The sequence below is a fragment of the Zootoca vivipara genome, chromosome 10 (genome assembly GCF_963506605.1).
Source record: "Zootoca vivipara chromosome 10, rZooViv1.1, whole genome shotgun sequence".
NCBI classification, from domain to species: Eukaryota; Metazoa; Chordata; class Lepidosauria; order Squamata; family Lacertidae; genus Zootoca; species Zootoca vivipara.
The window spans coordinates 70,401,574-70,541,388 of record NC_083285.1 but is presented as its reverse complement, the minus strand read 5'-3'; the positions used below and the strand labels follow the sequence as shown (position 1 = coordinate 70,541,388).

The 139,815-nt window shown below is 49.9% G+C and overlaps 6 protein-coding genes across 9 annotated transcripts; 2 read left to right on the top strand and 4 right to left on the bottom strand.

Annotated features, from left to right (window-relative positions):
• Positions 1-7,669: 7,669 nt before the first annotated feature.
• Positions 7,670-17,952, bottom strand: LOC118091565 (acrosin-like). Its single transcript, XM_060279773.1, has 5 exons — positions 17,879-17,952; positions 14,956-15,159; positions 12,192-12,463; positions 10,116-10,264; positions 7,670-8,335 (listed from the first exon to the last, which is right to left on the bottom strand). The coding sequence occupies exons 1-5, from the start codon at positions 17,950-17,952 to the stop codon at positions 7,670-7,672; spliced, it is 1,365 nt and encodes a 454-aa protein (XP_060135756.1).
• Positions 17,953-30,812: 12,860 nt separating this feature from the next.
• On the top strand, positions 30,813-37,748 carry LOC118078396 (dromaiocalcin-1-like). Its single transcript, XM_060279313.1, has 6 exons — positions 30,813-30,876; positions 31,942-32,029; positions 34,094-34,191; positions 35,962-36,105; positions 36,868-36,982; positions 37,464-37,748. Exons 2-6 carry the CDS (start codon positions 31,963-31,965, stop codon positions 37,523-37,525), a joined length of 486 nt encoding a protein of 161 aa, XP_060135296.1. The 5' UTR covers positions 30,813-30,876; positions 31,942-31,962; the 3' UTR covers positions 37,526-37,748.
• A 4,129-nt stretch (positions 37,749-41,877) lies between these two features.
• CPT1B (carnitine palmitoyltransferase 1B) lies at positions 41,878-78,270 on the bottom strand. 4 transcript variants are annotated; one of them, XM_060279311.1, is made up of 20 exons: positions 76,351-76,535; positions 71,145-71,292; positions 69,771-69,934; positions 64,976-65,115; positions 64,394-64,571; positions 63,607-63,708; positions 62,526-62,663; positions 60,953-61,030; positions 60,719-60,826; positions 59,333-59,417; positions 58,263-58,458; positions 52,999-53,184; positions 51,182-51,287; positions 50,738-50,854; positions 49,400-49,564; positions 47,362-47,496; positions 45,213-45,365; positions 44,892-45,005; positions 43,362-43,454; positions 41,878-42,286 (listed from the first exon to the last, which is right to left on the bottom strand). In XM_060279311.1, exons 3-20 carry the CDS (start codon positions 69,909-69,911, stop codon positions 42,197-42,199), a joined length of 2,325 nt encoding a protein of 774 aa, XP_060135294.1. In that variant the 5' UTR covers positions 69,912-69,934; positions 71,145-71,292; positions 76,351-76,535; the 3' UTR covers positions 41,878-42,196. The 4 variants fall into 4 exon arrangements, with proteins under 4 accessions (XP_060135294.1, XP_060135293.1, XP_060135295.1 ...); XM_060279310.1 differs by lacking the exon at positions 76,351-76,535 and adding an exon at positions 71,512-72,284; XM_060279312.1 differs by lacking the exons at positions 71,145-71,292; positions 76,351-76,535 and adding an exon at positions 78,091-78,270.
• Positions 78,271-81,390: 3,120 nt separating this feature from the next.
• On the top strand, positions 81,391-82,515 carry LOC118090865 (lys-63-specific deubiquitinase BRCC36-like). Its single transcript, XM_035127177.2, has one exon. It carries the CDS (start codon positions 81,439-81,441, stop codon positions 82,276-82,278), a length of 840 nt encoding a protein of 279 aa, XP_034983068.2. The 5' UTR covers positions 81,391-81,438; the 3' UTR covers positions 82,279-82,515.
• Positions 82,516-84,221: 1,706 nt separating this feature from the next.
• Positions 84,222-94,241, bottom strand: LOC118079463 (kelch repeat and BTB domain-containing protein 13-like). The gene is made up of 5 exons (XM_060279772.1): positions 93,961-94,241; positions 88,336-89,067; positions 86,082-86,382; positions 84,927-85,160; positions 84,222-84,391 (listed from the first exon to the last, which is right to left on the bottom strand). Exons 1-5 carry the CDS (start codon positions 94,231-94,233, stop codon positions 84,222-84,224), a joined length of 1,710 nt encoding a protein of 569 aa, XP_060135755.1. The 5' UTR covers positions 94,234-94,241.
• A 7,431-nt stretch (positions 94,242-101,672) lies between these two features.
• CHKB (choline kinase beta) lies at positions 101,673-125,166 on the bottom strand. The gene is made up of 11 exons (XM_035128656.2): positions 124,948-125,166; positions 121,830-121,938; positions 120,070-120,183; positions 119,178-119,311; positions 117,648-117,752; positions 109,226-109,284; positions 107,853-107,943; positions 107,357-107,465; positions 104,649-104,755; positions 103,350-103,431; positions 101,673-103,126 (listed from the first exon to the last, which is right to left on the bottom strand). The coding sequence occupies exons 1-11, from the start codon at positions 125,124-125,126 to the stop codon at positions 103,070-103,072; spliced, it is 1,146 nt and encodes a 381-aa protein (XP_034984547.2). The 5' UTR covers positions 125,127-125,166; the 3' UTR covers positions 101,673-103,069.
• Positions 125,167-139,815: the final 14,649 nt, after the last annotated feature.

The following is a 139,815-nucleotide window of genomic DNA, read 5'->3' as shown; positions in this document are numbered from 1 at the left end:
GACATCACACGGAACGGATGTTCTTTTTTGATCCGGAATGCATTGGCAACATCAATAGAAGCATCTGGGCCAGGTCCCCCGAGCCCAAGCGTGGAATGGTCCTCAAAGCATCACCCGTGGTCTTGGCTCCCAGCCTTGGGAGATGTGTCTCAGAGGAACCCTGGCTCCAGGCACAGCAGGAAGTGTGTTCTGCTCCTGACCTCCTTTGCATGAGAACACCGGGAGAACCTGCTGGATCAGGCCGAAGGAGCCCCATGTAGCCCAGCACTCTGTTCTTGCAGTGGCCAACCAGATGCCATGGTGGGAAACTGGCAAGGAGGATTGGAACGCAGGAGCACTCTCCGTTCCTGCAGTTCCCAGCAGTTGGTATTCAGAAACATTGTTGCCTCTGGTTGTGGAGGTTCGAATCCGTGCAACGGGGTGAGCTCCTGTTGCTCTGTCCCAGCTCCTGCCTACCTAGCAGCTCAAAAGCACGCCAGTGCAAGTAGATAAATAGGTACTGCTGCGGCGGGAAAGTAAACAGCATTTTCGTGTGCTCTGGTTTCCGTCACGGTGTTCGGTTGCGACAGAAGCAGTTTAGTCCTGCTGGCTGCAGTACTTGGAAAGCTGTCTGTGGACAAACGCCGGCTCCCTCAGCCTGAAAGTGAGATGAACGCTGCAACTCCATAGTTGCCTTTGACTGGACGTAACCGTCCAGGGGTCCTTTACCTTTTTACCTGTGTGCAGAAGGGCTTTCTTTTATCCATCCTGAATCTTCCCACTTTCAGCATCATTAGATGCCCATGACCTCTAGTGTTATGAGAAAGATTAACTTTTTCTCTATCTGCTTTCTCTGGACAAACCTTTAACACGTTGCCTCTTGCAATGCCCCAGGCGCTGCAAATTCTCCTTATAGGGCAGCTGTTCTCCTCAATTGTTTTGATGGCCTTTTCCCAAACCTTTAGCAACCCTACAATATCCTCTTTGGGGTGAGGTGACCAGAACTCCACACAGCACGCTGCTCCGGCATTCCAAGTCTGTACTAGAATCCCCATCACCCATTGCATTTTCCCTTGCTCGGGTACCCTAAGAGATAAGGTCAGGCACATTGCCTGGCACTCAGGAGAACCAGAGGCTTCCGTTTGACACACCCAGCAGAATGAAGTGGTTAGAATTCCGAGGTGGGGGGGGGTCTTCCTTTTCAGAGCTTCGGAGGGAGATAGTGCCTGTTTCAAATGCTCACCCATGTATAAATAATCCCCTGCATGTAAAAAAATAAACAATAAATTCACATCAGAAGAGTGGTCTTCTAGCCCAGCCCATTCCCTGCCTGTTTTGCACTGAATTTATCATGGGGAGTGGGGAGGAGCATTTTTTTAAAAGGGTCCCCCCCCAGCTGCGATGCAAAGTGGCACAATCCATTCTCCCACCAGATTCTGATTCCTGCACAGTGAGCCAGGCTAGAGTATAGAATATAGAGCAGCCTTCCCTGATCCAGATGCTTTGGACTACAACTCCCATCAGCCTCAGGCAGCGCCAATGGCAAGTGGCCTTTGTTGGGAGCAAAGCAACGTTTGCAATAAGTTACCTGGACCATTGGGTGGGAGGACAGACAGAAAGGCAACCTGTTCTCCCCTTGCCAGTTCCTTCTCTTTCAGCAGCTGTTTGTTGGCAAAGTAGGTGACCTCCTTTCTCCTTTTGTGTCCTCCCTCCCTCTTACTTCCCCTGGTCACCAGTGCCTCCATCTTGGCCGTGTGAGGAACCTGTGCTCGGAATGCCTTTGTTTGCCACGACAAATAAACCTGCAGTTTCCTTTGTCCTTTCAACCTTTACTGGGCTGCTTCTTTCTGCGCAACGCTGAGATATATTTACAGCAGGCCCACAGCTTACGTGTGGGGTTATTATTCCAGGGGTTCGTAAAATTGTGCCAAGGCAGGAAGATGCTTGGAACCCAACATGTACACATTCCGTTTGACTATCCCTGCCTTCCGGGGCTCTGGGAAGGCCGTACGTAGATCTTGCTGGGCCTTTGCAAGATCCCATGAGACTCCTGACAGCCCCTTCTGTCCCGCCCCCCCCCGACCAGCTCTCCATTTATTTATTTATTTATTTGTCTGCTGCCTGTGCAAAGTTGAAATCGCTTAAGTCAATCACACGTAAGTTGCAGGTCTGCTGCACCAAATTCCAACAACCATTAGCCTTAGAAATAAAGGAAGGCAAAGGAGTGTCCTGAGACCATAGCTGCCAAGTCTCCCGTTTTCCCTGGGAAATCCCTGTTTTTCCAGCTGTTCCTAGCTGAAAAAACAGATTCCCCCCCCCCCGGTTTATTCTGGCACAGCGGCCATTTTGGAACTGGGCGGAGCATGCTCAGAAGCTACTTTTGATGCTGCTCTGCCCAGTTCCAAAATGGCTGCAGTGCAACTTCTGGCGCGGCGGCCATTTTGGACCTGGGCAAAGCAGCATCAAAAGTCGCTTCTGAGCATGCTCAGCCCAGTTCCAAAATGGCGGCAGCGCTACTTCTGGTCTGCTATTTCCAGTCCAGTCCCTTATTTCTCTGACAGCAACTTGTCAGGTATGCCTGAGACCAAGGAAACTAGCAATGATGATGATGATGATGATTTGTACCCCGCCCACCTGGCTGTGACAAGGTGTGAGAGGCATGTTGGGAGAAAGTGTGGGCAGATCTACCCATTTCCGTTTCTCTCTCTTCCTCATTTCCCCAGCCTTCCATTCTTCACATTTTGTACATCAGTTTGAGATTCTTTTATTTTTTTTAAAGTCCTTGTGAAAATTCATCACTGTGAATTTCGCCTACGTTTGTGTGAAGTTTTGCCTAATATACACATCTTCGCAAAGCATGTAATCCATCATTTGCATGTTACTTTCACCAAGGCACACATTTCTGTGTATGCTTGGCTCCAGGATGTGCATTTTTCGTGCACGTACCTTGACTGGAAACCTGCACTGCAAAATTCAGAGAAGTGCGAATTATGAAGCGCAGCTAGGCTTTCTGTTTGTGCTTTGTTTCCGTGTATATGTGTGTGTGTGGTGCGAATAGGCCAGGTTCACCTTTAAACGCAAACTGTATTAAACTTCTGCCCCCATCCTGAGTTGGGTCAGAAAGAGGAATTCCAGGGAAAAGAGAACAGCAAGAGGGAAAGGGCTAAGACAGGAGCCGGTCGCCGTGAATGGTGGGATGGAGGGGCAGAGATAACTTGGGCCTTTGGTGGCCTGCATTACTGCAGCATGTTGGAATGGGGAGGGGAAGGGGTGAGCTGGGGGCAAGGCCAGCATGGTGCAATGCTGGGGCAGGAGCCAAGGAACAGCTCTGCCGGCGTGTTTGCACCACGCCGAACTTGCTCCCTCCTTGCACCCTTCCTCTGTCCTGCTTTTTAGCAGCAACTCAGGCAAACAGGAGTGAGGTGGGTTCTGCCACACCACAATGCCATCTGCTGCTTACTCTGAATCAGCTAAAATAACCCAGAGCCTAGCCCAAAGAAGAATGCTGCCCTGCGCTCCTTTCTGAGGAAGGGCAGGAAATACCATACTTTTCCGTGTATAAGTTGCCCCCGTGTATAATACACCCCCTATTTTTGGGGACTGAAATTTAAGAAAATTTGGGGGAGATGGATCAGAGTTGTTGAGCTTTTTTGGGGGGGTTGCACAGGATTGTTGAGCTTTTTTTGGGGGGGTTGCCAAAAATTGCTCACCCACATGCACCACAAAATCAGCCTTTCGTATATCCCCTCGCCTGCAGAAGCTGTCAATCACCCGCCCAATTGCCACAACACCATAATACTGTAATAATAATAATTTATTATTTATTTCCCCAGCCACTCTGGGCGGCTTCCAACCGAATATTAAAAACAGTAGAGCATCAAACATTAAAAACTTCCCTAAACAGTTGTCTTCTAAATGTAAAATAGTTGTTTATTGCCTTGACATCTGCTGGGAGGGTGTTCCACAGGGCGGGTGCCACTACCAAGAAGGCCCTCTGGTGGGCCAATCAACACCAGTCCTTGGCGCAGCAACCAATAACACGCCCAGTAACCGCTGACAGCCATGGCAGCAACCAATCAAATGTCTACCCTATGCACTATCCATGTACAATACGACCCCCACTTTTAAACATAATTTCTAAAGGAAAAAACCTAATCATATACACAGAAAAGTAAGGTAAATGCAATGCAATCAATCAATAAACGAGGATGATGGTCCCAAAAAAAAGACTAGCAGAGCAGAAATAAGGAGTAAATGGGTGAATATAAATGTATATTTGTGAACAATAAGAAGATGGAACGAAGAGTTGAAGTTTATCCCATCAAAAAATTGGATTGGCTGGGGCAACCCAGCCAGACAGGTGGGGTATAAATAATAAAACTATTATTGTTATTGTTAAAAATGGAGTTGTGTCAGGGGAAAGAGACCGTCTGTGTCTTCCTCCATCCAAAGTGACCTTCCAGTGGCCCATTTACTAGCTGACCCGGCCACACGTTGCTGTGGTTCTTTCCTGTGACCCCCACCCACCCTGTCACGATCCATGACGTATCCTGCCCCTCCTCCCTCCACCCCGGCTCATCCCTGTGTTTCGGTAGGATACCCTTCCCTCTGTTGTCCATGGGGAGTGTTGGCCCCTCCCCCCTGTATCTCCATACCTTGGGCCCCACCCTTCGAAAAGGAACTGTCAGCTTCTAGGTTCTATTTCCCAGCATGCACTTTTGTCTGAACCCTCTGTTGTCCCTGGGGAGTGTTGGCCCCTACCCCCGGTATCTTCCTACATTGGCCCCCAGCCTTGGAGAAGGAACTGTCAGTTTCTGGGTTCCATTTCCCATTATTTACTTTTGTCTGAGCCCTCTGTTGTCCCCTCCCCCTGTATCTCCATACATTGGCCCCTGCGCACGCATCGTGAACATTTCTATATATTTAGATTAAAGATCGGGGGTGATGATGTGCCCTGGGACCCAGAGAACTACTTTAAAAATCCCGACCGGGGGTGGGGTCAAACAGTGAAGCCCCACAGCCCCGTAGCAACAGACAGGCCCAGAAAGAAGGAGGGGGGTCATATGGGCCACTTGGCATGGGCCTCCGAATCCAAAGGGGGCCTCGGTAAGCATATTCACAATCAGTAAAATGAAAAAAGTAACAAAAGGGTTAAAAACAGGGTCACATTATCTACCTGGCCCGGGCCTCTGTCTGGCCCTGCAAGGGCCTGGCAACAGAAGTCGCGTTCTGAAGCACCCGAGTTGTTCAGTTCCATAAAAAACCCAGGAAGTGGCAAGGGGAAGGTAGGGGATTGTAAATCGGGGGGGGGGGATTGGCCACTGCAAATATCTGAGGACTTAAACTGGGGAGAGAAAGTGCATGGTTGTTTAAAAAAAAAAAAAAAAGACGCAGAGGGTTGCATTCAATCGTAGTATATGTGAAATGGAGGGTAATAGCCCCCCTTCAGATCCCCCTGAGCCTCAGGGTCCCCCTGAGTCGAGGCAAGATACTGTGGAGAGGGCAGGTTTCATCTCTGTGTTTCCCCCCACCCTGTTCTGACCCATTACGTATGCCTGCTCCCTATTGCCCCCCCCCCCGGCAGGCCCCTACCTCTACTTGGCGATGTTGGGCCTTGTTGCTGGAAAAGGGCTGTTTTCAGTTGAAACAAAATAAAAATATTCCTTCCAGCAGCACCTTAAAGACCAACTAAGGTGCTGCTGGAAGGAATTTTTTTATTTTGTTTTGACTACGTCAGACCAACACGGCTACCTACCTGTTTTCAGTTGGTTTGGTCTTCAACACCTTTGCCGGATGGATGGATGTGGGTGGTGGATCTCGTGGTGGAGGCGGGGCTTGTGGGTTGCTGTGCGTTAGTCTGTCAAATGGAGGGTAATAGGCCCCCTTCAGATCCCCCTGAGCCTCAGAGTCCCCCTGTTTTACAGGATCTCATGGCGGAGGCGGGGTTTGTGGGTGTGGTGCATTGTTGTGGCTCATCCCTGTGGCTGCCCCCACGTGTCCCGATCCATGATCTATTCTGTTTGTCGCCCCCCTCTCTGTGACCGGCGTATCTCATGATGTTTTGAAGGATGGTATTTATTTTTGTCTTGTGGTGGGGGATTCTGGGAGGGTAGTGGTGCTAAATAGTAAAATAAAAACCCCTTGCCGTGCCCCAGAGTGCATTGCTGTGGGTTATCCCCCCCCTCCCGGGCCTAGTTGGGGCCTGGCAGGGGGCTACATAAAACAAAGGCCGTGCTGCGACCTGTGATCCGGGCGCTTGCCCTCTCCCCCCCGGGCCTAGTGGGGGCCTAGCAGCCTGGCTTAGGGGTCTGATAATGGCCACCTTGGTAGTTTCAGTTGCTTGGTTGATTATGTCATTTGGTTTGTGGGTGTGGCTTAGATTTCACAGGAAGGGAGGGGTGGAGGAGGGTATAACGCCACTTGAGGTCGCTGTTTGACTTGGTGGAAAACCAGGTTTCTACCTGCCCAGATGTGAGATGTCAGGGATTTTTGTCCCCAACAACGCTCGGGGAGTGGCCTGGATCGTTGTGTCAAAATTTCAGGACAATCGGTCAAGCGGTTACGGAGAAAAGTTCAGCCGACACTTTCAAGATTTTTACATATCCCCTGTTTCTCCGAAAATAAGCCATAGTGATAGGCAGTTTAACCTTGTAGGTTAAACTATACCATACTTAATAATAATAATAAAGACATCCCCTGAAAATAAGCCACCGTGGTGTTTTTTTTGAGGAAAAATAAATATAAGGCGGTGTCTTATTTTTTGGAGAAACACGGTATATAGATGTCTCTCCTTTTTCCAAGACAGGAACTCAAGGCAGCTTACAGATAAAACAGAGACAACTAAAATCTTGGGGGGAAACAATGCCTAGAAAGTGCCAATGAAGGGTTAGAGCCCGCCACCTTCCAAGGAAGTTCATTCCACTGTCAAACAGCTCTTGCCACCAGAAAACTCCCCAGTGTTTAGTTGTAATCTCCTTTCTTGTTATTTGAATCCATTGGTTTGAGTCTGACCCTCTGGCGCAGCACAGGGCAGGACTTTGCTTTGCTGCCCCGCCCACTTTTGCTGTAGCCCCGCCCACTGCTGGTATATGGCCCCTGGGAAGGGGCTCAGAGAGGTGTGTGGCCCTTGAGCTGCAAAGGGTCCCTCGCCCCTGGGTTCAATGGACGGAAGAAGACATGACATGGTGTAAGGCCCTTTCCTACCTCCCCTTGCCTTCCCGCCATGCACCGCCCTGAGAGGAATGACCAGGACAGGTTCAGTAGAAGGCTAGGAGCACTTTTATTTCTAATGTGCTTGTACAAGAAGTTCCCACAGGCAAGAAGGGGCTGGACCCACCCACAGAAGGAAGAGGGTCTTCTCACCAAGAATGTGCCGTGAGTCGAGGAGCTTCCAGATACTTTGAGAATCTTGTCTGGTTCCTCGGGGGGTGGGGGTGGGGATTCGTTCTCAGGCTGGCTCTGACAGCGGGTCTTCATGAGCTCAGAGTCGCCGTAATCCAGAAACCTCCTGCCATCTTTCGCTTCCCAAGACGCTTGCAAAAGGGCAACGTGAGGATCGATTCGTGCCGGAGCCTGGCTGCAATCTGTCTGAGCGACGGCAGCATGGCAACGGATGGGATCAGGGTCAGGCCCATAGCTGTGCTTTGAACCCGTGGCCAAGACCTCTGGGTCTGTGTGTGTGGTTGAAGGCCTATTTGCCCCAGTTACTGGGCCTGGTCCGGTGCGTGTACCGCCACGGGGTCTGTGGCCATGCCTTGGTGGTCCAGGGTGTGTTCCGCCACGGGGTCTGTGGTCTCGCCGTGGTGTGTGGCTTCTGCTTGGGCAGCCTGTAAATAATGCTAGGCCGCACATTCCAGCCCAGGAACTTTGTGCTGGTGAGATACCAGGGAGTTGTCGGCCGGTACGGCGTCAGCTTGTAGGGGGGGAAAGTCCTCTTTGGGCCCGTGTACCAGCCCCATGTGCTACGAGGCCGCGAGGTTGTGGTTTCGACATAACCGGGGCGTTCAAACGAGTAAGTTGGCCGGGCCTTGCCCCCGTACCCATAATACTTGCCGTTCACCAACATATGAGTGGGTCTCTTTAAATTGGGTGCCGTTGCCCAGGCTGGGGGTGAAAACAGGGTGGAGCGGGTGGTGGGGGGCTTGGTGGGGGGCGGTGTTGGCTTGAATGGCGGGACGAGAGCAGAGACAGGAGGGTCCTTCAGTATTCTCTGGATCCAGTAGTAGAAGTGCTGGGTGGCGGTGAAGACTCCCGGGACCTTCCCAACCGTGCAGCCTCTGCCCCAGCTGTTGAGACCCACGACCCAGAAGCGCTCAGATCTCCCTGGCCTGCACATGAGGGGGCTGCCCCCGTCGCCCTGGAGCAGGAAGAGAGAAGTGGCGTGAGGAGCCAGGGCAGAGGCGGCCCATCTCATTCTGCTACCAGAGGCAAAGAGGGGAAGTGCCACGCTGTGTGTCCATTCCCACCCACCCCCTTGATACACCCACCAAAGCCTTGCTTGCTGGGGTCACGTGGTTGCAGGTTCCAGGTTCTGGCGGCATCACACAAGGGCCCCACAAGATCACTCGGGAGCCTCATGAGATCACATGGAGGCCAGTGTGGTGGTGTGGTTATAAGAGCAGTGGACTCGTAATCTGGTGAACCGGGTTCGATTCCCCGCTCCTCCACATGCAACTGCTGGGTGACCTTGGGCTAGTCACACTTCTCTAAAGTCTCTCAGCCTCGCTCACCTCACAGAGTGTTTGTTGTGGGGGAGGAAGGGAAAAGGAGATTGTTAGCCGCTTTGAGACTCCTTCGGGTAGTGATCAAGCGGGATATCAAATCCAAACTCCTCTTTTTCTTTTTCTCCCTTGACTTTCCTGAGACCTGAGCAAGTAAGGGCAAAGTGCCTAGTCTCCTGAGATATTGCCAGAACCTAGGAGCTACCATCGTTGCTTCTCTTCCCTTATCTGGTGGTGGCGGTTGCTGTGGATTCTGCCAGCTGAGGCAGCCTGCCTCATGGACGGGCCGGCCCTGGGCAAGGAGACTCAGCCATTCACAACCCCTGAGGAGCCAGGGAAGGGCTAGCTTCACACGGCTGGAATCCATTGCCAGCGCCGGTGCTGTGCAATCGCCCCTGCACAACCCATTTAAGAGGGGCTTCTGGAGGGGAGGCCTGGCGTGGCAGCACCTTCCCATTCTGCCTCAGGTGGCAAAATGGGATTCGCCAGCCCTGCTCAGAGATCCTTGCTTTCAGGAATGGCCTTCGCTTTCAATGGGGTTTGCCCATGGAAGCACAACAACACTCTTACGTGGGACAATGCACAGCCAGCCACAATTTTGCCACTAACAGGAAGGAAATGAATCAGGTGGGCTTGCAGAATCATAAGATTGTACACTTGGAAGGGGTTCTGAGGGTCATCTAGTCCAACCACCTATGATGCAGAAATCACAGCTAAAGGATCATGCCATCCAACGTCCTTTGAAGAGAGTCTCCCACCTCCAAGGTTACTCTTTGCCAGGCATCCCCAAACTGCAGCCCTCCAGATATTTTGGCCTACAACTCCCATGATCCTTAGCTAACAGGACCAGTGGTCAGGGATGATGGGAATTGTAGTCCAAAACATCTGGAGGGCCGAAGTTTGGGGATGCCTGCTCTTTGCACTAGCAGAACTGCTATATCCATTTTGGAGCCCCAAACCAACTCCCTACTCTGAACGAATCTGTTACCCAGGCACCAACAGACCCCTGCACATTTTTCTTGAGCAAAGGACCTTTAATGGGAGCATGGGGGGGCACACCTCAGACTCCTCCCCCTGTTGAGTGGCTCCTCCCAGTTCTCCACATGCCTGAGCTTAGCTTCTGCAACAGGGAGCCTGCTCTGAGCTTGCAAGTCCTTCCTTCTAGCCCTGCACCACCAATAGCACCAAACTTGAGACCCCCATTAGCTCCAGATCCTGGTTGCTCAGTGTGTAGTCTAAATACTCTCTGCTCCACAGCAAGCCTCTTCCTCACACTCCCTCTGGCCTCCACTGGACCTCCCCAGCAGGTCTTGGCCTGGAACAGGACACCTCAGTTTAAGAAGGCCAGGGTGGAGCTCGGAAGACCAGAACCACCATGATGGGGAACGAGGACGCTGGGCTTCAGCTCGCACCTACCTTACATCGGTCCACCTTTGCTTCCTCAGATACGACGCAGATGTTCTCCTGTATGATCTGTCCGTCATACCACTTGCTGCTGTTGCAGATGTCGGCGGGCATTATGGTCACCCTGGCCTCCTGCATGATGTCAGCGTACGGGGCACGCCCTGTGGGCAGAAAGCAGGGAGAAGGCCCAGCTGGTACAGTGGTGCCTCGCTAGACGAATTTAATTCGTTCCACGGGTCTTTTCTTATAACGAAAAATTCGTCTAGCGAATCCCATTTTGAATATATATTTTTTTGCCCATAGGAACGCATTAATTGAATTTCAAGGCATTCCTATGGGAAACCGCGATTCGCTAGACGAATTTTTCATAAAACGAATTCGTCTAGCGAGGCAACCTCCACTAGAAAAAAACCTTTCGTTAAGCGGAAATTTCGTTAAGCAGGGCATTCGTTAAGCGAGGCACCACTGTACTTGCTTCCTGGACCTTAATTTCTAAAGCAAGAGGTCTTCTGGGCAAAGCTCACCAAGAACTGACTGTGCCTGACCTGGTGAAAGCCTCGGTCCCAAAAACTTTGGCGTAAGGAGGTGGGCCTAGGGTTTCTCTCCTCAGTGAGAGAAAGTCCCTTTGCTGCACCTACTCGGAGATATGTCCTGATAGCAACATAAGCGCTAACCCAACTGCACTGGCTGCCAATTAGCTTCCGGGCCCAACTCAAAAGTGCTGGTTTTCACCTATAAAGCCTTAAATGGCTCAGGACCACAATATCTCCAGCCAGGGAGAAAGGGGGCTGCTATCCCAAACCAGGTTGGGAAGTTTAGTTACTTGAGCATTTGACCAGAAATCCAGGCATCTGTTTATTGAAGTTTTTAATGTTTGATGCTGTACTGTTTTTAATATTCGGTTGGAAGCCACCCAGAGTGGCTGGGGAAACCCAGCCAGATGGCCGTGGTATAAATATTATTATTATTATTATTATTATTATTATTATTATTATTATTATTATTTGCTGGGCTGGTTGGGCCAACGGGCAAGGCAGCTTCATGCATTTGTCCAGGGCAGCTGTCTACCAGCTCCTTCTGGTATGCAGACTGAGACCCTCCCTGTCTTGCCAGAGTGGTGCATGCTCTAGTTATTTCCCGCTTGGACTCCTGCAATGCGCTCTACGTAGGGCTACCTTTGAAGGTGACTTGTTAACTGCAACTAATCCAGAATGCGGCAGCTAGACTGGGGACTAGGAGTGGCCGCCGAGACCATATAACACAAGTCCTGAAAGACCTACATTGGCTCCCAGATCTTCATTGGCTCCCAGTATGTTTCCGAGCACAATTCAAAGTGTTGGTGCTGACCTTTCAAGCCCTAAATGGCCTCGGCCCAGTATCCCTGAAGGAGCGTCTCCACACCATCGCTCAGCCTGGACACCGAGGTCCAGCTCCGAGGGCCTTCTGGCGGTTCCCTCCCTGCAAGAAGCGAAGTTACAGGGAACCAGGCAGAGGGCCTTCTTGGTGGTGGTGCCCGCCCTGTGGAACGCCCTTCCCATCAGATGTCAAGGAAATAAACAACTATCTGACTTTTAGAAGACACCTGAAGGAAGTTTTAAATGTATTTTTAATCTTTGTTGGAAGCCGGCCAGATGGGTGGGGTATAAATTTATTATTATTATTATTACAGCAACAATCTCTTGACTAAGAGATTGGTCCAAGGGTGTGGGGTGCATGGACCTCCAGATGTTTGGGGGCCCCCATCAGCCCTAACCATTGTCCAAGGTTGATGGGGATTGTAGTTCAGCAATATTTGGGGGATTGAAGGTCTCCCACACCTAGACTAGTCCCTCCAATTTCTGCAAAAGCGCTTCCCTCTGTTATGCCATTCCCCCCTCCCCCAATTCCTGTGCTCAGCTTAAATTCCTTAAGAGTCTCCGAAGCAACAATTCAACCCCTCTTCCTTTCCTCGCCTTCGCTTCTGGAAATTCCAGCGGGGAAGCACCCTGAGCGCAAGACCTGAGGCTGGCAGAGTGATGGAGAATGGACCGCGAGAGGCCCCTGCAAACCACGTCTCTCTGTGGGGAGGGGAGGGGTGGTGGTCCTCACATCTTATCTGTGTGATGCCCCAACCACAGGTGTAGCAATGGGTCAGGGAATCCACCTCCAGGTTTTCGTCCGGCAAACAGGCGGGTTGGATATAGTCGTTGCAAAGCACCGGCCGGTCCAGCTCAATCAGGGTGATATCGTTGAGATACCCCTCGTGGCGGAACTGTTCATGGTCCACGATTCTCTTGATGGAGCGGACCTGGGCATCGGGGCCTGGGTTGGAACGCTGCGTTACGCCAATGTGCACCTTCAAATACTCGACTTTTACAAACCTGGGAGGGGGGAGGGAAGACTTAGAATGAGATTTCAGAGAATCACAGAATTGTAGAATTGGAAGGGACATCGGGGGTCATCTAGGCCAGCCCTCTGCAGTGCAGGAATCGTGGCTAAAGTATCCCTGACAGGTGGCCATCCAACCTCTGCTTAAAAACTCTCCAATGAAGGAGAGTCCATCACTTTTTGAGAAAGTCTGTTCCGGTGTCAAACAGCTCTTACCATCAGAAAGTTTTTCCTGACGTATCGTCGGCATAGCTGCCAAGTACCCCGTTTTCCCCGGGAAACCCCCGTTTTTACTTACCTTTTCTCGGTGGTCCCCCACCGTCTCCCTTTTTCTCCGCTATTTTCTCCTGCCAGCGGCCATTTTGTTTCTTTCCGATTTGCCCTTCTATGGGCACCAAAAATGGCCGCCGCCGGCTTCAAAAGTCGCATCTACGCTTGTCTGGAAGTGCATAGACGCGACTTCCGGTGTCGGCGACGGCCATTTTTGGTGCCCATAGATGGGTGAAGCGACACCGGAAGTTGCGTCGACACACTTCCTGACATGCATAGAAGCGACTTTCAAAGCCGGCGGTGGCCATTTTTGGTGCCCATAGAAGGGCAAAGCAACACCGGAAGTTACGTCGATGCAACTTCCGGTGTCACACGGCTGCTGGTCCCGGATTCTGCAGTCCGGTACTTGGAAGGTAAGATAGTCGGACTCTCCTTCCTTGCCATTTGAATCCATTGGTTTGGGTCCTACCCTCCAGAGCAGCAGAAAACAAGCTTGCTCCGTTTTTCGTGTGGCAACCCTTCAGATATTGGAATACAGCTATCCTATCACCTCTCAGTCTCCTCTTCTCCAGGCTAAACATACCCAGATCCTTCAACCGTTCCTCATCGGGCTTAGTTTCCAGACCCTTGATCATCTTGGTCACCCTCCTCTGCATGCCTGCCAGCTTGTCAACATCCTTCTTAAATTATAGTGCACAGAACTGGACACAGGATTCCAGGTGGGGTCTGACCAAGGCAGAAGAGAGTGGGACTGTGACTCCCTTTGATCTGGACACTAGACTTCTGTGGATACAGTACAGCTGCATCACACTCTTGTGGTCTACTAAGACACCTAGAACCTTTCCACCTATACTGTTGGCAAGCCCAGTGTTCCCCCATTCTATATTTATGCATCTGCCAAGCCACAGTTGAAATTCATTTTGTTAAAGTTATCCTGAATCCTGGCTCTATCTTCTGTGGTATTAGCTGCCCCTCCCAGTTTGGTGCCGTGTGCAAATCTGATTAGCATCCCTTCAATTCCTTCATCCAAGTCATTTATGAATGATTGGTGCTAGGCAACACCAGGCTCAGGACAGGACCTTGAAGAGCATTCCAGGACTCACCCAAAAAGGGCTGAATGTTTTGGGGAAATCTCTGGTGTGTGTTTGTGTGTGTGTGTGTGTAGCACCGTGGAAAGAAGGGTGTGTTCAGAAAGTGGCCCTGGGGTCAGCAGCACCAAACATTATGGAGTAAGAGTCCAAGGAACATGAAACAAAAGTGGGGAGAGGGCCAAAGGGGACCTAGTGAATTCAAATCCATAGCTGCCAAGTACCCCGTTTTCCCCGGGAAACCCCTATTTTTACTTACCTTTTCCCGGTGGTCCCCCGTATCACTTCGTCTCCCATTTTTCTCCGTTATTTTCTCCTGCCGGCGGCCATTTTTTTTCTTTCTGATTTGCCCTTCTATGGGCACCAAAAATGGCCGCTGCCAGCTTCAAAAGTTGCATCTACGCATGTCAGGAAGTGCATAGACGTGACTTCCGGTGTCGGCGGCGGCCATTTTTGGTGCCCATAGATGGGCAGAGCGACACCGGAAGTTGCGTCAATGCACTTCCTGACATGCATAGAAGCGACTTTTGAAGCCGGCGGCGGCCATTTTTGGTGCCCATAGAAGGGCAAAACGACACCGGAAGTTACATCGACGCAACTTCCGGTGTCACACGGCTGCTGGTCCCGGATTCTGCAGTCCGGGACTTGGAAGGTAAGGTGGGGAGAGGGCCAAAATGGACCACTTGGGGTCTAGAACAGGAAAGGAATAACAGCTGCTTGTTGATCTAGCCAACCGGATGCTCTGTCTTCCCCAACAAACAACACTACGGGTTTGGGCTGGTAGGAGTTGCACAAACAAAAAAAGTGTACCCCCACCCAAGAGGAAATACAGGGTGAGTCCTTTAAAAGAGGCCCCGTGGATACAGAGTACACATGTTCCACAGGGCCTCTTTTAAAAGACTCACCCTGTATTAGTGAAAGGCACACTCAAACCAATGTTCATTTTTTGAAAATAATGTGTATGGCGAAATTCCTTGCCAAGGTATGTATATCCCTATAGATAGGAACATTAGATTAACCTTCATACAGAAAATGCTTGCAGATTTTCATTCTGACTGATGTGGGCATGATGGGGAGAAGCTGAGCAAAGTCGAAACGGGCCGATTTGTCTACCTGGCTTTGCTCACCTTTGGATCATGAAGCAGTGAGCGGAAGAAAGGACCCAATGGGAGTTGATGAGGGAGCCTGCGCAGAAGTGCCTGGGTCCCTCCTGCGCCGGGAACTGGAAGCTGACGACCCACGGCCATGTCCCCGGCAAAACGTTGGAGCCTCCCACGATCCTCAGCGAGTTGCCATGGCTCATAGCTAGCGGGCGGCTTCCGCACACCCTCCTGTAAAGAAGAGAGCAGCTCGGGAAGACAGGCAAGGAAGGTGTGGTTTGTAGGGGCAGGTGAGAGAAGGCAGGTGAGGCTGCGGAGGCATCGTGGCTCATAAGCTCCCTCCCAGTGGCTCAGAACTGGAGCCCCACATGATAGGGACCCTGTTAGACTTGGAGAAGTTGGCCCAGAACCAACTGGGTCTAACACCTTTTTTGTTTTGCTTTGCTTTGTTTGCTTTTAAAATTGTGTTTTGTTTTGCATACATCCATTTACGTTTTCCATCCATAATTCAAATTCAAACTAAGCCTAAGAATACACAGATACATAAGAAAATACAAATTTACATAGCCACTGAGTATCTTTCCCACCACCCGTCCCTCATACTAATTGTATTTAATTATCAAACCTTAAAAATTCTAATCTTTTGATTTGACTTCCATCTACCACCTCAATTTGAGTCATTTTTCCCCTTAACTGCCTTCTTTAGATGTTTTCCATTTCTTGGTATTAACTTATTGGGTTATAATAACTGTTTTGTATTTTGCAAAAATTAATCAAAGCATAATAAAGATTTTATTTGAGAACAATGTTTTTCTAAGTAATTTTTATAGCACTCCCATTCCTTAGTGAACTTTTGGCTTGTTCTATTCCTAATTGTTTCTGTCATTTTAGCCAGCTCAAAGTATTCAGCTTTACTTGCCATTCCTCCTTTGTCAGGACCTCGTCCCCCTTCCATTTTCTAGCAATGAGCATTCTTGCCGCTGTAGTGGCATATAAGAATATCCTTCTTTTATCGCTCAGAATTATCCGCTGCTACGCAACAGGGACATTGTTAGACTTGTAGAAGTCCCTTGGCCCTTAACCAACTGGGTCCAACACCTTTTGTTGACACAACACCACACTTTGACCAGTGTGATCTGCAGGATGTCAGTCTTCCTGTTTTCAAGTAGTCTGCCTTTCCCAGAGTTACTAGTTAAGAAAACTCCTCACCCACAAAGTCCAATTCGAAGTATAAAGTGCTTATTGCCTCATGACAAGCATAAACACACTATCTACATGAACTTAAAGAGATTCTGGTACATCACGAACTATTCTGCCATAATACAGTTCTCTGGTCTTTGACGTAAGGACAGTGGTCATGTTGTGCAGATGCCTGATGATCGTCTTCCAAAGCAACTACTCTATTCCAAACTTAAAAATGGAAAGCGTAATGCTGGTGGTCAACAAAAGAGGTTTAAAGACTCTCTCAAGGCAAATCTAAAAAAGTAGTATAAACACCAACAACTGGGAAACACTGGCCTGCAAGTGCTTCAGTTGGAGAACAACCTTTGCCAAAGGTGTCACGGGCTTTGAAGACACTCAAACTCAGGACATAAGGGAGAAAGGTGCTAAGAGGAAGGCACTCAGAAACATTGGTGCCTCCATTTGTGGAGGCAGAAGCTAGCCATCTCGGCTAGTAGCCATCAATAGTCTCCTTCCTCTCCATGAATTGTCTAATCCTCTTTTAAAGCCATTGCTGCTTCTCCTGTGGCAGGGAGTTCCATAGTTTAACTATGCACTGCATGAAGAAGTCCTTTCTTTAATCTGCTCCGAGTCTTGCAGCAAAAAGATGGTATCTTGCCATTCCGTGTAGGCAAAATGGTACCGTCAATAGCAATCTGAGAGACTCTGGTGTCCTTTTACTAATTATACGGAACAGAAATACGATTCTGAATTATTTAAAGCTTTCTCACTGAGGTTGTAAATAGAAAACATCTTTGGGATATCAAAACTGTAAATGCATTTTGAATCTTCATGCATAAAAATGCAATTAAAATAACTGCATATTCTGAGGATAAATACTTTCTAATTTAGGCTTATGCAAATTTCCACCCTGTCTTTCTGCCCCTCGGGTACCCACAGCAGTAACTAACAACATTGTTTTTTAAAATAATAATAATAATCCAATAATGAAGCCAAATGCATGCAATATCAAAACACAGAGATGGTTTTAAGAACAAGAGCAGCTCAAGAGAGCAGCCAGCTCAAATGGGAAGCGCCCATCACCAGCAGGAGAATAGTCAGGTCAGCAGGACAGATTAAAAGGGGTTTTGCATTTATTTCCCACTTTTTCTTCAAGGGGCTCAAGATGGTGTATATATAGCTCTTCCCCTCATCGTTTTCCCCTCACAACAACCCTGTGAGGTAGGTTAGGCTGAGAGACAGTGTGTGCCCCAAGATGACCCAATGAGCTCCATGGCCAAGTAGGGGGTAAATCATGGGTAGGCAAACTAAGGTCCGGGGGCCGGATCCGGCTCAATTGCCTTCTCAATGCGGTCCGCGGATGGTCCGGGAATCAGCGTGTTTTTACATGAGTATAATGTGTGCTTTTATTTAAAGCTTTTAATGTGGGTTATTTGTGGGGCATAGGAATTCGTTCATTTCTCCCCTCCCCCCGCCCAAATATAGTCCGGCCCCCCACGAGGTCTAAGGGACAGTGGACCAGCCCCTTGCTGAAAAAGTTTGCTGACCCCTGGGGTATATGAACCCCTATTCCCCAGATCATAGTGCAACCCTCTAGCCTCTGCACCACACTGGCTCTCTGTTGTTTGTGCGTGTCCCCCAACCACCTGGAAAAGGCATTATCTGTTCGCCAGCGGACTGCCATGGAGGCTCCAGAACATCGCTGGGGCTAACTGGGATGGACGGACGGGTCCTCTTCCCCCTCCCCCCCGATCCTGGTGTCACTTACGTGCAGCTGTCATCCTGCGCCTGCGCGGACCACAACGCAGAAAGAGCCAAAATGGAGAGAAGCAGCCACAACATCCTACATGGCGCAGCGCGTGACGGGTTCCACCAGCTCTTCCCATTGCTCACAACATCACAAACTGTCCTTTCGGGGTCTGACCAATCAGCTCGCAGCCAATATGACATCACACATGCTAGAATGACATTCTGGGTTTTCTCTTTCCTCCCTGGAATGGATGGTGCCCAAGAGTCCGGGCCCAAGGTTTCCCATACGCCCAGGGCCAGATTTAGGTTTGATGAGGCCCTAAGCTACTGAAGGTAGTGGGACCCTTTATATGTCCAGCTGTCCTTTGGCAACAACAAATGGTCGCTGGTTTTTTTGTGTTGAATATATGCTATATGGTCATTGATGGACCTAATAGGTATCTAAAGCCATTTGCACATAAAAAATAGGAGCCCACACAACACAAAACACTGTTGCTGTATGTTGTTTTTGTTTAGTCAAGGACCCCATGGACCAGAGCACACCAGGCACTCCTGTCTTGCACTGCCTCCCGCAGTTTAGTCAGACTCATGTTCGTAGCTTCGAGAACACTGTCCAACCATCTCATCCTCTGTCGTCCCCTTCTCCTAGTGCCCTCAATCTTTCCCAACATCAGGGTCTTTTCCAAGGATTCTTCTCTTCTCATGAGGTGGCCAAAGTATTGGAGCCTCAGCTTCAGGATCTGTCCTTCCAGTGAGCACTCAGGGCTGATTTCCTTCAGAATGGATAGGTTTGATCTTCTTGCAGTCCATGGGACTCTCAAGAGTCTCCTCCAGCACCATAATTCAAAAGCATCAATTCTTCGGCGATCAGCCTTCTTTATGGTCCAGCTCTCACTTCCATACATCACTACTAGGAAAACCCAGTATGCTGTATGTTGCTGTATGTAGGTTTTATTTTGTTTGGTTTTTATCTTATATTTTGGAAATGTACATCCAGGTTTTTTTCCTTTAATTTTTTTGGGGGCCCCAAGAGATTGGGGCCCTAAACTATTGTTTGTTAAGCTTATATGAAATCTAGCACTGCATTTGCCTCCATGGGTTCAGCATGGTCTCAAGCGAAACAACTTTGAAGACAAGCAACAAGATCACCTCAAACAACTTTTGTGATCGAGGCCTCTGGAGTTCAAATGTCTTCCAGTCAGAAAAAGGGTTTCTCAACCAGCCCCTCTGCCTTGGTGCCTGTTGGAGATTCATTCCCCGTGTCTGCAGTCATGGGATTGTTGTCTATCGCATGGCCGTGTATGTTTTTCATTCCACAGAGTGGGAAGTGACGGAGACAGGATGTTTGTGTTGCTGTGTTCTGTGAAGTGGGACGATTGTCCTTTGTTCTTTCTCTTTGCTGCCTGATGCTAGAGAGAGAGGGAGCCATGTTGCAGTGCTCCGAGTGTATTTTATGTAAATAAAAGTAGATTAGCCAAAATGCTGTGCTACTGAGTTCTGTCATGCAAACTGCGAAGACTCTGCAGATCCCTAAGCATGCTGATGTTTCTTGGCATCAGTCACTGTGATGTTCGGGTTGGAGAAAGTTTTTGAAGCTTTCGAACGATCGACCAGGAGGGAGCGAACATGCCAGTCATGCATGTGTCTTTACCAAGGTCCGACTCGTGTGTAGGACAACTCAAATGTCTTCCAGTCAGAAAAAGGGTTTCTCAACCAGTCCCTCTGCCTTGGAGCCTCCATGAGTGACAAAGGATTCTGGGTGCAGCACATTTCCTGGTGTCCATTACCACTTTGAATTTGCAAGCCATTCTCCGGCAGCAAGGAGAGAGTGAAGAGTGGGGAAAGTTTTTCTCCCTCTCTCCTAACACCCAGAAGTCATGAGCATCCAATGAAGCTAAATTTTGGAGGATTCGGCACAGATAAAAAGGAACTCTTTCAACCAGCGCATAGTTAAACAATGGAACTCCCTCCCACAGGAGGCAGTGAAGGTGTCATGAATGAGCCATCCCCCAGGGAAGGCTTGCAGCCAGATCCCAGTGAAGGTTTGCAACCAGCTGAAGAAAGCAGCCAGGAACAGAGAGGGTTAACTGCCAGGCAGCATGAGCACTGGCTAGTGCCAACTCCTCCCCCCCCCCCCAATGCCGGTTGATAAGGGAATGGCTGAGAGTGGGCAGGAGCAAACTGGCGTGAACAGAGAAGGAAGCAGAGCCAATCCCTTCTAAGAGTAGGCTAAGGGGAGGGCTGTTAGACCGGAAACAAAGCAAGAGGTGCAAAGTGAGAAAGTTCGATATCTTCTGTAAACAGAAGGGGTCTTCAGAAGGATCATCATGATTGATGATGCCAGGAGGCTATGTTAGAGCCCTCCGGAGCTATCTGTTGTTTTGACAATAAATCATACTTTTTAATTAACTTTGCTTACTGTGTGATCAAGTTGGGGACTGGACTCCTGACAGAAGGCCACCAACCTAGATGGCTTTAAAAGAAGATCTGACAAATTCATGGAGGGAGTGCTATCAATCTATTTATTATTATTATTAATTAATTGTTGTTGTTGTTGTTGTTGTTGTTGTTGTTGTTGTTGTTGTTGTTAGTATTAGTATTTATTCAATTTATACACCGCCCTATACCTGGAGGTCTACCAGCCATGATGTCTTTGCTTCTGCCTCCACAGTTGGAGGAACCCACAGTTGCATTGTAGAAGGCATCTGATAAGGTATGCTGGCACCTCAAGATTCTTCGCCGCGTTATTGCGGACCTCTATGGTGCTTCAGAGCATTTCAGCCTTAGCTGAGAGACTGTAAGCTAACATAGCCTGGAAAACCTATTCCTAAAGGAGAGTTTACAATCCCAATTGCTTGTATTTAATAGCAGACTATATAATCCAGGGGCCGTCTAAGACGGATCTCTCTCTCTCTCTCTCTCTCTCTCTCTCTCTCTCTCTCTCTCTCTCTCTCTCTCTCTCTGCATTAACATATGTGCGTGTGTCCACTTTGTGAGAGAGAACGTGAGGTGGACACAACAGCTTTGGGACATGCCCACTGCATCCATGCACCGCCCTGGAATACTTGGCCAGGGGTGCATGCAGTGTTAGAGTCAAGGGTTAGGGTTGAATTCAACCAAAAAAGGACCCAGTGAAATTAATGCACCTAAGCTAGTCCATGGTGTCTCCCTAATTGTTCCTTTTCACCCTTGGGGACCCAAGCTCTCCTATTCGGTTTTTCACCGTGCAGGGAATCTCCAGATCTGTGGGGGAGAACATGTGGAGCAGCAGCAGTTCCAGAAGAAGGCTGCATGGCCAAGGAGGAATGGAAGCAGGTGCAAGGGGCTCATGATCCACATTAAGCTGAGGTGTGGACAAGCCCCATTTGATGGACAGCAGAGCCAGATTGAGCCTCTCTCTGATGGGCTACCAAGACAGCTGATGTTCTGGAATTCCACCGGAGGGCTGGAGCCTCTCTCTGATGGGCTACAAAGAGGGCTGCACCATAGGGTCGCATGGTAAATCTGGCAAGGGGGAAAATTTACCGTATTTTCCCATGCATTAGACAAGGTTTTTTGACTCAAAAATCATGTCAAAAAATGGGGTTGTCCTATACACTGATAGTGGCGTGAGGGTGGGGAACTACAGGCTGCCAGCCAGCTGGCTGGTGGGTGTGCAACTCCCCCCCCCATGCCGCTGCGGGAGGCGCACGCTCTAAGGAGCGTTTCATGTAGCAGCGTGGGAAGGAGCCGCGCACCCGCCTGCCAGCTGGTTGGCAGCCTGCGCTCGGGGGGGGGGGGGGGGAGACGGCTTTCCACTTTGCCAACCCTCAGCAACGGCTCTGCTGGGGTGATGGTGCACGCGCAACAACTTTGGGCCATCTCCCCGGATTTTCTTTAAATTTAGTCCCCCCAAATACATGGAAAAATACGGTATGTGCTGCCCCCCTTCCCTTGACGCCCTAAGCCCCTGCTTATTTTGCTTCCTGCTTCATCCAGCCCTAGTCTGCCATCAAATTTGCCTGCTCCCAAAAGAAGACTGCCGTTCTCACGTAATAAACGCAGCGGAAAACCTGACGATCTTTGCTAGAGATTCACATAGTTTACAACATTATGATATTCCAGGAGGTGTTTCAGGTTACTTATTTGTATAGGTGACGTGTTCTTCATTCGGTGTGCACATCAGGACCCACTTTTTTCACCTTCTTCAGACCCTTTTCACTCCTGATGGTTTTAGCTTTCATCTTTCCTGGCAGCTGGACAGATATCTCCTCCCTTCTACAGGAACATTTTACAAGACCTCTGGTTGTCCACCTTAAACCTTCGAACCTTTGATACGCCTTCTGGTGGCATCAGCACAGCTGCAGAGTAGGCTCAGAAGAAACCTTTGTTTCTGGAGAAAGTTTGGATGTTATTAGTGTTATCAGAGAGTAAATACTAGAGATAAGGACCCCATTGTCCAACGGACAGTTATGAAGAAGTACGGATGTTTGGTCTTCAAATCCCCAAGTAACCAGGCCTTTGTTGACTGAAAGTGATATGTAGGCAGGGTTTTCCCCCTTCCATCTACCACCTGTAACTTCAGAGTTTGGAAGATGCACCTATTATGTCGGCTAGTAGCCAAGATGGCTATGTTCTTCCTCCATGGTTGGAGCTGGTACAGTATGTCTCTGAGTAACACCAGCTGCTGGAAACTGCAGGAGAAGAGAGGGCTCTGGGCCTTGAATCCTGCTTGCATGTTTCCCATGATGAGCTTCTGGTTGGCCACCACGAGAACAGGATGTGGGACCACAAGGGCCCTCCATTCTTATAGTCAAGAGTCCTACTTTGTAGCCTGCCAGGTGGTACCGGTTTTTTGCACCAACTGTGACCTGGGAGGAGGCGCTTGACCGCAGCACACAGGTATATCCCAGCCACTGCCAGTCGTTCTGAGATTCACAAGCATACCCTCCAACATTTCTCCAAATGAAAATAAGGACATCTTACACGACCACCACAACAACATAAAAGGATGTCATATAGAGGAGGGAGAAAGGTTGTTTTCTGCTGCTCCAGAGAAGCGGACACGGAGCAATGGATTCAAACTACAAGAAAGAAGATTCCACCTCAACATTAGGAAGAACTTCCTGACAATAAGAGCTGTTCGGCAGTGGAATTTGCTGCCAAGGAGTATGGTGGACTCTCCTTCTTTGGAGGTCTTTAAGCGGAGGCTTGACAGGCATATGTCAAGAATGCTTTGATGGTGTTTCCTGCTTGGCAGGGGGTTGGACTGGATGGCCCTTGTGGTCTCTTCCAACTCTAGGATTCTATGAACAACAACAACAACAATTTTATTATTCGTATCCCACCAATCTGGCTGGGGTGCCCCAACCACTCTGGGCAGCTTCCAACATATATTTATAAGAATTTGAAGGTCCCAAATATATTTTTTAAAGTTTATAAATGTACTAGGCAAACACATACATAAGTATATAAACCACGTGTCTGAAATAGTACAGGAGAGCAATCCTGAAGCCATTTTGACTCTCCCAAATTGACCTCAATATATTTCTCTGCAAGGAGGGAGCAGATGGGGGAAGCCTTCCCTTTGTCTTTTTGCTTACAAATCCTGTCTTTGCGTATTTTGTGTATGAATAGGGTGAGCCTGTGACCTGGATTCAGGAACTAAAAGTATTTACCATCACAAAAGAATGACCAGGGTGCCCGGGTAAAGCAATCAGTGACCATTAACAGGTATCCATGCAAACAGGATTTCTGCTGTAGACCCGCCTCCTTCTGTGATGTATGCATGATGTTTTGGGGGTGGTCTTGGGGGACAGGGTGGCCAATTTCAAAAGTCTATATAAGGGCTTGCACACCATTGTTTGGGGTTCTCCTCCCTCCTGCGTGTGGAGACTGGGGGAACCTGTTGCAACAGTTTAATAAAGATCAGGCTTACTAGCTGCTTTGCTTCTCAGTATTCTCTGGTTGGCCTCTTTCTTTCCCTACCAATAGGGAACCCACTTAAGGACTTATGGAGGGGTGGCTAATACCCCAGAGGACAGGATCACACTTCAAAATGACCTTAACAGATTAGACAACTGGGCCAAAGCAAACAAGATGAATTTTAACAAGGAGAAATGTAAAGTACTACACTTGGGCAAAAAAAAAATGAAAGGCACAAATACAGGATGGGTGACACCTGGCTTGAGAGCAGTACATGTGAAAAGGACCTAGGAGTCTTGGTAGACCAAAAACTTGACATGAGTCAGCAGTGTGATGCAGCAGCTAAAAAAGCCAACGTAATTCTGGGCTGCATCAATAGGAGTATAGCATCTAGATCAAGGGAAGTAATAGTACCACTGTATTCTGCTCTGGTCAGACCTCACCTGGAGTACTGTGTCCAGTTCTGGGCACCACAGTTCAAGAAGGATACTGACAAGCTGGAACGTGTCCAGAAGAGGGCAACCAAAATGGTCAAAGGCCTGGAAACGATGCCTTATGAGGAACGGCTTAGGGAGCTGGGTATGTTTAGCCTGGAGAAGAAAAGGTTAAGGGGTGATATGATAGCCATGTTCAAATATATGATAGGATGTCATATGGTGGAGGGAGAAAGATTGTTTTCTGCTGCTCCAGAGAAGCGGACACGGAGCAATGGATTCAAACTACAAGAAAGAAGATTCCACCTAAACATTAGGAAGAACTTCCTGACAGTAAGAGCTGTTCGGCAGTGGAATTTGCTACCAAGGAGTGTGGTGGAGTCTCCTTCTTTGGAGGTCTTTAAGCAGAGGCTTGATGGGCATATGTCAAGAATGCTTTGATGGTGTTTCCTGCTTGGCAGGGGGTTGGACTGGATGGCCCTGGTGGTCTCTTCCAACTCTATGATTCTATGATTCTATGACTCTGTATGGGCTCTTGGATACCCCATCAGGGAAAAGCAGCAGTTTTTTCTCTCTTATAACATATATAAAAACAAAACATTTCATGAGTAAGGAGATCCTTCCATGTCAGGGGAGCGATATTATCCGCCCTTTCAACTGACGATGACCTTAAGTTGGAAGCGAGTGACTCAGCTAATAATGCATTTTATTTGTTCACTTAATAGCTTTTTAGCCTTAATTTTTGGGATTATCTCCCCATGTAGCAGCGAGTGGCCGCATGGCAACAATACAAAACACAGCCTGGAACTTTGAAGCATTCTCAAACCCTTAAAGTTAGCCAGCACATCAAAACAAGAGTCCACACAGTGCAGTCATGAAAACATGGTATTAGGAGACCCAGAACGGCACCACCGTATCAGCCGCCTGCTTAAAAACAACCTCATAAAAGCAGCAGAGAACATATGCTCAAAAGAAGAATCTCCTTTGATCCTAAAGCCAGCAAACATTCTAGAAATTTCATCCGAGGCAGACATGGCTGAGGTCTTTGTGTTGTGTGTGGGTGCCTTGAACATCTGCTGGGTTACCCCAGTTCCCCCTGAGGCCCAGGCACCCAGCCCAACTGTCTTCCCACCAGATGGATGCTTCAGCTGAGATTCCTGCATTGCAGGGGTTTGGACTAGATGACCCTTGGGGGTCCCTTCCAAGTAAGATTCTGTGATTCTATGACAGACAGGGCCATCGCCGACTACAAAAGGTTGCATGAAGATCGACACGTCTACAGAAGCAGAGAAATATTAATGGAAGAAAATGAGGGTGGTGACACAACATTGTTGATCTCTTAAGTTCAGAACCTGCCCTTTCTCCTCCCAGTGGGAAGCTAGGGTGACAACCCTCAATTGGGAAAACATATAACTAACTAGACAAGCAGGTGAACAATATTTCGGTAGCCAAACAAGGGCCTTAATCTAAAATAAAATAACAAAGCATAAGACAAATTCAAGAGGGCGAATAAGGCTACCGGTGGCTCCTAGACACAACGGCTATGTTCTCCTCACCTTGTTGGAGGCAAGAAGTCTCTGAATACCAGTTGCCAGGAATCCTAGGAGGGAATAGTGCCACTGTTATGCCTGGGTCCTGCTTGTGTGCTCTCCCTTGGCACTTTAAGAACAAGATGATGGATTTGATGGGTCCCCTCTGGCCTGATCCAGCAGCCAGCTTCTTCCTTCTGCTCTTCTTGTTGTGGGTTTGGCGGGGGGGGGTCAGTTTGGATGGTGCTGGGAATCCCTTCTAATTCTTGGGGTCCTGTGCTGTTGTAGAAAATACCCCCCAACCTTTGTGAATATGAAACATAGGTTCACACAGTTTCACAAGCACCCCCTCGTCCCATAGCCCTCATTTCTTTCATTAATATGGCCCCCCGTAAATAAGGGCTGGCAGGGATCTTGCTCCTCCGGAGAGACGCACTCCCACGCTTTGTATGGGTTGACCGGAAGAATCTATTTTGACAGCTCGCTGCGTTCCAATCAATGGTCACTCTCGAACAGTGTCCTTAGCGCTTGCGTACCAATTATTACAACGGTATTCCAAAGTCTTCCCATTCACTTACCTCAGGTAATTGATAAAATGTTTCCGAGCCAAATTGGCTGTAACCAGGATTTGTTAAAACCACTACTTGATGAGATAGAGTGTTTCTATTGATGATACTTAAATTCACGAGAAAAGAAACCAGTCATGAGTCAGATTTCTTTTATTTCACTTTATTATACTCTGTGTATAAAATTTATCAAAGGGGGGATCTTGGGAGAACTCAACCTACGGCCATAGAAACATAGAATCGTAGAGTTGGAAGAGACCACAAGGGCCATCCAGTCCAACCCCCTGCTGAGCAGGAAACACCAGCAAAGCATTCTTGACATATGCCTGTCAAGCCTCTGCTTAAAGACCTCCAAAGAAGGAGACTCCACCACGCTCCTTGGTAGCAAATTCCACTGCCGAACAGCTCTTACTGTCAGGAAGTTCTTCCTAATGTTTAGGTGGAATCTTCTTTCTTGTAGTTTGAATCCATTGCTCCATGTCCGCTTCTCTGGGGCAACAGAAAACAACCTTTCTCCCTCCTCTATAGGACATCCTTTTATATATTTGAACATGGCTATCATATCACCGCTTCACCTTCTCTTCTCCAGGCTAAACATACCCAGCTCCCTAAGCCGTTCCTCATAAGGCATCGTTTCCAGGCCTTTGACCATTTTGGTTGCCCTCTTCTGGACACGTTCCAGCTTGTCAGTATCCTTCTTGAACTGTGGTGCCCAGAACTGGACACATAATCTGGCAAGCTTGACGCAACCTGCTCAGGGACAGGAATTTCCACCTCCACCTGTGCCAGACAGGCGACCATCTTCTATACAATGGATTTTCCTCTCAAAGTGGATTCAGTCCAGGATCTTCTCAAAGGACAGCCATCACCTTCATAAGAAGTGTGCATGCACACGAAAGCTCATACCAAAATAAAAACTTAGTTGGTCTTTAAGGTGCTACTGAAGGAATTTTTTTATTTTACTTCATAATGACTGTGAAACTTCTCTTTGTCCTGTGGAATTTAACAGGGAGGGGGTGACAAGAGGCCAAGAGCAGCTGGCCAGGTGCTCAAATTTCTATCTCTGACCCCTCCTTTTTTTGTGATGTATCAATGACATATCAGTGACATACTGGTACTAGTGATATATCTTTAGGGGTGTACCTTGGTGGTGGGATGCTAATAAAAAGGGAAGAGCCCCTTTGTTTGGGGTCTCCATCTTGCTTCACCTTGTTGCAGGTGGGGCCCTGTCGCGACAGTAAAGGGCCCCTAACCATCAGGTCCAGTCGTGTCCGACTCTGGGGTTGCGGCGCTCATCTCGCTCTATAGGCCGAGGGAAGCCAGCATTTGTCTGCAGACAGCTTCCGGGTCATGTGGCCAGCATGACAAAGCTGCTTCTGGCGAACCAGAGCAGCGCACGGAAACACCGTTTACCTTCCTGCCGGAGCGCTACCTATTTATCTACTTGCACTTTGATGTGCTTTCGAACTGCTAGGTGGGCAGGAGCTGGGACCGAGCAACGGGAGCTCACCCCGTCACAGGGATTCGAACCGCCGACCTTCTGATCAGCAAGCCCTAGGCTCAGTGGTTTAACCCACAGCGCCACCTTGGTCCCGTCGCGACAGTATTTTCTTCAATAAAGACCAAGCTTACTGGCTGCTGTTTTGCTCTAATAATCTTGGCTGGAGTCTTGTTTTGTCCAAGGGAGCCCTCAGATTTTCCGTTAACAGTTCCCAGTGAGGGTTAGAATCTAATACAAAATTCAGTTGCTGAACTAGTCGCACAAGTTTCTTTGTAGGACAATGGCCTTAGGTGACCACTGGAGTGTCCTCCTCAGCATACCAAAGGAATGAGCCAGTTTTCAAGAGCTACAACTGAGCGAGGAGGGCCCTCCAGGCTTAAGGGCAGATCTTTCCTTCACCCCCCTCAACTAGCTGCTAGATAGGAGAACAACAGCAAAAGTTGGGGTGTGACAGCTGAGCTGGAAACAGGCTGGAAGCTGGAGACATGGAGACCAGCTTGCTCTGTGCTGGATCCAAATCAAATGGACAAGCAAGATTTGTCGGGGTGTTAAGACATTGAGCGCCTCTGTCTTACGCTCAGGTTGTATATAAGTGTTTCAAAAAGCCATATATCCTGAAGATACCCCCATTCTCCTCCATTGATCTTCATTCAAAGGGAGTTGGACTAGGGAGCCATCTAGTCCAACTCGACAATTCTATGGTTCTAAACCAAACCTAGCTAAGCGCCTGGAACCCCCAGATTCTATAATAATAATAATAATAATAATAAGTTTTATTTATACCCCGCCCGCTCCAGCCGAGACCAGGGCTCAGGGCAGCTATCACCAAAAATAAAACCATTGATTAAGATGCAACTTAAAAACAAGATTAAATACAACATTTAAAATTAAAATTAAAATGCAGCCTCATACAGAAGGAAAAAGGGAAAGAGGGGGAGGGGATCAAGTCAGTTCCAGGCCAAAGGCCAGGCGGAACAACTCTGCCTTACAGGCCCTGCAGAAAGAGATCAGGACCCGCAGGGCCCTGGTCTCAGGAGACAGAGCATTCCACCAGGACGGAGCCAATGTTGAAAAGGCCCTGGGGCGATTTGTAACCTTATGTTAAACGTTGACATATTCCGGCTTTGCTCTGGCCAGACGAACTAGAACATACCACGGCTGATCATTAACAAATGGCCAGCTGTCCCCCTCTTTAATTAGGGGAGTCCCTCATAGCTAACCAGAGAAAAGAAGGGGAACACAGAAGAATAATTTTCCTTAATCTCTGGGTCACGTCAACAACACCCAGGACACACACATAGGATGATACGTACTTCTTTTGGGTCTATCCTGAATCTGCCACTATTTGTCTTCTTTTCTCACCTAAAAATGTTTCTCCAAATGTTTCTTCCCTTGATCACGTTGGTTGCCCGTTTCTGAGACTTTTCCAACTCTACAATACCCTTTTTTGAGGCAAGGCGACCAGAGAAATACACTGTGTCCCAAATTCAGTTGTGCCATAGATTTGTAGAACCGTATTATGATATTGGCAGTTTTATTTTTAATTCCACGGCAGGCGCTACAACCTTCCAACTGTTTGACTGCACCACCCAAAGGTACATTCCTTCCCCAATGATCCCTAGCATGGAATTTGCCCGGGGCCCAGAGTTCCTCCTCCTCTTCTTCCCTGATCAGCCATTGAACGCCCACTATTATGAGATGTTGTAGGAACTTTTCATGGCAGCTTGTGGCTTAAAAAAAAAAGAAAAAAAGATGGCAGATACATTTGCAGATGTCAAGTTTCCTTTGCAGCCTTTGTGTTTGGTAACTGGTTCTAAAAATTATTACTATTTTACGTATAATTTCCAGTTTTATACATTTCAATAATTTTACACTCATTTTAACATTTCAAAACTTGACTTCCTTCCCCCTCTTTCTTTGGTTCCTTAAATATATTTTAAATATTTTCTGCATATCCAAATTAACTTAATTTGCTCATTTATTTATCTTCTTTAAATATATACTCTTATAAAAGTGCAGGTTATGACAATAACCCTGCCAAGGTTCTTATCTGTTTACAGTTTATTTGTAAATATTCAATAAATCATTTCCATTATTTTATAAAATGTTTGTTATCTTGATTTCTTATTTCTTCAGAAAGTTCCGTCATTTCCGCACATTCCATAAGTTTTTGTATCCATTTCTCTTTCACTGGGACTTCTTCTTCTTTCCATTATCGGGCAAAAACTTTCTAAAATTTTCAAAAAGGTTTAAAATAACAATAAAAAAAGAAATCAATGGGTGATCTGAAGATGTTAGTCACTTGGAGATGCTTTTGTAAAAAAAAAAAAGCAACTGATAAAAGTAAATAATAATAATGGTGGCGATGATGACGACGATAGATGGAGATGATTTTATTCTATTAATGCATTTGCACCCAATCTTTCCCCCCAAGCAGCTCAAGGTGGCAACCAGGGCTCTTCCCTTCCTCATTTAATCCCCACAACAACCCTTTGAGGTACGTCAGGTGAAGAAAAAGGAAGCGTTTCATGGCCAAGGTGGGATTTGAACCCAGGTCTCAGTCCGACCCTCGTAACCACTACACCACCGCTGCCTCCCCTCTGCTGTTTGCTGTTCCACGAAAGCTGTCTGCTTCCATTGAGAAGTTTCTGCATGTCATGAATGTCCCTGGACGTGTTTAAACTTTGCACTGTTCCTTTTATTTATTTATTTTAAAAAACAGACTAGTCCTTTTTTGTGCTGCCAGCTGCTTGGGTCCAAGAGGAAAAGAGGGTGGGGGGGGGGGGAGAGACTGCCGTGACAATGCAGCCATAGAGAATCTCCCATCCCTCCCTTTCATCTCCAGCTCCTGCCTTTGATCTCTCTGATAAGAGGACCATCCCTGTCTGTCCGGTTTGCTGAATCTCTCTAATCTCGTTTGCTTGGGGGGAGGGCGGGGGGGGGGGGGGAAGAGGGTTACATCTGCCACATGTCCTGCAGAGATCCGGGATCTCCCCAGATGGAGGGGTATAAAGGCAGCAGAAGGCACCCTTCCCCTCCATTGGCTGACCTGGAATCGCCACCCTTTAGGAGAAGACGGACAGGTGAGTCTCATCCCCTTCCCCTTTACGCTAGAAAGTGGCGAGCTCTCCTTGGTTGATCGGTGGGATTAGCCAACTGACGTTTGGCAGAGGATTTTTTTTTTTAATTCCTTTTAATAAAATATATAAAAAAGCATAGCCCCTTTGAGCAAATTTGGCACGAGCCAAAGAGCTCACACAGAAGGAAAACTCTCTGCGTTTGCCAGGCCCGTTGTTGGCACCTTGCAGGTAGGTGTTCAGCGGAACAGCCAGCGCCTAGAAAGCACTACGGCTTGGCCCTGTCCCTGCTGCTTCCCCCGGAAAACCTATTCTTTAGGGATAAATCAGAGCAATTGTCAGTTCAGAGAAAGCCCAATAGGTGTTTGCTCTGATTCAGCGGTAAATATCAGGTTTCGCCAGGGGAAAGAGGTGGAGCAAGAGCAAGTCTGGATGAGAACATAGAATCGTAGGGTTGGCAGGGATCCCCAGAGGCCATCTAGTCCAACCCCTTGGAAGCTGCCGAGATGCTATTGAAATTACTCAGAGGCATATAAATGCTTACAAAGAAATAAACAAACAGCACCGGCCACCCCAAACAGTCAGTTCGGGGTTGGCAAGGTTGTCAGCTTACCTGAAGGAGCGTCTCCACCCCCATCGTTCAGTCCAGACACTGAGGTCCAGCTCCGAGGGCCTTCTGGCGGTTCCCTCGTTGTGAGAAGCCAAGTTGCAGGGAACTAGGCAGAGGGCCTTCTCGGTGGTGGCGCCCACCCTGTGGAACACCCTCCCACCAGATGTCAAAAGAGAAAAACAGCTACCAGACTTTAAGAAGACATCTGAAGGCAGCCCTGTTCAGGGAAGCTTTTAATGTTTAATAGATTATTGTATTTTAATATTCTGTTGGAAGCTGCCCAGAGTGGCTGGGGAGGCCCAGCCAGATGGACGGGGTATAAATAATAAATTGTTGTTGTTGGTGGTGTTGTTGTCTCCCAACATTTCTGCTTCTGGCCCTGAATGGGCAAGGACCACAGAGGTACCCTTCAGTCCTCCTCTCCTCTCCTGATTCCTCTTCCTCTCTTTCTTTCTCCCCAGAGCTGAAGAAGAAGCAAGAAGATGGGTCTCATTTCCTATTTTAGCCTCGGGCTCCTGGGATGCCTGGTAGCTGGACCCTTCCTGAGTGGTGAGACCCCAATGGGGATGCATGCCCCCCCTCACCCCATCCTGTCTCTCGCACCCTGCAGATTTCAAGGGGATCATCCTGGTCCAGTGCCTATTATTATTATTATTATTATTATTATTATTATTATTATTATTATTATTATTATTATGCTTTTTTCTTTAAAATGTTTAGGGGTACTCTCATTTTGACTCAAGAAAATAACCATTTTATAGTTCAAATCAGGGGAAATAAATATAGTAAATGGACAGAAGTATGGTACAAAGATTCACAAAATGCTTAGGGGTATGTGTACCCCTGTGTACCCCCAGAAAAAGCACTGGTGATGATGATGATAATGATGAAGAATTTATACCCTGCCTTTTTCCCTAACAAGGACACAAGGCAGCTTACAGCTAAAACCCTGGCGCAGGGGTGGGGGTGGGGCACAATAATTTAAAAAGCAATTAAACTTTGATAGTATATATGTGTGTATATTGGTGTGTAAGAGAGAGAGAGAGAGAGATCTAGTCAAACATACAGATCATTGCAATAAAAACAACACAGCGGCTGCGCTTTCCTTAAAAGCAGTCAGTTCCCAAAAGCCTGTTGGGGCAAGAAAGCCTTCGCCAACAACAAGGAGGGGCAACAAGGAGGGAGCCAGTCTGGTTTCTCTAAGGAGGGAGAATCAGAGCTGCCTGGGAGCAGCCACCACCAAGAAGGCCCTATCCTGCGCCCTTGCCAAGCGTGACTCTGCGGGTGGTGGGACTGAGAGAAGGGCCTTCTCTACCACCCCCGATCTCAGAGCCTGCGCAGGTTCCTAGGGGAGACAATATGGGCTTTCACATTGCTTGGACCTCAGCCACATTGGGCTTTCACCAGCCCTTTGAATTGTGCTCAGAAACAGAGCGATAGCCAGAGTTGCTGTGTGCAATTTGGCTGCGGCTCTCGGAGCCTGTTGAAGTTTCTGAGGACTTCTCAAAGGCAGCCCCACGTAGAGCACATTGCACATGTAGCTAAGTAGCAGACATGACATGTAGTAGACCAGGGGTCGGCAGCCTAAGGCCTATGGGCCACAAATGGCCGACGGGGGTTGTTTAACCAGCCCCCAAACCGCCCAGAAACTGAGTCGCTAACTCGGTGAGTCCCTGCGCACTGCGCTAAACAGGCACAGTGCATCGCGAGGACTCGCTTCTGCGCAGACACAGATGCCGGAAATCACAGGCGCATGGAGGGTTATCCACTGTAGTGAACCGGCCCAGGCGTGGTAAACCTTGCCGACCCCTGGAGTAGACCATGGGATGGCAAACTAAGGCCCCGTGGGCTGGATCCGGCCCAATCACCTTCTAAATCCGGCCCGCAGACGGTCCGGGAATCAGTGCGTTTTTACATGAGTAGAATGTGTCCTTGTATTTAAAATGCATCTCTGGGTTATTTGTGGGGCATAGGAATTCGTTCAACCCCCTCCCCCAATAGTCTGCCCCCCCACGAGTTCTGAGGGACAGTGTTAAAAGTTTTTAGCTTTTTGTATTTTGTATTTTTTGGAAATAATTTTTATTTGATTTTAATAGTGTAGAATGATAACAACACATAATACATATCCATGTTTAGATATTTCTCTGAATCTCCAGACTCCCCCCCCCCCCTTTGTGGGTCCGATTATCAACTGCATATTAATTTATTATCCATTTTTTACATCATTCCGTATTGTCCATGATATTTGCTACAAGTGTTATTAAAATCCTGCTGGTGTTTTCATCTGCTTACAGTGGTTTGCTAGATAAATTATAAATTTCCCCCATTCTTTCCCCATTCTAGCTTTTAGACTGTTGCCATTTTCATTTGTCCACCTTGAGTCTCGATCTGGAGAAAGATTGGCATATAAATAAAATAAAATAAAATAAAATAAAAATAAAATAAGAGCAAATAAACAAACAAGTCTGCAGCCCAGACCCTTTGTACCCACCTTTGGAATGGGGCATGCTACCCAGTGATGTCCCTCCTCGTCCTCGTCTCTCCTAGGATGGGTGGCTGGGGGCACCCAGGGGGTTCTGCATCTCTCACCATGACGTGCTGTGTCCCACGCAGGAGGTGTCCGTGCTGCAGAGTGTCCCAAGAACTGGCTGTCTTTCCAGGGGAAATGCTACGGCTACTTCCACCGGGAGGTGTCCTGGCAGAATGCGGAGGTGAGCAGGGTAAAAGGAACTCCCCACAAGATGGGCTAGCAAGGAGCCCTCTCCCTTTGTGGGTCCTGCTAGCAACATGAGTAGGGGCACGGGTGGCGCTGTGGTCTAAACCCCTGAGCCTCTTGGGCTTGTCGATCAGAAGGTTGGCGGTTCGAATCCCTGCAACGGGGTGAGCTCCCGTTGCTCTGTCCCAGCTCCTGCCAACCTAGCAGTTTGAAAGCACGCAGTGCAAGTAGATAAATAGGTACCACTCCGGCGGGAAGGTAAATGGCATTTCCATGCACTCTGGTTTCTGTCGCGGTGTTCAGTTGCACCAGAAGCGGTTTAGTCCTGCTGGCCACCTGACCCGGAAAGCTGTCTGTGGACAAACGCCGGCTCCCTCAGCCTGAAAGCGAGATGAGCGCCGCAACCCCATCATCGCCTTTGACTGGACTTAACCGCCCAGGGGTCCTTTACCTTTACCTTAGCAACACGAGGACAAGGGTGGCCGTGGAGGAGGTTTGGTGAGGCCAGGCTGGCCCCGGACTCTGGGCAAGGAGCGGGGTTGGCAGCCCTATAAAGGGGCAAGGGATATTTCTTCATCCTCCCTCAATGGTGTGTGGGAAGACCTAAGAAGAGCTTGCTGGGGACTTCTGGTTTGTCGCAGCTGTGAACAGGTTGTGACTGTGCCATGCTCTCACAGCGGCCAAACTGATGTCTTATCTGAGAAACCAACAAACAGGAACTGAGCACAACAGCGGAGCTCCCCTCCTGCTGTTTCCAGCTACTGGTCCTCAGAAGCCTTCAGTTGTGGCGGCATCAGCCATTGTGGCTCGTAGGAACCCCTCCTCCACAAATTTCTCCAATCTTCTTTTAAAGCCATCTAGGTTGGTGGCCATCCCTGCCTCCTGTGGCAGGGAGTTCCAAAGTTTAACTATGCGCAGAGTGGAGGGCTTTATTTTATCTTCCCCTAATCTTCCATCCTTTAGCTTCGTCAGAGGTCCACAAGTTCTAGTGTTATGAGAGAGGGGGAAGCTTCTCTCTATCCACTTTCTCAAAGCCAGGCATTGTTTCATAAACTATCATTTTGCTTTTATCTATTTTTAAAAATTATTGTTTATTAAATGTCCATACTGCCCTTCATCTGTGGATCACACAGGGCAGTTTCTTTCTCTCTCTCTTTCTCTCTCTTTCTCTCTCTCTCTCTCTCTCTCTCTCTCTCTCTCTCTCTCTCTCTCTCTCTCTCTCTTTCTCTCTTTCTCTCTTTCTCTCTTTCTCTCTCTTTCTTTCTCTCTCTCTCTCTCCATAGTAACAAATAAAAACAATGACACGCACACACAGAGACTTATTACTATAGTCGTACCTTGGAAGTCGAATGGAATCCGTTCCGGAAGTCCGTTAGACTTCCAAAACATTCGGAAACCAAAGCACAGATTCCGATTGGCTGCAGGAAGCTCCTGCAGCCAAGCGGAAGCAGCGGAAGCCACGCCAGATGTCCGGCTTCTGAAAATCACTCCAAACCCGGAACACTCACTTCCAGGTTCCGATCGTTCAGGAGCCAATTTGTTTGAGAGCCAAGGCGTTTGAGATCCAAGGTACCACTGTATTTATTAAATTTCTATAAGGCTAAAAAGTCCCAAACTCTGCACCCTTTCCCCATAGGGGAGTCTCCCCACCCCATTGATAATTTTGGTTCTGAACCTTCTCCAGCTCCTTTTTGAGGTAAGGCAACCAGAACATTACTCAGTATTCTGAATAGCTTGGACTCACCTTTCCCCCTCCCTCCACCAGAATGAATGCCAGCGCCAAGGGGGACACCTGGCCTCCATTCTGGACAGGAAGGAGCACAACGCCGTGGCCAGGTTCCTGCAGCAGGCCCAGAGGTGGGACGACGACGAAGAAGACGTCTGGTTCGGGCTCTCCATCCCTGACAGGGTGAGTGAGAAGCATCATTGCCCATCAAAGCCTTGGAAGGGTCCCCTGAGGGTCATCTAGTCCAACCCCCTGCAACGCAGGAACATGCCTCCATATAGCACTGTTGCTTGGGTGCATGTTGACGTCCCAGCACCCATGTTTCCTCCTGCTGCGGCACACAGCGGGTCATGCAGAGAGACACCTGGGGGAGGCTGGAGCACCTGAGAAATTGCTGGAAGGGAGAATTCAGGCTCTCACCCACCCCCCAAATGCAGAATTTCTACAACCCCAAACACAGTTAACCTCTGTCAGGGCACTTCTGGGGGTTCCCCACACAGCTCCTGAGGTTTGGTCGGCCCTTACTAGGGACCAAGCCTTTGGTGTGGGAAGCTTTGCCCTGTGGAACTCCCTGCCAGGGGAAGTTCAGCAGGAACCATAGAACTGTACAGTTGGAAGGGACCCTGAAGATCATGTAACACAACCTCCGGCAATGCAGCTGTCCCATACAGGGATCGAACCTGCAGCACGCTCTAACCAGCTGAGCTATCCAGGCTGACATCCCTACCTTCTTTTTTAAAAATGGCATTCACACAGTCCTTTGAGATGAGAGTTTCTTTCTACTAAGCAGTATTTATTTATGCATTTGTTGTATTTTTTATTTTAAAAAGTGTTACGTACCGCCTTGCTGTGTTTTTCTGAAAGCTCGGCCTCTCAATGTTCCCAATCCCACAAGGGAGGGACCTGCCGGTTCCCAGATGCATTTCTCCTCTTCCCCATTTGCAGAGCAAGAGCTGGGCCTGGGCCGACGGAAGCCCCATGAGCTACACCGCCTGGGAAAAGTACAAGAGCTATCCTGCCCTGAAAGGCGAGCATTGTGCTGTCCTGGACGAGTCTTCAGGTGAGGAAGTGTGTGTGAGAGAGAGGGATTTAGGAGGGTCGCTCTGTTCTGGGCACCAGGCAGCGCTGGCGGCAGGAATCATTCACGCTCGGCACTGTCCACCTGTGGAACTCCCTGCCACATGCTGCTGCGACGAGAACTCAATGGGGTGGGACACAAATGGTAATATAAAGGCAACGTGACATTTGTTAGGTGGGTTCCCGTGGCAGCAGTGTGTGTTTGTAGTAGGGTCTGCGGTGAACGAGAGGGGAAGGAGCTATGGAACTCGCTGCCACATGAGGCAACCCAGTCCTTTTTTAAAAGGACCAATTCATGGAGGGGACGGCTATCAATGGCTACTGGCCACGCTGGCTATTCTCTGCCTCCACGGGCAGAGGCAGCAAGGCTTCTGAATCCTGGCCTCTGCAAAAACAGGCTCTTCGGATATTCTTATTGGGCAGGTTTCCCCAAGACTGATTCCTCCCTCTCTCTCCTTTTCCAGGGTTCATGCTGTGGGACAACGATTCCTGCTACGACCGGAACCCCTTCATCTGCAAGGTGTAGACAAGCACACCTGGTGGGCAGAGATTCTGGAAGGTTCAGCACAGAGCACAACCTGTCCTGTCCTGGGCGGGTGACTGCCCCCCCCGTCTCGTGTCTCCTGCCCTGCGCAGACCCCCACCACACATCCCCATTCTCCCTCTCTCCTCTCTCGAATCAGCGCCACCCAGCCCAAGCAGGCAACGGCATGGAAGCTGCAATAAACTTCTCTTGAGCATGTAGAGTCCACCGTCTCTGTTCGTTTTCTGTATGGGGGTGTGTGTGTGTGCTATGCTTTTTCAAGGGGATACATGGAAACTGGGACCCTCTAAAGCAGGCATCCCCAAACTGCGGCCCTCCAGATGTTTTGGCCTACAACTCCCATGATCCCTATCTAACAGGACCAGTGGTCGGGGAAGATGGGAATTGTAGTCCAAAACATCTGGAGGGCTGAAGTTTGGGGAAGCCTGCTCTAAAGCAAGCCCCGATTTTCATGCATCAAAGGCTAGGGGGTCCTAACTCCCCCTTGGTCTGGGGTGGCCTCCTCTCCCCTGGTGTCCTCCAGCTGGTTGGACTACGATCCCCATCAGCCCCTGCTGATGGCCACAGAGGCAGCGGATGAGGGGATCTGTAGTCCAAAACAGCAGGAAGATGCCATGCTGCGGGGTGGCGGGTGGAGTGTGTGGCCAGATCAGAGGCCAGCCATGCCTTTGCTCTCTGTTCAAGCCTGATGGGGAACAAAGTGGGGCTGGTTGTGGCAGGCAATGACCCATAGAATCATAGTACAGTATTGTAGACTTGGAACCATCAAGTCCAGCCCCCTCCAATGCAGGAATCTCAACCAAAGCATCCATGCCCGATGGCCATCCAACCTCTGCTTAGAAACCTCCAAGGAAGGAGAGTCCGCCACCTCCCTGGGCATGTTTGTTGTGTGGCCTTCAGGGGACGGGGAGACTTTTCCTCGGCACGTCCAAAGCGATAGCATACAGCTGAAGATAAAAGTCTTGCAGGAGCGAGGAGGCAGGGCTGCAGAGGGCAGGTGATGTGGGCACGGGGTCAAGAAGGCAGCTGAGGTAGCCCCAAATCTGAAAAGGCTTAGGTCGTTCGCATCTCTCCGTGGGGCAGCGAAAAGTATGGACAATGGCCCTCTCGGGGAAATGGGCAAAAGAAGGGAGGCCTCTAGCTGGTACAGGAGGTGGGGGTGGTTTCCCCGGAACATGGTATCTTTTCTTGGCATTTTCCATCAGAAAGATCTCTGGCACCTTCTGGAATCACTCCGCAACAGGGGCAGAATATCGGTTCCTTGAAATTTTCTCCCATGGCCTGGTGGTATGTTTACGGGGAACCGTTGTGATAATCGACGAGACACAAAGATATATGAAGATATATGATATATATATGAAGATATATGAAGGTGAAGCAGTCAGGGAATCGGATGCCATGCCAACCCAGGGTTCTGAGCGGCCCACCTGGGTGCTTCCAATGGCAAATGAAGTGGCATCATGTCCTGGCAGCCAAGGGAGGCCTGTAGAAGACGCAGCTGCCCAGAACCGCAACGTCTACAGTGGATGTGCCAAGCCCCGAGGACCTCTCCTCCCCATTTTCCTCCCTGGGCAATCTGCAGCTGTGTGAAAGAGTTAATGGGCCTTGGTCCACGCTGGACCTGCTTCTCACGCTGTTTGCCCTTTCTTTGAAGGAGCTCCCTGATCCCACCCCTCCCCCAGCCCCGTCTTTGGGCCCTTCTTAAGATCTGATCTGAGCTCAGCATACCTCCAGTGGCAAATCATAGAATCATAGAGTTGGAAGAGACCACAAGGGCCATCCAGTCCAACCCCCTGCCAATCAGGAAACACCATCAAAGCATTCTTGACATATGCCTGTCAAGCCTCTGCTTAAAGACCTCCAAAGAAGGAGACTCCTTGGCAGCAAATTCCACTGCCGAACAGCTCTTACTGTCAGGAAGTTCTTCCTAATGTTTAGGTGGAATCTTCTTTCTTGAAGTTTGAATCCATTGCTCCGTGTCCGCTTCTCTGGAGCAGCAGAAAACAACCTCTCTCCCTCCTCTATATGACATCCTTTTATATATTTGAACATGGCTATCATATACCCCTTAACCTTCTCTTCTCCAGGCTAAACATACCCAGCTCCCTAAGTCGCTCCTCATCCAGTGAGGAAAGATGAAGGGACTGGCAGCGTTGGACAAGAAAAATGTTGGGGTGGGTGGGGGTGGGGAGAGGCTGCAAGAGTCTTGGGGAAGCTCGGGTGGGCTCAGTGCAACTTACTCCTGTGTAAGCATTCATACGATTGGGTTTCTTAAGTGGAATCCAAGACTTGCAAATAATCTCCTAAAAGCTCTCCCAGCAGGGACGCTCAAAAACTGCCTAGTTTGGGGTTCAGAGATATGCACACTTCTTTCTAAAGTTTTTGGAATTCACCTGAGTTTTCGTGGCACTAAGAAACTGGGACCCATTAGGCAGTTTCAACGTGGACGAGAGCAGGAAGGGCGGCCTGTGCCGCAATCGAGGGCCCAGACATCCCTGTATGTCCCCTTCCTCCTTTGGGCCCAGCCTTGCGAATTTGGCTCCAAGGATGCGTTGCCAATTGCCAATAGACCGGGGGGGGGGGTGTTTCAAAGGTTGTCAGTGTAACTGGGTGTGGAAAAGAAGGTTGTTTAGCAAGGTGTTCTGGGAAGGAGATGGGAGAGAAAAGACTGGGATCCATCTTGGGTAGGCTGGCTGAAGGCTGGCTGGGAGCTGAAGGCTGGCTGGCTTGGACTCTAAGGCTGCAGTGGTGTAGGGGACAAGCCCCTCTTGAAATGATTGTGCTGTAAGAGCTGGACTCGCTTCAGGCAGGCTGAAGGTGCAAATAGGTGAATAAACCGTATTTCTTGAAGCTATGACAGTCTCTGCCATGCCTCAGGACTCCAAAGGAACACAGGGCTGGGAACCTGCTAGAGTCTTGCAGAGTGTAGGCATAGCTGCCAAGTCTCCCGTTTCCCCCGGGAAATCCCCGTTTTCCCAGCTGTTCCTAGCTGAAAAAATGGATTTTTTTGTTTTTCCCAGGTTTATTCTGGTGCAGCGGCCATTTTGGAATTGGGCAGAGCATGCTCAGAAGCGACTTTTGATGCTGCTCTGCCCAGTTCCAAAATGGCTGCAGTGCGACTTCTGGCGCGGCGGCCATTTTGGAACTGGGCAAAGCAGCATCAAAAGTCACTTCTGAGCATGCTCCGCCCAGTTCCAAAATGGCGGCAACGCTACTTCCGGTCTGCTATTTCCGGCCCGGTCCCTTATTTCTCTGACAGCAACTTGACAGGTAGGAGTGTGGGGTTGGCACCCGACTTGTGTCGCAATACTGAGCAAGAAAGAGCACTGGTCCGACAGAGGGGCTCTGCCACACGTCCAATTGCCCTGTGCCTAGAAAGCACTGGCCCCACGGATTGTCTGCCTTTCCTATCCGAGTGGACTATCCCCTGGAAAACCAACTCTTTGGAACTCATAGAATCATAGAATCGTAGAGTTGGAAGAGACCCCAAGGGCCATCCAGTCCAACCCCCTGCCAAGCAGGAAACACCATCAAAGCATTTTTGACATATGGCTGTCAAGCCTCTGCTTAAAGACCTCCAAAGAAGGAGACTCCACCACACTCCTTGGCAGCAAATTCCACTGCCGAACAGCTCTTACTGTCAGAAAGTTCTTCCTAATGTTTAGGTGGAATCTTCTTTCTTGTAGTTTGAATCCATTGCTCCGTGTCCGCTTCTCTGGAGCAGCAGAAAACAACATTTCACCCTCCTCTATATGACATCCTTTTATATCAGACAAATGTCAATCTGCGGAAACCCTGGTGGTCGCTTGCTCCAATTCAGTGGCAAAGTTGGGAAGTTTCCCCCGGGGAAACGGAAGTGCAGGTGAGCCCCCAATGCAAGGTGGTTCCCTATGCCCCTGTTCCACCCCAGCAGCTACATAGCAAGGAGTCCAGGACTCCTGACCAACACCTGGAGCAAGCCTGCGATTTTTCAGGGGAAGATCCATTCTTTGGGCCTTGGCTGGGGCTGGAGAGGGATGGGCCCTGGGAATGCACACACAGCCCAAGAAAGAAGCTGAGGAGGAGCACCCAGCTCCTGCCCACCCGCCCCCTTGCTCCAGGCTCTCCCCTCTTCTGCATCAGGTAACCATATCTCAGCTGCATGGGGCACCCCCTGGCCCTCCTTGCTGCCCCCTCTCCAAGAGCCCAGCGAAGGCAGAAGCCAGAAGGGAGAGATGAAGAATAACCTCCCCCAGACACCCAGAGCAGCTTGCAGATGTGTGCCCCCTTTCCTCTGCCCCCCCATCCCCCCCGTTCCCTCTTAAGAGACACCTCCAGCAGAGCAGCTTAAAAAACAGGCTCACCGCCACGCACCCACAGCCAAAAGTGTTCCTCCTTTATGAGTGACATCGTAAATACACCTTGCCCCACCCTCTTACCCATCTCCCGCCAGCCTCTGGGGTCCTTCTGTGGGGTGCCTCCTCCGGGCAGAGAGGCCTGGGGGCAGCAGCTGGCAGTGGGGCCCAGAAGGACCCTCTTGCTTTCCGCTTGCCAGGAAGGAGCCAGCTCTGCAGCCAGTTGGCCGGGTGTGTGTGTGTGTGTGTGTTCCTTGTGGCTCCGGTCAGAGTGGGCTCAGGACAGAGGCGTCACCGCCATCGGAAGCCCAGTCCAAGCTCAGTCGGCCGCTTTCTTGGCCGGCATTTCAAACAGGGCTGCAATGTCCAGCATGGCCCGGTGGATGTTCTTCCCAAAGCGCTTGGAGTCCTGGGGAAGGAAAGAGAGTTGGGAAAGGTTCGGGAAAGGGCAGTCAAAATGACCAAGGGGGTGGGACTTTAGCAAGCGAGAGGCGACATGATAGAAGATTATGGGATTACTAGTCTCATTCAGCCCGTTAAGAAAACGGGCACTAGAGGTGCGACGGGGCCGCGGCCTTCCCTCCCTTTCTGCACTCGGCCGCGGGTCGTGCCGGGAACGCAATTAAACAAAGCGCTCTCCCGTCGTGTCCCGCGGCCGAGTGCAGAGAGGGAGGGAAGGCCGCGGCCCCGCCGCTCCTCCCACGGGCCAGGTAGGGTTGTCAGGAGGAGGAGGCGGTGGACCAAGATGGTGGCATTGGGCTCCGGGGCTGCGGCCCGGGCTCCCGCCGCCGCGGCCCCAGAGCCCGATGCCGCCATCTTGGTCCGCCGTCACAGGGGAACAGGAGGCAGAGGGTTGAGGGGGGGAGAGAACGCGTGTGTGTGTACGTCCCGCCTCTTCCTCCAGTCCCTGTGTCCGTGGGGCACATGTGCATTAGCGCAAACCCAGGGACACAGGGAATACTGGACGCAGAGACACAGGGACTTTATTATATAGGATGTTTGGCACAGAGAAAGAGTTTTTCTCCCATGTGAAAGTTCAGTGAAGCTGAATGCTGGTAGATTCAGGATGGATAAAACAACTTCTTCATGCCGCACATTAACTATGGAACTCACTGCTGCAGGAAACAGCGGTGCCTTCCCCCCTCCCCCCGAGTTGGATGGCTTTAAAAGAGGATTAGACAAAGTCATGGAGGATCATAAGGCTATGCTCTGTATCAGCAACGCTTCTGAAATAACCAAAGGAGGGGAGAGTCCTCTTGCGTTCGAATCCTGCTTGCAGGTTTCCACTATGAGAACAGGATGCCGGACTAAATGGGCCATTGGCCGAATCCAGCAGGCTCTTTGTATGACAAAGGGTGAGAAGCGCCCATCCTGGCCAGCAAAGGGATGCTCAAAGCACTTTCCCAAACGGGCCTCATCCCCATAGCCCCCAGGAGACCCCAACCCTGCAGACCCTCCCTCCCTCCCTCCCCATGCCTGCTCACCGTCTCAGGGCTGGAGAACTTGCTGGAGACGTGGAAAGTGATCAGGTTCTCTCCAGCAATGATGTAGGAGACGCCATAACCGTCGTCAGCCACCTGCAGGGAGCAGAGGGAGAGGCGCTTAGGCCCACAGCAGAAGTGGGGTGGCCAGTTCTGCACCAGAGAGAAAGCGCAGTAAACACAGAGGGGCAGAAGGGGCTAGTGGAACCAGCAGGTGTCAGAGGCCACCTGCATCTCAACGCCAGCTTCCTGGAGTCTATCAACAACAACAGCAGCAGCAGAAACAATAACTTTATTATTTGTACCCCACCCATCTGACTGGGTTGCTTCCAACATGCATAAAAATATAATAAAACATCAAACATTAAAAGCTTCCCTAAACAGGGCTGCCTTCAGATGTCTTCTAAAAGTCAGATAGTTGTTTATTTCCTTGACATCTGATGGGAAGGGCATTCCACAGGGCAGGTGCCACCACTGAGAAGGCCCTCTGCCTGGTTCCCTGTAACCTCACTTCTCGCAGGGAGGAAACTGCCAGAAGGCCCTCGGAGCTGGACCTCGCTGTCCAGGCTGAACGATGGGGGTGGAGAGACGCTCCTTTGAGTATATTGGGCAGAGGCCGTTTAGGGCAAGGGTCAGCAAGGTTTATCTTGCCTGGGCCGGATCAGTCCCATGGAGATCCCTCCGTGGGCCAGAGAGAGCAGCTTTTCTGCGCCCATGATTTTCTGCGTCTGCGCATGCACGGTTTCCGGCACCATGGAAGCGAGTCCCCGTGCCGCGCTGCATTGGTTTAGCACAGCACGTGAGCGGGGCGGCTCAGTTCGGGGGAGGCCCGTGGGCTGGTCAAACGACCTCTGTGGGCCGCTTCCAGCAGCCCATGGGCCTTAGGTTGCTGACCCCTGGTTTAGGGCTTTAAAGGTCAGCCCCCACACTTTGAATTGTGCTTGGAAACATACTAGGAGCCAATGTAGGTCTTTCAGGACTGGTGTTATATGGTCTCAGCGGCCACTCCCACTCAATAGACTAGCTGCCGCATTCTGGATTAGTTGTAATTTCTGGGTCACCTTCAAAGGTTGCCCCACGTAGAGCGCATTGCAGTAGTCCAAGCGGGAGATAACCAGATCGTGCACCACTCTGGCGAAACAGTCCACAGGCAGGGAGGGTCTCCGATGGAGCTGGTAGACAGCTGTCCTGGACACAGAATGGACCTGTGCCTCCATGGACAGCTGTGAGTCCAAAATGACCCCCAGGCTGCGCACCTGGTCCTTCAGGGGCACAGTTGCTCCATTCAGGACCAGGGAGTCCCCCACACCTGCCTGCCCCGCCCCCCAGAAATGGGCATCCCAGGTTTCCCAGTCGTACCTGGGAATGCCAAGGAGTCAACCTGGAACCTTCTACATTCCAAGCAGATGTTTGAGCTATGTCGGCTCTTCCTTTTAAATACCTCCATTGCCCCCCGCTCCCCTCCACCCACCCTGGGGTACCCCGAAAGCCTTTTCCCATTCTCCCCCAGTCTTTCACACACAAACTACTCACTGGGCCAAAGCCCCCTCCTGAGGAGATGTGGTCCGGATTGGTTTCCAGGTCGAACATTTTGATCTGCTGCTGGGGGGTCTGGCTGGTGGAGAGGCGCCAGGGCTCAGACAGCACCTACGGGTGGCAGGGCAGGGACAGAGTGAGTGGCGGTACCCCCACCCCCACCCACGTCCCTTCAAAAGCTCCTGGGTCAACTGCCTTCGCTGGACATGCAAGAAGTTGCAGGATGCTAGCCGCAGGGAGCCCCGGGCTGCTCACTGGGGCTCAACCTGCCTAGTCCAGCTGGGTGGGGAGGGTCTCAAAAGCCCCGAGCTGCGTCACCTTGGCGAGGAAGGGAGAGTCTACCCCCAGGTAGCGAGAGACAACGTAGAGGCAGAAGAGGTGCCTGTCGATGCCAGACCCCGTCATGGCCAAGCGGTACATGTTCTGGTGCTTCTCAGCCGCCACCTTGAACAGCCGCAGGGACTCGGCCGGCTGCAAGGGGGAATCGTAAAATCAGGGAGAAAGTGGGTGGAAGAAAAAGGTTTTTCATCCCTCTCTCGTAACACCAGAACTCGGGAACATCAACGTTATGATTTTTCTGGAGGACTATACAGATAAATTTTCACACATTATTTGTAGGGATGCCCACAGAGGAGGTATTGATTACCGTAGGTATTACCTTTCCTTCCTCACATCTGTGAGTTCGGCAGTGCATCCCTTTGCAGCTTAGAGGGGGAGCTTTGATAGGCTAGTTTTAGCCTTTTAGTTTAAGTAATCAAGGATGCTTTGAGGCAGACTGTATTCTCCTGGTGCCTATCTAGCAAACATGGCTGTTGGTTTGACTGTGTTGTAAATATCACACAATAATAGTAATAATAACAACAACAATACATTTATTTATTGATTGTTGTTGTTGTTGTTGTTGTTGTTGTTATTCAACAACAACAATAACAATTTAATAGTGTTGCCATATTTCAAGAAGTAAAAATCCGGACACAAAAAGCTGTTGAGCTTTCTTTGGGGAAATTTCAAAATTCTGGACATTTTGCCAATATTCCAAGATCCCCCCCCCCAAGACACTAATTCCATCATTGGAATCCCAGACATGTCCAGGAAAATCCGAACATATGGCAGCCCTATATAAGTCTACCTCCCTTCCTTTGCAGATCTTGGGGTAGTTCACTGGTGTGGGGCACCCTACCACCCATGCTGTGGGCCCCGGAAGGATTTTTCTGCCCTGTGAGATATTGTTGCAATCCCTGCCCCCCTCCTGCCCCCAGTGCAAGATTCCAGAGAGGTCCTGGTGCTTCCCCAGAGCACATGTTTCTTTTGGAACGAGGGGCGGTGCAGACTGTGGTATCTTTATAATCACTCATTCCGAACTGCCCATGAGTTAAGGGGTGGAGGCACCCCTCTAATTTTTTTTACCTCTGGCACTGAGCCAGTTCCTTTGTTATCTTAATGGCATAGCACCTCACCAGGAACCTAGCCTGGCTATTGCAGGAATTGGAATCCCTGCTTAGAATTCAACCCTTGCTGGATCCTGGAATAAGAATGGTCTCGGCATCAGCCTCCTCTCCCCCGCCCCCCCCAAAAGAACAGCACAGTGGAACCTCAGTTTTCGAGCATCTTGGAAGCCGAGCGATTCAGAACCCGAATGCCAAAAATCCAGATGCGGATGCTTCCACTTTCAAACGCGCCTCGGAAATCGAGGTGCGTTTCTCCATTTCCCCAATGGAACCTGCTGGCTGCCCATTGCGCCTCGGTTGTCGAACGTTTTGGAAGTCGGACGGTCTTCCAGAATGGATTACATTCGGCAACCGAGGGAGCACTGTATATATATTGTTACAGTATATATACAGTGGTACCTTGGTTCTCAAACGCCTCAAACAACTCGGAACCCAAACACTGCAAACCTGGAAGTAAGTGTTCCGGTTTGCAAACATTTTTCGGAAGCTGAACGTGCTCCGTTTTGAGCGTTACGCTTCCAATTTGAGTGATAGTCTACCTCTTTGATTGCCACACTTCCGTTTTGAGTGTTATGCTAAGCTCTGTGTGTTTTTGCTATTTGTTTTACATTTATTTGTGTGTGTGGAACCCAGTTCAGCTGCTGACTGATTGATTGTGCAACTGCAGTAGTTCGTTTTTTGCTTTCATTTTATGGGTCAATGGTCTCGTTAGATAGTAAAATTCATGTTGAATTGCTGTTTTAGGTGTTGTTCTTAAAAATCTGGAAGAGATTAATCCATTTTGCATTACTTTCTATGGGAAAGCGAGCCTTGGTTTCGGAACGCTTTGCTTTTGGAACGGACTTCCGGGCCGGATTAAGTTTGAGAAGCAAGGGACCACTGCATAACAATATATAACGGAGAGAGTGGGAGGGAGGGAGAGAATGTGCAAAGGGGCGTCTGACAGGCAGGAGGGAAGGGGTCTGCAAAGGATGAGGGTTGAAGGGGCTCAGGGAGAGCCTTGCAATGATGAAACTCACACTGCACTTTGCGTTGCACATGCTGCGCACAAAGGCCGTGGACTCGCTGGTGCAGGATCGAACCGTCTCCGTCCTCCCTTCCCTGAAGAGCCGCGTCATGGAGGACTCGTAGGTGAGACAGAAGCGGCCCTTGTCCTGGAAGAAGAGGCAGTGAGGACGTGGGCTGGGGGTCAGGAGACGAAGCCCACCGGACGGCCCCCATCAGAGCCGGATTTTGGTTCGATGAGACCCTCAGCTACTGGAGGTAATGGGGCCCTTTCTATGTCCAGCTGTCCTTTGTCAACAACAAATGGTCGCTGTTTTTTTGTCTTTAATATATGCTATATGGTAATTTATGGACCTAATAGGTATCTCAAGCCATTTGCACATTTTGCCCTGCAACCAGTCCATGTAGAATGTAGGCACCCTATAAATAGAAATGAGCAAACCAGGGATATTTTAGGGAGCAGGTGAGGCCCATGACTTACATTATAGGAGCCTACACAACACAAAACACGGTTGCTGTAGGTAGGTTTCCCTTTATTTGTTTTTTATCTTATACAGTGGTACCTCGACTTACGAACGACTCGACAACCAAATTGTTCGACTTACGAATGGGGCAAACGGCCACGCGCTTACGATTTTTTCAACATCCGAACGGAAACCGCGGTGGTTTTAGATAGCGTTTTCCCGACTTACGATTTTCCCCCGTTTCCAATGCATTCCTATGGGAAATCACGTTCCCAATGGCGCTTTTCGACTTACGAATTTGTCGACCTACGAAGGTGCCCTCGGAATGGATTAAATTCGTAAGTCGAGGCACCACTGTATTTTGGAAATGTACACCCAGTATTCCCCCCACTTTAATTTTTCCTAAGCTATAGCTTGTTTAAATCTAGCACTGCTCCCATGCCCCCAACTTTCCAAGGGCACATCAGACCCCCATCTTCTCCTAAGCCCCTTCTCAAGGCTTTGTGCGCCCCCCTGCCACTTAAAGAAAGGGCACCCAGCTGTAGACAGGAAGAGCTTCCACTAGGCTAGCGGTCAAACCCCCCAATATATTTTTGGGGGGAGGAATACCATACCCCTCCATTCCACAAACTCATCCCTCACACGATTCTATAAAAAGCATTATTCAGAATAGCAGTTTCCACAGCCCACTAAGGGAGAACAACAATAAAATTCAACGCGGTAACAATAAGTTGCACATTTCTTCAAAATCCAAAGCTACGGTAGTTAGCTGAACAAACCCTGTGCAATGCAGGGGTCATGGCTGAATAGCCCAGGGGGGATAGAGAGGGGTTTGTGCCACATTATTTTTGTGTCATAAAGCCTTGTCCAATACAAGGAAAAATACGATAACTTAAACAGAAAATCTTTAGAAAGGTTTTTTCCTACAAAAACATTTTGTTTTAAAAATCTGATTTAAATTTAACAATCATCTGATTGAAATTTTAAAAATATCTGATTTAAAATGTAAAAATCTGATTGAAATTTTAAAAATATCTGATTTAAAATTTAAAAATCATCTGATTGAAATTTTAAAAACCATCTGGTTTAGATTTTAAAAATCCGATTGAAATTTTAAAAAATCATTCATTTTTATTCACCCTAGTTTGCGCGCTGCAGCCGCGAAGAAACCCCTGCTGCCAACCCAAATCTCTCTCACCATCAAAAGAACACAAGCAAATAAAGGAGTACCAACAGAAACAAAGCTGACATCAAGCCCTACATATATTAAGCAAAACAGAAACACCGTCACCTACTCTCACCCCCACCCACCCTCCCACCCCCTATCTACCTTGTTTTCCTTCTTTCTTCGTAGTGTCTTAACAAATGAAACTGATTTGCAAAAATGATGCATGTTAAAAATATGAGTGACGCTACACAGACCTTTGTAATTCAAGAAATCTTTAATAAAAAATATTTTTTTTTAAAAAAAAAAGAGAAACCCCTGCTTTTGCATGTGGCCAGTTGTGCAAAGGTAAGCTCCACACCCTGCACGCCCTTGCCTCCGCCCCCACCTGCCGCCGTTCATTGGGGTGGGGGTGGGGCTTACCCGGAAGTGCGCCAGCTGCAGGGCGATCTGAATGAAGCTGTCCGGGCTGGTCCGGCACTTCTTGATGCGCCCTTTGCCAAAGTCCGTGAAGCAGAAGGAGTGGAAATCCACGTCGTCCGCCAGGGTCCTGGCCACGCGGTACGAAAGCTCGATGGCCTTGCTGCACTGCAGGAAGAAACAGGGGTGGGGGTGAGAGCCCGGAGGGAAGCCCCCCACCCTGCCCCACGCTCTCGAGGGCGAGAAGGGGGCGCAGCACCTCTCGGTTGGGAGCCTGAGAGCAGCATGGACCGTGGCCGTTCTGCAGATGCTCCGTGCACGGCGCCTGGCGCTCCGCCGGAGCAAAAAGTGGAGATGCAAAGCCTGTGGGTATACGCCAGGTTCTGCCCCACATCTGAAGCCCCTGGGCCTGGGCTAGGCGACTGGAGCACCTTCAGCGTGACCTGATAGCCTGGACTCACAACTGCTCCTTGTGAGCACCAAATTCAGCAGCGGCAGAGATTAACGCGGAAGCAAGTTGTGGAGGTTTAAAAGCATTCCTCATTTCATTACTAACAGCTACTTCATACTCTGGGGTTGCGGCGCTCATCTCGCTCTATAGGCCGAGGGAGCTGGCATTTGTCCACAGACAGCTTCCGGATCATGTGGCCAGCATGACAAAGCTGCTTCTGGTGAACCAGAGCAGCGCACGGAAACTCCGTTTACCTTCCCGCCGGAGCGGTCCCTATTTATCTACTTGCACTGGACACGACTGGACCTGATGGTCAGAGGCCCCTTTACCTTTTACTTCATACTACAGGGACGTGGGTGGCGCTGTGGTCTAAACCACTGAGCCTAGGGCTTGCTGATCAGAAGGTCGGCGGTTCGACTCCCCATGATGGGATGAGCTCCCGTTGCTCGGTCCCTGCTCCTGCCAACCTAGCAGTTCGAAAACACGTCAAAGTGCAAGTAGATAAATAGGTACCACTCCAGTGGGAAGGTAAACAACGTTTCCGTGCGCTGCTCTGGTTCGCCAGAAGCGGCTTAGTCATGCTAGCCACATGACCTGGAAGCTGTACGCCGGCTCCCTCGGCCAATAACGCGAGATGAGCGCCGAAACCCCAGAGTCATCTGCGACTGGACCTAACGGTCAGGGGTCCCTTTGCCTTTTTTACTTCGTACTACAGAATCTATTCTACAGGCTTGCATGAGTGTTACAGTTCTCACTCAGCCTTCTTATCTCTACAAAGATAAAAAGCGAAACCCACACTGAGTCAGGAAGGGAAGAACAGAAGAGCAGTTTCCGCCGCCCCCCTTCTCAAAATATCAGTCGGGAAGGGTGAAAATGTCGACAAAACCTACCTCCTCAGAAATGTCCCACGTCAAGCGCTGCGGCACAGGGATGTCCGTGTTGGGTACCCCATGGCAATGTCCGCTGCTGCAGTACCCCAGCTGGAACTGGTCTGTGGCCAGCATGAACTGGGGAAGAAGGCAGAAGGGATGAGGGCTGGGGGGGGGAGGGGAGAAGTTCCTATAGAACAGGCACCCCCAAACTCGGCCCTCCAGATGTTTTGGGACTACACTTCCTATCATCCCTGACCACTGGTCCTGCTAGCTAGGGATGATGGGAGTTGTAGTCCCAAAACATCTGGAGAGCTGAGTTTGGGGGTGCCTGCTATAGAATCACAGAACTGGAAGGGGCACCCGAGGGTCATCCAGCTCAACCCCCTGCAACGCAGCAACCCTCTCTCACAGTTGTTTGCATGGGGGTGTAAAAGGAGGGACCCCTCCCTTCCTGCCTCTCACCTCCCAGAGGTGCCCCATGATGGGCGCGTCGGCCCACGAGTGCTCGGCGTTGGCACCCAGCTTGCCGTTGCGATACACCACCAGCGTGAAGGACTTGTCAAACCACCTGCAGAGAGAACGACGACCCGCATCAGAACGGGAGCTACAAGCAGAGCCGGATTGAGGTTGGATGAGGCCCTAAGCGACTGAGGGTAATGGGGCCCTTCATATGTCCAGCTGTCAACAACAAATGGTTGCTGTTTTTTGTGTTAAATAGATGCATATCACAAAATACGTATTTTATCAAAGCAACTGTTGAACTGAAGTACAATTAAGAAGTATATTAATAGTGAAATAATTCTTAAGCTCTAACTTAACATAATTTTTTTATTCATAACAAACTTAATAATGCAAGCACAATGGCGTTTGGCAATAACAAAAGTTTAGAAACACAATTTACAAGGACTCATCCAGTCTCTAGGAACTTGCTATAACATGAAACAATAATAGGTGTAAATATGTGATGCAAATAATTATAAAGAGCAGAATGTAGGCACCCTATATACAGAAAGGAGCAAACCAGAGATATTTCAGGGAGCAGGTGGGGCCCATAACTTACATCCTAGGAGCCTACACAACACAAAACACTGTTGCTGTATGTAGGTTTTATTTTATTTGTTTTTTAAGGGGAAAAAATTATATGTTGATGTTGAAAATCAGATGCCGCCCATGTCATGGATTTAGGTGCAGAGCATTTTGGGAACTGCAAAGATTCACGGGACTTTGGCCATTGAGAGGGAGAACGGCCTGGGAAAGTAAACTTCTGAACTCTAAGAGAAAGATTTCTGACTCTTTTGATCCCGTGTAACCTTGCAGCTGTGAAATCTCCCATTCCTGTGCGATAAGAAATTAGGGAGGAAACTCTGTCCGGTGTGTTCTGAGAACTGAAGGCGTTAATTGCCCTGTAGGTTGATTAATGGGTAAACACAAGACATCTGTGTAGCCTCTATTTGATTGACAAGACTAACGGTTGTAGGTTCTCTGATTGGATTATTCAAACCTCAACTCTAACGTAGATTGGATAATGAGCCATAAGCCCACGTGGAACACCTCAAGGGTTGTGGGGATTTAAGTCTGTTAGAGATGAGTCTCTTTTGTCTTTTGTCTTTGGCTGTTGTCTTGCAAAATGACCCAGCAAGGTACTGCTGTCCTGTTCGTCTTCAAAGAGCCGGGGGAGACTGAGGTCTGCTAATGGCTCTTGACTGCAATTTGCCGGGATGGAGAGATGCAGTCTTGGATCAATCTTATTCTAAGTTTGTACTTGTAAGTTAGCTATGCTTTTTTTGTTTTATCTTTGTATTCCCTTTATTTGAGAACTGTTGCATGTTATTTGGTTATGCTATTTTATAATAAATAGTTAAGAGAGATTTCTTGTGGATTTTGGTCCTTCCTGGTCGCATTGCTAAACCCAGTCCTAGGCTGCTTTGCCCCTACCAGGCAGAACGTGTATTCTTTGTCCCGGAGGTCTGTAAGTGGACCCCCCCCCCGGGTGGTGGCAGCGATACCGGTTAAAGAAGTGTTTTAAAACCCCTGTTCGAGCCATAGAGGTATAGCCAGACCCTTCCCCGGGTAACGCAAGCAGCCCCAGCAGCCTCCGGAGGGAGAGCTGGCGGTGCTATAGGGGAAGAGGTTGAGGGTACTGACGGGCACGAAACATCACAGCCCAGCCCTAGTGAGGACCACAGTGGTGGTGCCTGGAAGGGAGGTCCGGCTGCACAGGTGGGCAGAGAGAGAGAGAGAGAGAGAGAGAGAGAGAGAGAGAGAGAGAGACCCCTTACCTGTCATAGCATCGCCCGTGCAGGAGGCTCTTGGAGTAAAGATCCAGACTGTCCTCGTGGTCTCGGGAGAAGCCTTGCTCATCCTCGTCCAGGGTCAGGAAGAAGGCGGCTCTCTCGATGCAGTCCAAGGAGGCCTTGTTCTTCCCTCGGCCAAAGTATTTTTTCCGGGCTTCGGCCCACGGACCCCTGGAAGCCCCAAAAGGAAGAGGAGAGGAGTCAAGTCATCCCAAAAGAGGCTCCTCCGTCTGGGGAATAGCAGGCTAGGCTCCCCTGCAAACCATCAGATCTGCCGTTCTGCTTCACTCATCTCAGGTGTGTTTTATTTGCCACTTAAGCCGATCCTATTATTTTACACCGCTTTGTTATCACGACTGGATAGTTTGATTTTGGTAGGAGCAACCTTAAAAGAGGGGATTTGGCTGGGATTTATCACGGTGTGGCTGAACAAGCATTTTGTGCTGTGCCTCGTGTGTGTGTGTGTGTGTGTCAAATAGAAGGGGAAGAAATGGAGGCAGTGAGAGATTTTACTTTCTTGGGCTCCTTGATCACTGCAGATGGTGACAGCAGTCACGAAATTAAAAGACGCCTGCTTCTTGGGAGAAAAGCAATGACAAACCTAGACAGCATCTTAAAAAGCAGAGACATCACCTTGCCGACAAAGGTCCATATAGTTAAAGCTATGGTTTTCCCAGTAGTGATGTATGGAAGTGAGAGCTGGACCATAAAGAAGGCTGATCACCGAAGAATTGATGCTTTTGAATTATGGTGCTGGAGGAGACTCTTGAGAGTCCCATGGACTGCAAGAAGATCAAACCTATCCATTCTTAAGGAAATCAGCCCTGAGTGCTCACTGGAAGGACAGATCCTGAAGCTGATGCTCCAATACTTTGGCCACCTCATGAGAAGAGAAGAATCCTTGGAAAAGACCCTGATGTTGGGAAAGATTGAGGGCACTAGGAGAAGGGGACGACAGAGGACGAGATGGTTGGACAGTGTTCTCGAAGCTATGAACATGAGTTTGACCAAACTGTGGGAGGCAGTGCCTGGCGTGCTATGGTCCATGGGGTCACGAAGAGTCGGACACAACTAAATGACTAAACAACAACAACAACAACACCACAAAAAAGGAAAAAGAAAAACTAATAACGACAATTTAAAGCTTTCAAAAAGTTAAAACGGCAATAACAAATCTTATTATTAACGTTATTAATAACATATCATTTAATGATGCTGGTAATTCTATATATTTATTTATGAAATATGTTATATAATTATTATAATTATTATTATTCCATAGGTCAGAATTAATGGGGGGGTATTGACAGGTGGCCTTATAGAAGTTTCCCTAATGTAAAAATCTACACACAAAAACGTATGTATATATGTTGTCTGTCTATGTTTTTAAAGAAAGAAATTAATAAAATCTATTTTTTTAAATTGATGATCCTTCATGGATCAATGCCTTGTCGTGGCGAAGGGGCTTGAATAACTCAGAGAAGCTATGAGCTATGCCATGCAGGGCCACCCAAGATGGACAGGTCATAGTGGAGAGTTTTGACTAAACGTGATCCACCTGGAGAAGGAACTGGCAAGCCACTCCAGTATCCCTGCCAAGAAAACTCCATGGACAAAGACAACAGGCATATAAAAGTTATGACGCTGGAAGATGAGCCCCTCAGGTCGGAAGGCGTCCAACATGCTACTGAGGAAGAGCGGAGGACAAGTACAAGTAGATTCAGAGCTGATGAAGCGGCTGGGCCAAAGCCGAAAGGACGCTCAGTTGCGGATATGCCTGGAAGCGAAAGGAAAGTCCGATGCTGTAAAGAAAAATATTGCATAGGAACCTGGAATGTAAGAACCATGAGTGGAGGTAAGCTGGATGTGGTCAAAAATGAGATGACAAGAATAAATATCGACATCCTGGGCATCAGTGAACTAAAATGGAAGGGAATGGGCGAATTCAGTTCGGGTGACTATCATATCTACTACTGTGGGCAAGAATCCCGTAGTAGAAATGGAGTGGCCCTCATAGTCAACAAAAGAGTGGCAAAAGCTGTAATGGGATGCAATCTCAAAAATGACAGAATGATCTCGATACGAATCCAAGGCAGACCTTTTAACATCACAGTAATCCAAGTTTATGCACCAACTACCGGAGCTGAAGAAAGTGAAATTGACCAATTCTATGAAGACCTACAACACCTTCTAGAAATGACACCAAAGAAGGATGTTCTTCTCATTACAGGGGATTGGAATGCTAAAGTAGGGAATCAAGAGATAAAAGGAACAACTGGCAAGTTTGGCCTTGGAGTTCAAAATGAAGCAGGGCAAAGGCTAATAGAGTTCTGTCAAGAGAACAAGCTGGTCATCACAAACACTCTCTTCCAACAACACAAGAGACGACTCTACACATGGATATCACCAAATGGGCAGCATCGAAATCAGATTGATTATATTCTCTGCAGCCAAAGATGGAGAAGCTCTATACAGTCAGCAAAAACAAGACCTGGAGCTGACTGTAACTCAGATCATCAGCTTCTTATAGCAAAATTCCAGCTTAAACTGAAGAAAGTAGGAAAAACCACTGGGCCAGTAAGATACAATCTGAATCAAATCCCTTATGAATACACAGTGGAAGTGAGGAACAGGTTTAAGGATTTAGATTTGGTGGACAGAGTGCCTGAAGAACTATGGATGGAGGCTCGTAACATTATACAGGAGGCAGCAACGAAAACCATCCCAAGGAAAAGGAAATGCAAGAAAGCAAAATGGCTGTCCAACGAGGCCTTACAAATAGCGGAGGAGAGGAGGCAAGCAAAATGCAAGGGAGATAGGGAAAGATACAGGAAACTGAATGCAGATTTCCAAAAAACAGCAAGGAGAGACAAGAGGGTCTTCTTAAATGAGCAATGCAAAAAAATAGAGGAAAACAATAGAATGGGGAAAACCAGAGATCTGTTCAAGAAAATTGGAGATATGAAAGGAACATTTCGTACAAAGATTACCATAATCAAGGACAAAAGTGGTAAGGACCTAACAGAAGCAGAAGACATCAAGAAGAGGTGGCAAGAATACACAGAGGAATTATACCAGAAAGACATGGAGGTTTCATACACCCCAGATAGTGTGGTTGCTGACCTTGAGCCAGACATCTTGGAGAGTGAAGTCAAATGGGCCTTAGAAAGCACTGCTAATAACAAGGCCAGTGGAAGTGATGATATTCCAGCTGAACTATTTAAAATTTTAAAAGATGATGCTGTTAAGGTGCTACACCCAATATGCCAGCAAGTTTGGAAAACTCAGCAATGGCCAGAGGATTGGAGAAGATCAGTCTACATCCCAATTCCAAAGAAGGGCAGTGCCAAAGAATGCTCCAACTACCGCACAATTGCGCTCATTTCACACGCTAGCAAGGTTATGCTTAAAATTCTACAAGGCAGGCTTAGGCAGTATGTGGACCGAGAACTCCCAGAAGTGCAAGCTGGATTTCGAAAGGGCAGAGGAACCAGAGACCAAATAGCAAACATGCGCTGGATTATGGAGAAAGCTAGAGAGTTCCAGAAAAACGTCTACTTCTGCTTCATTGACTATGCAAAAGCCTTTGACTGTGTCGACCACAGCAAACTATGGCAAGTTCTTAAAGAAATGGGAGTGCCTGATCACCTCATCTGTCTCCTGAGAAATCTCTATGTGGGACAAGAAGCTACAGTTAGAACTGGATATGGAACAACTGAGTGGTTCAAAATTGGGAAAGGAGTACGACAAGGTTGTATATTGTCTCCCTGCTTATTTAACTTATATGCAGAATTCATCATGCGAAAGGCTGGACTAGATGAATCCCAAGCCGGAATTAAGATTGCCGGAAGAAATATCAACAACCTCAGATATGCAGATGACACAACCTTGATGGCAGAAAGCGAGGAGGAATTAAAGAACCTTTTAATGAGGGTGAAAGAGGAGAGCGCAAAATATGGTCTGAAGCTCAACATCAAAAAAACCAAGATCATGGCCACTGGTCCCATCACCTCCTGGCAAATAGAAGGGGAAGAAATGGAGGCAGTGAGAGATTTTACCTTCTTGGGCTCCTTGATCACTGCAGATGGTGACAGCAGTCACGAAATTAAAAGACGCCTGCTTCTTGGGAGAAAAGCAATGACAAACCTAGACAGCATCTTAAAAAGCAGAGACATCACCTTGCCGACAAAGGTCCGTATAGTTAAAGCTATGGTTTTCCCAGTAGTGATGTATGGAAGTGAGAGCTGGACCATAAAGAAGGCTGATCGCCGAAGAATTGATGCTTTTGAATTATGGTGCTGGAGGAGACTCTTGAGAGTCCCATGGACAGCAAGAAGATCAAACCTATCCATTCTAAAGGAAATCGGCCCTGATTGCTCACTGGAAGGACAGATCCTGAAGCTGAGGCTCCAATACTTTGGCCACCTCATGAGAAGACACCCTGGAAAAGACCCTGATGTTGGGAAAGATGGAGGGCACAAGGAGAAGGGGACAACAGAGGACGAGATGGTTGGACAGTGTTCTCGAAGCTACCAACATGAGTTTGACCAAACTGCGGGGGGCAGTACAAGACAGGAGTGCCTGGTGTGCTATGGTCCATGGGGTCACGAAGAGTCGGACACAACTAAATGACTAAACAACAACAACACAAAAAAGGAAAAAGAAAAACTAATAACGACAATTTAAAACTTTCAAAAAGTTAAAACGGCAATAACAAATCTTATTATTAACGTTATTAATAACATATCATTTAATGATGCTGGTAATTCTATATATTTATTTATGAAATATGTTATATAATTATTATTATTATTATTATTATTATTATTATTATTATTATTATTCCATAGGTCAGAATTAATGGGGGGTATTGCTTTTTTAAAATAATAACCTTAACACTTTTTCACACGTGTTCCTAAAAACCTTCTATTCTTGCTACTGTATCTCAATTTTAAATCTTCTTCGTCGTCTTATGACAGGTGGCCTTATAGAAGTTTCCCTAATGTAAAAATCTACACACAGAAATTTATGTATATACCGTATGTTGTCTGTCTATCTTGTTAAAGAAAGAAATTAATAAAATCTATTTTTTTTAAAAAAAAAACAAGCATTTATCTCCTGAGATAATAAAAATAAAATAAAATAAATTCTATTGCGGGAGCGGAGGGGCCTCACCTGCTGAGCTGGGTGGACCTGACGCAGGAGAGCCCTCCCGCCCCTCCTCCTCCTCCTCCGGCCACAGCGCTTACCGTTCCCCGGCGGTGAGAGCGGCCAGCCGCACCTCGCTGGGATCGGGGGGCGAAGGGTCATCCAGGATGCGCTGGAACTGCATCTCCAGGTCGCAGGGGGAGAGCAGCTTCCCGGCCTGGTAGAGCCACAGCTTGTAGAAGCGGCCTTTGTGGAAGACGGCCAGGTGCCTGCTGTCCGACAGGTGCAGGAGGGAGTCTAGGGGGCGGGAGAGGAGAGCCAGGATGAAAGCAGTCCTTCGTCGTATAGAATTTTTAAATTAAATTTTCTGTTTTACAATTTAAATACAGTGATCTTCCACTTCTTCTTCTTCTTCTTCTTCTTCTTCTTCTTCTTCTTCTTCTTCTTCTTCTTCTTCTTCTTCTTCTTCTTCTTCTTCTTCTTCTTCAATAGCTCGTAGCTGAGTAAGATTGCCTTCCATAAACACGGTTTTAACAATGAGTCCGTAAGTGACTGTGGAGGCTAATTCTGGATCCGCACCTCCTTCCACAGTGGGGACATTGGCTTCTGGGCGGGAGTTGACCACGGTGTGGATTTGCCAAGCGTGCCTTCCTCTTAGCATCTTTCTCCCTTGCGTCCTGAGTTCGAGTGTCTTCAACCCCATATGACACCTTTGTTAAAGGCTGTTCAACGCCTTAGTCGAACATCGCAAACCTGAGCATTCCGGTTTGCAAATGTTTTGGAAGCTGAACGTCCGTCCACTGGCGTAGCAAGGGGGTGTGATGGGGGCGGGCCGACCCGGGTGCCACCCTGGAGGGGGGTGACACTCAGCGCGCCCCCCCCGCGACTCCCAAGCTGAGCGGCGCTGCTCCAGCACCGTACGGATGGTGCCAGGATCCTCTGCTCGCGGCTGCAGCTGCGAGCCTCCCATGGTTGCGGGACCAAGCTGGCACTCCTGGGAGAGTGGGCAGGGCCTGCAGAGAGTCCCAAGGGCCAGGTGGAAAGGGCCACAAGGCTGTTTTTCTGCACCGCGCCTGAGGAATTTCAGTGCATCACACCGGTGAGCTGGCAGAGGGCACCTGCCCCCGCTCTGCCATGTCACCTGCTTCGTGCCAGCGTAAAGGCCACCCACCTGCCTCCTCTCCAGGGATGCGGGTCGTGTTGAACATTCTCTCCATCTGGTAGGAACACATGGGGACCAAGCCGAGCGCCATCACCTGGGGGTAGAAGCAGGCAGGGAGGAGAAGGAGCGTTACCTGCTTAGGAGGTAAACCAGTTTCCGGTCCGGCTGCTGGCAAGATTGCTAATGGTAATAACATGAGCCGAAAGTTAACATCACATCTTTAAAAAAAAAAATTAAAAACTACGGGCTAGGACTTGGGAGAGACCAGAGTTCAAATCCCCCACTCGGCCATGAAACTCATTGGTTGACCTTGGGGGTTGGCCATGGCCTCTCAGCGTAGCCTACCTCAAAGGGTTGTTGTTGGGGTATAAAATGGGGAGAACGATGAACTCCACCTTGAGCAACTTTGAGGAAAGAAGGAGGGGGCATAAATATATGAGGGGAACTTCCACCTTGAGAAATGTCATGACGTGGTATAAAAATTATTTTAACTTCTCTTGGGATCCTCAGGCAGAACCCTCCAGCCTGGCAAGAGTTAGCCTGTCTTCCGTCTGGAGAGCCTGTGAATCAGGGGCATGTCTTGCAGGCAGGCAGGCAGAGGGAGTGGAGTGCAGTGGTTAGAGCAGAGGTCAGCAAACTTTATCAGCAGGGGGCCGGTCCACTATCCATCAAACCTGGTGGGGGTCCGGACTATATTTTTTGGGGGGAAATGAACGAATTCCTATGCCCCACAAATAACCTAGAGATGCATTTTAAATAAAAGCACACATTCTACTCATGTAAAAACATGCTGATTCCCGGACTGTCCGCATGCTGGATTTAGAAGGCGATTGGGCCGGATCCTTAGAGTTAGAGTGTCTGATTAGAGCCCTCTGAGAGACCAGGGTTCAGACCCTCCCACTTGGCCATGAAGCTCACTGGGTGCCCTGGGGTGGGGGCCACTCACTGCCTTCCCTCAACCTAACCCACCTGTTGTGGGGATTAAATGAAGGCTGGAGTCCTGGAGAGACCAGGGTTCAAATCCTCCCCACGCCTGGCAGCGAAGCTCACTGGGTGACCTTGGAGGCCAGTCCCAGCCGGACCTACCTCGCAGGGCTGTTGTGGGGGATTAAACGAGGAGGCGGGGAGAGCCAATTAGGCCGCCTCGCGCTCAAGGTGGAATATAAACGCAGCAAATACCACATTCACGCTCACCGTTTTTTGGCCAAATTACGTCGTGAAAATTAGGGTGTGTGTTAGATCTGACATTCACCAGCAAATACCTTTCGGGTTTCAAGGTTTTGGAAATGGAGGCACGCCTTGGATTCGCGTAAATAGGGTGACCTCAATTCCCCGGTCCTTCTTTCGGGAGCCCCCCCCCCAACCCCCCAACCCCCTTCCCTGGCCCTGACTCACGGGCGGAAGGTCCTCGTGCTCCAGGCGTCGTCGGTACAGCATGATGGAGTGGACGGCATTGGCTGCCCGGGCCGCTTGGTTGTGGGTGGGCGTCACATACAGGAAATCCTGGCCAAGGAAAGAGGGTGGGGTGGGAGGTTTAGTACTGGAACACCTGCCCATAGGAGGGGCAAGGAGCGGGGGGTGGGGGTGGCGGGAAGAAATCCCCACCCCACAAAACACCCCCCCACTCACCATGATGTAATAGTTGCTGTTCACCATGATGGGGCTTCTTCCTCGGAGGTAGATGTACTCCTCCCACCAGTCGCTCACCTGCCAGAAGCACAACAACACCTGTCGCAGCCCGGCCAGGTGGGCAGAGGAAGGGCGGTGGCAATACATAGGAACACAGGAAGGGCCTGCAGGATCAGGCCAAAGGGCCAGCATCCCCTTCTCAAAGGGGCCGGCCAGGTGCCCCTGATGGGGAAACCCGCAAGCAGGATCTGAGCACAATTCTCCCCTCCCGTGGTTTCCGTTCCAAAGCATTATCCCGGAAGCTGGGGCACAGCCATCCTGACAAGCCTTTCGGTCCTCCAAGAATTTGTCTGTTCCTCTTTTAAAGGCATCCTCTTCTCCCTTGCCAAGGTCCCTTCTGCCCCCGGGACTTTTCAGTTGGGAGAAAAGACGAGGGATTGGGGCATGATAGAAGTTTATAAAAAAAATAATAATTAGGCACGCCATTGAGAATGTGGATGGGGGGGGAAAAGCCGCCCCCCCTCCCCATTTCTCATAAAACTAGAAGTTGTGGGCATTCAGCGGAGCTGAGTGTCGGGAGATAGCCAACCCAGGTGGCTTTAAAAGAGGATTAGACAAATGTTGGGGTGGTGTTGGGTGTATCTGCTGTGGAAGATCAGTCAAGCGGTTAAGCTCACCCCCAGGAGAACAGTGGTTTGGCAGAGTCGTCTTTACTGGACCAACACCAATTTGCACCACTCTAGCTACTATTTGATGGGACCCAGTGGCGCTGTGGTTAAACCACTGAGCCTAGGGCTTGCCGATCAGAAGGTCGGCGGCTCGAATCCCTGTGACGGGGTGAGCTCCCGTTGTTTGGTCCCAGCTCCTGCCAACCTAGCAGTTCGAAAGCACGCCAAAATGCAAGTAGATAAATAGGAACCGCTACAGCGGGAAGGTAAACGGCGTTTCCATGTGCTGCTCTGGTTTGCCAGAAGCGGCTTTGTCATGCTGGCCACATGACCTGGAAGCTATACGCCGGCTCCCTCGGCCAGTAAAGTGAGATGAGCGCCGCAACCCCAGAGTCGGTCACGACTGGACCTAATGGTCAGGGGTCCCTTTACCTTTACCTTTAGCTACTATTTACAGAGGTTACAAGTGATCTTCTCTCTCTGAGCCCAGAGAGGGCTCTTTGCTTCCCAGTCCCTGCCATGCTAAGGTCCAGATATGGATAAGCTAAGACATGGAACTTGCTCCCACGGGCTTTGAAAGAGTGTTGTATACGTTCATGGAGGAGGAGAGGGCTCCTCCACAGTCGGAGGCAGCCATACAAGCCGGGTATGGGAAGGGGAGACGGCTCTTGCGCTCGTGTTCTGCTTCCCAGCTTCCTACAGGCACCCAGGGGCTTGATCCAGCAGGCTCTTATGGGAGGCTTTTGCCCAGGAAGCGGCAGGTGGGGTGGGAGGGACGCCAGGTAAGAATTTGGGGTAGGTGCTCAGGATGGAGAGAAGAGGGAGGCAGGAGGGAGGCTGGTGGAGACCCCCACCCCTATTGACATGGGTCGGAGGGTGCGCCATGGCGGGGCAAGCAGACTCACGTAGTTGGTGGCCCACCAGGACTTGAGAATGAGGTATTTCTGGAGGCGGGGGGCAAGGCTAAGCTGGAAGTCCAGGGCTAAGGCCTCCATGTCGTCATACTTGTCTGTATCCAGCAGGGGGCGGACAGATTCCAGGTACTGCAGGAGAAGGAAAGCAAGGGAGCCTTGGAAGCATTCCTGTGGCCTTGGGACCCCCCCCCCCCCGGTTGCCTTGCCCCAAGACAGAGGAGACGCAGGATCCGAGCTTGGAAAGGGCTTTGGCATTTGCTCTGCCTGCAGAAGGTCCCCAGTTCCATTCCTAAGAGTAGAGCATGAGACTCTTAATCTCAGGGTTGTGGGTTCGAGTCCCTCGCCGAGCAACAGATTCCTGGGCAGCAGGGGGTGGGGCTAGATGACCCTTGGTGTCCCCTCCAACACAAATGATTCTATGACCTCCAGCGTGGCTTAACAGTTAGAGTGTCAAAATACGGTCTGGCAGAGACCAGGGTTCGAATCCCCATTCGGCCACGAAGCTCCCTGGGTGTGACCTTGAGGGCCAAGTCGCCGTCTCTCAGCCTAGCCTACCTCACAGGGTTGTTGTGAGGGAGGAAAGGTGGTAGGTAAAGGGAACAAGTGTAACAAACAACCAAATAAAAAACAGGGCTGGGAAAGGCTCTCTGCCTGAGACCCCGGAGGGATGCTGCCAGTCTGTGCAGACTGCACTGGGTTGCATGAACCAATGGTGTGGTTCGTATAGTGAAAGGACATGCTCAGTGGAAGAATATATGCCTTGCATGCAGAAGGTTCTGCATTCAGTACTTAGCACCTCCAGGTACGGCAGGGAGAGAACCCTGCCTCAAACTCCTCAAGAGCTGCTGCCAGTCAGTGCAGGCAATACTGGGCTAGATGTGCCAGTGGTCTGCTCAGATCAGAGTCCGGCTGCAAAGCGAGGATGCCGGTCTGAGCTGCCTTGGGGCTCAAGCAAAATCTCTCTCTCCCAAGCTGTCTTGACTTGGAGGAACAGACCCCCAGCCCCTCTTCCCTGGGCACTGAGCACCCCGTCTGGGCACTGAGCACCCAGTGCTTTGCCCGTCCCTCTTACCCTCTCGATTGTGTCCTTCACGCAGGGTACGGGCAGCTTGGGCAGGGAGGTCTGGAAGCTGTACAGCATGGGGTTGCACCCGGACATCACCTTCACCATGCCCTGCCAAGAGAGGAGGAGGCAGATTTGACCGGACAGCCCCGGGACCTGCGGGCCACAGTGCTCCACATTCCCATGGAGGACAATTTACTTGCTCACTTTAGGGGCAGTCGGGGGACATTGTGATCTAAACCACTGAGCCTCTTGGGCTTGCCGATCGGAAGGTCAGCAGTTCAAATCCCCACGACGGAGTGAGCTCCCATTGCTCTGTCCCAGCTCCTGCCAACCTAGCAGTCCGAAAGCACACCAGTGCAATTAGATAAATAGGTACCGCTGTGGCGGGAAGGTAAACGGTGTTTACGTGTGCTCTGGTTTCTGTCACGGAGTCCCGTTGCACCAGAAGCAGTTTAGTCCTGCTGGCCACATGACCCGGAAAGCTGTCTGTGGACAAACACCAGCCGCTTTGGCCTGAAAGTGAGATGAGCACCGTACCCCATAGTCGCCTTTGACTGGACTCAACTGTCCAGGGGTCCTTTACCTTTTTACCTTCACCTTACAGTATATGCTGCCTTTCCACAAGCTATCCTAGGTGGCTTACGATGAAAACAAGGGTGCCGCGCAAAAAATCTACGTGCAAACAGTAAAAGCGCGTCTCGGACAAAAATACTAATTCCGCCGTTTTGAGGAACAAAAAGCGAGTAAGGAGCAATGGAATAATCCCCCCCAGCCACCTGCGATGGCCACTCACCGCCCAGATCTTGGTGCTGCGGCTGGTCTTTCCGTGGGGCTCGAACATCCAGCCTTGGTAGGAGAGGAGCAGCTTGAGGGTCTGCCGGCAGAGCAGGATCCCCGAGATCCAGGCGCCCGTGGAGAAAAGGACGACGCTCAGAAGGGTTTTGCTCCGGGGACTCAGGCAGTAGTTGCAGCTGGGGGGAAAGAGAGGGCAAGTGGAGCGGTTGATACCAAAGTGGTGCAGAACCACTACTTTGCTTATAAATACAAAGAAAACAAAGGAGCTTGTGGACTTCAGGAAGCAGAAAATCGATGTCCAGCTGCTTTTGATTGGTGGAACCTGTGTTGAGAGTGTGACAACGTTCAGATTTCTGGGTATTAAGTTACAGGAGGATTTGTCCTGGAGTGTCAATATGAGGGGGATTGCAAAGAAGGCACAGCACAGACTGTATTTTTTTGAGAATTTTACGGAAAAAGCATCTTCCACGAAAGTTGCTACTTGCCTTCTATCGCTGTGCCATTGAGAGCATGCTCACGTATGGCTTAGGTGTGTGGTACGGGGAGACCCAGGAGGGAAGGAGATGAGGTGGGCACTCACCTGCGTGGCAGGTGCCTCTGGATCCTGAAGATCAGCCCCATGGACACGTCGATGTGGAATAAGCTGGAGCCCAGGGTTGTCGCGAAGATCGCCAGCCAGCCGGCAGGTGTTCCGGGGTAGACACCGTTCAGGATGCTGTTCTGTGGGAAGCAGCCGTGTCAGAAGGTGAGGGAGCACAAGGAACCTATTGGGAATTCCATTCCTCCCAGGCTGCAGGTGTGTGGGATTGTTATATGTCACATGTCTGTGTTTACATTTCAGCACTGATTATTGGAGTCTTGTGAACGGAAATTGAGATACGCTGTTCCATTCTGTATACCGTATTTTTCACTCCATAAGATGCACTTTTTTCCTCCTTAAAGGTAAGAGGAAATGTCTGTGCGTCTTATGCAGCGAATGCATGGTCCCTGGAGCCAGATTGCCCAGGGCGAAGAGCAGACCGTGCTTTTTATTTTTAGAAAGAGCTAAAGGCTAACAAGAGGGAAAGAGAGCTTTGAAAGGAACCTGCTCAGCAGTTGATTGCAAAAGATCGGGAGGGAGAAAAGGGAGCTAGCTCCCTTCCCACCTCGCCCGGCCCCTTGGCTAGGCCTCAATTGTTGTCTGCAGAGGGAGACATGTGACTGGCTGATTAGATTATCTGTACAAATTGGTCCCTTTCCTCTCCTAGAAAGCTGAAGAACTGTGAGTTGAACCCCCATAAAAACAGTATTTTTTCCCTTTGCAAGGAAACTCAACAACTTTGAGCTGATCCTAAAAAAATGGAGCTTTCCCCTTTTGCAAAAAAGATGAACAACTTTGAGCTGATCCTAAAATAAATGGAGCTTCCCCCCCTTTGCAAAAGATGCTTCCTCAAATATTTAATGGGGGGCGGGGGCAAAGGCACCTAGGCCTCTAGGACTTTGCGGCTATGCCTAGGAAAATTCAAGAAAGCAAAAAAAAAAATCCCCTTGTTTTCCTCCTCTAAAAACTAGTTGCGTCCTATGGAGCAAAAAATACGGTAGCTATTGCTTTTTGCAGTCCTCTCTCCGAGGAAGAAAGACAGAGAGAGAAGCCATGTTTTCTGCATTATGGGGGATTAGACTAGATGACCCTGGGTGTTCCTATTCCCCACCCCCCACTGGCATTCATTTAAGCAAGGATTTCGGAGCATCCATAGCCCAGGAAGCGTCTTCTCCTAACAGACCAAGGTTTGCCAAAGTTCTACAACTGGCATCCCGAACTCAGAGCATGCAAGGGCTGGTTTCGTTGCGAGAAGATGGGCCATTGAGGAGAGGAATCCTTAGGCCTGGGAGGGGTGAGATATTACCAAGGTGATGGGGTGTAGGTTGGAGGGGGCAGGAAAATGGAGTTTTGAAGCAGGGATTCCTGGGAAGAGGAAAGAGGAAAGAGGAAGAAGGGGGATCCATCTTTGATTGATTGATTGAATTTGTGTTCTGCCCTATACCAGGGGTCAGCAAACTTTTTCAGCAGGGGGCCAGTCCACCGTCCCTCAGACCTTGCCGGGGGGGGGGGGGGCTGGTGGCTGCTTACCTGTGTCTTGCGAGTGGCAGGGGTTGGCGGCGTGAAAGGGCACCGGAGAGGGGCTGCTTAAAATGACTGCCACTCGAGCTCCGCTGCTGCTGGCACCAACAAAGCCCAGCCCCCTTCCTCCTCTAGGCAGGGCGGGGAGAAGCCAGGAGGAGGGAGGGAGGAGGCGCCACCACTGCCGCCGTGGAAGGGAGAGGGGGGAGAGGGAAAGAACGCATGCGCTGGCGATCCACGTGGTGATTCCCTGACCGTGCACGGGCCAGATCCAGAAGGCAATTGGGCCTGATCTGTCCCACGGGCCTTAGTTTGCCAACCCATGCCCTGATGTTGCTGCCTCTTGGAATGACTCTGCCATAAGATCTGGACCCCGTCCAGACTGAAGGTGTATGTAAATACCGGTAGGTGAATAAACCCTATATATTTCAGCATGACAGTCTCCGTCGTGTCTTCCATTCTCCAAAGGGACACAGACCCTGTGTGGGTGCCTGAGACCCCCACAGGTCTGCAACAATATAAAGCAGAGCCAGGCAAACTAATATTGGTGTACTGGAAGAAGCAAAGATCGCCTGTGTTGAAGCAATGATTCTTCAACATCAACTTTGTTGGACTGGTCATGTTGTGCGGATGCCTGATGATCATCTTCCAAAGCAACTACTCTATTCCGAACTTAAAAATGGAAAGCGTAATGCTGGTGGCCAACAAAAGACTCTCTCAAGGCAAATCTTTAAAAATGCAGTACAGTGGTATCTTGGTTTACAAACACAATTGGTTCCGGAAGTCTGTACTTCACCTGAAGCGTACTTAACCTGAAGCGAACTTTCCCATTGAAAGTAATGGAAAGTGGATTAATCCGTTCCAGACGGGTCTGCAGAGTACTTAACCTGAAGCGTACTTAACCTGAAGCGAACTTTCCCATTGAAAGTAATGGAAAGTGGATTAATCTGTTCCAGACGGGTCCGCAGAGTACTCAACCTGAAGCGTACTTAACCTGAAGCAAACTTTCCCATTGAAAGTAATGGAAAGTGGATTAATCTGTTCCAGACGGGTCCGCAGAGTACTCAACCTGAAGTGTACTTAACCCGAAGCATGGGTGTAATTGGTTCCGGAAGTCCATACTTCACCTGAAGCAAACTTTCCCATTAAATGCAATGGAAAGTGGATTAATCCATTCCAGACAGGTCCGCAGAGTACTTAAACTGAAAATACTCAAACCGAGGCATACTTAAACCGAGGTATGACTGCATAAACACCGACAACTGGGAAACCCTGGCCTGTGAGCGCTCCAGTTGAAGAACAGCCTTTACCAAAGGTGCCATGGGCTTTGAAGACACTCGAACTCAGGACACAAGGGAGAAGCGTGCTAAGAGGAAGGCATACTTGGCAAATCCACACCGTGACCAACTCCCACCGGAAACCAATGTCCCCACTGTGGAAGGATGTGTGGATCCAGAATTGGCCTCCACAGTCACTTACGGACTCACTGTTAAGACCATGTTTTTGGAAGACAATCTTTCTCGGCTACGAGGGATCGCCACAGAAGAGCCCAATACATTTTGGCACCCGTGGCAGACCCCAAAAGGATGCCCGCCCGCCCAGCCAGGGAAGAAAGGGAGAGGGGAAATCTACATCAGAAACAAAGCTGACATTGGGATCTTCTATGCTGGCAAGACCTACCACCTGAGGCAGACCCCTCCCCTTGCCTCTTGGGTGGGCCGGACCTCACACAAAGCATTCTTTGAGAGAGTTTTCAATGGGGGGGGATGTCTCTGTGAAGGCCATGCACTGGAGGGGATTATCAGATACGGCACTGTGGAAGAGATGAGGCTAACACAGGTGAAATAAAATCCAAGGTAGTTACACTAGAGGGGACTCTGAAGCTCTGAAGGAAATTGTAGAGTTGGAAGGGACCTTAAAGGTCCTCTAGTCCCTGCAATGCATTGGAAGGAAACAGAGCAGCAGGGGCAGCCCCGGGTCAATTCTAGGATTCTGCGTTGTGGTTCCGGTTTCCGCCTGCAGGAATGGCGGACCTGTTTTCCATCTCTCTGACCTTCGTAAGGAATTTGGCGGTTGCTAGGGGAGTAAATGGCAACCCCCTACCCTCTCCAGGGGTTACGGAGAGGGGCCGCTGGCCCGCGATGCCCCCTGACCCACTCCGACTGTTTTTGGAGTGGGGGGAGCTTGGGCTGAGCACTTACGAGGGCCAGGACTCCCGGACGCTAATCTGCATGGCGGGGATTTCCATGGTTAAAGAAGATAATTAGGCTTAAATCTATGGACATACTTCAGAAGGAGGGGAAGAAGCGCTGTTTACTGCTGAGAAATTTATGCTGCTGAAAGGAGAGGAGTCAAAGATTGCACTGCATCTGGAAGAAGGATTGATGGGGACGGAGCGATAAGGGAAGTGAGTTTTTATTTTTTTTCCCTTCATATTGCTGCATCGTACCTTCCCGGACGCGATGTCCTGGCTTGTTTGGAGTGAAAGAGAAGCAAAAGACTGTGTGAGTTGAACTTTATAACTGTTGTTACTGAACATATTTTTTTAAAGATGTGGAGTTGCCGATGAGAAAAGCCTCCCCCTAGTCGGGCGGAAGGGGTTCTGGACGCGCTCGGAGGATTTATGAGTTGTGACGCACTTTAAATTGGAGCAGCGACCTGAAGCTAAGTTCAGCTATAGGGCAAGGAGATCCATTAATTTACCAAGAGTTTATGGTTTGATGTTTGGGTCTCCTGCCTGAAAAAGCTGTAAATTCTATAATGATCGTGAATCTTCATGGCTATGAGAGAAAGCGAAAGTGATTTGAGCTTTTTGAGATGGCGCTGCTTCGGGCTGCTTCGACGCAACAAGGAGCTCCATTAAGAAGATTTATGGGGAGGCTGGACTGATTAACTCACACAGGAGAAAGAACATCTGTGAAACTTGGTTTGATATTTATCTCAGCGGCTGGGAAACAATCGGATGAAAGTGGAAAACATCTATGTGACTGTAAGGGGAAGATCTGGATTATTATGAACTTGGAGGACGATTTGAACTTTAGAAAAAAGACGGCAGTGGACAGTTGCGAGGAATTCCCAATTTCTTGAAGCATGGGAACCCAAATAAAAAATTCTTTAGATGATTTGGCATAACATTCGGTTTGATTGATATATATATGTGTATAATTTGAAATATTGAATGTGATATAATTGGTTTTAATTGGAAAATTAATAAAAATATTTAAAAAAAAAAAAGGATTCTGCGTTGTTCCACTCGAACTCAGATCCTGCTCACCTTGATGCGGGCAAAACGCTTCTTCCAGGAGGAGAGGCCGGATAGGTAGATCTGCTTGAGGGCTTCCTGGCTCAGCTGGAAATCCACCCCTTCCGGGGTGACCGTGAACTGGAACGCCACGGCCTGGTGGGCTTCCGCCATCTTGGAGGGTCCGCCGCTGTCACCTGGACGTGGGTGGAGGGAGGAGGGGTTGAGAACAGCACCCACAATGAGACAACTCCACCATCCCCAGAAAGCCCAGAGGGTTCTTGTAAAATACTGACCCTCATAAAAGCATACATGCCCCACATCGCAGACCCTCCAAGTGTCCCTATTTTCCCAGATTTACAGAAGCCGTCCTGCTTTTCCTTGGGATGTCCCTATTTTCATTGGAGAAATGTTGGAGGGTACGACGGAGTTATGCAACACACACACACCCCAAGGGTCTTGACAACTTTACGGGATGCATGGCAGTGGTGGGCGGAGCCACAAATGCAAATTGCACCCAGGTAAAGTGGGCTTGCTGCTCAGCACCCACCCACCCACCCACTCTCCCCTGAGGCTGGCAAGCAAGAGGTAGGTCAGACTTCCAGGATAAGCGCCCCCTGCCAGGCAGAAACAATCAAGGAGGTGCATGAAGTGGGGGGGGGGGGGTCAGTGAGGGGTGTTGCCTGAAGACAAGTGGCGTGGCCCAGGGAGGATTCCAAGGGCCAGCTAAAGAGATCTGTCCCCCAGGCCTGAGGTTCCCTGCCTCTATTCCTAGTGGTTCGGATGTCAGATTCCAAAGGGTCACATTTCTTTATTTCAAAACACTTCACGACACATGAAATAAACGATGCAATCAAAACTAGCAGTGCTTTTATTTCCCCAAAAGAAAAAAAATGTTTAGGGGGTACTCTCATTTTCCTACTAATTGAAATAATGCCCCTCAATGAGGCCAAATTTAGATTCACAAAATGTTTAGGGGTATGCGTACCCCTGCATCCCGCCAGAAAAAAAAACACGCTGAAAATCAGAACAGCACAACGTAGCGACATAGCCACTAAAAATCATAGCTCCAGATATCAGTCTCAGATTATCTAATATGCATCCCCCAAAGCTGCCCGCTTTAGCTGCCCGCCACTGCAAAGCCACGGTGCCACTACAGAAAAGGCCCTGCACATGAGTCCGTCCCCTGGCTTCCTATGGCAAGGTACACAGGGCAGGGCCCCCTGCTTTGCACCTCAGTGCGTGGGACCATCTGTAGGCCAAGAGGCAGTTCCTGAGGTCTCCTTGCCTCGCTGGGCCCTTTAGAAATTGCCCTTGTTCCTATTTTATTTTAAGGAAGGGGATAGCACCCATTTAAGAAACAGCAAGGAGTTTGGCGCGGTTGCATCTGCTCGGAAAGTACGGTACCACCCAAAGCAGCTCCCAGGAGAGAGGCTGAAGCAAGCCAGGATCAGAGCGGAAGGTCTAGCTTCCTCCTTCATCGCATCTCCATGCTGGGGAAAGCTCGTCCTGTTGAATTCCTGCCCGTCATGGAGCTGTCAAAGGCACAGCAGCCCTGCCAGAAGGTGGGGGGGGGGAAGAGAAAGGCAAAGTTGGCAATGGAAATCACCCCCCTCTTGGGCTGCACGGCACCAAAGGCAAGCCAAGGGGTTTCTGCAGAAGCAAGGTATTTTGGAGGGCCGGTGGTGCGAGTGCGAGAGCTGGGAGCCTCTTCCTAGAGGAAAGGGCTTCACACCTCCCCCCTGCGAGATGCAGGTCAAAGGTAGCTGCTCACCGGTGGATGTCTTCTCAGGGCAGGGGGAAAGCCTCTTTCTTCTGAGCCCCCAACTGCCATGGAATCCCCAGACAGAGCACCTTCCTTGCCTGCTCCATTTAAAGAAACAGGTCCACTACTGGGGAAGGGCATGAGGCCTGCAGGGGATTCACCGTGCAAAAAGCCTGGGCTGGACATCATCTTCATAGCTAGAAATGCTGCCCCTCTAGCAGCCGAGTGGCAGGCAGAAAGTCACCAGGGGGAACTTCTCCCTTCTCCGCACCTCCATGTTGTTGTTTTTGAAATTGATTTCCAATATATAACAAGAAAGAGAGAGAAAAAAGAATACAAAACCACAATCCTAACTCTCCTGCCCCCAGGACAGATCAATCTAGTTAAGTTTGCCAAAGTCCGATCTGTGATTTCGGTAGTCGCCATTCTCCGGGATTATTTTATAAAAGGATGTCATATTTCAACAAAATCGTCTACACCACTTGTATACTTCAACGCATGCAATCTCTTTGTTATTTTTTCCTGATGTAGCAATAGACCAATGCCTTTGGTTTCCAACGAGAGACACACAGACGTTCCCTTCCTTTTGTGCCACCGCATCTGCCTGGTTGTGCTGCTGTGGAAAGCAGAGAGCTCATCTCCTTTAAGGAAAGAGGAAAAAGGCAAAGACTTTCTAAATAGTGGCTTTCCTCTGCCTGCCTAAGAAATGGCCAGTTTACACGGCCTGGTGTTGTGCTCACCATAATGCAGGCATCCCCAAACTGCGGCCCTCCAGATGTTTTGGCCTACAACTCCTATGATCCCTAGCTAACAGGACCAGTGGTCAGGGATGATGGGAATTCTAGTCCAAAACATCTGGAGGGCCGAAGTTTGGGGATGCCTGCCATAATGGCTATCAATCTGAAATATTGTTGCGGGTTTGGGAGGCCAGTCAGGATGTTGTCCTGTCCCTCCCCGTTCTTGGGACCCTGTATCTGTGCGGGTAGAAAGACTCAAGGCAAATCTTTAAAAATATAGTAGAACACAGACAACTGGGAAACACTGGCCTATGAGTGCTCCAGTTGAAGAACAGCCTTTACCAAAGGTGCCATGGGCTTTGAAGACACTCGAACTCAGGACACAAGGGAGAAGCGTTCTAAGAGGAAGGCACACTTGGCAAATCTACACCATGATCAACTCCCGCCTAGAAACCAATGTCCCCACTGTGGAAGGACGTGTGGATCCAGAACTGGCCTCCACAGTCACTTACAAGCTCACTTTTAAAATCGTGTTTATGGAAGACAATCTTCCTCGGACTACAAGGGAAGAAGAAGAAGAAGAAGAAGAAGAAGAAGAAGAAGAAGAAGAAGAAGAAGAAGAAGAAGAAGAAGAAGAAGAAGAAGAAGAAGAAGAAGAAGAAGAAGAAGCGCAAGATTGCCAAACCAGTCCCTTTGTCTAGGCAATGGCTTTGGCTGACTAGTTAAGCAGGACGATTAGCAATGAATGAAGAGGCAAGATCTGCTGGGGTGCTAATGCTGTGAGCCCCTCCATCTTATGGTCAGGTTGTATATCCTAAAGACCTTAGTTGGCCTCTTAAGCATCCCAAAAGAATGAGCCAGGTTGCATAAGCTACAACCAAGTGAGGAGGCCTTCAGGGATTAATGGGTGGGCCTTTCGTCCACCCCCTCACTCAGCTGCTACCGTAGGTACCGGTAGGAGGGCGATTGTCAGAGAACTGTGTGCAAGGTGAGCTGGAAGCAGGCAGGAAGCTGGAGACACACAGGGACCGGCTTGCTCTGTGCTGGGCTCCAAGCCCTGCCTAACGGAGAGGCAAAGATCTGTTGGGGGGTTTAATGCTGTGAGCCCCTCCATCTTATACTCAGGTCACATGTATGTGTAAATAAAACCATAAATCCTAAAGGCATCGCTGTCTCCGCTGACCTTCATGCCAAGAGTGTTTGAGGACCGGGACATTCGCAGGGAAACCAAAATGCTTGTTTACAAAGCTATTGTACTGCCAACCTTACTGTACGCTTCTGAAACATGGACCACTTATAAACGCCATCTCCAACTCCTCAAAAGATTCCATCAACGGTGTCTTTTTACACATCGCACAGGAAGACAGGCGAACTAATATCAGTGTACTGGAAGAAGCAAAGATCACCAGTGTTGAAGCAAAGATTCTTCAACGTCAACTTCGTTGGACTGGTCATGTTGGGCGGATGCCTGATGATCGTCTTCCAAAGCAACTCCTCTATTCCGAACTACTCTATTCCGGAGAGGGGCTTTTTCCTCCTCCCTCTCTGCCAGCCCTTGTTGGGAGCAGCAATGCAATGGAAGGAGAAGGGGAGTCCTGAGCCAGGAGCCCCCCCCCTTTCCCCAGCGCACTTTCCAGCCACCTTCTCTGGCCGGCTCCTGCCACTCAGGACTGGCTGTTTATATCTCCTGCTGGGAACAGAGCTCAGCCTTGGCTCAGGGAGGCTGTTTCCATCACGTGGGGCTGGGCTGGGGCCAAGAAGGGAAGTCTCAGCCTCTGCCCTGGGCGTCAGGCGCACATGAGCAACAGGCTCCCTCCGGTGCGTCACTCCCAGAAGGCTGCTGTCAAATGAGAAAAGGATCAGCTCCAGAAGCCGTGAGAGAGAGAGTTCTTCTCCTGAGCGCGTGCAAAGTGCATTTCTTTCAAGAGTGAGCAATTGTGGCTTCTTCCTCCAACGCCCATTGCATTCTGAAAGTGGTGCCTAGCCCAGCCTCCTTCCCAACTTTGTTCCGAAACGGCAGCAAACTGGCCAAACAACATCATCTTTGTTATGGCTCCTAAATGCAAAGAGGAGCTCTGTGCGACACGGAGGCTTCCTTCGTTATTTAAAAATTATTTGGTAGCCAGAAGGCATACTCTCATAGAGATGGGAGGGAACACAAAGGTCATCAGTGTCCTGCAGACTTGAACTTGAACCCATGACCCTGAGATTAAAAGTCTCAGGCTCCACCGACTCTGACCTGTTCTACGAAAGACTTAACATTGTAAGTCGCTCCGAGATACTTTTGTAGTAAGCGGCCAGTGAACATAAATATGAACACTAATAGTAGAAGCAGAATCGGACTATGACAAAAGTGCCTCTGACCATAACAAAAGTGCCTTCTGGTTCCACTGGTCTGTATACTCAGGCACCACCAGCGCAGTTCAGAAGCATGCATGCAGTAGCACCCTGTGCCTTTACAAAAAGATGCAAAATGCCCTGCAGGGGGTTGGACTAGATGACCCTCGGAGGTCCCTTCCCACTCTAAAATTCGAAGGTTCTTTGGGAATGTGGAGCCTGCCCCTCGGACAACCCTCCACAAGAGCAATCTGATCCACTGATGACTCAACAAAGCATCAATAGATGGACTTTGCCAATAAAGGCAAGGCAGGGATTGCTTATCATCTTTATTTTTTCTTATCATTCTTACTGGGTTTGAGATGAATGAGGGGGGGGCTGGAGGGGGGGGGATGAACTGCTGCCTTGGCTGCTGCTTACCAGCTGGCAATTCCTGCGTTTGTTTAAAAGAGGGATAAGAGCACAGAGTTAATGGACTACGCAAAATTGGACAAGATGACAGGGAGAATTCGAAACCGGCGGGACCAGAGGTTCTTGAAGGACTGGACTAAATTTGAGAATTATTTGAAAAAACAATTGTGAACAACAAATTACGCTAGTAGGTTCGCAAGAAGTTTTATAAGGAGAAATATATGAAATTAAGAGGGAGAAGAGCAGCGAGTGACCCGTCCCCAAGGACTAGCACCTGGGGTCCCCCTGAAACTGCAGGACCACCTGGCCGCCCAGCCTCCTGATCTCACACAGATGGAAGATTCAGGACAGACAAAAGGACTTCTTCATGCAGCACAAAGTTAATCTGTGGAACTCCCTCCCACAGGAAGCAGGGGTGGCCACCAAACTAGGCGGCTTTAAAAGAGGCCTGGACAAATTCCTGGAGGAGGAGAGGGCTATCATGGCTACTAATAGCCATGGCTGGAGGCAGCAAAGCTTCTCTGGTTTGAAACCAGAGGAGCAGAGAGTGCTGCTCTTGTGCTCAGGTCCTCCTTGCACAGGTTTCCCACAATGGGCACCTGGCTGGCCACTGTGAGGAGAGGACACAGGGCAGGATGGCATCATGGGCCTGATCCTGCAGGCACTTCTAAATCTCTTAACCAGATGCAATCCCCCTTCTCTCCCCACCTGCGATGCTCAGCAACTGAGACTCAAAGACAGCTGGAACCACCACTGGCCAGGGGGCATCGCTGGGCAACAAATGGGCAAGGGGGGGGCACGAGCACCTCCTTGCCTATCCTGACACCACACTTAGTAGCTACTTGGTGCCTGAGATTAGACTAGATGACCTTTGGGGTTTCCGACAGGAGTCGCCCTAATTCCCCTGAAACAGGCGGCGGGGGGAGGGGGCTTGTGGACTTTTCTGGGGAGGGGGTCTGTCTTCTCCCCACTCCTTTGCTGGAAGGATCCATGTCCAGAGTCTGCCCCGCGAAGAAGGAAAAGGGCGACACGCGTTGAAATATCTTAGCGTGCGGGTGATCCCTCCGGGGTGTCTCAGCTTTGCCCGGCAAAGCCCATTGCCGCAGTTCACCCCTCGCTGCTGCGGGGGGGGTGTTGTTGCGACGGAAAAGCACTCTGCACGCACTCAGAGACACCGGCGTTTTTCCTCAGGGCGAGGCCCGTCACAGCGCCCCGCCCCGCGCGTCCAGAGCTTTGCGCCGCGCCGTCGGGGAGGTCAGGATTCGGTCTCCGCCTCCCCCCCCCGCCCCTGCAAAAAAAAGGCAAGGCTCCAGAGCCCCCCCCTTCCTCCGACCCCCGCAAGTCGGACGGTAGGCGCTGGTACCTGCTCGGGAACAGGGAGGCGAGGCGAGGCGGGGAGGGGATCCCCGTCGGGCGACGGCTCCGCTGCAGCCCTTCCCCGGGAGACGGGACGGGACGGCTGGCCGGCCGGCTGGTTCTCTGGCGGGACTCCCTGCGCACCCGTAACCTGACACCGGCGCGGCTGTGACTGCCCTCCTGGGAAGGAGGGAGCGCGCGGCGCCCCCACCTCTCCAAGGCTCTGCAGAAGCAGTGCCAGCCCCCTTCCTTGCCGGCTGCAGAAGCGCCCCCGCGCCCCGCCCCTAGGCATGAAGACCCCCCCCCCGCTTGTATGTTCCGCAGGTTATTGGCTGGGCTGGGCGGGTGAATTCTACTTTTCTGACATTTGTCTCCAACCTTTCCTCCGAGGAGCTCCAGGTGTCGTACGCGGGTCTCCCCGTTTTATCCTCGCAGCAACACCGCGAGGCAGAGAATGTGCGTGAGAGTGACTGGCCCAAAGTCACCCCCTGTCGAACTTGGTGACTCTGACCACTAGGCCACCCCTGTGTTGATGGGAGTCGGGCTCCAAGAGGGCCACAGGGTAGCCCTTCCTTGCCTTAGGTCAAAGACGCTTCTGTGCGCCCCTGAGAGTGCACCTCGGGGAGGAGCATGTCCAACAGAACGGACTGAAAAAGCATTTGCTGTGCACATCGATTGCATTTTCACGTGGCTGCAATATATAGATTAGAGGGGCACATAGGTCTGTTGCTTTCTTTGGTCGGACAGGGAGGCAGAATAGAGTGGGACTAGGACTCCTCTTGATCTGCACATTAGACTTCTGTTGATGCAGCCCAGAAGAGCCCTTTTTGCTGCTGTGTCACACCTGGACTCACGCTCAGCTTGTGGGCCACCAAGACCCCGAGATCCTTTTCACAGGTACTACTGGCGGTGAGTTCCGTAGTTTGACTCTGCACTGTGTGAAAAAGTCTTTTATCTATCCTGAATCTCTTCTTTGAAAATCCACAAGTTCTCCTTTTATGGGACAGAAAACTTACCTCTATCCGCTTTCTCCAGGCCACGGAGAATTTGATCAACTTCTGCCTCTTACTCGCCTTTTCGAAAAAGTCCCAAACCCTGCAATCTTTCATCACAGGGGAGTCACTCTACAAACACCCCCCTCGGTCATTTCAGTTACCCTTCTCCACCCCTACGGTATCCCGCTGTAACTGCGATGCCTTGCACATTCCCACCTGTGCAAAGTGCAAAGGGAGCCCTCTCCAGGAACATGCAGGGGTAAAGCCCTAAACGGCCTCGGTCCAGTATACCTGAAGGAGCGTCTCCACCCCCATCGTTTTGCCCGGACACTGAGGTCCAGCACCGAGGGCCTTCTGGCGGTTCCCTTGTTGCGAGAAGCCAAGTTGCAGGGAACTAGGCGGAGGGCCTTCTCCATAGTGATGCCCGCCCTGTGGAACGCCCTCCCAACAGATGTCAAAAAGGAAAACAACTACAGTACCAGACTTTTAGAAGACATCTGAAGGCAGCCCTGTTTAGGGAGGTTTTAAATGTTTAATCCATTATTGTATTGTATTTTTCTGTTGGAAGCCGCCCAGAGTGGCTGGGGAAACCCAGCCAGATGGGCGGGGTATAAATAATAAATTATTGTTATTATTAACCCCTCCAGCATCCCTCAACAGAACCCAGGCGGCCAGCTTGCTTGTGGCTGCGCCTCCCTCCTTGCAAGCCCGGCTTAGCACCATTACGCTGGCACCGAAGGGTTGGCTTTTACCTGCGACCTTCTCCCTGCGTGGCTGACCTTCCTTCCTCCAGGAGGAGCAGCTCAGCTGGGCCCAGGTACCGGTAGCTGCTCTTGCAGCAGGCTGGAAGCAGCAACCTGCAGCCTGGGACGGCCCCTTGCAGCCGGAAGGGCATTTGGAGGAGACTCCTGGCTCCCTGTGCGCCAGGCTGGGCCATCCACCCCCCCCCAGGAGTCACCAGGCTGCATGGATAGAGGAAGCAGGAGGGGCCAGCACTGCTGCTTTTACTAAGCAAAAAGGGGTGTGTGAACAACAGGCATTGTTCCAGCCCCACCAACTGGACTCGCTCTGCAAGGTCTGTGCAAACTCCACTTGGCCTTCAGAGAAGAGTGTCTTCCCAAGGTCCTGGATAAATGTAAGAACGTAAGCAGAGTGCTGCTGGATCAGGCCAAGGGCCCATCTAGTCCAGCATCCCGTTCTCACAGCGGCCAACCTATTATGCCTATTATGGGAAACCCACAAGCAGGGCAAACCAGAAGAAAGTGTTCCAGTTTGCAAACTTTTTTTGGAAGTCAAACGTGCTTTGTTTTGAGTGCCACACTTTCATTTTGAGTGCTACGCTGAGGTCTCTGATTTTGCTATTTATTTTGCATCATTGTTTTTGCGGCTCTTTTGTGTGTGTTTGTGTGACTGTGTGGAACCCAGTTCAGCCACTGATCATACGTGCCAAGTTCCTCTCTGAAAAATAAGGGACCGGACCGGAAGTAGCATACTGGAAGTAGCGCTGCCGCCATTTTGGAACTGGGCGGAGAATGCTCAGAAGTGACTTTTGATGCTGCTGTGCCCAGTTCCAAAATGGCTGCCGCACCAGAAGTCGCGCTGCAGCCATTTTGCAACTGGGCAGAGCAGCATCAAAAGTCTCTTCTGAGCATGCTCTGCCCAGTTCCAAAATGGCCGCTGCGCCATACTAAACTGGGAAAAAACAAAAAAAATCCGTTTTTTTTCGGCGGGGGACAGCTGGAAAAACAGTGGTTTCCCGGGGAATGCGGGGGACTTGGGAGCTATGCCACTGATTGATTGTGTGCCTACAGTACATTGTTTGTTGCTTTCGTTTTATGGATCAATGGTCTTGTTAGATAGTAAAATTCACGTTAAACATCTGTTTTAGGGGTTGTTTTCCAAAGTGTGGAACGGATTAATCCATTTTGCATTACTTTCTATGGGACCTATGGGACAGCGCGCCTTGGTTTTGGAACGCTTTGGTTTTGCAACAGACTTCCAGAGCGGATTAAGTTTGAGAACCAAGGGACCAATGTAACCAGGAATTGGAAGCATTTCTGTCTCCAGCTGTGGAGGCAGAGCCGAGCCATTGTGGCTAGTAAGCCATTGACAGCCCTCTCTTCCTTCTCGCATGAATTTCTCCAACCCTTTAAAGCCATCTAGATTGTTGGCCACCGCTGCTTCCTGTGGGAGGGAGTTCCACAGTTCCAGTCCAGGTGCAGTTTGCCTTGGACTGAAGGGCAAGGGAGACTGTCTTGTCTTTAGAGAATGTGGATTTATTTACACATGCATACAACCAGTTGCTGGAAACAACAAGAGGATGCCAAGATGTAGCTTTGGTTTCAGCACAGCAGAGATAGGGATGCCTCTCCCCACAGCCAATTTTTTTTCTCCTTAAGAGGAGCTGGCTTCCAGCCAGGTGATAAGGGGAAAGGCCCACCCCCTGTCTCCATGGCAACAATGCAGGTGAAGGTGTTTAGCTGGCCCAGCTGGAGCCATTTAGCCCCTTGAGGAAACTGCTTTGACCCCTTAGGCAGGTTCTCCTAAAAACTTCACAGATATAGAATCATGGGCCTGGAAGGGACCCCCAGATATCATCCGGACCTTCCCCACCCACCCCCCACCTGGCCCTGTAACACTGAAGGTAAAGGACCCCTGGACGGTTAAGTCCAGTCAAAGACGCCTATGGGGTTGTGGTGCTCATCTCGCTTTCAGGCCGAGGGAGCCGGCATTTGTCCACAGACAACTTTCTGGGTCGTGGTCAGGAGGACTAAACTGCTTCTGGCACCATTATGGGACACCGTGACGGAAGCCAAAGAGCATGGAAATACTGTTTACCTTCCTGCCACAGCGGTACCTATTTATCTACTTGCAGTGGCGTGCTTTTGAACTGCTAGTTGGCACGAGCTGGAACAGAGCAACGGGAGCTCACTGCGTTGTGCGGATTCGAACCTGTAACACTTCGGAACTAGCGTCTGAGAACGGGTCCTCCCTTTGCTTTGAGGGTGGGAGAGGAAGTGCCGCAGAAATTTTACAGGTGCGGAAATTAAAAGTTGAAATGTGTTTGAGGAGGGCCGAGCGAGGGAAGGTTGGAAAGGGAAGGATGTGCTTGCAAAAGAACCGCGAGGGGAGAATTGAAACAGCGTGTGTGCGGCGACTAATGTTATAAATATTGAGAACAAACAGAAAGAGAAGTGGGTATGTCTCATGATTAATAATCTGGTAGAAGAAATAATTGCTGTATATGGACTTAACTGCCCCTTTGCTTGAAAGTGTATAGAATTCATAGACTCGTAAGGTTGGAAGGGACCTCGAGGGTCATCTGCTCCAACCCCCTGCAATGCAGGAATCTCCTTGCTCAACATGGGGCTCGAACCCATGACCCTGAGATTAAGTCTTACGCTCTGCCGACTGAGCTCCCCCCCCCCTTTGGAGTGCCACGCCTTAGTTACCGTATTTTTCCATGAATTAGACGAGGTTTCCCCCCCTCAAAACGAACATTGGGGCAGCATCTTATACATGGTCAGTGCATTTTTGTGACGTGGGATGGGCAGCTTCCATGTGGGTGTGATTGTCAGCGGTGTTATTTGTGGGTGTGATAAGGCCTGTTGTGCGTTTTTTTTTTATTATTATTATTATTTATACCCCGCCCATCTGGCCGGGTTCCCCCAGCCACTCTGGGCGGCTTCCAACAAAACAGAAATTCTAAAATACAAAAATCCATCAAACTGTTGCTGCGGCTTCTTGCATCGAGGGAACAGCTAATAGGCGGGCTTAGTGGCGCGTGTGCGGCAGCGCAGATCAGACGTGCCGATTTTCGGCAATCCTCCCCCTAAAAAAAGCTGGGGGGGCAATCCTCTTCAAAAAAAAGAGCTGCAGAACTCTGGGCAATCTCCCCCCATTTTCTTCTAATCCCCCCCCTAAAAATTGGGGTCGTCTTATACATGGGGGCATGTTCTACACGGAAAAATATGGTACTTGCTGGTGGAGATTGTGTCACACCGGCAACACTGAAATAAATATCTTGTTTGTCTCGTTCTCTGTGCAGGCAGGCCTTGGCGGAAGGGATTGAACAGGAGCAGAAAGCGAAACAGGTGGCGATGGCGTTGCAAGCAGTGCACTTGGAGGCGGACGCCTTCCTGGTCTGCATGGTCCACGCTCTGAGCTCTGAGCAAGAAGAGGTCATGGGCCTCTGCCTCGGTGAGGTCGGGGCCAGCCGAATTGCTCACATTCGCTCGGTGATCATTCTGCTCCGCTCAGATAAGAGGAAAGATCGTGTGGAGATTTCTCCGGAGCAGCTCTCGGCTGCTTCGATGGAAGCGGAGAGGTTGGCTAAGGTCACGGGAGAGCCCACGAGGGTTGTGGGCTGGTATCTCACCCATCCCCACATAACCGTTTGGCCATCGCACATCGATCTCTGCACGCAAGCCATGTATCAGATGTTGGACAGAGATTTTGTGGGGCTGATCTTCTCCTGTTTCAGCGACGACAAGAGCACAAAGACGGGCCAGGTTGTCTTCACCTGCTTCCAGTCCCTTCAAGCCCCAGAGAGCTCCTGCGAATCTGAAAGGGTTGAAATTCCTGTTCACCTGATTCCTCGCAGCACCGTGGGGAAAGCGTGCCTTGAGTCCATGATGGAGTTCCCCAGGATCTTGCATCAAGAGGAGCAGGATGCCTTCAAGAAAATCCATAGCCTTTCTCACCTGGATCCTATCGCCAAGATCCACAATGGATCGGTGTTCACTAAGAAGCTGTGCAGCCAGATGTTGGTCATCGGTGGTCCTCTGATGCAGTGGCTGGAGGGTCGCTTGAAGAGAAACCAAGACAGGCTGCAGGAACTGCAACAGGAGAAAGAGAAACTTCTGGAGGAACTCGCTGCCCTGGAGAGAGAAGAACAATCTCATGGCCTGAGAAATGAAGCAACAGCCCCAGGATTGTAAGCTTGGCTTCATCCTGCTTTGCTGCTTCTCCATCCCTTAAGCTCACCACATGAAACATTTGTTTAGCAGAGTTGTTGTTTACTGCACACACACACAAACATGCACCTCATATACCATAGCTGCCAAGTCTCCCGTTTTCGCCAGGAAATCCCCGTTTTTCCAGCTGTTCCTAGCTGAAAAAACGGATTTTTTTTTGTTTTCCCCCGGTTTATTCTGGCGCGGCGGCCATTTTGGAACTGGGCGGAGCATGCTCAGAAGCGACTTTTGATGCTGCTCTGCCCAGTTCCAAAATGGCTGCAGTGCGACTTCTGGCGCGGCGGCCATTTTGGAACTGGGCAAAGCAGCATCAAAAGTCACTTCTGAGCATGCTCCGCCCAGTTCCAAAATGGCGGCAGCGCTACTTCCGGTCTGCTATTTCCGTCCCGGTCCCTTATTTTTCAGAGAGGAACTTGGCAGGTATGTCATATACATATGCTTTATATCCAGTTCCAAGTAGGACTCTCTCTGTTCCCAGAGAGGCTTCTTTGCTTCAAAGTTCTTGCTGCCCCAAAGTCTGCAGAAAGTTCTGGGCTCTTTCAAAATCCTGCAACTCAAAGCGTTCCGTTTTCTACTGCGGTTCCAGTCTGTTTCCTCCTGCTGCTCAGATCTCCCACGCTTTCCCGACACCGAACGCAGTTGAGCAGGCAACTAATAGTTTATACCAGTACCAATTCAAAATTATACGTTTCAGCATCCCTTCTTTTTGTCGCTGGTTACAGATATCAAAATTAAATGGAGAAACAGCAGGCAGTGAAGAGGGATGACCTCCGTGCAGAAGACTGTATTGTATAATGTAGGTACCTTCCTGCCATATGCTTCATTGTGTGTGAAATTAATAGTCATACCAAACCACAAATAAAATAAAATAATAAAATAATCCTGTATGACTGGCAAATGGTGTCTGGATTTTATGGGCTGCCCAGGCTGTGAACCCAAAGGGTATTGGGTACTGACCCCCAACATAACATTTCTCCAATAGAAGCAGGCCACTCCAGGCACGGGGGTTGGACTAGATGGGCTTTAAATCATAGAATCATAGAGTTGGAAGAGACCACAAGGGCCATCCAGTCCAACCCCCTGCCAAGCAGGAAACACCATCAAAGCATTCTTGACATATGCCTGTCAAGCCTCTGCTTAAAGACCTCCAAAGAAGGAGACTCCACCACACTCCTTGGTAGCAAATTCCACTGCCAAACAGCTCTTACTGTCAGGAAGTTCTTCCTAATGTTTAGGTAGAATCTTCTTTCTTGAAGTTTGAATCCATTGCTCCGTGTCCGCTTCTCTGGAGCAGCAGAAAACAACCTTTCACCCTCCTCTATATGACATCCTTTCATATATTTGAACATGGCTATCATATCACCCCTTAACCTTCTCTTCTTTAGGTGGCCTCCCTGTGCCCTGCAATTTTGTGATGATTTGTAGTAAGCTTAACCCTGCAGCTCCTTTGCATCAAAACGAGAAGTTCTGAAGGACCCTGGGCAGTTGTGAGTTGGGGGGGGGGGGATCTGGGTCGGAGAGTAGCTCCAGGTAGCTGTTTGGGCCTGGGGCAGGGGGGAGACACAGTCCGTGCCGCGCGTGCAGAAGCGGGAGTGGAGGAAGGAGCCAGACCACCCTTTGCGGTGCAGGAGCAGCTGTTTTGCAAGCCGTGGTGCTATAAATAGAGGCTGGTATTTGGGTGAGAGGGCACTGGAGGGTGGGGGAGGGTGGTGCCTGCCCAGCAAGAAGGTTTGACCCGTGAACGGCCCATCTCAGCTGATATATCGGACAGGTCAAGGTGCTATGAGCCGCCAACCAACTTTGACAGGTCACCAATAATCCGGTCCAAACCTCAGAGCTGCCGGACAGACGGGAAAAGACATGCAGGCAGACAAAAGGGAGGAGGGCAGACAGGGGGCTCAGAGTCCCTAGAGTTCCTCTGGCGCTGTTTCTTCTTCCCCAAGGGCTTCCGGGGGGAAGTGGAGCAGGAAGATGGCCTCGTAGGACAGAGGAAAGGGCGGCGGAGGCAGCAGGCGGCAGTCTGGGACCCCAAGCTCCACTTCCAAGAGGGCTTCCATGTCAGGAGATGGACATAAATCTGACATCAGGAACCAGAAGACAGAAAAACCAGTAGGAGAACACTTCAATCTCCCAGGACATTCTATACAAGATCTCAAAGTAGCTGTCTTACTACAAAAGAATTTCAGAAATAGACTGGAAAGAGAAGTTGCTGAATTGCAACTTATCACCAAGCTCAAAACCATGGAGGGACCTGGTTTGAACAGAGATATCGGGTTCTTATCTCATTATACATGATAAGCGATCTTCAGCCATCTCCACCCTTGCTTTTTCATGCAAAACCATTTGCAGTCGTTTCCGGTCATCAACAGCTATCAGTCAGTCAATCACCCATTTCCACCACCCTTCTGAGTGATCCCCCCTCCCCCTCCCCACCCCTCCCCACCCCTTCTCTACATAAGTGCCTGGAAACTTCCATTTCACTGTATCTGAAGAAGTGTGCATGCACACGAAAGCTCATACCAAAATAAAAACTTAGTTGGTCTTTAAGGTGCTACTGAAGGAATTTTTTTATTTTACTTTGATCCAGACCAACACGGCTACCTATCTGTAACCAGGAGATGCCATATATAGGGTGCCGTCCAACGCCAGGCCCTGCCCGGCCAGGCTACACTTGGGCAGGGTCCGGGTGGAGCCCCACTGGCGGGTGCTGGGGCAGAAGGAGGTGACCACATTGTCTTGGGTGTTGCCCCCCACCACAAAGAGGGGCTCTGTGCCGCCCAGGAAGTAGAGCCCAGGCAGGTCGGCGTCTGCCCGCGTCAGAGTCAGAAGAAGCTCCTGCCACGTGTCTGCAAGGAGAAGACAAGGCGGGGATGTAACCACCCTCAGGCCTGACCCACGGCCCAGATCCCTCTGCCCTCGCACCCACTGCCAGCCCTTGTCGATATCCCCGTCCTTCCCTGCTCACTTAACTCACAATCGGCCATCTCCATCTTCCCCAATATGTACCCACTCGGCCATGTTGATCAGTGGAACCGCCACAAAATATCTGTTCTGCTTTCGTGAGAATTCCTGGCATGGCTGCACCTACACTTTGGAACTCCCTGCCTCTTGATGCCAGGCAGGCACCTTCCCTGTACTCTTTTCGGCACCTGCTGAAAACGTCCTGCTTAGACGAGCCTCTCCAGATGATTTGAAACTCACAAGCTTTATCCTGTTTTTAGTCTACGGTTATTTCAACTTTTTGAAAATTTCAAATCATCGTTCTTTTTACTGACTTGTAATATTATTATCCAGGGCTTTTTTGGGCCAAAACTCACTGGAACTCAGTTCCAGCACCTCTCAGGTGGGCACCCTTGCCCTTATAAAAGAACAAGGTTCATGGCTGAGTTCTGGCACCTCTTTTTGTAGAAAAACAGCACTGCAGTTACCTTTTTTTGTAAACTGCTATGGGGGTTTTCTTTTTCTTTTTTTAAAAGAGCAGTGTATAAACTTCCTGCGATGAATAAAAATAAGTACTCACGCCTCAATCTCTTTTCTCACACATAACACCACCTTGCCTTCCCCTTTCTGCGCACTGCCGTGGCGCACAAATGGCAGCTTGGCAGCGCAACCATGTGTGTCCGGGGCAATGTGTATGGCCCTGGCACTGAATTTTGTGGGTGCCCGGCTGATTGATGGGTAATTTCATGGGTGCTGGGGCACCCAGGGCCCCAGGGAGTTGGCACCTGTGCCATGGCGCATAGGCTGCTTCATTGCCCCCTCCTCACCAGCAGCCACATCGTAGCACAGCAGAAGTTTCTCCCCGGTGCGCTGTATGCTCCCCAGGGCGTAGATGCAGCCGCCATGGGCTGTGCAGAGGGGCAGGTCGTGGGACAGGGAGACGGCGAAGGAGAAGTCGCCCATGGGCAGGGAGGAGACGAAGGCCCAGGAGTCCGCCCAAGGGTCGTAGCGCTCCACGGCCGTGTACAGGCGGGTGCTGCTGTCCGGGGCGAGGAGTGAGTCCAGGAACCAGCCCCCCACGGCATAGATGTGGTGGCCCACCACAGCGCTGCTGAAGTGGCAGCGGCGCTGCAAGAGGAACAGGAAAGCGCAGAGCATCAGGAAGGCAGAGGCACTACCGAAATAGAATAGGATGGAAATGATGTACCGGTTGTATCTAACTACGGTTAAATTAGCAGAAATGTATAGAACAAGATCTAATATGTGTTGGAGGTGTAAAGACCTGGACCAGGTGTGCAGCCTGGGAGTCATTTTGGACTCACAGCTGTCCATGGAGGTACAGGTCAGTTCTGTGTCCAGGGCAGAGCTGTCTACCAGCTCCATCTGGTACACAGGATGAGACCTTCCCTGCCCGCAAACTGTCTCCCCAGAGTGGTGCATGCCCTGGTTATCTCCCGCTTGAGCTACTGCAATGCGCTCTACGTGGGGCTACCTTTGAAGGTGACCTGGAAACTGCAACTAATCCGGAATGCGGCAGCCAGACTGGTGACTGGGAGTGGCCGCCGAGACCATATAACACCAGTCCTGAAAGACCTGCATTGGCTCCTAGTACATTTCTGAACCCAATTCAAAGTGTTGGTGTTGACCTTTCAAGCCCTAAATGGCCTCGGCCCAGTAGACCCGAAGGAGTGTCTCCACCCCCATCGTCCAGCCCGAACATTGAGGTCCAGCTCCGAGGGCCTTCTGGCAGTTCCCTCCCTGCGAGAAGTGAGGTTACAGGGAAACAGGCAGAGGGCCTTCTCGGTGGTGGCGCCCGCCCTGTGGAACGCCCTCCCATCAGAGGTCAAGGAAATAAACAACAATCTGGCTTTTAGAAGACATCTGAAGGCAGCCCTGTTTAGGGAAGTTTTTAAGGTTTGAAGTTTTATTCTGTTTTTAATGTTCTGTTGTGAACTGCCCAGAATGGCTGGGGAGACTCAGCCAGGTGGGCGGGGTATAAATAATAAATATCTAATAAGTGTTGGAAATGTAAAGAAACAGAGGGCACCTTCTATCATATGTGGTGGGAATGTAGGAAGGTTAAAAAAAAGGGAAATAATTTATAACAAAATGAAAAAAAAAGTTTAGAGTAACCTTTGATAAAAAACACCAGAAGCCTTTTTATTGGGTATTGTAGGAGCGGAGATCCCAAAAGACCAGGAAAAAATTGTTAATGTATGCTACGACGGCCACTTGAATGCTGTTAGCTCAAAGATGGAAGGAGTAAGCAAAAAAAAGATTTGCAAACCAACTTAATGGACTATGCAGAAATGGCAAAACTAACCGGGAAGCTCAGAAATCACGATGAGAAGAAATTTTAAAAAGGATGGGAAATGTTTATTATGTATTTGCAAAAGTATTGTAAACAGGTTAATACATTGGCAGGGTTTTAAAAAAAACTTGTAATTTTAGAAATAGTACAGGAAATCTGAGGTAATAATAATAATAATTTGGAGTAAAAAATGCAGTTGAAAATAAAATTTAAGGAACCAGGGGTGGGCGGGGGGAGGGAGATCAATGGGTTGGGAGAATCCCATTTTATGGATTTGACATTATTTTTGTGTACATTTTTCTTTGTTTGTGGTTGTTATTGTATTTGTTATTGTGTGGTTTTTTGTTGTTGAAAATTAAATAAAAATATTATTTTTAATAAGGAAGGAGGAGGCAGCCAGAGGCATAGCAGGGGACCGGAAGTCTCTCTCTCTCTCTCTCTCTCTCTCTCTCTCTCTCTCTCTCTCTCTCTCTCTCTCTCTCTCTCTCTCTCCCTGTGTGTGTGTACTTTACAGTGTGTACTGTATTTTTCCATGTATAAGACTAGGTTTTCCCCCTAAAAAAATAATGTCCAGACTTTGGGGGTGTCTTATACATGGGGGTCATCTCTCCCCATTTTCGGAGCCCCCCACAATAGGGGGAGTCGTATACATGGGGGGGCGTCTTATAGATGGAAAAATTCTCTCTCCCATTCTCTCTCTCTCTCTCTCTCTCCCATTCTCTCTCTCTCTCTCCCTGAGACCCAGCCCTGGCCTTAGAGCAGGACCTGACCTTATTGGGGGCGGCGGTGGGTCTCCACGTGCCCGTCAAGGGGTTGTAGCAGAAGGCCGCCATACGGAAGGTGAAACTGCGGGGGCCCCGCTTCTCCCGGTAGCCCCCCATGACAAAGAGGTAGTTGAGGAGCTGTGCTGTGCTGAAGCTCCACTTCTCGGCCTGGAAGGGCAGGCGGGTGGCACAGCGCCAGTCCCCCTCCTCGGGGGGCAGAGGGCGGCGGTAGAGGCCCCGCAGAGACTCCAGGGGGACCCCGGGCGCCAGGCTGACATTCTCCTTGCGCAGGGCACACAGCATGGGGTGGCCCTCGAAGCGGAGCTGCGCCAGCTCCTCCCTCAGTTGGGGGTCCAGCCGTCCAGTGACGGGGGCTGCCAGCTCCAACAGGCGGGCACTCAGGTAGCGGGACACCAGTGCCCTCAGCTCAGGGCATCCCACGGCCTCCGCGAAACCCAGGTACGACAGGCAGTTCTGAGGGCTCAGCAGCGGGCTCAGCGCCACCCAGCACCGGTCCAGAAACCCTGGGAGCATCAGGTAGCTGGCGGACTGCACCGCTGGCAAGAGGTCTTCCTCTCCTAGGCTGAATCGCCTGGAGAAGACCCACTCCAGGATGGCGCGGAAGGTATCCGAGGGCACGTGGCTCAGATCCAGCTGCCTCTCTGACGCCTCCTGCATGCGGGATCTCGAGAGGGCCTCGAAATAGGCGCTCTCCGTCGCCAGCCGGGCCAGATCCACCTGCCAGGCAGAGAGAGAACATAAGAAAATTGTGGGAATGTTAGGGGTGTGGATTAGGATATATTATTAGATAGATCCTATCCAAGCTTGTGTTAGCAAGCTTCCAATATCAGCAGAGTGACATTCCCCTTTTGTGCGCAGCAAAGCGTGAGCGTTAGGTTTGTTAGAACCTCTGCAACAATATTATACTTCAAGATTATATTTCAATATTATGCTTCTTGGCAAATCCCCTTTGTCCCTCTTAAAAGGAATACACGACACTATAGTATTAAAATAAGATAGAGTTTACTTACAGTTTCATCCTGAGTTAACAGCATAATCTCAGAAAGGCAGGCTTATGTAGAAAAGTTACAAATATATACATGTGGAGACTACTTAGTAAAGTGAGGCTCCATCTGGTTTCTCTCTTGGCGGCAGGCCAAGAGGGAGAACCATCCTAACTGGAGATTCTCTGGAGATGTGTTCCCATTGAAGGAGAAAAGGCTAAGAGAGAGAATGGCTGCTGGCTAGGGGCTTTTGTCTGCCAGCTAATCCATCTCATCTGCATATCTGGAGGAACAGGAACTTAGTCAGGTGTTCCCCCAGGTGAGTCCCTCTTAGTGGACACTCTAGGAACTATTGTGACTTGTCTGCCGCAGTGTTCCATCCCACAAAAATTATGTGAGTACTTGGAAGTGGCAGAAAGGGCGGCTTCAGGAAGAAATCAATCAACAGGCAAAGTCAAAAAAAGAACGGGAATGTTTTAACAATATTTTAACAAAACAAGGTTCCCACAATAAGACTTGGCTGTGTCTAGAATAATCTTGCAGATAGTAAAATATTTCTCTTCGTTCCAAGATGAGTAAAAAGAACACAATTAAATACAGGGCAAAAAATAGGAATACTCGAACTGAAACTGCAATGAGGTAGAAGGAAGTCAACAGTATAATAAATTGAAAAGGGATTCAGCCCAAATTGAAGGTTAAAATGTACAAAAACACTAATATTGGTTTGAATTATATTAAGTAGTACTTTACAAGATGTCAAGGCAATAAGCAACTATTTTACTTTAGAAGACAACTGAAGGCGGCCCCGTTTAGGGAAGTTTTTAATGTTTGATGCTGTACTGTTTTTAATATTTGGATGAAGCCGCCCAGAGAGCTGGGGGAACCCAGCCAGATGGGTGGGGTATAAATAATAAATTATTATTATTATTATTATTATTATTATTATTATTATTATTATTTACAACAGATAGGTATTTTCATTGATTAAATTGTCATTTTGACACAGTTGCTTTTTCTCCTCTTTTCCTTTTGTCTTAGATATTGTATTGTATACATTACTATACAATATATATAATTCATACATTACTATATAAATCTTAGATTTGTAAATAATTTCACTATATAAGTCAAAATCTACACCAGTATAAGAATAATCATTGTAAGATTGTTTCATCTTTCTTTTCTCTTTTATGTGTGCTTTTTTCTGTATATTTTTCTTAATAATACTAAAAAAAGAACATAAGAAAATCACGTTCAGTGGATCCATTCCCGTTCAAAGTCATTATATTTGCAGTATTTATTGCATTTATACTCCACGTTTTTCACGGAGCTCCAGGAAGCGTGTGTGGTTTGCCCTGCTCTCCTGCCTGCTTCTCACAACAACCCTGTGAGGTATGCTAGGCTGAGAAGCAGTGACTGGCTCGAGGCCACACCAGGTGAGTTTCATGGCCAAATGTCAGAGGAATTTGAACCTCGGTCTCCTTAGTCCTAGTCAGGCACTCAAACCACTACACCGCACAGGCTTTTGGGGGCCATTACTGCCCTCTTGTGTGTCCTATGGGCTATGGCAGGTGAGGACTAGGCAGAAAGGTGCGTTTTTGAACTGCCTGTGGCAGTGGGTTGCCAGAGCTTATGCTATACGCCGGCTCCCTGGCCAATAATGCGAGATGAGCGCGCAACCCCAGAGTCGGTCACGACTGGACAGGGGTCCCTTTACCTTTACCTTTTGAGGGACCCAGGTGGCGCTGTGGGTTAAACCACTGAGCCTAGGGCTTGCTGATCAGAAGGTCGGCGGTTTGAATCCCTGTGATGGGGTGAGCTCCCGTTGCTCGGTCCCAGCTCCTGCCAACCTAGCAGTTCGAAAGCACGTCAAAATGCAAGTAGATAAATAGGTAAATAGCGGGAAGGTAAATGGCGTTTCCATGTGCTGCTCTGGTTTGCCAGAAGCGGCTTTGTCATGCTGGCCACATGACCTGGAAGCTATACGCCGGCTCCCTCGGCCAATAATGCGAGATGAGCGCGCAACCCCAGAGTCGGTCACGACTGGACCTAATGGTCAGGGGTCCCTTTACCTTTACCTTTTTATGGCTTGAAAGCCGGCCTTGATTCTATTCAAATACCGGAGCTGCCTCCCCTTGCTGCTATTTCCTCTTGCTTGCATTTTTTAAATATTTTTTTTTATAAAGATACTTGCATACCACTGTGTATACAAATATACGTCAAAGCCATTTACAGCAATAAAGCATAGAACAGTACAGTAAATCCATACATAGGTGAAAATCAGGCATTAGTTAGCCACAAGGACATGTTCTTAATCGCCTGCATAGAGAAAAGGTTTCCAGCAGGAGTTTGAAAGTTGGCCCAAAAGTTGGCCTGCTGAGTTTCCAGTGGCAGGGAGTTCCACAGGGCTGGGCCGATGGCACTCAAGATTCGGTTACCCACCAGTGGCAGGCTTTGGGCTTTCTGATTTCAGCAGCACCTGTGCAAGACCAAAATTGGGCACCCCCTTCTCTTGCCTTCCGTCCTAAATTGTTGTGGTGCCCCTGCGCCACTCTCCCAGCTTGGTGCCCCTAAACCTGTCTCTGTGTAAGGGTGACTCCCTGCAGGAGCCAGCCCCCATCATCCTAACGTCCACCTCGCCAACCACAGGGAGCAGCAGTGGGTCTGAAGCAGCCAGGGGGGAGGGGAGAGACTCGGAGGGGGAGAGAGGCCAGCGTGCGGAACGATGGGAAAGCTCAGGGGAGGAGAGATGTAGGCAAGGGCTCAAGGATGCTGGAGAGCCCTTCCACTGCCTGGAGCAGGATGAGGCTGAGAGGGCATCCCTCCTTCCGGCGCAAGAGTTAAGGAGAGCACCGTGACGCAGGTCAAGGGGGAGGCGTTTTGGGGTGCCCCGACTACTTTGCTGGCGTAGAAACAGACGTACGCCATTGCCGGATTCTGATTCGGACTGAGAGGTCATGTTCTAAGCTATCTCTGCACTGTAAATACTGTAAATGCACAATAAAAGTCTTTAAAGACAAACTGGACTCAAGCAGAGAGTTACTCTAGAGTAGCCACGACGACCCTCTGACACCATGGTTGCCAAATGAGCCTCTCCAAATCGGGGAATGGTCTGCGACGCTCCTGCAGTGATTGAGCTGGGCTGTGAGGGTTCAGACAGTCTCTGAGATATTCTGGTCCTCAGTTGTCCAGGGCTTTGCAAATTAATACAAGCACCTCAAACTTGGCTGGGTAGCAGACGGGCAGCCAGTAGTGTTTGGTGTCGCATGGTCTCCACCAGATGCTCCAGCATTTTGCACCTGCTGGAGCTTCCGAACCAACCCCAAGGGCAGCCCCATATTGAGCACACTGCAGTAGTCCAGACTTGAGGTTATCCAAGTGTCTCCGAAAATTTTTACACATCACTCGGGAAGAGAGGCGAACTTCTACCAGTGTACAGGAAGAAGCAAAGATCACCAGTGTCAAAGCAATGATTCTTCAACATCAACTTTGTTGGACTGGTCATGTTGTGCGGATGCCTGATGATTGTCTTCCAAAGCAGCTACTCTATTCCGAACTTAAAAATGGAAAGCGTAATGCTGGTGGTCAACAAAAGAGGTTTAAAGACTGTCTCAAGGCAAATCTTTAAAAATGTAGTCGAAACACTGACAACTGGGAAACACTGGCCTGCGAGCGTTCCAGTTGGAGAACAGCCTTTACCAAAGGTGTCATGGGCTTTGAAGAAACTCGATCTCAGGACGCAAGGGAGAAATGTGCTAAGAGGAAGGCACGCTTGGCAAATCCACACCATGCTCAACTCCCATCCGGAAACCAATGTCCCCACTGTGTAAGGACGTGCAGATCCGAATTGGCCTCCACAGTCACTTACGGACCCATTGTTAAAACCGTGTTTATGGAAGACAATCTTACTCGGATACGAGTGATCGCCGAAGAAGAAGAAGAAGAAGAAGAAGAAGAAGGGCATGGAGTATAGTGGTCAGACTTGTCCAGGAACAGCAGTAGCTAAATTTGCATCTGACACCACGAGGAAAACCTCCATGCTGCTCCTAGCAACAATATATCAGCCTGGATAGCACACCATGGTTAGATAACCATGGTGCAGATAACACCAAGGTTGCAGATTTGAACCCCTTGGGGACAGCTGTCTATTCCTGCATTGCGGGCAGTTGATGATCCTTAGGGTCACTTTCAACTCTACAATTCTATTATTCTATGACTAGTCATGAAGCCCGTTAAATTAACGGGTGCTAGAACAGACCTGTTGCTCTAGCAACCTCGGGGACATGCGCAGAGCTGACATTGCTCGCCCGCCGCTACTTGTAACGGCCGCTTAGAAGTAAGTCCACGCGAGAAGTAAACAGCCTCGCGAGTGCGCACGAGGCTATCTCACGTGTCTTCTGGATTCTCTCGCGAGAGCTGCTCCAAATGTCAAGAGGCTGAGCTCCCTTACGCTCTGGCCAACGTGCTCCATCTCTGCGCTCCAAGTCCCAACGGCTGTCCGTGGGGCACATGCGCAGTAGCGCAATCCCACGGACACAGGGACTGGACGCAGAGACACTTGCACTTTATTATATAGGATTCCCACCACCCCTTAGCACAAGAGAGCCCCCCCCCCGCCAGGCCCTACCTGGAAGCTGTAGGGCTGTGTGTGGACCGTGAGCAGCTTGGCCTCACCATCTCCTCCCCGGTAGACCCTCAGCTCGGGGCAGCTCTCCCAGGGCTCGGGCAGGGCCCCCCGAGCACCCTGCCTTTTCCAGGACCAGGGGATGAGGCCCCACAAAGCCCAGAGGGCACCGGCAAGGAAGTCGAACACCCGCTTGGCGAGGCGGGCCCAACCCAGCCAGGCGGAAGCAGCAAGAAGCCCCTGCAAAGGGGTCGAGCGCAGACCTCCATGGGGCATGGCCAGGGGATCATTTGCAGGTCAGAGCGCCCCATCAGCTGTCCCAAAGCACACACAGGCTGCGGCACAGAGTTTGGCTCGGGCGCCGGAGCTATTTTTAGCCTGTGTTTACAGGAGAGCAGTCATGTTGGTGCCCAGAGCCAGTCGCCAGGAGCAGAAGGGGCCACAGATGTCAGAAAGTTACTGGGGAAGACTTTCGGCGGGGGAGAGGAGAGATTGTGCAGAACACTAACATTGTGTTTTGTTATCCCCCAAATGGAAAACGAGTGAAGTCCCAACCAAAGAAGAATGGCAACTTAAACTGATGGAATATGTGTGGCTTGCGGATCTAACTTCTAGAATAAGAGAACAGGAAGAACATTCTTGTAACAAACTTAGTTGGTCCCTAAAGTGATACTGGACAATTTTTTTTATTTATTTCAAGAAGAACATTCGAATAAAGAAGACTGGGAAACGTTTATTGACTGTATGGGGGAAAATTGTGTACATTTGAAAACGTGGGCAGCGTTAAGATAAATTCAACAGTGTAAATAAGTTTTGATAGAAGTAATATAAAGGAATAATGAATGGTTTAGTTCAGGGGTGGCCACCTCCCAAGAGACTCTGATCTACTCACAGAGTTAAAAACTGGGAGTGATCTACCCCCTTTTGGGGGGTTCAGGTCAAAGCTGTTGAGTTTTTTTAAGGAAGGGAAGCCCTGTTTTTTTGGGGTTTAGGTCAAACTTGTTGAGCTTCTTTTAGGAGGGAGGGAGGCCCATTTTTGTTTAGGGCTTCAGGTCATAGTTCAGCTTTTTTTAGGGAGGAGGAAAATTTTGGGTGAGCTTTTTTTAGGGGTGCCAGTGATCTAGCAGTGATCTACCACGGACATCCAGTGATCTACTGGTAGATCACAATCTACCTGTTGGACATGCCTGGTTTAGTTTATTTAAAATACGCAGTGATTTATGCTATGCAAAATGAACCACGGAAAGAGAAGAAGGGAAGTCACTGGTATTTTAAGGTTGTTTAAATGAATCTATTCTAACTTGTAAAACAGAAAACTTAGTAAAGATCTGGAGCCGATGAAGCTGAATGCTGGAACAGTCAGGACAGATAAAAGAAAGGACTTGTTCACACAGCGCAGAGGCAGGGGTGGCTGCTAAACTGGATGGCTTTCAAAGAGGACTGGACAAATTCATGGAGGGCTATTGTTGCCCACTAGTCACAATGCCCCCACAGTTGGGAGGAGCAATTCTTCTGGGCACCAGTTGCTGGAAGCTGCGGGAGGGAAGAAGGCTCTTGTGCTCGGGTCTTGTTTACAGGCATCCCATAATAGGCATCTGGATTCTGGACTAGGTGGACCATTGTCCGGATCCAGCAGGGCTCCTCTTGTGACGTAAAGCACATTCCCTATGCTGCTGGGAATGTGCAGCGCATTCGCTACGGCCCCAGCAATAATTGGGATTAGAACATCTTCATCAGGCATCCCCAAACTGCGGCCCTCCAGATGTTTTGGCCTACAACTCCCATGATCCCTAGCTAACAGGACCAGTGGTCGGGGAAGATGGGAATTGTAGTCCAAAACATCTGGAGGACTGAAGTTTGGGGGTGCCTGATCTTCATCAATGACTAGGATGATGGGCTTGAGGGCATCCTGAGCAAGTTTGCAGATGACACCAAATTGGGAGGGGTGGCTAATACCCCAGAGGACAGGATCACACTTCAAAATGACCTTAACAGATTAGACAACTGGGCCAAAGCAAACAAGATGAATTTTAACAAGGAGAAATGTAAAGTACTACACTTGGGCAAAAAAAATGAAAGGCACAAATACAGGATGGGAGACACCTGGCTTGAGAGCAGTACATGTGAAAAGGATCTAGGAGTCTTGGTAGAGGGCAATGAAACAGTCGTTGAGACGGCTAGAGCGCCGGTGGCGGAAAACTCATTTTGAATCAGACCGGACACGGGCTAGAGCTCAACTTCGAGCCTACCAAGTGGCAATGGCGACGGCGAAGAGGACCTTCTTCACCGTCTCCATCGCATCTGCAGAAAACAGCAGCAGGAGACTCTTCCAGGTGGTTCGCAATTTAGCGGAACCACCTGCTCCATCTGGGCCCAGTACGGGCCACATGATCTCCTGCAATGATTTTGCAAAGTTTTTTGCAGATAAAGTCGCTCAGATTCGGGAAGAGGTAGACTCCACCGTGGGAGCAGGGCCGGGGCGGGGGAGTGCTAGAGTCCTGTCTAGTCAAGTTTTGTGGGATCAATTTCAATCTGTTACCTCCGAGGATGTGGACAGGCTGCTTAGACGAATGAAACCAACCACCTGTCTCCTTGATCCTTGCCCATCCTGGCTTATAAAAGCTAGCCAGGAAGGGCTGGGCGATGGGCTTCGCGGGCTGGTAAATGCTTCTCTCCATGAGGGAGCCTTCCCAGACCCGCTGAAAGAGGCGGTTATTAAACCGCTTCTTAAAAAACCATCTTTAGATCCGTCCAATATGGCCAACTATCGCCCAGTCTCAAATCTTCCATTCTTGGGCAAGGTGATTGAGCGAGTGGTTGCGGAACAACTCCAGGCACGCCTGGAAGAAGCGGACCATTTGGATCCCTTCCAGTCAGGATTCAGGCCTCATCATGGGACTGAAACTGCCTTGGTCGCACTGGTCGATGATCTCCGGCGGGCTAGGGACAAAGGTAAGAGCTGTTTCCTTGTTCTGCTGGATCTCTCAGCGGCTTTTGACACCATCGACCATAACATCCTTCTGGACCGTCTAGAGGGCTTGGGAGCTGGGGGCACTGTCATGCAGTGGTTCCGCTCCTTCCTCCTGGGCCGTGTTCAGAAAGTGGTGGTGGGGGATGAGTGTTCAGACCCCTGGGCGCTCACTTGTGGGGTGCCTCAGGGTTCTGTCCTCTCCCCCATGCTTTTTAACATCTATATGCAGCCGCTGGGAGAGATCATCAGGGGGTTTGGGCTGGGTGTCCATCAGTATGCTGATGATACCCAGCTCTACCTCTCTTTTAAATCAGAACCAGTGAAGGCGGTGAAGGTCCTGTGTGAGTGCTTGGAGGCGGTTGGAGGATGGATGGCGGCTAACAGATTGAGATTGAATCCTGACAAGACAGAAGTACTGTTTGTGGGGGACAGGAGGCGGGCGGGTGTGGAGGACTCCCTGGTCCTGAATGGGGTAACTGTGCCCCTGAAAGACCAGGTGCGCAGCCTGGGAGTCATTTTAGACTCACAGCTGTCCATGGAGGCACAGGTCAACTCTGTGTCCAGGGCAGCTGTTTATCAGCTCCATCTGGTACGCAGGCTGAGTCCCTACCTGCCCACTGACTGTCTCTCCAGAGTGGTGCATGCTCTAGTTATCTCCCGCTTGGACTACTGCAATGCGCTCTACGTGGGGCTACCTTTGAAGGTGACCCGGAAACTACAACTAATCCAGAATGCGGCAGCTAGACTGGTGACTGGGAGCGGCCGCCGAGATCACATAACACCGGTCCTAAAAGACCTACATTGGCTCCCAGTACGTTTCCGAGCACAATTCAAAGTGTTGGTGTTGACCTTTAAAGCCCTAAACGGCCTCGGTCCGGTATACCTGAAGGAGCGTCTCCACCCCCATCGTTCTGCCCGGACACTGAGGTCCAGCTCCGAGGGCCTTCTGGCGGTTCCCTCATTACGAGAAGCCAAGCTACAGGGAACCAGGCAGAGGGCCTTCTCGGTAGTGGCACCCACCCTGTGGAATGCCCTCCCACTAGAGGTCAAAGAGAACAACAATTACCAGACCTTTAGAAGGCATCTCAAGGCAGCCCTGTTTAGGGAAGCTTTTAATGTTTGATGGATTTCTGTATTTTAGAATTTCTGTTTTTTTTGGAAGCCGCCCAGAGTGGCTGGGGGAACCCGGCCAGATGGGCGGGGTATAAATAATAAATTATTATTATTATTATTATATAGACCACAAACTTGACATGAGTCAGCAGTGTGATGCAGCAGCTAAAAAAGCCAATGCAATTCTGGGCTGCATCAATAGTAGTATAGCATCTAGATCAGGGGTCCCCAAACTACGGCCCCCGGGCCGGATGCGGCCCAATCGGCCTTCCAATCCGGCCCGCGACGACCCCCTGCGCCCGCTGCCGCCGCCCGCTCTCACGGCGCGCGGCGCAGCGACGATCTAAAAAATCGGCAAAAAATCGCCGAAAATCCTTTGTGCGCATGCGTATGGGCCTCTCCCGACCCGGAAGAGGTCATTTCTGGTGCACTTCCGGGTCGGGGGAGGCCCATACGCATGCGCACAAGCGATTTTTGGCGATTTTTTTCCCACCCGTGTGCGCATGCGCACGGGCGCGCACTCCCCCGCCCTCCGGCCCGCTGCGCGCGCACTCCCCTGTCCTCCGGCCCGCCGCACGGTAAGTCTGGGGACCCCTGATCTAGATCAAGGGAAGTAATAGTACCACTGTACTCTGCTCTGGTCAGACCTCACCTGAGTACTGTGTCCAGTTCTGGGCACCACAGTTCAAGAAGGATACTGACAAGCTGGAACGTGTCCAGAAGAGGGCAACCAAAATGGTCAAAGGCCTGGAAACGATGCCTTATGAGGAACGGCTTAGGGAGCTGGGTATGTTTAGCCTGGAGAAGAGAAGGTGAAGGGGTGATATGATAGCCATGTTCAAATATATAAAAGGATGTCATATAGAGGAGGGAGAAAGGTTGTTTTCTGCTGCTCCAGAGAAGCGGACACGGAGCAATGGATTCAAGCTAAAAGAAAGAAGATTCCACCTAAACATTAGGAAGAACTTCCTGACAGTAAGAGCTGTTTGACAGTGGAATTTGCTGCCAAGAAGTGTGGTGGAGTCTCCTTCTTTGGAGGTCTTTAAGCAGAGGCTTGACAGGCATATGTCAAGAATGCTTTGATGGTGTTTCCTGCTTGGCAGGGGGTTGGACTGGATGGCCCTTGTGGTCTCTTCCAACTCTATGATTCTATGATTCTAACATAAGGAGAGCCTCCTGGATCAGGCCAGAAGGGGCCCAATTCGTCCAGCATCCTGCTCTTCTCTCAGTGGCCAGACTGGTGCCAATTACAGGAATCCAGCAAGCAGGATTCGACCACAAGAGCCCTCTCCCCTCCTGCAGTTACTGGGATTTGAGGGAGCCAATGGTGGCCCAGTGGCGAAAGACCACCCTCTATTGGTCCGCCCTGTGCTGGCATCGTCTGGCAGACTTCGTCCAGCTCGCTTCGATAGAACTCTAGACCCGCAGCCCAACTCCTTGGCAGGTTGGTGCAAGCCCATCTTCTCCCCACTTTGGACTCCCTGCCCAGCACCACCTCCACCCCAGGGTTCATTCTTTCCAATGAAATCTCCGGCCCTCCACTCACAAGGGCTCCTCTGCAGCCTCTTGGGAATTTCAGGACCCCTGCGATTCTTGCTCCCTCATATCAGAGGTGGCCCTGGGGGTACAGGCAGGACCCAGAATGGTGCCCGAGCAAAGCTCTCTTCAGCTTGGACCTTGAAAGGGGAGGTCCCACCCCAGCGAAGCAACAGCCCAACGGAGGCAGCAGGAGCTGAAGAGGGGCTTGGGGGCCTGCCCTCCGGGGACTGAGCTGGAGAAACTGTCTCAATGGCATTCATCACCATAAAGCGTTGGATGGTGTCCTGGACAATTACAGTGGCACCTCGGGTTTTCAAACAGCTTAGTTCACGAACAACTTGGAACCCGAACGCTGCAAAACCGGAAGCAAGTGTTTCGGTTTTCAAACTTCTTTTCGGAAGCCAAACCTGCTCCGTTTTGAGTCCCTCCCGTGTTTCCTGTTGGGCTGCTAATTTGCGTCCCTCCCCAATGTAATTCAAGCCTTCGGTTTCTGATTGCAGTGTTCTAAGGTGAAATTTGGAGCTTATATTTGGTGCTTTTGTTTTTGCTATTTATTTTGCGTTTTTTTGTTTTGAGGCTTTTTCAGTTAATTTGTTTTTGTGACTGTGTGGATCCCAGTTCAGCTACTGATTGATTGATTGATTGTGTGACTGCGGAAATGGATAAAAGCCATTGACTATCATCAGCACACATAAGAATTTTTTTTAGTTTTAATTTTTATCATCTACAATACTGTTTTATTTATAGTACAGTACATTGATTATTGCTTTCGTTTTATGGATCAATGGTCTCGTTAGATAGTAAAATTCATGTTAAATTTCTGTTTTAGGGGTTGTTTTTAAAAAGTCTGGAACGAATTAGTCCGTTTTGCATTACTTTCTATGCAGCGCCATTCTTGCTCCAGCCAGGAGTGATGGGAAGCCACCCACTTTCTAGACTTTCATTAAAGCGCCGCGCATTTCCGTTCCTTTCTGATGCTCCACGATTTAAGAAGGATATTGACAAGCTGGAAGGTTTGCAGAGGAGGGCAGCCAAGATGATCAAGGGTCTGGAAGCCAAGCCTTATGGGGAGCTCTTGAAGGAGCTGGGTGTGCTTAGTCTGGAGGAGACTGAGAGGAGATAGGACAGCCATCTTCAAATATCTTAAGGGCTGTCACATGGAGGATGGAGCAAGCTTGGTTTTTTCTGGTCCAGAGGGGAAGACCCAAACCGATGGCTGTGAGTTACAAGAAAGGAGATTCCGACTAAACATCAGGAAGGACTTTCCGACAGTGGAACGGACTCCCATGAGAGATGGTGGACTCTCCTTCCTTGGAGGTTTCTAAGCAGACGTTGGATGGCCATCTGTCATGGTTGATCTACTTGAGATTCCTGCATTGCAGGGGGCTGGCCTGGTTGACCCTTGAGGTCCCTCCCAATTCTACAATTCTATGTTATTGGTTGCTGGGGGTGGCAAGTGGGGGAAAGTTTCTCTTAAAAAGAGAGAGAGAGAGAGAGAGAGAGAGAGAGAGAGAGAGAATTACAGCTGTTGGTTTACTGCCAGCATAAACAGTAACCATGCAGTTGCCAATTTTTTCAGAGGAAAACCAATACATGACCAATTGAAAAAGCAAGCTATTTAAACAGTGGAGAGAACGAGGTGAAACTTCTACCTTTGCTAAGAATTTAAAATGATGCCCTGTAATCTGCAGACAACATTCTACAGAAGTGTGACGACCAACTTTATTCCGAAGAGTCAGAAGCAATATTTTTACACTTAACTATATTATGTTTGGCCTAATATTTTCTTCCTTTCAGCCTCCTTTAAAATTATCAGAGTCTTATGGCAGGAATCCCTTCTGCTCATATGCTGACCAGATATACTATCCAAATGGATACACAGAACACCCAACAGTACAAGATAGCTTTCGACGTGGTTTAAAGTGGAGGGGAAAGTTTCTCTTGAGCTCTGGGTCCTGCTTTGGGGCTTCCCTCTGGGGGAACTGGCCTTGCAACCAATTCTACGACTAGAGACATCCGACCTCCTCCCTTGGTGCAGACACCCCAAAGTGATCAAGCCGGACACACACACACACACACACACACACACACACACACACAGAGAGGGGGGGGGTCCTTGTGGATGGAGTGCCAGGCTTTTATTGGCAATTGCAGAGATTACATTCCATGGTTATCATGAGCGATGCCAGAAAAGAGCGGCTCTGAGAACAGAGAGAGAGAACAGGCAGGCAGGCAGCCTATTGAAAGCTAGCTTGGGCCAGAGAGCCCACCGCGTGCCTGGCTCCCTCTGCTGGACATTCACAGAAATGCAGCTACAACAAAGTTAACAAAGACCAAAAGGTGTCATTTATCTCCCACCGCCCCCAGCAAGCGAAGCCATTCCCGGGGAAAGGAAGAAACAATGCGGAAAGCCCCCTCCCCTGCAAAATCTGGCCCTCCAGCAGGTCCAAGGCTCACCCCCTGGGCAAGGGGCAGGAGCCACCCCGCAAGTCCTGGTCTCACCAGCCCGTCGTTCCGGAGAGGCTCCTATGAAGTGGGCTGGGGAGGGAAGACCTCCAGAGCAAACCCTGCCCCCCCCAGCAGAGGAGCGTCCTCTGGGACGGCCTTTGCCCTCTGGTCCTGCCTCCGAAGCCCTCCCACTGCCTCCCCAGTCCTGGGCACAGCGTCTCCTTGGGAAACCGCACAGTTATGGGAGATGGCGGCCAGAGCTGGGGTTCCCTGCAGCAGCAAGCGAGAAAGTAAGGCCTAGAGACCCTCTACCTCTGCCCCAAGGCTCACCGGAGTGTGTGTGTGTGGGGGGGGGTCACTAGTCCTTGGCCTTCCACTGTGCAGTCTCGGTCCCCAAAGGCAGCGCCCCCAAAACATGCCACCTGTGGCTAGCACTCAGGCAGACCAGGAGGATCCGCGAGGACAGGGAGGATAGTATAAGATCTGGGAGGGGCGGGCTGAGCAGGGAAGGAGAGAGCTGAGCTTGTGCACAGATCTGGGGCAGGAGAGAAATCTCGGGGGGAGGGGGCTGTGCATGGCCAAGGGAAGGCACAGCGGTGGAGGCAGCAGAAGGCCACGGAGGACTGAGGGCAACAGAAGGCAGAATGCAAGCAGGCGAGGGCCTGGGGGGGGGAGCTCACACAGCCCCTCCCTGTCTCCTCTTCCCACCTTCCCCGTGCCCAAGGGACTTCCATCATGGAGGGACCACCAGCCTCGCCTGCCAGAAGCCATGCCTGCAACATTTAGCTGCCTGGCATCCTCCAGGCGTGCTGCCAACCCCACGGGGGCTCTGTGGCCCCCTTGCCCGGCTACGAACCAGCCCAGCCAGAAGCCCAAGAGTTTTTGCTGCTGCGGAACGAGAGCTGGCCAGCCAACCCTCCTTCTTCTGTGTCCGGGGAGAGAGCTTTGGTCCACTGGCAACGGTGCCTCTTGAGGTTCAGGAGTTCGAGTCCAGGTCCCGCGATGGTGCCAGCCTGGGCACGGAGGCAGGACGGGCGAGGGTCACTCGCACAGAGATTTCTGCTGGAAGTAGGCTTCAAAGCGGCACTGGGCATATTCCTGGGAGGCAAGAGGAGGGGAGGAAGGAGAGGAGGAAGAGGAGGGCAGAGTCAGGCTCAGGCATTGCACCACCTTTCCCGGAACATGAGAAGCCACCAGCATCCCACAACCCTCTAGTTCTAGAGCGATGCTCTTTTTGCGCACTGCATCCGTCTACCTTCACAAACTTCGCTGAAAGCGTAACATCAGAAGAGCCTGCTGGATCAGCAACGCAAGGACTCACCAGGTAGCCAAACTCGATGGTGGAGATCTTGGCCTGCAAGATGGACCACAAGCCCCAGAAGAAGTGGGAGGCCATCGCAAATCTGGGAGAGAGAGAGAGAGAGAGGAGTCAGGGAAGGAGGAGGAAGAGGAGCTGGAGGGGAGGCAACGGGGGTCCGTATGGAGGGGTGCTAGCTCAGGGACGGAGCATCTGCTCTGCACATCCATGCTTCCTGACTCCATGTGATGTAGTGGTTAGAAAAACGAGCTGGAAGTCAGGAGACCACGGTCCACACTTGGGCACGAAGCTCACCGGGTGGGGCCTAGGCCTCTGGCTACTTCTCTGTCTCAGCACGACCTGCCTCACAGGGTTGTTATTAGGATAAAATAGGGGCGGAGAACGAAGCATGAGTGCCACCTTGAGCACTTTGGCAAGATACAAATGGCGCGAATGGGAAAAATAAAGTGAAATACTCCTGCCCCTACTGGCAGCTCTTGGTAGGGCTGGGAGAGCCCCCTGTTTGGAACCCTGGAGAGCCTCTGATTGGTTGTGTGAGGGACAAGGGATATCGGGAGGTCCCTCCCATCTTGAGGTCCAGCCCATCTCCGAGCGCTGGGGAAAGCAGGGAGAGTTCCGACTCAAGTGGAGAAGCAGGAAGTGGGGTCCGAGGCTCAGGCAAGGTAGCAGAGCCATCGCCCAAGGTGGGACAAGAAGGGGGAAGCAAGGGGGGAAGGCCGATCCCCCCGACTCCGGAATTGCGCAGGAAGCGTCGGGGGAAGAGGCTGGGTCTCCCCAAGTTGTTATGTTGGAGAAAGACGCGCCAAACTCCATTCGGAGGTTCTGACTCAAGCGGATAAGATGTGTCTCTGTAAATAGCACTGCCTTTAGCACTGTAAATACGCAGCACCGATAAAATGCAGAGCTGTGTGGAGTCGTTACTCTGAAGTAGCCCACCCAGGCCACTGTGACAGGTTGCATAGATAAATTATACAGATCTATCTTAAAGGGACACTCCTCCATTGTTTCCAGAGACAGCCATTTATCTATTGCATTAACACCCCACCTTTTTCTCCAAGGAGCTCAAAATGGCGTACCACGTTTTCCCGTTTTATCCCCATGTGAGGTAGGCTAGGCTGAGAGGCAGCGACTGGCCCAAGGCCACCCGGTGAGCTTCATGGCTGCGTGGGGATTTGAACCTTGGCCTCCCAGGTCCTTGTTTGACACTCTAACCACTATGCCACACTGCCTCTCTCTGCTGCCAGTGTAGGCAATAGTGGATTAGAATGCCCAAGGCGACTCCCTGTGTTCCCAGACACTGACCGGCTGATCTCTAGAAGCATCTCCTCCTCGAGGCGCTCCTGCTCTTCCGGGGATGGGCGGGCTTTCCTCCCGGCCGCCTCCTCCAGGTAGCAGCGGATAAAATGCAGCTGTGGAAAGAGTAGCCTCAGGGTGAGCTGGGAGAAGAGAGCCGGATCCTGACACGACAGGCTGCTCCACTCTCCCGAGATCTCCTTGCTTTGGCCTACTTGCCTGAACATGCTCATTACTAATCATCATAATTTGATTTATAACCCATCTTTCACCTCAAGGTCCCAGGGCATGGCACAACGCTTTCAAAAGGCAACACCGGAAACCAAAAAGCTTGTGTTTTTTGCAGACCCACAGCTGTTTCTCCCCAATAAATATTTCCCTTTAAATAAAAAAAAGACGATTTATTGCTTTTCGGTAAAGCTGGAAGGCAGCTCAGAGAAACAGAAGAGGCAGCTAGACCAGGCCAGTGGCCCATCTAGTCCAGCATCCTGTTCTCACGGTGGCCAACCAGATGCCTGTGCAAATATTTGAGAGCAGGATTTGAGCACAGGAGCAACTCTCTCCTCCTGTGGTTCCCAGCAACTGGGATTGAGAAGGATTGCTGCCTCTGGCATTGGAGGCAGAGCACAGCCATCTCGGCTAGGAGCCCTCAAAGCCCTCTGCTCCTCCATGAATTTGCCCAATCCTCTTTTAAAGCCTTCCAAATTGGTGGCCCTCGCTGCTTCCTGTGGCAGTGAGTTCCATAGTTCAACCATGCGTGGAAGACTTTCTTTTCTCTGTCCTGAATCTTCCATCATCCAACTTCATCGGATGTCCACAAGTTCTAGTCTGACAAGAGAGAGAGAGAAAAAAACCTTTTCTCTATCCACTTTTGCGTGCTGTGCATAATTTTATAAACTTCTAATGTGTTGGCCCTTACTCACCTTTTCTCTAAACCAAAAGGTTGTAGACACTGCAATCTATCGTCTAATCTTTTCCAAACTCTACAATATCTTTTTTGAGGTGAGGCAACCAGAATGTGGTTGTACCAAAATTTTGTATAACAGCATGACAATACTGACAGCCTTCTTCTGAATCTTCCAAAGTTCTGCTTCATTGGATGTCCACACACTCTGGTGTTTTGGGGAGAAAAGCTTTTCAGTTTTTCAATGGATTTTAGTGCGCTTTGAGAAGAACTGCGGCAGATGAGAGAGGTGGGACTCAATATTCAAATAAAAATTCCTGCAGTCTTGCTGCTCTGGGCAGGGGCTTGTGAGAGCACCCCTCCCCAAAAGGCTGCCCTCCAGCCTCCCTGAGCCTTCAGCCTCCGGAAGCATTAAGGCTACTCACTTGACCAGTTTCAAACGCACAGAGCCAGCTTCTAAGTCAAACATGCACCAATGGATGGCCAAGCCAGCAGCAACTTAGTATAAGAGCTTAAGAGGTTTCTGCCAATTACAGCAACACCCTCCAAAAAAACCATTACTTGATTAGATTTGAAACTAAAACTCTTGTAATCCGTGATTTATAACAAAATATTATGCAAATATAAGGGAGAGACAGTGATATTCAGAGGACCCAGCTGTTGATATACTGGCATTTATTCTGGAACCCCAAAGGCAGGTACTGTAAGTTAGAAATCGGTTTACAAAGCAATGATAATGCTTTATTTATAACTATGCAAATAAAAAATCGACACCCCCTGCGCCCCGCGCAAAGCTTGCAGGAACTACAGAACACAGACACCTGCTTTCAAATGCAGTTACGGGGTAACCTAAATGGTTGTTGCAAACCACTTTTGAGATAATAATAATAATATTTTATTATTTATTATTTATACCCCGCCCATCTGGCTGGGTTTCCCCAGCCACTCTGGGCTGCTTCCAACCGGAAATTAAAAACAGTACAGCATCAAACATTAAAAACTTCCCTAAACAGGGCCGCCTTCAGTTGTCTTATAAAAGTAGAATAATTGCTTATTCCCTTGACATCTGCTGGGAGGGCGTTCCACAGGGCAGGTGCCACTACCAAGAAGGCCCTCTGCCTGGTTCCCTGAAACCTCACCTCTCGCAATGAGGGAACCGCCAGAAGGCCCTCGGCGCTCGACCTCAGTGTCCGGGCTGAATGATGGGGGTGGAGACGCTCCTTCAGGTATACAGGACCAAGGCCATTTAGGGCTTTAAAGGTCAGCACCAACACTTTGATTTGTGCTCAGAAACGTACTGGGAGCCAGTGTAAAGGCAGCCAAAATTATCAGGGAGATGGAGAGATTCCCCTGTGGTAAAGGCTGCGGTACTTGGGATTTATAGTTTAGAGAAAAGACAAGTGAGAGGCGACCTGATAGGAGGTTATAAAAATTATGCGTGACATGGAGAAAGTGAATAGAGAAACGTTTCCCCTCTTCGCTCATAACACTAAAAGGGATGCACAGCCAATGAAACTGAATGATAAGAGGACTTAATGCAAACTGCTTTTAGCCAGGGTTTTCTGTTGGCCTTGATATTAATTCTCCTCCTACCTACATTTACTCACAAACTGTGATTCATCAGCCGCATGTTCTATGAATGCACACATGTCATTCTACTTCTCCCTTTTGCTGTGGGCGCTGCAACGCAACGGCAAGCCGCCATCGCGGAATAATTTGGCGAGAAGTGAAAACGGGCCGTCATCTGAGAAACGGCCACTTCCTCCGAGCGAGAGATGCCACGCCCGTGTGGCGAGCAGAGGGCAGGAGTTACCTGTTGGTGGCGGCTGGGGTAGTTTTCTGGGCTGGCTTTGTAGAAAGGCCACTGGTCGTGGGCGTAGTTGTACACCCATTCGCAGAAGTGATTGGCGATGTCGAAGCCCCTGCAGGGGAGAGAGGGAGGGAGGGTGAAGCTCAACACACTGGACTCTGTGGCTGAGCATCAAGCCAGGATCCCACCCCACACACCCCTCCAATATGAGCAGGTCCCTCCAGTTGGTCTGCTGCAGGGCTGGGGCATGGGACACTTGCCAACGGGCTTCAATGGAATGAAACCTCTTTTGAGTGTTTCATGGTGGGAAAAAGCCCCATTGGTAGTGGGGCAGCAGGCCTGCCCTCCCCCATTTTCCTTGGCACAAAGAAATCTAGAGGCCTGCCTCATTAAGGGGTCACCGTGCCAAGCCCGGCCCTGCGGTCGTTGCCAGTCCTCTTGCCAACAAGCCCTGATGTCTGCCCCCCCGCTCGTCTCCCTGCCCTCCCCTCCAGCTCACCGGTAGTTGTAGCTGCTGTACTCAAAGTCGATCAGCATGAGGCGGTCGGAGGAGGCGGTGGCCTCGCGCCCAGCCAGGAGCAGGATGTTCCCTGGGTTGTGGGGAGAGAAGGAGCAAGAGCAGAAGGCATCAGCGCCACTCGCCATGGCTGCTATGCTTGTCACCCCTCTCCAGGGCAGAATTGTGTAGTGGTTAAGAGTGGTAGATTCGTAATCTGGTGAACAGAGTTCGCTTCTCCGCTCCTCCACATGCAGCTGCTGGGTGACCTTGGGCTAGTCACACTTTTCTAAAGTTTCTCAGCCTCACTAACCTCACAGTGTTGTGGGGGAGGAAGGGATAAGAGATTCTGAGCCGCTTTGAGACTCCTTAGGGTAGTGATAAAGCAGGATATCAAAGCCAAACGCTTCTTCTCTTTTTATAATTATATTTATTTATATCCCCCCCCCAAGAACTCAAGGCAGCTCAGTTAAAACAGAACCTTGTGGGGAAGCAACCGTTAAACGCACACATATTTTTTAGGTATAGATAATTTTACATGTGAATATACATGCGTAACAAAACATGTCTCTCCCATCTCCACCTGTAACTCTCCAATGGTTCGATTTCACTCCCAAGAGTGCATTCTGCTCCCGTATCCTGAGACAGATGGATGCCAACAAAAATTGTGCACAGTGTGCACAACAAAAACATACAGATAATTCCAAAAAATACCAGCCCTCTCATTAAAAGCAACCAGTTCCCCAAAGCCTGTTGGAATAAGGGCAGTATTCATCTGCAGGATAGGTATTCTATATCTGCCGGTGTAGGTAGGCATTCATCTGCTGGCGGAAGGAGAGCAAGGAGGGAGCCCGTCTGGCTTCCCTAGGCAGGGAGTTCCAAAGACTGGGACCTGCCACCAATAAGGCCCTGTTTTGTGTCCTTACCCAGTATGCCTGTGAGGGGGATCGGACCGAAAGAAGGCCCTCCCCTGGAGCTCTCAGAGCCCAGTCAGGTTCATATGAGGGAACAGGATCTTTCAGTATCCCTCTGGGTACTGGTTTCTGGGAGTCACAGGTGGAGAGAGCCCTGTGGTACTCAGGTTCTGCTCCCAGAACTGGCCTCAATGGGCGCTTTGGGTCTGATCCAGCTGCAAGGCTCTCCTTATATGCCCTTCCATTCAGGGCGGCTCCAGGCACTGCGTTGCTCTCGCAGCAGAAGGAAGCCGGGGCGGTGTGCCTTGCCCTGCTCTGCTCCAAGGAGCGATCTCAGCATCATTCAGGAGGCGGGGAGTGGGAACTCTGAGCACCACCCAATATTCACGGGCCACTGGCCAAAACCTGGGGGGAAGATCACGCCGCCACCCCAACTTCCCTTCCCCACTTCCGTGTCCTCACCTTCTTGCACGTCATTGTGACAGAAGACCACGGGGGATGGAGTAGACTCCAGGAGCTCCCTGAAATTCCAGGAGAGAGAAAAGAGAGTTGGAAGAATGAGGAGGGTGTTTGCTTTGCACAGGAAAAACCCCAGCACCCTGAAACACAGCATATTTGGAGGACAGGAAAAGGGCCCCTGAAAAGAAAACATAACACACACACACCCCACATCTACCCCATCAACTCATGGAGGACAAGAAGGAGTTTTCTGCTGGTCCAGAGGGCAGGGCCAGAACCAATGGATTCAAATGACAAAGAAGGAGATTCCAACTCAACATTAGGAATAACTTTCTGATGGCATGGAATGGACAGCCTTGGAAGGTGGTTGGAATCTCCTTTGTTTGAGGTTTTTAAACAGAGGCTGGATGGCCGTCTGTCGGGGATTCTTTTGCTGTGTTTCCTGCATCGCAGCTGTAATGAACGGCATGGTTTGTACGGGCCTAAAGATTGCTGAAGAACACCACAAAATGGATGTGGTGTCTTTGAACTGTCAGTGAACTGATCATGAACTGTGTTGTATAAGCGCTAATGGGTGTGTTTTGGCAAAAACAGTGCGTGCTAGGAGCGGTGCAAGAACGGCACATACAAGGAGGCATGGAGATGGGCTACACAATATTACCTTCGAGATAAGATAAGAGTTGTGAGATGATGCCAGGGACAAGGATGTGAGATGCCAAAAACGAGGCGTAAGGAGTTGGGTAATACCATTGTGAGGGACAGGGGATATCGCGAAGTCCCTCCCCTCCTGAGTTCAAGCCCAGCACTGACCACAGGGGAAAGCAGAGGGAGCTCTGATTCCAGTGGGGAAGCAGGAAGTCGGGTCCGAGGCTCAGGCAAGGTAGCGGAGCCAGGGTCCCAGGTGGGACAGGAAGGGGCAAGTAAGGGGGGGAGACCCATCCCTCCAACGCCAGAATTACGCAGAAAGAGGAGGGGCAAGAGGATGGGTCTGCCGAGGCTTTTGTGCTGGGGAAAGACGCGCCAAAAGTCATTCGGAGGTTCTGATACCGACTGAACACATTACTCTGTGTAAATAGCAATGAACTTAGCACTGTAAATACGCAGCACCAATAAAAGAATAAAATGCAGAGCTGCGTAGCGTCGTTACTCTGAAGTAGCCTACTCAGGCCACTGTGACAGCAACCTCCGAATCTTTTTGGGCTACTTTGGAGTTGCCGGGATGAGCGTGCCAGAGGCGGAGAAATGGCGGCAGCTCGCTGAACAAGCACAAGAGGAGCTGCAGAAGCTGCATCTGCAGGCACAGGGAGAATTAAAGGCAGCAAAAGAAGAGACTAAGAAGGTCCAGGAAGACCGGCTACAACTTGCGGAACAGGTGAGAGCGCTTCAGGAAAGAGAGCAGCAATTAAGGGCGGTGGCGGTAGACCTCCAAAGCAAGCTAGATGCAGAGAAAGACAAGGCGGGAGGGGCTCCCCAAGTCCAAGTGCTGCCAGGAAGGAGAGCAGGGACCCTTGTAAGCAAGTTCAATGGAGACCCGAGGGAATACCATGGCTTTGAGACTGAGATCGTGTATGCTCTTGAGCTGCACCAGAATGAGTTCCCCGATGATGAGCACAGAGTAGCGTTTATTGTGGAACATCTTACCGGAGCAGCCAGGGAGTGGCTAAGACCATTAATCGCAACCAAGAATCCTTGCATGAAAAATGTTCAACAATTTCTAGAAGGTTTGAGGACGATGTATTCGTCAGATAGTCATTTGGACCAGACTAAGGAGGAACTGCATAATTTACGACAAGGAAATATGACAGTTCGCGCATATTGGGCGAAATTCACCATGCTGGTGCACAGACTGGGGTGGGTTTTGGAGTCGCCTCCTATGCAAGCTGCGTTTTACTTGGGTTTGCACGCGGACGTTAAGGATGAACTCTCGAGAGGTCCAAAGCCCAGTACTATGGATCAGCTGAGCAAAGCAGCTCTGGCGGTGGGGGTGAGGCAGGAATCCCGGTGGAACGACAAGCAAGCGACGCGCGCAAAGCGGGCTTGGTTCCCACGGTCGCAGGAGAAGCCACTCCCTCAACAACCCTTTCAAGCCACGCCTGGAGCCAGCCAGGACCAGGAGCCCATGCAGATTGATAGCGCGCGCGCGCGGGCTTTTCAAACCCCAGCGGCGCCAAGACGCAAGGAGGGAAGGGGCGGGAATTGCTTTCTCTGCAACTCACCCCAGCATCTCGTCAGAGACTGCCCACATCGCAGGGAGTGGCAAGGAAAGGCGGGAACGGTGGTGCCCTCCCCCACTGACGCAGCACCACAGCAGGGAAACGGGAAAGCCTGGCTGCAGGAGACAAGGGGCAGCAGCCAGGCACAGTCAGCAGACAACAGCCCCAGCCCGCCCACCCGCACAGAGAGGTGCAGAGCCAGCCCACCCCTCCCAGAGCAGGAGTGGTTCTAGAAGTGACGCTAACGCTCCCAAATGGCTATCCCCTGACGGTCCTCGCCTTAATTGACAGTGGGGCGTCCGCCAACTTCTTCTCGAGAAGCTTTGCAGAAGAGCACCAAATCCAGCTTTTGCAGTTGGATTTTCCTCTGCACGTGGCAACCATTGACGGCAGGGAGCTGCTGGGAGGGGCCATCACACATCAACCCCCCCCCATGAGAATGACGGTGGGAAGGCACTCAGAGACACTGGCGTTCAACGTCACCACCATCTCAGACCCCCCCATCGTCTTGGGCATGAGCTGGCTGGCGCGCCACGACCCCTCCATCAGTTGGCACCAGAGGTGCATCACGTTTGGGTCGGACTTTTGTCTGGAACATTGCATGCAGCACCAACCAGGGGAGGGGCCTCCGATAGCCACGGTGGCCACCATGCATATCAAAGGGGGTGAGGCAATACCCAAGCAGTACTGGGACCTGCAGGAGGTCTTCAGCGAAGCGGAGTCCGACCACCTACCCCCGCACAGGCCTTTTGACTGCCAGATCAACCTGGTGCCAGGGGCGACGATACCCCCAGCCAAGCTGTACGCCATGTCAGACCAGGAGCTGGAGGATCTGCGCGCTTTCATCGACAAGAACCTCAAGCGGGGGTTCATAAGGGAAAGCAAGGCAGCAGGGGGCAGCCCGGTCTTCTGGGTGGACAAGAAAGACACGCAACAGCGCCGTCTTGTGGTGGACTTTAGACGGCTGAATTCGGTGACAGAGCCAGTGGCTTTCCCCATGCCCAGAGTGGATGATCTCCTGACAGCGGCACGCAGGGGCAAGATTTTCACCAAGCTGGACCTAAGGGGGGCGTACAACTTGATCAGGATCCGGGAAGGAGATGAATGGAAAACCACGATGTTCACGCCTCTGGGCTCTTTTGAATATCTGGTGATGCCCTTCGGTTTGCAAGGGGGCTCAGCATGCTTCCAGGCCTTCATGCACCACGTCCTGGGGTCCCTCCTCTTCAGGAAATGCTTGGTCTTCCTAGATGACATCCTTATCTACTCGAATGACCCAGTGCAGCATGTGAAAGATGTCAGAGAGGTGTTGCAACGCCTGAAGGAGAACCACCTGTATGTGAAGCTGGAGAAGTGCAAGTTTCACACCAAAGAGGTGGACTTCCTGGGCTACAAGCTGTCAGACAAGGGGCTGGCGATGGACAAGGACAAGGTGCAGGCCATCCTGGACTGGCACAGCCCCAGGACGCGCAAAGATGCCCAACGCCTACTAGGCTTCGCTAACTTCTACAGGAAGTTCATCAAGAACTTCTCTCGCGTTACGGCTCCCATCACGGACTGCCTGAGAGGCAAGCAGAAGTTCAAGTGGACACCAGAGGCGCAAGCAGCGTTCGAAAGCCTCAAGAGAGTGTTCGCCTCAGACCAAAACCTGTTCCATGTGGTGCAGGACGCGCCCCTACGCATTGAGACAGATGCTTCTGAAAAAGCTGTGGGCGCGATTTTGTTGCAACTGGACGCCAACAGGGAGTGGAGACCCTGTGCCTTCTTCTCCAGGAAGCTGACACAGCCTGAACGCAACTACACAGTGTTTGATAGGGAACTTCTTGCGATCTACGCTGCGTTCCAGCACTGGCGACACTTCCTGGTGGGCGCAAAGCACCCCATCCAGGTGTGCACAGACCACAAGAACCTGGAGTTCTGGAGAACTGCCAGGGTGCTCAACCAGCGGCAGATACGGTGGGCAGAGTTCTTCTCGAACTTCAACTTCTCCATCCACTACATCCCGGGGGAGCAGAATGTCAGGGCGGATGCCCTCTCCCGCAAGCCAGAGTACATGGAGGAGGAGGCGCCACCAGCACCCAGGCACATCTTCCCCCCGTCAGCATGGTCCTGCGGAGCAGCAGTGGTGAGCGAGGCAGAACTCACAGCACTGACGGCAGCGGATGAATTTGCCAACCGCATCTTCAGAGAACTGAGAGGGGGGAGGGAGCAGACAAAAGACTTTGCAGAACGCAGGGGGCTGCTTTTCTACAAGGGGGCACTCTACCTGCCCACCACCCAGCTGAGACGTACAGTCCTCAAGCAGATGCACGACAACCCAACGGCGGGTCATTTTGGAAGGGACAAAACCACTCACCTAGTCATGAGACACTTCTGGTGGCCAGGGGTGCGGGAAGATGTTCGAGACTATGTACGGGGCTGTGACACCTGCCAGCGGGCAAAGGTGGTCAGAGCAGCGCCACCAGGCTTGCTGGAGCCCTTAGCCACCCCACACAGGCCGTGGGAAGTGGTGTCCATGGACTTCATCACAGATCTGCCTTCTTCCAGGGGCAAGACCGCAGTGTTGGTGGTGGTGGACCTCATGTCCAAAATGTGCCACTTTATACCGTGTGCCAGGGCGGTCTCGGCAGAAGAGACAGCCAAACTGTTTGTGGACCACGTGTTCAGACTGCATGGATTACCTTTAAGGGTTATTTCGGATAGAGGCCGCCAATTTGTTTCCAGGTTCTGGAGGCGGCTCATGAACCTCCTGCAGGTGGAGGTCAGCTTGTCGACAGCTAGACACCCGCAGACCAACGGACAGGCGGAGAGAGTCAACGCCATTCTGCAGCAGTACCTGAGATGCTACGTCAGCCAGCGGCAAACAGACTGGGTGGATAGACTGCCACTGGCAGAATTTGCCTACAACAATGCGGTGCACGTCTCCACAGGGGTGTCGCCCTTTAAGGCCAATTACGGGCGCGACCTCAGATCTTTCCCAGAGAGGGAGGGGGAGGAGGAGGAGGAGGGCCCACAGGCTGAGGATTGGGCAGAGGAACTGGAGACGGTGCACCAGCAGCTCAGAGAACACTTGGAGAGGGCCAAGGAAGCGTACAAAAGGGGGGCAGATCGCCACAGGCGACAAGGGGAGGTCATCAGGGTGGGGGACAAGGTTTGGTTGTCCTCGGAGGGCCTGCCCACCAGAGGGAGGTGCAAAAAGCTGGCGCCCAGAAGGCTGGGTCCCTTCACAGTCACGCAACAGGTCAACCCGGTGGCATACAGGCTGGCACTGCCAGAGGATATGAGGGTGCATCCAGTGTTTCATAGATCGCTGCTGTCGCCGTACAGGGAAAGCAGCAGGCTCCGAGACAGCGAACACACCCCCGAGGGAGGGGGGGAGAGGGGAGGCAGGGAGCAACTAAATGAAGCCACGGCCATCCTTGATTCACGGAGGGGGGTGGGGGGACTGGAGTACCTCATGGCATGGGAGGACGCTCCGCCCTCCCAGAATGAATGGGTCCCCGCCACTCAGATACAGGAGGAATTCTTGGTGGAAGAATTTCACGCCCTCTTCCCCCACAGACCCAAGCCCTGGCACATGGAAAGGGAGGGGGAGGAGGAGGAGGCACGGGAGAGCAGCTCCCCATGGCGCTGGGAAGCGGAGTTTGAGGAATCGGGAGACGAGATATGGGTGTCACCAAGATCCACCCAGTCAGAGGCAGAAGCAGATTGGCAGCACATTTTTACCCCCACCAGCTCAGACGCCACGGACTTTTTGGGATTCCAGTCCTCCCAGGCGGAAGGGGGGGCCTCGCAGGACTGGGCGGAGGTGTTCACACCAACGGGCTCGGAAAGCACTGAGTTCCTAGGCTTCCAGTCGTCACCGACACCTGGGGGGGACCTGGGGAGGGGAGAAGGGGAGCTTGGAAGGGGGGTGGATGTGAGGGACAGGGGATATCGCGAAGTCCCTCCCCTCCTGAGTTCAAGCCCAGCACTGACCACAGGGGAAAGCAGAGGGAGCTCTGATTCCAGTGGGGAAGCAGGAAGTCGGGTCCGAGGCTCAGGCAAGGTAGCGGAGCCAGGGTCCCAGGTGGGACAGGAAGGGGCAAGTAAGGGGGGGAGACCCATCCCTCCAACGCCAGAATTACGCAGAAAGAGGAGGGGCAAGAGGATGGGTCTGCCGAGGCTTTTGTGCTGGGGAAAGACGCGCCAAAAGTCATTCGGAGGTTCTGATACCGACTGAACACATTACTCTGTGTAAATAGCAATGAACTTAGCACTGTAAATACGCAGCACCAATAAAAGAATAAAATGCAGAGCTGCGTAGCGTCGTTACTCTGAAGTAGCCTACTCAGGCCACTGTGACAACCATAGAATCATAGAGTTGGAAGAGACCACAAGGGCCATCCAGTCCAACCCCCTGCCAAGCAGGAAACACCATCAAAGCATTCTTGACATCTGCCTGTCAAGCCTCTGCTTAAAGACCTCCAAAGAAGGAGACGCCACCACACTCCTTGGTAGCAAATTCCACTGCCGAACAGTTCTTACTGTCAGGAAGTTCTTCCTAATGTTTAGGTGGAATCTTCTTTCTTGTAGTTTGAATCCATTGCTCCGTGTCCGCTTCTCTGGAGCAGCAGAAAACAACCTTTCTCCCTCCTCCATATGACATCCTTTCATATATTTGAACATGGCTATCATATCACCCCTTAACCTTCTCTTCTCCAAGCTAAACATATCCAGCTCCCTAAGCCGTTCCTCATAAGGCATCGTTTCCAGGCCTTTGACCATTTTGGTTGCCACCCTCTGGACACGTTCCAGCTTGTCAGTATCCTTCTTGAACTGTGGTGCCCAGAACTGGACACAGTACTCCAGGTGAGGTATGACCAGAGCAAAATACAGTGGTACTATTACTTCCCTTGATCTAGTTACAGGTAGGTAGCCGTGTTGGTCTGGGTCGGAGTAAAATAAAAAAATTCCTTCAGTAGCACCTTAAAGACCAACTAAGTTTTTATTTTGGTATGAGCTTTCATGTGCATGCACACTTCTTCAGATATCTGAAGAATAGATACTTCAGATACTTCTTCTAGGTATCTGAAGAAGTGTGCATGCACACGAAAGCTCATACCAAAATAAAAACTTAGTTGGTCTTTAAGGTGCTACTGAAGGAATTTTTTTATTTCCCTTGATCTAGACGCTATACTCCTATTGATGCAGCCCAGAATTGCATTGGCTTTTTTAGCTGCTGCATCATACTGTTGACTCATGTCAAGTCTATGGTCTACCAAGACTCCTAGATCCTTTTCACATGTACTGCTCTCAAGCCAGGTGTCTCCCATCCTGTATTTGTGCCTTTCATTTTTTCTGCCCAAGTGTAGTACTTTACATTTCTCCCTGTTAAAATTCATCTTGTTTGCTTTGGCCCAGTTGTCTAATCTGTTAAGGTCATTTTGAAGTGTGATCCTGTCCTCTGGGGTATTAGCCACCCCTCCCAATTTGGTGTCGTCTGCAAACTTGCTCAGGATACCAAGCATCAGAACAACAGGGTGTATGAATGGCAAAGCCCTCCAGCCTAAGGTGTGTGCCAGACATTTACAGCGCTGTCATTTGTGTCACCCCTGGCTCTTACTGGACCTGATCAATCCAGTGAAGAGTGAAAAGTGTGTAAGGTGTATGAATGGATGTATGGCTGAGTGAATATTCCTTGTCTTGGCATGTTAATCAATAAAACTTGTTAATCAATAAAACAATATTATAGAGAAAATCCAATATTAGTTGTCTGATATTGTTCCTTCCCTGGAGTGTTCTGGGTCTCATCTATGTTAAACACCTAAACAGATTAAAAGAACCTAATTGGTCATTACACAGGGGGTTGGACTAGATGGCCCTTGGGGATCCCAGCCGTCTCTACAATTCTGTGATTATCCTGGCCAGAAATGCATCTTCCCTGTTTAGAGGCCGGTTGCCTCTTGCAGCCAGAGGCTAAAGGCATGTCGCTGCTTCAGACAAGTCCAACAACCGGTCCATTTACTCTGGAGTTGGAGTCCACCCCCACTGCCACCCCAAAGCCTTCTGGCAGGAGAGGGGCTCTGCCACTTAGAGCTATGGTGGTGGTGGTGGTGGGGGTGATGGACAGCAGGGGGGCAAGGCATCCCACCACAGACTTGCTAATTCTGCCAGGGGGCACAGCACTGACCCAAGGCTTCCGATCCTGTGCCCCACCGCCGCCCGCTCACCTGAGGCTGCGCATTTCCGCTTCCAAGTTGTACGCCTTGAGCTTACTGAGCTTCTGCAGCTGGGCTTCCTGGGGGAAGGTCAGCTCGGAGATCTGCTTCAAGTAGCTGCCAGGAGGGGTAAAGGAGAATCGGTCAGTCACCTGCTCTCTCCAGGCACAACCCAACAACTCTAGGAGGTCTCATCATTCCACTCAGAAAGCCTGGGAGGGGGATTTGCACCCTGGCCCTAACTTACACTTGACCTCCCAGTTTTCACACCCATTCAAGGGGTTAAGGTTCCGTCCCTCATGGGGCGGGCCGTTGAGCCCTGCCCTATTATGACTATCTCCTATGAATTCTCAGGAAACAACGGGATGATCCAAAGGGTATTCTTTCCTTTGCATTTCACTTCTAATTTGTACATCGCCTTTCTGAAGAAACAACAAAATATACCGCAAGGATTGCGAATCTTGTAACACCCCGATCTGATGCAGGTAAGTCATAATAAAAAAGATGACTAAAAAAAGCCTTGCTTCTACCAAATAAAATGACATTCAATAATTCATGGGAATATAATAGTACCCAATAAAATTAACCCTCAAAATATCAGCAAATGATAATTGAACAGAAATCCCCTCTCAACAATTACAACAAATTATTACTAAACTATCATCCATAAAAATAACAGTAAGTCACAATACAAACATTCCACAATGCATTAAAAATATCATCCTTAAAAACAACAGAAAGAATAAGATTCCTCTTGCATGCTAACATACATATGGACTTGTTAACTATGATTGAAAGTTGCATACCAATGACTGTTATGGTAAGATAAAGGATTAAGATCGGATTTATGATATTGGGAATAATCAAGAGAGAAAAGGCAGGAACATGAACCAAAAGATTTTCTCCTGACCAGCCATAACATGGGAAGTCCTTTTAAATTATATAATTTGGCATGTAGAATTGGCTTTATTATTTGTATTCTGGTGTGGCAATATTTGATTTGTTATTAATTGGAGTGTTATTAACGAAAACCTAATATATATATTTTTTAAAATCATCCTCAGGAAGTAGAAACGGGCCCACAAAAGGGGGTGAAAAGTGCGAGGGCCACACACACTTTAGCAACCCACAGGCCGCATCCAGCCCCACATACTGCAAGATGGCAAGAGGAACCATTGAGGACACCAGAGCATCAGCATAAGAACAGCGTGCTGGATCAGGCAATGGCCCATTCCGTTTGGCACCCTCTCTTCCCAGTGGCCAACCAGTGGCCAACCAGTGGCCTGTGGGAAATCCACAAGCAGGATCTGAGCCCAGGAGCAACTCTCCCCTCCTGCGGCTTCCAGCAACTGGGATTCAGAAGCATGGCTGCCTCCCACTGTAGAGGCAGAGCTGAGCCATTGTGGCAAGCAGCCACTGGTCCTGTTCTCCCAGTGTCCCAGCCCCAACTGGGACCTACCCAGTCTCCAAGGGCAGCCCCATGCAGTGTGCGCTACTGCGGTAAGTTTAGCCTGCAGCTTTCAAAAGCACAAGGAGCCTCACCTCTCCATTGTCCCGAACATCCACTTGGGCTCCTTATTGAAGGGCATCACCATCTCGTGAAAGTGAGCCATCTTCGTGGCGATCTCCCCCGAGATGCTGGGGTCGGACAAGTCCTCAGTGATCAGGCGGCGGCTCTGCGGGGAAGACACACCGGGGGGGGGGGGGGCATGAGAGCCTCTTCCACCCAACAGAAGCCAATTCCCTCTGCTAGCCATAGCCCCAGAGGTGTGGGGACCCCTGGACAACAGAGCACAGAAACAGCAGGCAAGAAAGCATCGATTGAGAGTCCGTATCACAGGGGGGAGGAAAGTTTGGTGTGCGTGTCTGGGGCCACTAAACCAGAGCCAGAAAATGAAGGAGGGCATTGGCTCGGATCCAGGTTCCAATGTCTGCATGTTGGCAACATCCACAAGCGGACTAGCCTACCTCACAGGACTGCTGTGGTGAGAACACTGGACAGCCAACCTGTATAAAACATGATTCAGAATAGCAGCTTGCACAGCCCATTAAGGAAGATAATATGGCAATATGAAATTCAAAGCGGAAACCATTAATTGCATTTATTCAAAGCCCAATTAAAACTCTTTAGTTCAGGCTTCCTCAAACTCGGCCATCCAGATGTTTTGAGACTACAATTCCCATCATCCCAAACCACTGGTCCTGCTAGCTAGGGATCATGGGAGTTGTAGGCAAAAACATCTGGAGGGCCAAGTTTGAGGAAGCCCGATTTAGTTTAATTAATTCCAACAAACCTGATGAACTTGATCCAGCTTTTCCAGGTCTGAAAGTCATTTACACCTCCCGTATTCCTTCTGCCAGCCCCTCAGGTAATCCCACCCACCCCACCCACTTTGGGAACCACTGATCCCAAAGGGCACAGCCAACAACCCACCGGGATGTATTCCTCCAGGCGCCCCTGGGGGAAGATGCCGTAGAGGCGCGGCCCCAGCATCCGCTCGGCCAGGATGGCAAACATGACGCTCTCGAGAACCAGCGAGTCGACCCCCTGTGGGAGAGAGAAATAATAATAATAATAATAATAATAATAATAATAATAATAATAATAATAATAATAATTTATTATTTATACCCCGCCCATCTGGCTGGCTTTCCCCAGCCACTCTGGGCGGCTTCCAACAGAAAAATAAAACACAACAATCTATTAAACATTAAAAGCCTCCCTAAACAGGGCTGCCTTCAGATGTCTTCTAAAAGTCTGGTAGTTGTTTTCCTCTTTGACATCTGTTGGGAGGGCGTTCCACAGGGCAGGTGCCACCACCAAGAAGGCCCTCTGCCTAGTTCCCTGCAACTTGGCTTCTCGCAACGAGGGAACCGCCAGAAGGCCCTCGGTGCTGGACCTCAGTGTCCGGGCAGAATGATGGAGGTGGAGACGCTCCTTCAGGTATACTGGACTGAGACCAGAAAGGCGATGGGGTGAGATTCTGCCCTTGCCGACACCCCCCCCCCAAAAAAAAGGAGAGAGAGAGAGGGTGTTGCACAGCCCTGGCAGAGAAAGACGTGCAAATCATAGAATTGTAGAGTTGGAAGGGACCCTGACCGTCATCTGGTTTAACCCCCTGCAATTGGCCTCAGCAGGGAAGGCAGCAGAATTGTGGGGCCTCACAAAAAGGATTCGAGATCAGGCTGGCCACAGACGAGACCCTGAAGGACTGAAGTGGCCTAAGAACAGAAGAAGAGGATGCTAGATCAGGCCAGGGTCCCATCTGGTCCATCATCCTGTTCTCACGGTAGCCAATCAGATGCCTGTGTGAAAATTTGAAAGCAGGATTCAAGCACAAGAGCAGCACTTTCCATTCCTGCCGTTTCAAGTAACTGGGATTCAGAAGCTTTGCTGCCTCCATCTGTGGAGGGCAGAGCAGAGCCATTCTGGCTGGCAGCCATTGATAGCCCTCTCCTCCTCCAGGAATTTATCTAATCCTCTTCAAAATCCACCTAGGTTGGCGGCTATTATGATCTAATCGCCAAATAGCACTTTAAACCTAGGTTATGGTCTCCACAATGGAATGTCTAGGTGCCTTTTTTTGCATTTTGGAGTTTAAAATTATTATTATTTTCATTATTTTATATTTTAAATAAAAGACCTCAAAGTGTTTTTACAAAACATCGGAACATCAAATAAAACAATCCAGAATAAAACAAATTCAAGCTTTGAGGAAAATATTTCAGATCCTTCTCTAAGTGACATTTTGCTTTCCTCAGTCGCCTACCTGGCACACTGAGATTTCCACGTGGTCGCAGATGCTTCCGTTGCCAGTTGCAAAATGCGCCTGGCGACTGGCTAATTTCTAACACTGCTCTTGCAGGAGGCATCCCCAATCCCTGAACAAACTTCAACTTCTGCTCTTTACGCTTCAGGGGGTATCTAACCAGGAGAGCTGCTCCTTTGCAACCAGAACTGGAGGAAGATCGAGACCCGCCCACCCAGGTTGCCCCCAAGAGACAGTGGTAAAAAGTAGAAGAGGGCCAGTGTCCACACAAGACGCCATCTGGGGTAGGAGTGCAAATTGCAGTTCTTGCTGGATCTTCAAATGGGAGGGGCAGGACTGCATTTAGACACCTCCCTGCACAGAGAAGGCCATGCCACGCACGGGGTCAAGGACCCAGAGCACCACCGGGACCGCAGGATCTCACCTGAAGGATGACTCCATAGATGCGCAGCAGAACTTGGCGTGGCTCATCTTCTGCAGTCACAATGTGATCTGGGAGGGTGCACTTGTAGAGGAGGTTGCTCAGCCCCCCACTGTGAAGAAAGCACAACCCAGGAGGGGAGGAAGAGTCAGAAATGGGGAGGGCAGGTAGAGACCGAAGAACAGCAGAACTGGCAGGGAGAAAAAGTCTCCAGGCAGGTAAGCCAGCAATGACCTCCTTCCTCAGGAGGCCAAACACCTCCCATCCCATGTGTCTGTGTGCCCAGGCTCATGCTTTAATAATTCAAGAAGACCCTCCTGGATCGCTCACCTAGGCAAGCATCCTGCTCTCACAAGGCCCAAGCAGATGCACCAACAGAAAATGTGTAGTAGTAGTAGTAGTAGTAATTATTATTATTATTATTTACTTATACCATGCATAGCTGCCAAGTTATCCCTTTTTTAAAGGGATTTTCCCTTATGCTGAATAGGCTTCCTCGCGAGAAAAGGGAAAACTTGGCAGCTATGATACCATGCCCATCTGGCCGGACCTCTCCAGCCACTCTGGGCAGCTCCCAACAGAATATTAAAAACACAATAAAACATCAAACATTAAAAACTTCCCTAAATGGGGCTGCCTTCAGATGTCTTCTAAAAGTCAGATAGTGGTTTATTTCCTTGACATCTGACGGGAGGGTGTTCCACAGGGCGGGTGCCACCACCAAGAAGGCCCTCTGCCTGGTTCCCTGTAACCTCGCTTCTCACAGGGAGGGAACCGCCAGAAGGCCCTTGGAGCTGGACCTCGGTGTCTGGGCTGAATGATGGGGGTAGAGACGCTCCTTCAGGTCTACTGCGCCAAAGCCGTTTAGGGCTTTAAAGGTCAGTACCAACACTTTGAAGAGACGTGGGTGGCACTGTGGGTTAAACCACAGAGCCTAGGGCTTGCCGATCAGAAGGTCGGCAGTTCGAATCCCCGCGACGGGGTGAGCTCCCGTTGCTCGGTCCCAGCTCCTGCCCACCTAGCAGTTCGAAAGCACGTCAAAGTGCAAGTAGATAAATAGGTACCACTCCGGTGGGAAGGTAAACACCGTTTCCGAGTGATGCTCTGGTTCGCCAGAAGCAGCTTTGTCATGCTGGCCACATGACCTGGAAGCTATACGCCGGCTCCCTCGGCCAATAATGCGAGATGAGCGCGCAACCCCAGAGTCGGTCACGACTGGACCTAATGGTCAGGGGTCCCTTTACCTTACCAACACTTTGAGTTGTGCTTGGAAATGTACTGGGAGCAGGATCCTAGCAAGAGTGCTCCTGCTGTGGTTTCCAGCAACTGGGATTCAGAAGAGCAGAGCCATCAACAGCCCTCTCCTCCATGTCCAGGTGTTTACACAGACACCTGCCAGTGATTCCTGCATTGCGGGGGGTTGGACCGGATGTCCCCTGGGGGTCCCTTCCAACTCCACGAGTCTTCGATTTGTCCCATACAGCAGAGGAAGCTGGAAAAGTCATCCCCACCATGCGGGCATCAAAATGCCGATGTTAGCTGCTCCCCAGGAGATGTTCTGCCCTCCTTCCCTGCCCTGTTGTTTGCCAATCTCACTGGCAGCCTCCACCCCAGCCTCTGCCCAGCCATGCTCTGGTGGTGTGTGAAGCCTTCCTGGAATGCCTTGAGAAGGAGAGGGTGACCTTTGGCGCCCTCCGTGCTGTGGGCCTGCTGTGCCACATCCCACAGGAGAAAGGAACAATTGACGCACACCCCTCCTCCTCTGGGGGCAGGAAAGGCGCAGAGCCTGCAAGGAAGAAGTGAGTCATTTTCCGGAGAGCTGAGCTGTCCAGCTGCAAGAGCAGCAGCAGCAGCAAAAAAAAACAGGCCAGAGGGATTTATATCTCTCTCTATGTACAGGAACGTAATTGCAAGTGCCTACGGCCTCAAATATCTGAAGGGCTGTCATGTGGAAGATGGAGCAAGGTTACAAGGAGCGACGGCTTCAAGTTACAAGATAGGAGATTCCGACTCAACATCAGGAAGAGCTTTCCGATGGCAAGAGATGTTCGACAAGGGAACGGACTCCCTCTGGAGATGCCGGGCTCTCCTTCCTTGGAAGGTGTTCTAAGCAGAGGTTGGATGGCTCTGTTTAAGAATCCCTGGCAGATGCGCCACCCAACCTCCGCTTAAAAATCCCCAGCCAGATCCCACTTTCCAACAGCTCTCGCCAGCAGAAGTTTTCTTCTTCCAGATGTATTTAGCCAGAGTCTTGGAACTTGAAGCCACTGGTTCGGCCCTACTCACCTGAGCAGGAGAAAACAAGCTTGCAAAACAAGAAAGTGGCTCTCCTATCCCCTCCCTCCCAGGAGCTCAAGGGGCACACGTGGTTCTCCCCCTGCTCGTTTTACTCCCACAACAACCCTGTGAGGTAGGTTAGGCTGACGGAAGACAGCGACTGGCCCTCATGGCCGGCCACAGGGAGCTTCGTGGCAGAGTTGCAGGGGGATTCGAACCCTGATCTGTCTGAGGTCCTAGCCTGGACACTCTAACCATTACACCGCACTGCCTCTCCTCCCCATTTAACCTCCACCCCCCAACAGCCCTGCCAGGTAGGTTAGGCTGAGAGGCAGTGACCAGCACTCAAGGCCACCCTATGGCTGAGAGGCAGATCTTGGAACTCTGCTCCCCCCCCCAGGTCCAAGGCTTCATTTGACACCCCCCCCCACGCCAACCCTTCCAGGTAGGCTAGGCTGGGAGAAGTGGTGCCTGGCTCCCAAGATTCATGGCATCACGCCCCGCTCCCTCCCAGGTCCTAGTCCAGTGCTCTAACCATTGCGCAGCACTGCCCATTTCAACCCCACGCCAACCCTGCGAGGTTGGCTAGCCTGAGGTTCTAGCCCCATTTCGCTCCCCCCCCCACACACATAGCAACCCTGCGAGGTTGGTTCACGGGCGAAATTCGAACCCCGCTCCCTCCTAGGTCTCCTCTCCACGCGCAGGGGGCTCTTTCCTGAAGCCCAGGTCTGGAAAGCTGGTTCGCCGCTATTCCACGCTCTACGGCAGAAGCGGCGAGTGGAAAGAGGCTGACATCACGCGGCGCGGCTACTCGGCGCATTACGGCGGGCGGGGCGGGGCTCACCTGACGGGGACGATGCCGAGGTCTTCGGGCGCCGCCAGGGAGCGCCAAGCGCCGGCCAGGAACTCCCGGCACCAGAGGAAGGCTCGGAGGCGCGTGGGCCCGGGCACGGCCGGGGAGCCCCGTGGCGAGCTGGGCACGGTGAAGTCCCCTCCGGACCCGCTTCCTTCAGGCGACTCCATCCCGCGGCCCGCTCGGCTGCGTTGGCCGAAGCCCGCCAATCAGAGCGCCGCTTGCCTCAGGGCCTCGGCCAATGGCGGCAGCGCCGGGCCTTCGCCCCACCCACCGGCCCCCGTCCTGCCCAATCGCCCCTCCGTCGCTTGGACGGCCCCTTCCCGGCTCCTTTCGCTCTCATTCGCCGCGCGTTCTCCTTGCCGCCGGCTTTGATTGGCCTCTCGCGGCGTCAACGTCGAGAGAGATGCTGACGGGAAGGTGGGCAAGGCCTTGGTGAGGCCCCACCCCATGACCCCGCGGCCAATCCGAAGCCCCCGCTCCAGATCCGCCTCTGGCGCGGGGGGGCCAATCACAGCGGCCAGGGAGTAGGGAAGCCTGGGCGCGGGAGATACGTGAGCGGGACATACGTGGGAACGCGCAGGCAGGTCGGGGTCGGGCTTGGGTCTCCGGCCAAGCTTCTGGGACTGACGGTGGGTTCAGCTTCTACACCCCCAGTGCTTGAGATATAGACCATGGGGTGAGGTGGGGGGGCAAGGCCGGATTTAGGTCAGTTGAGGCCCTCAGCTCCTGAAGGTCATGGGGCCCTTTCTATGTCCAGCTGTCCCTTGTCAACAACAAATGGTCGCTGTTTTTGTGTGTTGAATATATGCTATATGGTAATTGGTGGACCTAATAGGTATCTAAAGCCATTTGCACATCACAAAAGATGTATTTTATCAAAGTAATTGTTGAACTCAAATACAATTAAGAAGTATATTAATAGTGAGATACAATTAAGAAGAAGTGTATTAATAGTGAAATAATTATTAAGCTCTAACTTAAAACAGTTTTTTTATTCATAACAAACTTATTAATGCAAACACATTGGCATTTGGCAACAACAAAAGTTCCTTTAGAAGCACAATTTACAAAAACTCATAATCTAGTATCTAGAAACTTGCTATAACATGAAATAACAATAGGTGTAAATATATGATGCAAACTACTAATAATTACAAATAGCAGAATGTAGGCACCCTATATATAGAAAGGAGCAAACCAGTGATATTTTAGGGAGCAGGTGGGCCCATGAGTTACATCCTAGGAGCCTACACAACACAAAACACTGTTGCTGTATGTAGGTTTTATTTTATTTGTTGTTAATCTTCTATTTTGGAAATGTACATCCAGTTTTTTCCCCCTTTAATTTTTTTTGGGGGGCCCAAGAGAGTGGGGCCCTAAGCTAGAGCTTGTTTAGCTTATACATAAATCCGGCACTGATATGGCTACTCCTCTTTTAAAGCCATCTGAGTGTTTGACCATCACTGCCTCTTGTGGCAGCGAGTTCCATAGTTTAACTCTCCCTGCGTGAAGAAGGACTTGTCCAGGGCCGTCTTAAACATACCTGGCGCCGTGGCGTGACGGATCCCTCCGGCGCCCCCCCCCCCGCCCCGTTTCCCAGTGCGTGTGGTTTTTTTCCTTTATTTTTTTTTCGGATCCCCAAGAGAGTGGGGCCCTAAGCTAGAGCTTGTTCAGCTTATACGTAAATCCGGCACTGGTGGGGGGCAGCCAAGTATTCTGGCCCTCAGAGCCCGTGGATGGAGGGGCGGATGTAGGCCCCGCCTCTGAAAACATTTTAGGGGAAAGGGCGAGTAAGAGGCGACACGAGAGAAGTGTATAAAATAAAGCCTAATACATGGAGGGAAGCTCCCACCCCCCTTTTTTTCTCCTAACACTGGGACTCGTCGCAAAGGAAAGTCTTCCACAACATATTGCATAGTTTGGGGCTCTGGAACTCCCTGCCACAGGAGGCAGTGACAGCTACCAATCCAGATTGTTTTCGAAGAGGATTAGAATCATAGAGTTGGAAGAGACCACAAGGGCCATCCAGTCCAACCCCCTGCCGAGGAAACACCATCAAAGCATTCTTGACATATTCTTGGCTTCCGATTCGTTGCGCTGGTGAAGTTGGACGCAGGGACTTCGTGCTCTGAAGTCCCTGGCTTCGTGGAGGGGGGGGGAAGTCCGCAGAGCGAGCGGACTCCCCGAAAAAACACCGAGTAGAGAGTCCCGGTGACATAGTGCCCAGCTGTTTGCTCCGAACACGAATCCTCTGCTGCCCGAGAGCTCAGTAGAGCAATCGAGAGCCAGCGGAGTGGAGTCGCGGGAGCCATTTTTGGGTTTCATCTTACCTCCTTGAAGTGAAGCTCCGAGTCCTCAGCCTGCAAGCGGCGGATTCTTCCAAGGCAATAAAAGGCAATAAAAGGCAATAAAAGACTTCTTCAAAGTAAGTTAAATCTCTATTCGGATCTTAAAAATTTTAAATTTGAAGATAGGAAGAGATTCTAAAGTAACGGAAGCCGATCTCTTCCAAATGGACAATCGGGAGGCGCATTAAATATTCCCAAGCCGAAAAGGGAAAACTTCTTTCAAGATTGCGGACCCGAGAGAAAGAAAGACTTTTCCAAACCTCCCCAGCCCCCCGGTGTCGTTGCCCCTTGAGGTTCAGCAGCAACAAGGGGGAGGACGTTTTGACAGCTGTCAAAAGCTGTCAAATTGTTAAAGGGCTAAGAAAGACGATTTTATTCCTGTGAATTGGAAAAATTGATTCAAAAGGTTTTAAAAGGATTTAAGCGGACTGTAAATTTGAAATCTGATGAGGTTAAAGACAAAGGATAAGAACAGCCAAGATGGAGCCAAAAACGTTGTAGAGAGGAATTTTCCAGTACCCTTCTGCCCTTATCTCTGGTCTGCCTGTGGTCAAGTGAACTATGAAAACAAAATTCTCTCGAGCTTTCCAGGAAGCTGTGCTGGGTTATCTACAAACATGGGAAGATATCTACAAGGAAAGGCAATGTTTCAATCCAACAGAAAAGGAGAATGAGGTGCAAGAGCAAGATTTAGAGGACAATTTTGATTATGAGATTGTGTGTGAGGAGCAACAATTTGAGGACAATTTGGAGACTGATTCAGACTATAAAAAATATGTGTTGGATGATGAAAAACAAAGATCAGAACGAAGAGATGAGGCCGACAAGGAGAAGCAAAGTGAAGAGAAGATTGATGGAAGTGAAAATCCTGGAGAGACTGAAATGTTGAATGGTGTTAGTGAAGGGAGGGAAAGGCAGAAAGAGGGAGGAGCAGAGGTCTGGAAGTGGATGTGGGAAAGAATTGGTGTGGGGTAAAATTTTTAGTTTAAGGTACTGTTTTTGGTCTATGAACAACGGTGTCGGAATCTTGGCCTGTTAAAGGATATGCTGATCCAATTGGGAGGAGGGACATTGGGGGGGGGAGGAGAGATTTTTATAGTTTAAGGTTAAGAGCTTTCTGGAGGGAGTAAAAAGAATGGCTGAGGAAATATGCTTAGAGTTTGTTTTTGAATAATTTTGGTGATCAGGTGTTTGGGTGGAAAACTGCCTGTCTCCCCCTTCTTACTCTTGGTACCCAGTGGCAGGGGGTGCCTTGAGGGGAGAGGGAAGGGTGGAGGGAAACCCAGACACAAAAATGGAACCTTTTGACTGCTGGACTCCTCGGGCTACCCCAGTGGCAGGGGGGGGGGGCTCAGAGGGGGACAGCATGAAGAAGGAGGAGGATTGTGTTAATATTATAAGAATAAGATTCTGAATTGGATTAGAAAACCCGCCATAACTATGTAAAGAGGTTGGGAAATCCAGGAGGAGGAGAGTCGTGGAAGCCATTAATATTTTTCCTTTTTCCTTTTTTTTTCCTTCCCTTTTTTTCCCCTTTTCATATTTTTGCTTTTTTTCCCCTCTCTCCTTTTTTCTTTGTTTTTCTTTTTTCCAGTACAGTGAAGAAATAGCTGGGGGATAAGCCAATCCCCAGAGATCCTCCGCCTTTGTCCTCTCAGTGGCAGGGGGGGGATGAGGGGGGAGGAAGGAGGGGGGAGGTCAAACCCAGCTTAAAATGGACCCCTTTGTTCCCCAATACCCATGGGGCTCACTGGTGGCAGAGGTGGGCTTGTGGGTGGAGGGAAAATGAAGGGACAAAGTTTATGTTGTATACTTTATATGTGTTTTTTCCCCCCTAAAAATTAATAAAAATTATTCAAAGCATTCTTGACATATTCTTGACATTCTTGACACACACACCCCCAAATATTCCCTCAGTTTCCTAGAGAGAGGCAGTAGTGTGGGCTCAGCCTTGCTTGGAAATTCCACCTCTTAGCAACTCCCCATCCTCCTCTCGGATACCTGGGGGCTAAACTCTGCACATCCTCAGAGGTGGTTATTTATACCTCTACCAGGGGACGTGGGTGATGCTGTGGTCTAAACAACTGAGCCTCTTGGGCTTGCCGATTGGAAGGTCGGTGGTTCAAATCCCCACGATGGAGTGAGCTCCCGTTGCTCTGTCCCAGTTTCTGCCAACCTAGCAGTTCGAAAGCACACCAGTGCAGGTAGATAAATAGATACCACTGTGGCGAGAAGGTAAACAGCGTTTCCATGCGCTCTGGTTTCCGTCACGGTGTCCCATTGTGGCTGAAGCGGTTTAGTCCTGCTGGCCACATGACCCGGAAAGCTGTCTGTGGATAAACGCTGGCTCCCTCAGCCTGAAAGCGAGATGAGCGCCGCAACCCCATAGTCACCTTGACTGGACTTAACCGTCCAGGGGTCCTTTATCTTTACCTTTTTTTATATCTCTACATGGCATGACAGTGGAACAAACTCCCTCGGAAAGTGGTGTGCTCTCCTTCAGTAGCTTTTTTTACCTGGGTCCTCTCCCCCCCCCCCCACTTTGAAGATGGGGACAACCATTGCCCACCTCTGGTCTTCAGGGACCTCACCTGTTCTCCAAGAATCATAGAATCATAGAGTTGGAAGAGACCACAAGGGCCATCCAGTCCAACCCCCTGCCAAGCAGGAAACACCATCAAAGCATTCCTGACATATGCCTGTCACGGCTCTGCTTAAAGACCTCCAATGAAGGAGACTCCACCACACTCCTTGGTAGCAAATTCCACTGCCGAACAGCTCTTACTGTCAGGAAGTTCTTCCTAATGTTTAGGTGGAATCTTCTTTCTTGTAGTTTGAATCCATTGCTCTGTGTCCGCTTCTCTGGAGCAGCAGAAAACAACCTTTCTCCCTCCTCTATATGACATCCTTTTATATATTTGAACATGGCTATCATATCACCCCTTAACCTTCTCTTCTCCAAGCTAAACATACCCAGCTCCCTAAGCCGTTCCTCATAAGGCATCATTTCCATTAGACAAGTTCATGGAGGAGGAGAGGGCTACCCAGGGTCTATATGTTCTGAGCCAGCCATGCTCCTAAGTCCTAGTTGCTGGAAGTTGCAGGAGGGGAGAGTTGCTCCTGCGCTCGGATCCTGCTTGCGGTTTCCCCACAAGCTTCTGATAAGCCACTGTGAGAGCCGGATGCCCCCTTTGTCCCCACCCAGTAGCATCTTTTTAGGTTCTTAAATTTAGGCAAACAGAAGCAGAGCAACACCAGTGACGGGGTGTTAAAATGTGTCTGGAATGGGCCACGTTTATCCTGAAAGTCTCACCTTTCTGTTCCTTGGATGTCTGTTTTCAACTTCTCAATGGCTTTATGTTATGGTTTTATTTCTGTAAACCGCTTTGATATATTTTTTCTTTTACTATGCAGCAGTATTCAAATCCTTTTAATAAACAGATTATTATTTGAAATTATTCTCCCTGAAAGGGAGCTTGGCTGCTATTACCCATGGGTCCTAAGGTTCGTAGTCAGAGGGTGCTTTTGCCAAACTCACCTGCCTTGGGGCAATAGGGAAACTGAACAGCTCCCTGCATACAATGAGAGAGAGTGCTTGGGCAAACCTCCTAGAATTCTCTGCAGTGCTGGTTCCGTGGCAGGCCTGTGGTTTAGGTAGCAGGGACACCTTGGTGTACAAGGAGTTGCAAAGAGTTTCCCAGGACCTTGAAAGCACCTGCACTGGATAATCTTATTTGCCTCTTTGGAACTTCCCTGTTCTCTTCCAGATGCCCGCAAACGTGGAGATCAAGGCGCGGGTTCGGGACCGGGCAGAGCTACTAAGGAACGCTGAGCGGCTGAGCGGATCCCCAGGCTGTGTCATTCTTCAGACTGACACTTTTTTCCCTGCCCCCAACGGGCGACTGAAGCTTAGGGACTTCAGGGTGAGTGAGTCTTTCTGTGCTTAGACGGAGGGTGTTTCTGAACTCTGAGAAGCTGCATCTTGTCTAGTCAGAGCAGTGGTTCTCAGAATAAAAATTAGCTTGCGCCACACCAATTCTTTTAATTGATAGGAAATACATGGGGGGGGAGACGACTCCTAGCAGTGCTTGATTTACAACGCAGAACGCAACTTCTTTAAAATATAATCATCGGGCATCCAGGGGTATAAAACGATGCAACTACATAAGAACGTGAATCATTCCCAAAATATATGAGCCTCTTACGTATGTACCTTAAATATGCATACTTACTCAATGAGAGGTGTGAGCTTTCTTTTTTGCCGGGTAATCTCATTTATAGGTAAAGGTAAAGGGACCCCTGATCATTAGGTCCAGTCGTGACCGACTCTGTGGTTGCGGCGCTCATCTCGCATCATTGGCCAAGGGAGCCGGCGTATAGCTTCCAGGTCATGTGGCCAGCATGACAAAGCCGCTTCTGGCAAACCAGAGCAGCACATGGAAACACCATCTACCTTCCCGCTGTAGCGGTTCCTATTTATCTACTTGCATTTTGATGTGCTTTCGAACTGCTAGGTTGGCAGGAGCTGGGACCAAGCAACGGGAGCTCGCCCCGTCACAGGGATTCGAACCGCCGACCTTCTGATCAGCAAGCCCTAGGCTCAGTGGTTTAACCACAGCGCCACCTGGGTCCCTAATCTCATTTATATTAGGTCTAATTTGAGACAAACAAACTCTCCTCATCTACACAAAGAAGCCTTTTTCTTTTCTAATCTTTCAGATTGGTCAGAGTTGAAAATCCCTGTTCACAACAATATGACATGGAGAACTGTAGAAGAATAGCTCATGCTCTTGAATATCTATATTCTGCAACAACAACAAAAAATAGCGATACTATACTACATTGAAATATTTAAATGTTTATTTGATTATCCTTGAATCTTCCTGCCGCACCAATGCGGCACTCCACTCCCTTTGAGAACCACAGGGTCAGAGGATAGAGAGGGTGGGCCTTGAGTGTGCCTACTGCACACAGGTAAACATCTCCTATTTATTGCTCCACCCACTTTTGCCTCTGGCTCCACCCACCATTGACACGTGGCCCTTGAGCTGAAGACGGGTCCCCAGCCCTGGCCTTGGACTTCCAACTGCTGCCCGATTTCCCCTGCTTTGTTGGACTGACCTCACAAACGAGCTTTCAGCCTCCAGGAGACCAAAGTTCAAACTCTGCGAGTGGGTGGATAAATTATTAGACAGGCAATCTATCGTCAGTCCAAGAGTGAGTTGTTTCTGGAGTTCTCTTAGCTCAGAACTAGGCAATGGTCAAAGTCAAGAGCCTGATACCCATCTCTAGTAGTACTTTAAATCTCTTCTCAAGGATCCTTTCAGTCTCCAGAGTGCTTTGTGGACTCGTATGACTTTTATTCCCAAATATCTTGTGAGGAAGAGGCCAGAAGCCATTTTTACAGGTGGTGAGCTGAAAAGTCTTCGTCTCTTTTAGGTTGTGGTGATTGAAAAGCCACATTTGCAAGGGAAAGAAGATTCTTTTTATCATATGTGGTGGTCTTGTAGTAAGGTTAAAGCTTACTGGGAAATGATGTACTGTATAATGAATTGAAAAGGATGTTTAAAATAACCTTTGTAAACAAAAAACAAAAAAACCAGAAGCTTTTCTTTTGGGAATTATAGGGACAGAACTACCTAAAATGTATAGAAACTTATTCATGTATGCTGCTGCAGTAGCAAGAATGTTACTTGCCCAGAAAAGGGAAAAAAGCTGCAGAGGTCCCATCAAAGGAAGAATGGATACAAAAATGTATGGAATATTGCAGAAATGGCAAAACTTACTGGAAGAATAAGAAATCAAGATAACAAACTTTTTTATATATAAAAGAATGGAAGTGGTTTATTGGATCTTTACAGATAAATTGTAAACAGATAAGAAAATTGGCAGGATTATTGTAATAACCTGCAATTTTATGAGAATATATATTTAAAGTAGATGAATAAACGAGTAAGTTAAGTTAATTTGGAATATGCAGAAAATATAAAAAATAAATATAAGGAACTGCAGAAAGATGTGAAAATGATTGTAAATTTATTGAAGTGTATAAAATGGAAAATCATAAAAAAAAGAAAAGCCACATTTGCGAAAATGAGATTGCAATAATAATAATGTTATTATTTATACACCTGCTCCTGAGGGGAAGGGAATCCATTTGTGGCATGTTGCATTTCTTCTCAGACTGAATTCTGCGAAATAGGATGGTTTTTGGGGGGGGGCGGGGGAAAGGGGCATACTTTACATCCTGATCAATAAAAATGGCCATACCCTGAACTTCCTTTCCTCTCGGGGAGGCGGCTGCTTCATCTCCCATGGGCTGACGCCAAATCTTCTCTTTGCAGGACGGCCGTGGGCAGCTGGTCTTTTACAACCGCCCTGACGCCGAAGGCCCCAAGCTCTCGCATTATACCATCTCTCCCACAGATGATCCCACCGGGCTTACGGTAATTCCTTCTGGGGTGGGAGCTGCTTCTCGCTGTGCTTCCTAAGGGCTGCTGGATGCTGCCCAGCAGCCCACCTGGATGGGGGCTCCCTCAGGAGTGCCTCTCCCCTTCTCTTGGAAGCTGTGCTCTTCCCATCCTGCCTCTTGAGGTCAGTCAGAGTGGCCTGGCTGCTCTTTCTGCCCAGGACCCTGCATAAGGAGAGCCTGGTTTCTGAAATCAGAAACCAGGAAGAACAGAGTTTCAATGAAGAATGGAGGTAATTTATAACTTCCCTCAGAGAAACAGTTGAACTATTTAGCAGGATTTGAATAACACTTGTAATGTAACAAGAACTAGGAATACATGGGATATTAAAAAAAATGGAGTGACTTAAAATATGCAGCAGAAAAGGACTAGTGACGGAACCCACGGAGGGGTGGGGGGAAGTCCAGAGATTTGGTTGAATCTTTGTTTATCTTTTTACTATTCTTGATTTTGGATGCAAATTTTATTTTGTAAAACCGCCTTCTGGATCAGGCCAATGGCCCAACTAGTCCAGTGTCCTGTTCTTGCAACTAGATGCCTGAGCACAAAAGCCCTCTCCCCTCCAGTGGTTTCCTCCAACCGTGGAGGCAGAACATAACCACCAATAGCCCTCTCCTCCTCATGTAAATTGGTCCATTCCTCTTTAAAAGCCATCCAAGTTGGTGGCCATCCCTGCCTCCTGTGGCAGGGAGTTCCATAGTTTAGCTCTGCTCTGCATGAAGAAGGACTTCCTTTTCTCCTGAATCTTCCATCATTCAGGGTCCTTGGATGTCCACAAGTTCTAGTGTGAGGAGAGAGGGAGAAAAGCTTTTCTCTATCCCCCTTTCCATGCTGTGCATAACTTTATAAATGTCTATTGTGGTTTATATGCAGTGCTCCCCTGGTTCTCAAACTTTAATCCATTCCGGAAGTCTGTTCCAAAACCAAGGCGTTCCAAAACCATGGCGCGCCTTCCCATGGAAAGTAATGCAAAACGGATTAATCCATTCCAGACTTTTAAAAACAACTCCAAAAACAGCAATTTAACGTGAATTTTACTATCTAACGAGACCACTGATTCATAAAATGAAAGCAATAATCAATGTACTGTACTATAAAATAAATAAGACAGTATTGTAGATGATGAAAATTAAAATTATTTTTTTTCTTACCTGCACTGATAATAGTCATTGTTTCTGCAGTCACATAATCAAATCAATCAATCAATCAGTAGCTGAACTGGGTTCCACACAGTCACAAATTATTATTTTATTAAACAAACTAACTAACCGAAAAAGCCTCAAAAACAAAAAAGCTAAGTAAATAGCAAAAACAAAAGCACCAAACTTAATCCGTTCCAGAAGCCGGTTCGACTTCCGAAATGTTTGAAAGCCAAGGCGCAGCTTCTGATTGGTGCTGGGGCCCCGGAAACAATAGCTGACAGTTGCATTGGATGTTCGGCTTCTGAAAAACGTTTGAAAACTTGAACACTTACTTCTGGGTTTTCGGCTTTTGAGAACCAAGGTACCACTGTAATGCATTTGTTTTAGTGTTTGAATCGTAAACTGCCTTGGGTACTGTCACAGTGGTCGGATGGGACTACTTCAGAGTAACGACTCTCCACCACTCTGCATTTTATCTCTTTTATTGGTGCTGCGTATTTACAGTGCTAAAGGTAGAGCTATTTACAGAGACACATCTTTTCAGCTTTCATCAGAACCTCCGAATGGCTTTTGGCGCGTCTTGCGCCAGCATAACAACTTGGGGAGCCCCATCCTCTTCCCCCGACGCTTTCTGCGAAGTTCCGGAGTTGGGGGGATGGGTCTGCCCCCCCTCTTTCCTCCTTCCTGTCCCACCTGGGACGCTGGCTCTTCTACCCTGCCAGAGCCTTGGACCCCACTTCCTGTTTCCCCACTGGAGCTGGAGCTCTCCCTGCTCTCAGTCGTGCTCTGGGCTGGGCTGGAACTCAGGAGGGGAGGGGCTTCGCGATACCCCTTGCCCCTCACAGGTACCTTAGCAGAAAGGCAGGATATGAACTCAGCGAATAACAATGCCGCTGCTGAGCTCCTCTGACTGGCAGCTGCTGTCCAAGGCCTGAGATGGAGAGGAGGAGAGCTCTTTCCCAGCTCTGCTCCCTTGAGAGCCTTTAAACCGGGTTCCGAACTCAGGACCTTTCTGTTGGGAGACTCATCCCCCGTCTGCAGTCATAGGATTGTCATATGACTGTATGTGTTTTCATTCCCACAGAGTGGAGGTGACGTAGACACTGGTGTTTGTCTTACTGTACTACGTGGGACTGTTGTCTCCTTTGTTCTTTCTCTTTACTGGCTGTCATGCCAGAGAGAGGGAGCCATAATGTAGAGCTCCCAGTTTGTTTATATGTAAATAAAGCAGTTAGCCTTATTTACTGCCGTGTGTGTGTTGTTCTTCACGTTTCTGAGAGCAATCGCATGTTTGGCCTGTGGGACCAGTTTAACAGCTGGCCCCCGGGACGGCCGAATGCTAACACTTTCGTGTGGCATGCACAGGCTGGTTGGTAGACCTGGTGGAGAACCTGATCTATGCATGTGTGAATGCTGCTCTCCCTCTGCCTGACCCCCCCCCCACTCACTCTTCCTCTTGCAGGCTGTGCTGTCCCAGGCCCTTGGGGTGCAGGGGACGGTGAAGAAGGAGCGACGCCTCTACCTGGTGGGCCAGACCCGTATCCATGTGGATTGTGTGGAAGGGTTGGGCGACTTCATGGAGCTGGAGGTGAGGGTAGCCGGGGGTGTGGGGGTGCGTAGCGCCCTTGGGGGTCTTTCCAATGCAGTTCCCAGTTGCCAGGTCAGCCGGCGGACGTGAAATTTGGCCCTGGAGGCTCAGACAAGAGGCTTGGGAGTTGAGACCGAAGGCAGGGTTTGGCCTGGAGAAAGGAGCAAAGCGAAATAAAGGCCCAACGGGAGCTGGTTGCACCAGGGGAGAGGAATCTGGTCAAGGTGGCAGATCCGAGGGGAGGTGGAAGAAATCTAGGCAGGTCCGGGGGACTAAACAGTAGTGCAGACTAAACAGAAGTTCCAGCTTCTTTTGGCAAGGGATGCGAGGAAACCAGAAGCCAAGAAACCAAATCAAACCGTCTTGCTAAATTGGGTTCTAGTTATGGGGTTGGGCAGAGAGTCCTCTATATTATCCCTGTAGAAGGCAGACAGGGGAGGGGGCAGCCCAGGGGTGCTTCTTGTTTAATCGCTGCAGCTCCCTGCCAAGACCTTGATGAGGCCCCACCCAGAACCATCCTACCAGGACTGCAGCAGACTCTGCTTTGAAGATGGACACGCACACTCAGAATTGGCTTCTGTCTAGGTTGTCCACCTCACTGGTAGACCAGCCCACTCGACTCCCCCTAGTGTGGCAAACACGGAAGACGCCCCAACAACACGTTACGTGGAATCGCCTTCGCGGCCACCAACTTGGGTGGCTTTAAAAGAGGGCTGGAGAAGTTCATGGAGGGGGAGAGGGCTGTCAGTGGCTACTAGCCACTCTTGTGCTGCTCTTGTGCTCAAATTGTGCTTGTGGGTTTCCCTTTGGGGCACCTGGGAGAACAGGATGCTGGACTGGAAGGGCCCTTGGCCTGGCCCAGCAGGCGCTTCTTAGGTTCTGTTCCATCCCCGTAGGTGGTTCTCCAGGAACAACAGAGCCCCCAGGAGGGCGAAGACGTGGCCCGGCGGCTGATGAAAGAGCTGGGCGTTTGCCAGGAGGACCTTCTGGCAGGGGCCTACCTGGACCTCCTGCTGGCAGGAGGAGAGCCTCGCCCCTGACGCTGGACCTTCCTGGCCCATTTGAAGGTCCTCTTTCGGGATTGTGTCTCCTTATCTGCTAGATAAATCAAAATGCAACGGGTGCAAGACGGGCTGGGAATTGGGCTCGGCTCAGCAGAGAAAGTCGCTTCTTTTCACATCTGCAGTTCATCTCACCTCTGCGGTTCAGACTTGGTCTTAAATAAAGTCAAAAATCTACTCCAGCTTCAAATGGACAGAAAAGCCCAGAGCTCATAGCTGTGTTGCCTTTTTGGATTTAGAATGTCCTTTGGATTTAGCCTCCCTGCCCCATCCCCAAATATACTAGCAGCCCAGGCGATTCTGTTGGGCAGCAGCAGCAGTACTGGGGGCATGGAAAGTGGCTTCACACAATCCTAGAGTCCTCTGTGGCATTTCAAGGGCACCCAGAGTGCACTCCCCAGGCCCCAGCAAAATGCCTCTGCTGAAACGTATCTGAGAATGTGAGTTGATCACAATAAACCTGTTTATCATGAAGATGCCACAAGGGTCTTTGTTGTTCTATCTGCAAACCCTCCCCTCTGCAACCGCAGTGACCCCTCTGGATCCTGGGTGCTCTGTCTCACAGCCAGTATGTGCAACCGGTTGTCAGGCTCCGTGTGGTTTCATTTCCACGACCCTGTGGCTGGCTTAATGTGCAGAGCGGTGGCCGCATAAGATGTGGCTCCTCCAGCTGTGCGCTAAGCTGTTCCAGGAAAGGAAGGAAGCTGGTTGGTTGGGGAATGTGTCCTTTTCTGAACAGATGTTGATCCAGCTTGTTCTCTTGCCCTAAATGGCACAGAAAAATCAATCCTAAGTGTGTTGCCTGGATAGCAGAGCAGAGGCAGATTGCAACAGCACCATCGGCGCCAGACCCACTTGGCAACAGTGAGCAGCAATTTCTTTAAAAATAATAATCCGCAATCCCTGTTTTTAATCCTCAGTCTTTTCATTAGCCTCTCCATTCTTCCTTGCACCAGGCAGCCACTCACTGTTTCCACTGTTTTTATTTCATAAAATCTATACATCACTGTAAAAAATAAAACAAACAAAACCCAACCACCCCTCAAAGCGGTTTACACAAAAACGATGAAGCAATAAAATTATCAATAAGAAAAATAAACAATAGTAAGGCTTTCGCAAAGCTAAACAATAGGCTAAAAACATATTAAAACTTGCATCAACTTCCTAAATATCTAGACATACTTGTCTAAACAAGTACTTCTTAGCAGAGTTCTTAAAAATGCAGAGTGGTTATTATGGGGCTCCTGTCGAGTTGGCACCTAGGGACTAAAGCAGTCTTGTAGGTAAGCCATTTCCAAGGACTGTATATATTAAGAGTAACACCTGGAACTTGGCACTCCTTTATGATATACGAGGAAACCCCAATACCCCAGGTGGCTTTCTCCCTACATACGGTAACTGTGTTTATTTCAACTTGTTTACCTAGAAAGTTGGGGTTTGTAAATTCTTTTTTTAAAAAATAGTTTCTATTAAGTTTTTCTAATTTACATTTCAAGATAATCATTTAGACAACTTTAAATCAATGACTTCCCTCCTTCTCCTTCCCCGGTTCATTTTACATACCATACATCCCTGCATATTTTACATGAACTAAAGCATTCAGTAATCCATTGTTACACCATCAAAACTTATTTACACTGCTGAATTTATCTTAATGCCACCAGTGTTTTTTAAATGTACACAGCTTTCACCCAATGTTTCATCAGTAAACATTTCCCAGTCTTCTTTAAACATATGTTCTTCTTGTTCTCTTATTCTATATGTTAAATTTGCAAGCTGCACATATTCCATCAATTTAAGTTGCCATTCTTCTTTGGTTGGGACCTCGCTAGTTTTCCATTTTGGGGCTAGCAAAACACAGGCTGCAGTAGTAGCATACATAAATAATCTTTTTTGAGAGTTTCTGTCTGAATTATCCCCAACAAAAAGGACTCTGTTTTTGTTTTGGAAATGTACTTTTAAACATTTCTCCCCAATTCATTATGGATCATTTCCCAATATTTTTTACCCTTTTACAAATCCTCCGCACTTACCTGATTCAGACTTAAACATTTTAGCAAGTCTACTCGGGGTTAGATAACATCTATAAATCATTTTCAGGTTGTTGTCCTTCAATTAATAATATGCTGTGAACTTCATATCGCTCTTCCGGGTGTTTGTAAATTCAAGCAAGGGGGAAATCTCCAGCCTGCTCCTCACACAAGTGCTGAACTCACAGGTCTGCTTGGTTGCTTACCATCATGTTTT

What these genes read in the sequence shown, in the direction of transcription:
- LOC118091565 (XM_060279773.1), bottom strand. Translation starts at nt 17,952, where the DNA reads ATGTTGTGGCTGCTTCTCTCCATTTTGGCTCTTTCTGCGTTGTGGTCC. An exon ending in CACTGCTTCATGATCCAAAG is followed by an intron (nt 12,464 to 14,955) that starts GTGAGCAAAGCC and finishes CCCCCCTCCCAG; the next exon opens with GTTTGTAAAAGTCGAGTATT. An exon ending in GGGCATCACACAGATAAGAT is followed by an intron (nt 10,265 to 12,191) that starts GTGAGGACCACC and finishes TTCTGCCCACAG; the next exon opens with GGCGTGCCCCGTACGCTGAC.
- LOC118078396 (XM_060279313.1), top strand. Translation starts at nt 31,963, where the DNA reads ATGGGTCTCATTTCCTATTTTAGCCTCGGGCTCCTGGGATGCCTGGTA. An exon ending in GGCTCTCCATCCCTGACAGG is followed by an intron (nt 36,106 to 36,867) that starts GTGAGTGAGAAG and finishes CCCCATTTGCAG; the next exon opens with AGCAAGAGCTGGGCCTGGGC. An exon ending in TGTCCTGGACGAGTCTTCAG is followed by an intron (nt 36,983 to 37,463) that starts GTGAGGAAGTGT and finishes CTCCTTTTCCAG; the next exon opens with GGTTCATGCTGTGGGACAAC.
- CPT1B (XM_060279312.1), bottom strand. Translation starts at nt 69,911, where the DNA reads ATGGCGGAAGCCCACCAGGCCGTGGCGTTCCAGTTCACGGTCACCCCG. An exon ending in GCAGCACCAAGATCTGGGCG is followed by an intron (nt 63,709 to 64,393) that starts GTGAGTGGCCAT and finishes CTCTCTTGGCAG; the next exon opens with GGCATGGTGAAGGTGATGTC. An exon ending in TGAAGGACACAATCGAGAGG is followed by an intron (nt 62,664 to 63,606) that starts GTAAGAGGGACG and finishes CTTCTCCTGCAG; the next exon opens with TACCTGGAATCTGTCCGCCC.
- LOC118090865 (XM_035127177.2), top strand. Translation starts at nt 81,439, where the DNA reads ATGGCGTTGCAAGCAGTGCACTTGGAGGCGGACGCCTTCCTGGTCTGC.
- LOC118079463 (XM_060279772.1), bottom strand. Translation starts at nt 94,233, where the DNA reads ATGCCCCATGGAGGTCTGCGCTCGACCCCTTTGCAGGGGCTTCTTGCT. An exon ending in GTGCTACGATGTGGCTGCTG is followed by an intron (nt 85,161 to 86,081) that starts GTGAGGAGGGGG and finishes TTCTCCTTGCAG; the next exon opens with ACACGTGGCAGGAGCTTCTT. An exon ending in CCTATATATGGCATCTCCTG is followed by an intron (nt 84,392 to 84,926) that starts GTTACAGATAGG and finishes TCCTGATGTCAG; the next exon opens with ATTTATGTCCATCTCCTGAC.
- CHKB (XM_035128656.2), bottom strand. Translation starts at nt 125,126, where the DNA reads ATGGAGTCGCCTGAAGGAAGCGGGTCCGGAGGGGACTTCACCGTGCCC. An exon ending in ACCCCAGCCGCCACCAACAG is followed by an intron (nt 104,756 to 107,356) that starts GTAACTCCTGCC and finishes CTCTTTCCACAG; the next exon opens with CTGCATTTTATCCGCTGCTA. An exon ending in CCATCGAGTTTGGCTACCTG is followed by an intron (nt 103,127 to 103,349) that starts GTGAGTCCTTGC and finishes CTTGCCTCCCAG; the next exon opens with GAATATGCCCAGTGCCGCTT.